Source organism: Episyrphus balteatus, chromosome 2 (assembly GCF_945859705.1).
Source record: "Episyrphus balteatus chromosome 2, idEpiBalt1.1, whole genome shotgun sequence".
NCBI lineage: Eukaryota > Metazoa > Arthropoda > Insecta > Diptera > Syrphidae > Episyrphus > Episyrphus balteatus.
Window position 1 is genome coordinate 96330576 of NC_079135.1, and position 143354 is coordinate 96473929.

Genomic DNA, 143354 nt, shown 5'->3' on the forward strand with positions numbered 1-143354 from the left:
AAAATTAATAAAAAAAATTCTTTGATTTTAAAAATAAGTCCAATTTGACTACATTTAATTGCCGAGTTCTTCTGCAGATTTTAAAATTTCTTCTGGTTTTTAAAGCTTCCAATATTCCCTAAATAAACTTGATTTGTATTTTAAGCACACGCGAAATACCTATGGATATTTGTTTTTCTTTGAAGCTTTAAAAATGCTTAAATTGCTTCTGTAAAGCTTTATAGTAGAAAAATTTCTGTATGATCACTTCTATAAACTCATCGGTTTAAGTTTAAGTTCTAGATAAATGAGAGACAAACCTTTTTCTTTCCCCCAAATTTAAGTCCTTTGATTTAACAGTTTAATATTTATACTACCTATTCAAAAAGAAGATATCATTTCTTATCCTAATCCTTCAATTCGTTAAATATCAAAATGTTGAAAAACACACCACGATTATCCTTTAAAAAGCTACTTCTTCTTCCACATCACTTGCATCATTTTCATCATCATCATCATTAGCTTTCTTTTAATACTAGATGCTGTTGCTCTACAATATTCATTCCAATCTATTCTACCGTTGCGATGTGCGATGTTATAGGAATGGATAAGATGAACTCTAAAACGAAAGAAGAACTTGACAGAGCGACAGACGGGCAAATTGCTTCACATTTTTTTCCACAAATTTTCTTATTTTTTTTTTTTTTTTTTTTTTTTGAAAAACACCAGAGGGTTGAAGATGAAGACTTACGAAATAGCTGCATCTAAGTCCATTTAATGTCAATTTACATTCAGAGTTGGTGTTAGCTGTGAGCGCTGCCACTGGTGGTTTTTCAACTTCAAAAAAAAACTTTTTCATTTTCACTTTTTTACTTGAGATGTAAGTATACCTAGATTCTTAAAGGATGTGTAATGGAATCATAAAAAAAAATTAAACTGATATTAAACTTAAAGTTTTACAAAGACTAAAAGATTTCTCCGCCATTTAAAAAAAAATTACTCTTCTCTACTTATTTTTATCTTTTCACATATTTTTACACCTATAAACCTTCTATAAAAAAAAAAAAAAAAAACAGTATAAAACAAAGCTTAAAAATCTGTAACTTTCTACAACCAGTTGTTGAATCTAAATTTTTTTTGCTCTCACTTGATCTCTATTTTGAGATGCGAGTAAAATGGATGTGCGATTGTTTTTTTTTTTTTTTGTTTTGTATTATTTTTCACAAAGCAGCATCAAAAAAACCCCGAAATGGCACATAATGCGCTTAGAAGAAGGGTGTAACTTTTACAACCACTATACTCATGGTATTAGGAGAAAAGTACAGATTTCGCTAGTTGAGGTTTATTTACCAATTTGTATGCTATGCACTTAAAGAAGACCAAACACAAACACACAAACAAAAAAAAAAACTTAAAATAGGATTTTGGTAAGATAGACAGTTGTTATATAGGGAGTGAAACTAAATACATTTGAGTCATTCTGGTGTGAATTTAAAGTAAAATTTAATTTTTACTCCGTTTGGGTTATTTTTGAATTTACTTTAGTGTTTTTGTTTTAACTTTTAAAATCCAGAATAATATCTTTTAATTAAGTTAGTATAAAAGAAACATTATATTATACAGTAAAAGAGTAGACCAAATATTAAAATTACACTGGCTTACAGACAAAATTGACACTCAATTTTTTTTCTTACGTTCATTGACCTCAGGGACTCGAAAATCATTTTTAAAAAATAACGATGATGTTTTCGAGATATAAGTTTTCAAAGTTTCTTGTCGTTATATCTTGAGTGGACAGCACTGGTTCATTTATTGTAGCTGTGTGTTATAATAGTCTCCGTGTTTTTTGTCGTTTTTATTAGTAAATTTTTAAATTTAATTTCAAATTTTTGTGTTAGTGCACTGAAAAAAGTGTACTATTTTGTATTTATCTATAATAATTCTCTTAATTGTGTTAAAAGTGTTTAAAATTAAATAGTATAATATAGTAATAAAAAAAATAGTCTCCGGTAATTATTAAAAATAAAAAAAAAAAACAAGTTTCCCTCAGTTTGAGTGTTTTTTTTCTTTATTTGCATGTGTCAATGTATTTTTCCTATAGGTATATGCATTAGCACTTCCCCTCATTATAAATTCCATTTATTAGTTCATAGCTCACTTTCTTTTGTTTTAATATTTTTAAGCCCATTTTATTAGCTTCTTATTTGAATTCGTTTTTAAAATATTAAAAGCGTCCGCGGTTCAAGTGGTAAAAGCGTGGTTCTTTTTGATTATTTTTTTTTATTCTTAGGGGTTCAGGTTCAATTCCCGCTGTCTGACCAAAAATCAATTTCTTTTTTTTTAATTGATTTTCATACAATTTTTTTTTTTTTTGTTTTTTTATTATTTCTTATTTAATTTGTTTATTTCAATATTATTATTTTTTCTTATTTTTATTATTTTTTTTATTTTTTATATTTTTAAATATCATTTTTACTTAATTTTTTTTATTGTATTTCTCATAAATACCATGGTTTGCTCGACTAAAAATTGTTCTGATGGGTCGATTTCTACTCCTTTATATGCTTGTTTCGGACCGTGTGGTAATCTCTACCATGCAAAATGCATTGGTTCCACTAATGGTTTTATCGAAAAGATTTCTAACTCAAAGTTTGCCTATTGGTATTGCCCTGATTGCCGCGAATTATCTATATCTACATTAGCTTTCAAAATGTCTTCTTTTAAAGCAGACATTTTAAAACTCTCAAAAGGTTTCGAAGAACTTCTGAATGTTTTTAATACTGCGGTCTCAAATTTAAATTCTTTTTCCATAACTAACAGTATGGTAAATAACTCCACTTCAACTGATGATTTAGTTCCTGACCTTCCTCCATATTTAATTTCTTCTCACGATGATGATATTCTTGCCCAGTCTGGTTCCGGTATAAACAAAGCTCATGTACGTACCCAAAAAGTTAACAAAAAAAGAAGGAGAGACAATTCATCGAATGTGAAAAATTCTGGTCCATCTCCAAAACGCACAAATCTCAACACAAATCCTCATCCTATTGCCGTATTACCTGATCCTACTCAACCAGTAGCCTCGACAACCACCGTTGCTAGTACTAATATAATCAAGGCTGTTTCGAAACCAAGATCGATTTTCGTTTCACGTTTAGACCCTAATACATCTCCTGATGATATTATTTCCCATTTAGTTTCTTGTAAAAGCATTCCTTCAACAACATCTGTTAAGTGCACAAAAATAAGTAAGCCCAATAGTTTTATTTCATCATTTAAAATTGTAACAAACCCAACTTATTTTGATTCCATTTGCAACACTCATATTTGGCCCCTAGAAACCTTAGTTAAAGAGTTCTCCATCACAAAAAAACACCCTGTATCTAAAACACCTTCGACAAAAAACTCAGCAGGATTGCCCTCTTTTACCAAAACGTAAGGGGGTTACGCAGCAAAACCGCTGACATCTTCATGAATTCACAAACATTTCCACATGATATATTTATTTTAACAGAAACTTGGTTAAATGCTAGCTTTTTAGACACGGAACTATTTTGTCAAGAGTTCTTAGTTTACAGAAAAGATCGCCACACTGGAAATGCAAAGGAACTCGGAGGAGGTGTCTTAGTAGCGGTTCGAAATAAATTTGTTTCTTCTTCCATATCATTCCCGTTTAAGCTCTCAATTGACTTAATCTGCGTTAAAATTTCTTCAATGACTAAATCAATTTATATTCTAAATGTATATATCCCTCCAAAAAGTACATCATCCTCTTATACAGAGCTTTCGATGGCTTTAGATTACGTACTTGACCTGTCTTGCTCCAATAGCAACATATTACTTTTAGGAGACTTCAATTTACCTCACATTGATTGGGTCCCTTCCGATGATGAAACATATCAAGAAGCTTCACTAACATCTTCACAAAATGAGCTTGCTTTATTAGACAAAATTTTGTATACTGACTTACAGCAGATAAGCTGTATTAAAAACTATAAAAATCGAATTCTCGATTTAGTATTTTCCTCTGACGCTATTAGTACTCTTGTTCTAGAGTCTAGAACTGGTATCACTAATATAGACGGTTACCATCCACCTTTGGATATCTTCTTTGACTGGAGCAATCATATTACTGAAAACAGTAACGATTTTGATTGCTCTTACACTCTTGATTTTAAAAAAGCAAATTTCGAATTGCTTTCTGAAAACATATCTAGTTCAGGGATAGAAAATATACTTACATTATCTAATATTGATGAAGCAGTTACAAATTTTTATAACATCCTTAACAGCTGTCTTGTAAATTCCCTTTCCATGAAAAAATCAAATAATAATAATAATTTTAGTCACCCTTGGTACACAAAAGACCTAAAAATACTTAGAAATAAACGAAATAAAGCATGGAAACTTTTTTTAAGAACCCTTTCACCAGTTGATCACGCTTCTTACGTTGAACTATTTGAAGAATTCAAAACTCATTCAAAAAATTTGTACACCGACTACATGATTGAGAAAGGAAATTCCCTAAGAAAAGATCCAAAGTCATTTTGGAACCTTGTTAACTCAAAGAAAAACTCAGATGGATATCCAGCAAATTTCACTCATGAAGATATTACATTACATCAAACATTTGACATTTGCAATGCTTTCGCCAGTAACTTTCGTAATTCATTTGTTAATAAGACTGTTGATGTTGACGAAGTCTATTTCAAAAATTTACATTCATATTCCGAAACGAGCTGTACGAACATCCCTGTACTGCAAAGTACTGTGTTAGACCTTCTTTCATCCTTAAATGATGATTGTTCTGCTGGCCCAGATGGTGTGCCACCAATAGTATTAAAAAACTGTAGAAACTCCCTAGTTCAGCCTCTAACATTTTTATTCAAACTTTCCATCAAGTCAGGAAAATTTCCCTCCATCTGGAAAAAGTCATTCCTCACTCCTGTTTTCAAGAAGGGTGATAAGACAGATATAAAGAATTATAGGCCTATTTCGAAACTATCCTGCATTCCAAAGGTTTTTGAGCAAGTTGTTTGTGATAGTCTAGCATTTTATAGTAAAAATCTGATAAGTGAAAAGCAACATGGCTTTGTAAGAAAAAGATCTACTACAACTAATCTTCTTAGCTTCTTAAATAAATGTTCAAATGCATTAGAAAAGGGTAATGAAGTTGACTGCGTTTACACTGACTTTTCAAAGGCATTTGATCAACTTAGTCATAAAATAATAATCTTCAAATTAAAAGCTTTTGGTTTTCCACGTATTTTTATTGCCTGGGTTGAATCTTATCTTAACCAAAGATCCTATCAGGTCAAATTTAGAAACTGTCTTTCAGATATTTTCATAGCCAACTCTGGAGTCCCTCAGGGAAGTCACCTAGGCCCATTTTTATTCATTTTAGCTATAAACGACGTAATCTCGTGCATAACTTCAAGTGATATTCTAATATTTGCTGATGATATGAAGATTTTTAAAGAAATTAAGTCTGACAATGATCGTATACTTCTACAAAGCGATATTAACAGTTTTAATGTTTGGTGTGGTAAAAATGGCCTTTCACTTAACCCAGCTAAATGCCAAACAATTACATTCTCGAGAAAACGAGTCATTAATACTTTTGATTACTACATCTTGCAACATAAACTTTGTCGAGTATTTAGTTTCAAAGACTTGGGTGTCCAATTTAGTTCAAATTTAGGATTTACTGAACACATCAATTTTATAGTAAATAAAGCGAGCTCAATGCTTGGTTTTATTAAACGTTGGGCAAAGGAATTTGATGATCCATTTGTTACTCTATCTTTGTACAACTGCTACGTTCGACCCCATCTTGAGTACGCTTCTCAAGTATGGAGTCCTTTTTATGAAGTTCATAAAAACCGAATTGAATCTATTCAACACAATTTTGTACGCTTCGCTCTAAAAGGTCTTCCTTGGACCGATCCTTTCAACTTGCCACCTTATGAACATCGTATTCAACTTCTTCAGATGCAAACTTTAGCACAGAGACGTGTAAATAATGATTTAATCTTTCTTCATCAGCTAATTAATTCCCAAATTGACGCTCCTGATCTATTAGCTTGTATTGGTATAAATTATCCGGGTGGATCTCACCTTTTACGAAGATTTGAACCTTTGCATATCGACTTTCATAGAACAAACTATGGTATTAATGAGCCTCTTAGTCGCATGAGTAAACTTTTTAACTTGAACCATTCATCCTTAGACTTTAATTTGACGAAAATGGGTTTAAAAACATTGTTTCGAACCAGTGCTCCACAATCGTGACTGTTAATCAATGTTTTAAATAAATTATATAATGTTGGATTTTTTGTACTTATAATTGTATAACTTGTAAATTTGTTCGTAATTATTTTGTTTTATATTGTGCATGTGGGAGGTTGTATTTTTTGTTTACTAACCACTAACATGCACTTATGATGAGCCTCTGATCGTAGATAAAAGCTTGTTCTAAGCTTACTACATCAAAGAATCTGAAGTGGAAAAAAAAAATAAATGATGAACACAAAAACCAGCATCTGAAAGCTGAATAAATAACCTAGAAACACTAGACAATTTTTCTGCGTCATTCCAGATTTTTAAGTGCAATATATAAAAACATTAAAAAAAAATTTTTTTAAAGGTGTTTTTGCCAAAAAAAATTTCTTACTGAAAGAAAAAATCAAAATCTTTCGATTCCTCATAGTTTAAAAATTTTACGTCTAGTACACTTTCTGACAAAGATAACAAGATAATTTTTTTTTCAAAATCTATTTATAAATTATAAAGACATAGCCATTTTTGTATTGATCAATATTTTCTACTCTTTTTGTTACTTTTTGAGTTTTTGTCTATAACTTGAAAAGCAAGCTGAATTTTGAAATTTGTATTAAGTAATTTTTTGTATATAATAAAATTTCCTATCGATATGTATCTTTTTAAAAAAATTTAAAATTAAATTATTGTAAAAAACTTAAGAAAAACTACTCAAAAAAGAGAACAAAAAAAAAACAACGATATTTTTGATGTTTTTACTAAATAGTCCATTTTTATTTTTTGAACATTTATAGGTACTAGCCGACCCCGCACTCAAAATTCGAGTGCCAATTGTAACTTTTATTTATGCTCAAATAAGCACACTATATAAATCACTTTATTAACTACTAAGAATATGCAACACTTAATTTTATTCGAAATTCGAGAACGTCTTCGAAGGTTCCCGTTTTTGCTTTTAGAAGTTTCCACTTCCAGAAGGGAGAGGGCGTGGTTCAGCTTATTTGTTTTTGTTTTTTTCCTCAATTTTAATTTATTTATTTTATCTATTTCGGTAAAAAAATATAAATAAAGTATACATTCTGCACATCTAGATAAAATTTCCTATCGTTCGGTATATAATTTATGCCCCTTCGGTTTTTGTGGGCCGCGTATTTTGTACCACAAAATAAGTGTTTGCCGTTTTATTATATGATTGAAAATGTAACGGACAAAAAAGAAGATATTTTATTTTTCGACATAATAGTTACAAAAATAGAATACGGCTAAAATTGGATAAAATATATACTTTCAAAATCTACTGTTTTTGGTCTATTTGAACCATTTTTCTTTCCTCTTAAAATCAACCATTCTTCTTGAAATTTTGTATAGCTACATAATTTGTACATCGCTCAGGCTCGGAGCGTTAGCAAAGTCATATGAAAATCAAAATTTTGAAAAAATGAAACTCCCTAACTTTGACTTGCCTAAATTTGAAAATAAGACAACCAAAATACATAATATTTAACTATCACATTTATAGGTACTGATACCCTTTGTGAAATTTTGGAAAACCTCATAGGTATTTAACTACACACAAAAGTTGTTTCTCAAATCAATCTTTCTCCCTTAACCGATTTCTGTTATTTGCAGATAAGTTAATGAAGTATATGTTTACACACACAAATCTCAGTGAATAAACCACGATAAGATAAAAAGGATTCCATTTGTTTAACTTAACTAAAAATAAATCGGTTCCACTTGATTAAATATATACAATTTATCTTTCATAAACCAAAAGGCTACTGCTTTTTTATTTTGATTTCCTAAATCCACTCTGTTGTCTTTTGATATTAATTACACACACATACACAATTATTTGCCCTCCTAACGGGATTTCTATTTTTGTATGTGTCATTTCGAAAACAGAAGGAATAAACAATTTATCATCCCAAAACATAGAAATTGTTTTTATACTCTGATACATGATTGTGGTTCACAAAATTCCTAAAACTCCCTGACTGACACAAAAGTATTCTTAAGGATATCTCAAAAACAACCTGATATCCTCGGTTTCATATCAATTAATCGAAATCAAAATAAACAAACATCAATTCTGTCGTCACACACCGCCGTTACTATAAATCAGTATCACTTCTTCTTCTTCTTCCACATAGACAAAAAGTGATATTGAGACTTTGCTCTAGATAAGTGATTTATATTCGCACTCAATTCATGCCATAGGTTTTATCTTTTATCTCTCTTCAACTACTACTTGTTTCTAATATAACAGGGTGATACAGTCAGGATCGATTGATTAAGCTTTTTTGACATTCTAATACGAAAAAGTAGTCCTTAATTTGGTTTTGAAAAACACATTTATCTCGCTGGAGATTCAAGACCTCATGGCTCATGTCAAACTATAAGACTACTCAAATTCTCTCAATAACTTTGTTAAACGAAGCTACATTAAAAGCATAAAGAAGTCAGTTAGAAGAAGCTTACTTCAGTAGCTTAAAATCCAGTGTCCTTTTTTTAAAAGAATATTAGTTTTGGAGCTAGGAAAATTCAGACCTCTGTGTATTTGAAACCGTTTCTGTGGGTAAAACTCAATTGAGAATTTAAACTCACCCGAATAAGAAATCAAACTAATTTTATGCCCTACATCCTTTAGAAGGAAAACTGTGACTTAATTCAAATGACACGGAATGTCCTTAAACACCACAAACTATTTTCATTCAATTGATTCACAGCACACTTGGATGATTTAGAAGACTATAGTGCAGAAACATATACGTAACCCATAACCATTTCTTCATTTCATGGCCCCAGTTTTGTTGGGTGTGAGCTGTGAGGATATGTTACGAAGAAAAGGTGTTGGTTATCAGGATACACACATATACAGTATACACTCATGTAATAGTGCAAAATCGAATATTGAATGGAATCACATTCGATACGAAATAGTTTCCAGATGTCCTTTTTCCTGAATTCCATACAATCCCCCATATATACATTTTCACTGCCTGACGCTTATGCACTTGGGGACATGCTGTAATATCCTGTTCAGTAATATCCTTTCAATCGAGTGGAAAGAGCAAAATAAAAAAAAAAAAAATTGGAAAAAAATATTAAAGCAATATGTGATGATGATGGCAGCGAGGTTTCTGTTTTTCCATGCAAGTGTGACTTGGTTTCATAAAAATTGATTTATAATATTATACGGGAATGTCAGGAAAAAAAGTGTTCTTCTTTTTTTTTTTTTTTCTTTTTGAAGGAGTCATTATTTGTTAATTTCCTATAGGAATGTTAAAGATGACATTTACGTCTTTGATTGATGTTATTTTTTTTTTCACTCAGATATAAATGATTAAACCTTGTAAATCCAAGGGCACAATACTATCTAGTCAAGTTTTAAAGCGTTTGTCATTATAAGAGGAACCGAGTTAGGAACTTCTCAGTACATACAGGGTGATTCAGAAGGTATGTGTCAAGGAGCTAAAACGTGTAAATTGATCGAGCCAAGATTTTGTTGCATTAAGGGTTAAGGCCCTTACAGCTAGAGCCCATCGGCGCGGCGCGGCGGGGGTGCCCCAGACTTAGGCCGTGTGTAATTGCGTTAAATAGTTAACCCTGTGAAAAATTTTTAACACTATTGAGATGAATACAAAATTTGTAGCTGTTAAAAATATAATGGGCTCTCGAACCTGGGTAAATAAGGCTACATTTTTTTTGCAATTGTTTTTTTTTTATTATTATTATAGTATTAAAAAGCAATATCATTGCAGAAAAGAGGCAGATAAAAATATTAAACAATACCTAAGCCATACAGCTGAAATTTTTGTATTCACCTCAATAGCGTCAAAAATTTTACACAGGGTTAACTATTTAACGCAATTCACGCACAGCGTTAGTACGAAAAATTCACAGATCAGTCTTCAGTCGTTTTCAATTCAAAAAGGATTAACTTCTCAGAGTTAATCCAATATAATATCACTTAATTGTATCTTCAAACAACTCTGAATGTTTAAAAAATATGCAATAGAAGCAAGGTTAATGTTTCATAAATTAATTTACCAACAAGTCCAGCCATGTAAAACATAAAATAAAGGAGTTTCTTATAACAAAATACATAGGTTTGGTTAAATTTTAGTTTTTTGAAAACGGCAATACATTCTTGTTTATGTTTTTATTTAAGAACATAAATTTTTAAAAAATTAGTATTAGCTTTTTTTCATTTCATTTTCTCAAAATTTTTACATTGAAAATTAATTTTTCAAAATTATTTTATAAAACAGCTATATCATTGGCTTTTTGGGACCAATTACAGATTCTACTATCTCTTCGAAAAAAACACCAACATTTTTTTATGATAATCTTTTTTATCAAAAAACAACACCGACTTCCATGGATGAAAACAGGGTTTTATGGTTTTTCTTATAGTTCCCATGAACGAAATTGAAATGGGACCACATCGCAGCCACCAGCTATCTAATATAAAAAGAATTATCAAAATTGGTTCACTCAGTCAAAAGTTATGTATGAGGTTACAAACACAAAAAAAAAATACAGACGAATTGAATACCTTCTCCTTTTTGGAAGTCGGTAAAAACTCTTTATTCTTGCTTTTTATCCTAAATTCAAAGAGTTTTACCGAATTTCAGTGGGATGGCCAATCATTTTTGTTTTTACTAAAAAAAAAACACCCTTTTAACGATGATATTTTTGCTGAATTTCACAATTTCTCTACACCTAAAAAAAAAACAACTTCAGATGAAAAAAATCTAAAGACTTATTTTATTCGTTTTTCCCATGTTAACATTTTTTATAAATTTTCTAAGGGTACCTTATATACCATTGATTTTATCGGACTAATCGTGGATTTTTCTTTTTTCTCAAAAAACAACCTTTCACCATTTGTACAAATTTTTATTGGTGTAACATTGTTGTCCCATTTTTTGTGGTACTAATTCCGAATTTCATCATTTCTTAGAAAAAAAAACACCTTTTCACTCAAGATAATTTTGTAAACCCTGTAGATTCTTAGTTCTTATAATAAACAAAACTTTTTCACCAACTTTAAAAAAATTAACAAAATGTATGTCAGCAGTTATCATACCTTTCTCACACATAACTCAACACCTAAAAAAAAAACACTCTTTCACTTAAAATATTTTTAAACACTTTATGGATCCTGTGTTCCTTCTTTAAATCTAAAACCTTCATCACGAATTTCATCAGTGTATCATATTTTTCACATGGGTTTCGATAACATTTTACCTTGTGAAGCTAAAAAACAAGCGCTTTTGTTTTTAATCGACAATAACTTTTCTTAGAGCAATCGTGTTGACTTTATTTTTATGTCATTAGATTCAGCATCACAAAATACCTTAAAAACATGTCTCATATGATCACATTCCACAAACAATTTTTTCACTATATCCTGTCCGCGAAAAGAACCCCCTTCCATCTAATTTTTTGTCCTTAGTTCTTATTCTTATCCCAAAAGCAAATTTTTTGACAAGTTTCATGAATGTTACAATTTTTTTTCAATATCTATCTATTTTATCTGTATACTATTTTACAGAATTGGTTTACCAAACTTTTTTTTTTTTTGTCCAATCCAACAAATAACCGGCCATTTGAAAAATTATTAAACATTTGGATAGGCTCCCCTATGTTAAAAAAAAAACGGGGGATTATAACGTCAATCTGATGAAAATTTAATACCTCCTCAAAAATTCGTATAACAACACTGCTTTTCTCTTTGGCTTTGTATTATTAAGTCTTCTCAATCAATTTGTCTTATATTTCTCTCTGCAATCATCTGTATAATTGATTGGATATTGAGAACCCCCCAAATTTCCCCTTTGTTTCATTTACATTGAATTTAATTTCCATTTACTTTTGGATATCTCAAATTTACACAGGCACAAAAGCTGAAACAGTTTGCTTAATTGGGGGATACTAAAGGATCTCCATATCCAGCCATAAGGCTTTTAGGGCTCTCTAAAATGGATAGCTAGTATTTGAGAATCCATAAAATACGTTTCTGAAAACCTTCAAAATTTCACATCCCCACAATCGTTAAGGTTTCCATGATGTTTCGAAAATAATAGCGGTGTGTTGTTAGCAATAAGAGGGTTAGTCAAACTGGCTAAATTGGTAGGCAGGATGTGTAAACTTATACAGCTGCTACAGCTGCTATAGATAGCCAAAATGATGCTAAAATGCTCTGTATTGGAAACATAGACCATTAGAATAATTAGTAACGGGGTAAGACTAATTGCCCTCAAGCACAATTGTAAATCGGAAGTGAAAACAAGAAACGAAGAGCTTTTTGGTCTGCTGGTTATGTCCTTGGATTCTCCTGCCTGCCTGGGCTATTTGTATGGAAGCAAATAACGGATATGTTTCTGGTCTGGTTTGGTTTTGTTAAATTGCAGGAAAACTTGTTTCTGTATTGTTCTCTCGATTCTGTTGTTATTTATGGCTACGTGCACGACATACTTATCCTTGTAGTTTAGCTAGGTATTCCTCTACCCACACAGAAAAGGAAGCACAACACAACCTCTACTACACGTTTGTATAGGGATTTATTGATCCATAAAAGGATTTTTCAACTGAAAAACCTTATAATATGGGAGTTGATGTAGGATAATTGTTTAAGTTTTCGAGAAAAGGGTTTTCTTGTAAACCGATGAAGATTCAATATTTGACTTACTCTTGGGATAGCTAGAAAGCTTTTAATTACGAAAATACCTTCAATAAAGTGGTATAGATACACATAGATTTAAAGTTGAATTAAATGCATGATAGATGTTGTTTCTTGTTTTAATTGAAACTACGGGACCTGTCAAATATCCAAGTTAATAAAGGATTTTCAAATTTGTTATTGAAATTTTCTCTTGATTCAGAGATTATATTTTTGATGTACGCAATGCTCTTAGTGATTCTAACAAAATTGGATTTTCTCAGAAAAAATCGGCTAACGGATACACAGTGAGCCTGAACAATTTTAAGGTTGACCTAAGATTACGACAAAAAACTAAAAATGAGGCTTTGTTCCTGAAGGCCTCAGCAATAATAATCCGTTTTTACCAAAATCGGATTAGCTTCTTTTTTCGAGATACCCTAGTAAACGTGTTTTTTTCGAGAAAAATTCATATCAACGCAAGGCTCGAGTACGTTAACTTAGGCGCCGAGAATTGAAAACGGTTTTTTGTAGAGGTATTCAATACAATCATTTTTTGCTATGGGAGGGGGGGTCTATGCCCCCCCCCCTTTCGGAGGGAGGGGCAATTTTCTAAAAAAAACTACTAAAAAATATTAAAAAACAACGGCAACACTTACAGTTATCAGTGATACCTTTTCAAAAGCTTAAATTGTACACTTAATTTGAGTTTTTAAATCAAGTTACTTTGATCAGTTTTTTTTTTTTTGAAATAATCGATTTCAAAGTCAACATTTGTGAAAAATTAGTATGAAAAAATACATTGAATACTATTTTAGTCAAGACTGGATTTCAATACGGGATAGATCGATAATGTAAACTATCTCAATAAATTCTTTATCATATACTGAAAACCATATGTAGTTAAGCCTTCTGGAAAACTATTTTCTCAAAAATTTACTGACTGAGAAATATTTCTTACTTAATAGACCAGGGTCGATAATTTTTGAAACCAAAAAAAATCATAGTAGAATGAAACACATTGGAAAAGGAGGTGAATATGATGAAAACTAAAGGAAAAATAAATTACGGGCGAGCCGAGTTCGGGAAGTGGGTGGGTTGAGTTTTTAATGGTAAAAAATGGTATATCTCGATTTCCGGCAAAACTACAAGTCCTATAGAAAAAAGTTGTATGGCAAAGTTGTAGGTAATAAGAAGATCTACAACTTTTGTATCAACAATTTTTTCACATAACCTCAAAATGTATGTGAAAAATTCAAAAAACCGTGTTTTTGGTTTTTTATTTTTATCTTTTTCAAAAACAAAAATATTTTTCTACGAAATTTGGTGAAAACTTACCTTATTATGTCCCAAGTACACTGTAATTTATTTGATGGAAATTTTAATTTGTTTACCTTATTTTGACTAAATACCAAAAAAACACAATAATTTTCAATCGAAAATTCACGTGTCAAAATATCAGCTTTTTTCAAAAAGTTGGTGGGCATTTTGTTCGTTAAAATGTCTATTTTCTGATGGTGTAAAAAAAAATTTACATTAGTATACTATAGAACATGTTCTCGTAAGATGCAAAAAATTAAAAAAGCTTGAATTCGAAAAAAAAATTTTATCATTGTTTACAATTTTGGCCTATTTATTCAAATTTACACTCAAATTTACTCAAAAAACGTAAGATTTCATGTAACATTGATAAATCTTACGTTTTTTGAGTAATTAAAGTGTTAATTTGAAAACAATGATAAAAAAACAATGATAAAAAAATTTTTCGAATTCAAGCTTTTTTCATTTTTTGCTTATTACGAGAACATGTTCTATAGTATACTAATGTAAATTTTTTTTACACCATCAGAAAATAGACATTTTAACGAACAAAATGCCCACCAACTTTTTGAAAAAAGCTGATATTTTGACACGTGAATTTTCGATTGAAAATTATTGTGTTTTTTTGGTATTTAGTCAAAATAAGGTAAACAAATTAAAATTTCCATCAAATAAATTACAGTGTACTTGGGACATAATAAGGTAAGTTTTCACCAAATTTCGTAGAAAAATATTTTTGTTTTTGAAAAAGATAAAAATAAAAAACCAAAAACACGGTTTTTTGAATTTTTCACATACATTTTGATGTTATGTGAATAAATTGTTGATGCAAAAGTTGTAGATCTTATTATTACCTACAACTTTGCTATACAACTTTTTTCTCTAGGACTTGTAGTTTTGCCGGAAATCGAGATATACCATTTTTTACCATTAAAAACTCAACCCACCCACTTCCCGAACTTGGTTCGCCCGTAATTTATTTTTCCTTTCATTTTTATCATATTCACCTCCTTTTCCAATGTGTTTCATCCTACTATGATTTTTTTGTACTTTTTAATGTTTTTGAAGGCATCGTCACTGGTCTATAAAGGATATTGTGTAAATATACCTACCTAAATTTTCAAAAAAAAAGTTTTGGAGTCAAAATCCCGAAACCAATCCAAAATCCCAAAAATAAACATGTATGTAATGTAATGTACCTATCATTAAACCGTTAATATTGATTTATAAAAAAAAAAAAACTTTTTTTATCTTAAGAAAGACTTTATCATAAATATGTACTAACAAGAGCCAAGAAAATATTTACTATCCCCTAGTAATTTGTAGCAAAACAAATTCTTTTATTTAATATCTCAAAAAATGTTACCACAACCAAAATAAAAAAAAAAATTAAAACATATTGTACTTTAGCTGAAGTTACATTATTCTGCAATCTGCATACAAATTTAATGACTCCAAAACACTTCATGAGCAATTTGAAATTCAAAACAAAACAAAACATTAACAGCTTCAGAGCAAGTTGAATATGCTTGCTGTGCTGTGTTGTGCTGATGCTCCTTGTAAAAGATTCTTGTCGCAAACATGAATAAAATGAAGAGAAAGCTGCTTCTTTTGAGGAGAGGGAAAAACATCTTTGAAAAACTTGTGGCAAGCTAGAAACTCAGGACGACAGACATATAAAGAAGGTACAAGGGAAACCCTATGTATGTAACATGTGTGCGTGTATGTGGTCTCTGTTGAAAGCAAAACATCCTTCCCACCTTAGTCTGTCTACAATCCTCCCCCGCACTTTTTCTCTCTTCTCCAACTTCTATGCATAAGAAATGGGAGCGACTAACAACGACACGATATGACGAGGATGGAAAACAAAGACAAAGAACATCCTGGATGCCAAGGAGAGTGTGGGATGAGATGTATGTATGTTAAAGTTGTGGTCTACATTATTTTCTTTATGAATATGATTCACAAGAAAGGAGAGCACATACAAAAAAAAAACGCTTGTTTTGTAAAAACTTTTTCTCCTTCTATATTCGTATATAGAGGTGGGTTGAGGGTACTACATAAATGTCTAAAACTCATTATTTTACTTGAGCAGAGAGAATTTAAAACTTTCAAGATTTTTTGTTTTTATTTTTTTGGTTTTCTTTTTTTTTTTTGGGGAAAATTTCCAAGAATACGTCACATAAGGGAAATAATAATAATTATTATTCTATGAGAATCTCAAGTCTGACGTCGTTGGCATTATTTTAAAATATTTTTTCTTATGTTGTTAAAAATTCCTAAGAAAGTTGAATATTTTATGGCTTTTTTTTTATTGCTAACTTGACAGGGTGGTCTGAAGCCCTTTATTACAAAGGCAAGAGTTGAATTCCTTTGTGTTACTCTAGGTTATTTTTTTTTGTTTTGTGGAATTGTTTCCCAATTCAGAGTTTAATAATAAATTAATATATTTTTATTGGTTTTTTCACCATAGACTGGTGCAATATTCTACTCTAAATGTTCAACTTAAAATTCTTCTGAAAATTAATATTGATCGGGTCAGATCTACACAGATTGCATGTGCTAGCAAAATATGTTTGAATGCCGTGATTTGGGATTGTTTTGTTAATTTACGTAACGTTACGTTACCTTACGTTACGTTACGCTACGTTACGTTGCGTTACGTTACGTTAGAAGAAATGAAGTATTAAAGGGAAGGGAAATCACCGCACCGTACTTCCAAAATAGCAAACTACTTGAAAAGAAATGATTTACCTCTTTGTCTGTAGTATTTAGGTTCATTAGAATAGCTTTTTTTGAGTAAGTATGAGGTGTAGGATATACGCACATAAAAATGATGCATCATTTTTCTCCATGCTTGGATTTTCATCTATATCTCTTAGACCTATACTATTATAGAATTTATAACATACCCTCAGGCTGCTTTGATTTAAATTTCAAACTCATTCTTTTTAAACTAAAAAAATCAAAGAAATTGAAAACTACATTTAAGTGTCCCAATCTGTTCAGGACAAAACAAAACTTTTTAATTAATAAAATTAATTATTATTATTGAAGATTTGTAAACCTCTACTCGAAGGGTACTCCTAAATAATTGATCAGCATTTTTTAATTAATTTTGCTCACACAATATTACTTCCGCATTTAATGTAAAAATAAGCAAACAAAATAATTTAATTGGGTTCGACCTTTTTCTCTAAATTAAAGGAAATAAGGACGATTTGGGTTCATTGTTGAAAATGAGAGCTTATTTCCTGACACTCAGTTTGATAAAAATCTCAAATTGAATTGTTTTGATTCTTTTTTTTTTTCATTTTAAATGCATTAGATTTTTTCAACTTTAGTATACAGGAAGTTGAAAAAAAGGACATCTTTTAACAATATATTAAAGTGATTGACAAAAAAGACAGAGGAGGTCATGTGAAAGTTTAGCCTCATTATCGTCTTCAAAAGGATTCGGTTTTCTATTTCTTTTTCAATTTTTCGTCAATTCACTCTTAAGACAGGATTAAACGGTAGTGCGGTGGCTAACTTAAGAAGTATTTTTTTTCCTATTTGGCCCGAATTTGCTTTCTATTTTGTGTCGTCTTCTTTATTTTTTTATTTACCCTCTTCATACAGACATATTCAAAAGAAAAAGAAAAAGAGTGAATGAATATTCTTTATTTTTTTTGTCAGTCTTGTATTTTTTTTTTTTATTTTCGTTTCAACTTAAAAGGAAGACAGAGAATATGTTTTATAGACAAGGGTATTTTTTTTTTCATGGTGCTAAAAATGATTTGTGTGTAGGTAAGTCTGTGTTTTCTGTGCATATTGAAGTAAAGTCAAGGATGTTAGCTTTGACTTTACAAAAGGATGAACGAAATGGAAGTAGTTTGTGAAAAAGAACATGAAAAATATTATGGTTCAATGCTTCGATTTTGACAGGTTTATTTTTTCAAGCTCGTCATATAGCTGCTGAAAAATGAATTGAACCGTTAACGTAGCTAGACTGGGAACATTTTGGATGTTTCCTCTTTAGACTGAGGTACCACAAGGTAGTATTCTAGGTCCAATTTTTTTCCTTATGCTTACACGCAACTACTTGAACAGAAAACACCATTGTAGCTACTTTTGCTGGCGATTTTTGGTGATAGTAAAACATCAAACATTAAAATATGGTCCAAAAACCAAAATGTTTCATTTTATTAATGTCTCTAAATGCAGTTTTTTCATTTCGTCTATTTTCTATAACTAAAAAACTACGAACAACAAATAATAAAAGCTTTCAATTTATTTAAAAATAAATAGGTAATTTAAATTTTAATTAATTTTTCATGTTAATTTTGATGTTCATATTTGAACAGAAACATTAAACTAATAAATAAATAATCTACATCCACCTCTATAGCTTAAAACTAACACATCATATGAAATTAAAATTTAATTAAATACAAAAAACTACTCTACCGTGTAATTAAAAGTATTAAAGTATTTATACAGGATATACTAAAAGAGGAAAAATATTTTCAATTTAGGTATATAAAATCATCGTCCTTGTTTCAAATAAAAAATTCCAACTAATAATAAATTTTGTGCGCATTAAATTATTAAATTTTCATATTATTAGTAAAAATGTAAATTTATTTTTCCAATTAATTTTAAAATTCAATTGAAAACTCATAGAAAAAAATAATTTTAATTCTTTTTGATGTTTTTAATTGATTAAAAGTACCTTCTAAAAAATAAAATAAACTCCCCTCTATTGAATAACATACTTAATCTAAGGACTTTTTCTTGGAAAACTTTCATTAATGAAGAAATGAAACACAAAAGAATCACGTTAAAACGTCTTTACTATCTCTTCTAGCTATTACGAGGAAACTCTTAATTAAATTACATTTCGAGAGAAAATTTACTTTAATGATTATATCTACTAATCGTCATTTAAAAATCGATGCACGTCCCCCTCTCTCAAGGATTGCTTAATTAAAGTGAATTTCAATTGCAAATAACAAAACACTACCACAATCACCACAAAGGACAGACACAAAAAGACCAAACAGGAAACCGGAAACAAAAAAAAAGAAAACCTTTCAACTTCGAATGCAATACACGTCCGCCAGTTCGAATAAGAGTACATACAGACAACTTGGACGCGCGCTACACTTTCATCATCAAAGTGACATCGAAACACAAGGATAAAACCAGAACTTAAGGACGAGAATAATGTTTGTTCTTTTGACGTGTGTAGTGCCTGTTTATGCAGATGGGGCTATAATGTAGTCTCACGTAGTCCTTTTAATGTTTGTCCATTCAAATCACACTCATTCTGACCGCATGTTTTTGTTTACCGTTATCCTTTTTTCCAAGGATTTGTACCAGATACCTATTTCCAACTCGAAAAGTATATTTCTGTTTGAAAGTTTAATCACTTTCGGGTCCTATTGTTGTTGTTGGCCAATAATAAATTAACAATGGGTTTTGGTATCCAGAGCTCTATGGATATTCCAACCAATGAATAGTTAATTATCCAACATAATAGAAGATCCTTTGAGTCAACGTCGTCGTTGTTGTCGAGTTTGTAGAATTCTCATTGTTCAAAGGAGTATTATTTGATATACTGGAAGCCTTAGGTTGAAATAATCTAATTTAAACATCAATCAATGGTCCCCAATGGGGGTAAACCAAGGGATTTTGTGAGGTCCTTGGACATCAAGAGTTGAGAACGTGTTGAAGTACAGAAAATGCGTTCCTGAAAGGTAATTTCAAGAATCAGAGATTCTAAGCCTATCAAGGATATGAAAGTGACTTCAAGGATTATATCATCACAATCATCATTATGTGAGGTTGAATTAAAATTTGCATCTTTCGAGAGGTACAATGTGTTTGAATTTTATGAATTTCAATGAGCTAAATCGAATGCAATAAAGGAGGACCAGGACTTTTTGTTGGCCATTAAAATTATCCTGGCCCGCATAAAATGTGGATTGGGTAATAAATCACTTTAAAAGCCTGCTGCACATATTCTTTGAATGCGCTCACCAGGCGTGCCCCTGGATCAATTTTAATGGATTCCCGTGGAGGAACAGATTGCCCTGGTGCCGTGGTCCTGGTTCCTGGTGCAGTAAAGATACATTTGGCTAGATTTAAGAATTTTATGACGACACTTTTTTAAATATACACACGATGACTATGAGCATGAGATATAAGCTGATATATGTATAAAGGATTAAATTGAACTTTTGTATCGTTTGTCGTTTTTTGGTCCTTCCTTTTTTTATTATAGTCATGTAGGGAATTTCAATATCCTTTTTCTTTAAGCATTGTGAATGAATGAGATTTGGGCGTGTTTTCTGCATCAGAGCGCCATCGCCCGCCATTGGAATGATGATGCAAATATTTTTCCTGGCATGCAAATGGAAAATCGGTTGAGACAGTTCAGAAGAGAGATTCCTAAGTGAATTATGATATTGTGAGGTTTAAAAGAGGACTTTGGATATTGTCCAAAAAATCGTTTATTATATTTTATTTTATTTTTCTTCTTCAAACATTTTTGTGGGTTTTCATTATTTTTTTTATTTTTTTGGTTGCAATGGGATTTCTTGGCAACTTTTGTGTACATACTGTTCGTTCATGAGTAAAGCAATGAAGTTTTCCAAGTTAGTAGAGATTTTTTGAACTTTCAAAGAAAACAAAGAGAGGAAGGATGTTGTTTAAGAGATATCTTAATTTATATGGACTTTTTGAGTTTTGGATGAAGAAAAGTGAAGTTTATATTTATGTGTTTTAGAATTTTCGGGACATGCTCGGGACATCTTCGGGGCTCTTCGGGACATGCTCGGGACATGCTGGGGACATCTTGGGGACATCTTCGGGACATCTTCGGGGCATGCTCGGGACATCTTCGGGACATGCTCGGGACATGCTCGGGACACCTTCGGGCTTCGGGACATCTTCGGGCTTCGGGACATCTTTGGAACATGCTCGGGACATGCTCGGGACATCTTCGGGACATCATCGGGACATCTTCGGGACATCTTCGGGACATCTTCGGGACATCTTCGGGACATGCTCGGGACATGCTCGGGACATCTTCGGGAAATCTTCGGGACATCTTCGGGACAACTTCGGGACATCTTCGGGACATCTTCGGGACATCTTCGGGACATCTTCAAGACATCTTCGGGACAAGTTCGGGACATCTTCGGGACATGCTCGGGACATGCTCGGGACATCTTCGGGACATCTTCGGGACATCTTCGGGACATGCTCGGGACATCTTCGGGACATGCTCGGGACATCTTCGGGACATCTTCGGGACATCTTCGGGACATCTTCGGGACATCTTCGGGACATCTTCGGGACATGCTCGGGACATCTTCTTGACATCTTCGGGACATCTTCGGGACATCTTCGGGACATCTTCGGGACATGCCCGGGACATGCTCGGGACATCTTCGGGACATGCTCGCGACATCTTCGGGACATGCTCGGGACATCTTCGGGACATCTTCGGGACATGCTCGGGACATGCTCGGGACATCTTCGGGACATCTTCGGGACATCTTCAGGACATCTTCGGGACATCTTCGGGACATGCTCGTGACATCTTCGGGACATCTTCGGGACAGCTTCGGGACATGCTCGAGACATGCTCGGGACATCTTCGGGACATCTTCGGGACATCTTCGGGACATGCTCGGGACATCTTCGGGACATCTTCGGGACATCTTCGAGACATCTTCGGGACATCTTCGGGACATCTTCGGGACATTCTCGGGACATGCTCGGGACATCTTCGGGACATCTTCGGGACATCATCGGGACATCATCGGGACATCTTCGGGACATGCTCGGGACATCTTCGGGACATCTTCGGGACATCTTCGGGACATCTTCGGGACATGCTCGGGACATCTTCGGGACATCTTCGGGACATCTTCGGGACATCTTCGGGACATGCTCGGGACATCTTCGGGACATCTTCGGGACATCTTCGGGACATCTTCGGGACATGCTCGGGACATCTTCGGGACATCTTCGGGACATCTTCGGGACATCTTCGGGACATCTTCGGGACATCTTCGGGACATGCTCGGGACATCTTCGGGACATCTTCGGGACATGCTCGGGACATCTTCGGGACATCTTCGGGACATCTTCGGGAAATCTTCGGAAAATCTTCGGGACATCTTCGGGACATCTTCGGGACATCTTCGGGGCATGCTCGGGACATCTTCGGGACATGCTCGGGACATCTTCGGGACATCTTCGGGACATCTTCGGGACATCTTCGGGACATCTTCGGGGCATGCTCGGGACATCTTCGGGACATGCTCGGGACAACTTCGGGACATCTTCGGGACATCTTCGGGACATCTTCGGGACATCTTCGGGACATCTTCGGGGCATCTTCGGGACATCTTCGGGACATGCTCGGGACATGCTCGGGACACCTTCGGGCTTCGGGACATCTTCGGGCTTCGGGACATCTTTGGAACATGCTCGGGACATGCTCGGGACATCTTTGGGACATCTTCGGGACATCTTCGGGACATCTTCGGGACATCATCGGGACATCTTCGGGGCATGCTCGGGACATCTTCGGGACATCTTCGGGACATCTTCGGGACATTCTCGGGACATTTTCGGGACATCTTCGGGACATCTTCGGGACATCTTCGGGACATCTTCGGGACATGCTCGGGACATGCTCGGGACATCTTCGGGAAATCTTCGGGACATCTTCGGGACATCTTCGGGACATCATCGGGACATCTTCGGGACATGCTCGGGACATCTATGCTACATGCTCGGGACATCTTCGGGACATCTTCGGGACATCTTCGGGACATCTTCGGGACATCTTCGGGACATGCTCGGGACATCTTCGGGACATCTTCGGGACATGCTCGGGACATGCTCGGGACATCTTTGGGACATCTTCGGGACATCTTCGGGACATCATCGGGACATCTTCGGGGCATGCTCGGGACATCTTCGGGACATCTTCGGGACATCTTCGGGACATTCTCGGGACATTTTCGGGACATCTTCGGGACATCTTCGGGACATCTTCGGGACATCTTCGGGACATCTTCGGGGCATGCTCGGGACATGCTCGGGACATCTTCGGGAAATCTTCGGGACATCTTCGGGACAACTTCGGGACATCATCGGGACATCTTCGGGACATCTTCAAGACATCTTCGGGACATGCTCGGGACACCTTCGGGCTTCGGGACATCTTCGGGCTTCGGGACATCTTTGGAACATGCTCGGGACATGCTCGGGACATCTTCGTGTCATCTTCGGGACATCTTCGGGACATCTTCGGGACATCTTCGGGACATCTTCGGGGCATGCTCGGGACATCTTCGGGACATCTTCGGGACATTCTCGGGACATCTTCGGGACATCTTCGGGACATCTTCGGGACATCTTCGGGACATCTTCGGGACATCTTCGGGACATCTTCGGGACATGCTCGGGACATCTTCGGGACATCTTCGGGACATCTTCGGGACATCTTCGGGACATCTTCGGGACATCTTCGGGACATCTTCGGGACATCTTCGGGACATCTTCGGGACATCTTCGGGACATCTTCGGGACATCTTCGGGACATCTTCGGGACATGCTCTTGACATCTTCGGGACATCTTCCGGACATCTTCGGGACATCTTCGGGACATCTTCGGGACATGCTCGGGACATGCTCGGGACATGCTCGGGACATCTTCGGGACATCTTCGGGACATCTTCGGGACATCTACGCTACATGCTCGGGACATGCTCGGGACATCTTTGGGACATCTTCGGGACATCTTCGGGACATCTTTGGGACATCATCGGGACATCTTCGGGGCATGCTCGGGACATCTTCGGGACATCTTCGGGACATCTTCGGGACATTCTCGGGACATTTTCGGGACATCTTCGGGACATCTTCGGGACATCTTCGGGACATGCTAGGGACATGCTCGGGACATCTTCGGGAAATCTTCGGGACATCTTCGGGACAACTTCGGGACATCATCGGGACATCTTCGGGACATCTTCAAGACATCTTCGGGACATGCTCGGGACATGCTCGGGACACCTTCGGGCTTCGGGACATCTTCGGGCTTCGGGACATCTTTGGAACATGCTCGGGACATGCTCGGGACATCTTCGTGTCATCTTCGGGACATCTTCGGGACATCTTCGGGACATCTTCGGGACATCTTCGGGACATCTTCGGGGCATGCTCGGGACATCTTCGGGACATCTTCGGGACATTCTCGGGACATCTTCGGGACATCTTCGGGACATCTTCGGGACATCTTCGGGACATGCTCGGGACATGCTCGGGACATCTTCGGGACATCTTCGGGACATGCTCGGGACATCTACGCTACATGCTCGGGACATCTTCGGGACATCTTCGGGACATCTTCGGGACATCTTCGGGACATCTTCGGGACATGCTCGGGACATCTTCGGGACATGCTCGGGACATCTTCGGGACATCTTCGGGACATCATCGGGACATCTTCGGGACATCTTCGGGACATCTTCGGGACATGCTCGGGACATCTTCGGGACATCTTCGGGACATCTTCGGGACATCTTCAGGATATGCTCGGGACATCTTCGGGACATCTTCGGGACATCTTCGGGACATGCTGACATCTTCGGGACATCTTAGGGAAATCTTCGGGACATCTTCGGGACATCTTCGGGACATCTTCGGGACATCTTCGGGACATGCTCGGGACATCTTCGCGACATGCTCGGGACATCTTCGGGACATCTTCGGGACATCTTCGGGACATCTTCGGGACATCTTCGGGACATCTTCGGGACATCATCGGGACATCATCGGGACATCTTCGGGACATCTTCGGGACATCTTAGGGACATGCTCGGGACATGCTCGGGACATCTTCGGGACATCTTTGGGACATCTTTGGGACATCTTCGGGACATCTTCGGGACATGCTCGGGACATCTTCAGAACATCTTCGGGACATGCTCGGGACATCTTCGGGACATCTTCGGGATATCTTCGGGACATGCTCGGGACATGCTCGGGACATCTTCGGGACATACTCGGGACATGCTCGGGACATCTTCGGGACATCTTCGGGACATGCTCGGGACATCTTCGGGACATCTTCGGGACATCTTCGGGACATCTTCGGGACATCTTCGGGACATCTTCTGGACATGCTCGGGACATGCTGCGGACATCTTCGGGACATCTTCGGGACATCATCGGGACATCTTCGGGACATCTTCGAGACATCTTCGGGACATGCTCGGGACATGCTCGGGACATCTTCGGGACATACTCGGGACATGCTCGGGACATCTTCGGGACATCTTCGGGACATCTTCGGGACATCTTCGGGACATCTTCGGGACATCTTCGGGACATCTTCGGGACATCTTCGGGACATCTTCGGGACATCTTCGGGACATGCTCGGGACATCTTCGGGACATCTTCGGGACATGCTCGGGACATCTTCGGGACATCTTCCGGACATCTTCGGGACATGCTCGGGACATCTTCGGGACATCTTCGGGACATCTTCATGACATGCTCAGGACATGCTCGGGACATCTTCGAGACATCTTCTTGACATCTTCGGGACATGCTGGGGACATCTTCGGGACATCTTCGGGACATCTTCGGGACATCTTCGGGACATCTTCGGGACATCTTCGGGACATCTTCGGGACATGCTCTTGACATCTTCGGGACATCTTCCGGACATCTTCGGGACATGCTCTTGACATCTTCGGGACATCTTCCGGACATCTTCGGGACATCTTCGGGACATCTTCGGGACATGCTCGGGACATGCTCGGGACATGCTCGGGACATCTTCGGGACATCTTCGGGACATCTTCGGGACATCTTCGGGACATCTACGCTACATGCTCGGGACATGCTCGGGACATCTTTGGGACATCTTCGGGACATCTTCGGGACATCTTTGGGACATCATCGGGACATCTTCGGGGCATGCTCGGGACATCTTCGGGACATCTTCGGGACATCTTCGGGACATTCTCGGGACATTTTCGGGACATCTTCGGGACATCTTCGGGACATCTTCGGGACATCTTCGGGACATGCTAGGGACATGCTCGGGACATCTTCGGGACATCTTCGGGACATCTTCGGGACATGCTCGGGACATCTTCGGGACATGCTCGGGACATCTTCGGGACATCTTCGGGACATCATCGGGACATCTTCGGGACATCTTCGGGACATCTTCGGGACATGCTCGGGACATCTTCGGGACATCTTCGGGACATCTTCGGGACATCTTCAGGATATGCTCGGGACATCTTCGGGACATCTTCGGGACATCTTCGGGACATGCTCGGGACATCATCGGGACATCTTCGGGACATCTTCGAGACATCTTCGGGACATGCTCGGGACATGCTCGGGACATCTTCGGGACATACTCGGGACATGCTCGGGACATCTTCGGGACATCTTCGGGACATCTTCGGGACATCTTCGGGACATCTTCGGGACATCTTCGGGACATCTTCGGGACATCTTCGGGACATCTTCGGGACATCTTCGGGACATGCTCGGGACATCTTCGGGACATCTTCGGGACATGCTCGGGACATCTTCGGGACATCTTCCGGACATCTTCGGGACATGCTCGGGACATCTTCGGGACATCTTCGGGACATCTTCATGACATACTCAGGACATGCTCGGGACATCTTCGAGACATCTTCTTGACATCTTCGGGACATGCTGGGGACATCTTCGGGACATCTTCGGGAAATCTTCGGGACATCTTCGGGACATCTTCGGGACATCTTCGGGACATCTTCGGGACATCTTCGGGACATGCTAGGGACATGCTCGGGACATCTTCGGGAAATCTTCGGGACATCTTCGGGACAACTTCGGGACATCATCGGGACATCTTCGGGACATCTTCAAGACATCTTCGGGACATCTTCGGGACATCTTCGGGACATGCTCGGGACATCTTCGGGACATCTTCCGGACATCTTCGGGACATGCTCGGGACATCTTCGGGACATCTTCGGGACATCTTCATGACATGCTCAGGACATGCTCGGGACATCTTCGAGACATCTTCTTGACATCTTCGGGACATGCTGGGGACATCTTCGGGACATCTTCGGGAAATCTTCGGGACATCTTCGGGACATCTTCGGGACATCTTCGGGACATCTTCGGGACATCTTCGGGACATGCTAGGGACATGCTCGGGACATCTTCGGGAAATCTTCGGGACATCTTCGGGACAACTTCGGGACATCATCGGGACATCTTCGGGACATCTTCGGGACATCTTCGGGACATGCTAGGGACATGCTCGGGACATCTTCGGGAAATCTTCGGGACATCTTCGGGACAACTTCGGGACATCATCGGGACATCTTCGGGACATCTTCAAGACATCTTCGGGACATGCTCGGGACATGCTCGGGACACCTTCGGGCTTCGGGACATCTTCGGGCTTCGGGACATCTTTGGAACATGCTCGGGACATGCTCGGGACATCTTCGTGTCATCTTCGGGACATCTTCGGGACATCTTCGGGACATCTTCGGGACATCTTCGGGACATCTTCGGGGCATGCTCGGGACATCTTCGGGACATCTTCGGGACATTCTCGGGACATCTTCGGGACATCTTCGGGACATCTTCGGGACATCTTCGGGACATGCTCGGGACATGCTCGGGACATCTTCGGGACATCTTCGGGACATGCTCGGGACATCTACGCTACATGCTCGGGACATCTTCGGGACATCTTCGGGACATCTTCGGGACATCTTCGGGACATCTTCGGGACATGCTCGGGACATCTTCGGGACATGCTCGGGACATCTTCGGGACATCTTCGGGACATCATCGGGACATCTTCGGGACATCTTCGGGACATCTTCGGGACATGCTCGGGACATCTTCGGGACATCTTCGGGACATCTTCGGGACATCTTCAGGATATGCTCGGGACATCTTCGGGACATCTTCGGGACATCTTCGGGACATGCTGACATCTTCGGGACATCTTAGGGAAATCTTCGGGACATCTTCGGGACATCTTCGGGACATCTTCGGGACATCTTCGGGACATGCTCGGGACATCTTCGCGACATGCTCGGGACATCTTCGGGACATCTTCGGGACATCTTCGGGACATCTTCGGGACATCTTCGGGACATCTTCGGGACATCATCGGGACATCATCGGGACATCTTCGGGACATCTTCGGGACATCTTCGGGACATGCTCGGGACATGCTCGGGACATCTTCGGGACATCTTTGGGACATCTTTGGGACATCTTCGGGACATCTTCGGGACATGCTCGGGACATCTTCAGAACATCTTCGGGACATGCTCGGGACATCTTCGGGACATCTTCGGGATATCTTCGGGACATGCTCGGGACATGCTCGGGACATCTTCGGGACATACTCGGGACATGCTCGGGACATCTTCGGGACATCTTCGGGACATGCTCGGGACATCTTCGGGACATCTTCGGGACATCTTCGGGACATCTTCGGGACATCTTCGGGACATCTTCTGGACATGCTCGGGACATGCTGCGGACATCTTCGGGACATCTTCGGGACATCATCGGGACATCTTCGGGACATCTTCGAGACATCTTCGGGACATGCTCGGGACATGCTCGGGACATCTTCGGGACATACTCGGGACATGCTCGGGACATCTTCGGGACATCTTCGGGACATCTTCGGGACATCTTCGGGACATCTTCGGGACATCTTCGGGACATCTTCGGGACATCTTCGGGACATCTTCGGGACATGCTCGGGACATCTTCGGGACATCTTCGGGACATGCTCGGGACATCTTCGGGACATCTTCCGGACATCTTCGGGACATGCTCGGGACATCTTCGGGACATCTTCGGGACATCTTCATGACATGCTCAGGACATGCTCGGGACATCTTCGAGACATCTTCTTGACATCTTCGGGACATGCTGGGGACATCTTCGGGACATCTTCGGGAAATCTTCGGGACATCTTCGGGACATCTTCGGGACATCTTCGGGACATCTTCGGGACATGCTCTTGACATCTTCGGGACATCTTCCGGACATCTTCGGGACATGCTCTTGACATCTTCGGGACATCTTCCGGACATCTTCGGGACATCTTCGGGACATCTTCGGGACATGCTCGGGACATGCTCGGGACATGCTCGGGACATCTTCGGGACATCTTCGGGACATCTTCGGGACATCTTCGGGACATCTACGCTACATGCTCGGGACATGCTCGGGACATCTTTGGGACATCTTCGGGACATCTTCGGGACATCTTTGGGACATCATCGGGACATCTTCGGGGCATGCTCGGGACATCTTCGGGACATCTTCGGGACATCTTCGGGACATTCTCGGGACATTTTCGGGACATCTTCGGGACATCTTCGGGACATCTTCGGGACATCTTCGGGACATGCTAGGGACATGCTCGGGACATCTTCGGGAAATCTTCGGGACATCTTCGGGACAACTTCGGGACATCATCGGGACATCTTCGGGACATCTTCAAGACATCTTCGGGACATGCTCGGGACATGCTCGGGACACCTTCGGGCTTCGGGACATCTTCGGGCTTCGGGACATCTTTGGAACATGCTCGGGACATGCTCGGGACATCTTCGTGTCATCTTCGGGACATCTTCGGGACATCTTCGGGACATCTTCGGGACATCTTCGGGACATCTTCGGGGCATGCTCGGGACATCTTCGGGACATCTTCGGGACATTCTCGGGACATCTTCGGGACATCTTCGGGACATCTTCGGGACATCTTCGGGACATGCTCGGGACATGCTCGGGACATCTTCGGGACATCTTCGGGACATGCTCGGGACATCTACGCTACATGCTCGGGACATCTTCGGGACATCTTCGGGACATCTTCGGGACATCTTCGGGACATCTTCGGGACATGCTCGGGACATCTTCGGGACATCTTCGGGACATGCTCGGGACATCTTCGGGACATCTTCGGGACATCATCGGGACATCTTCGGGACATCTTCGGGACATCTTCGGGACATGCTCGGGACATCTTCGGGACATCTTCGGGACATCTTCAGGATATGCTCGGGACATCTTCGGGACATCTTCGGGACATCTTCGGGACATGCTGACATCTTCGGGACATCTTAGGGAAATCTTCGGGACATCTTCGGGACATCTTCGGGACATCTTCGGGACATCTTCGGGACATGCTCGGGACATCTTCGCGACATGCTCGGGACATCTTCGGGACATCTTCGGGACATCTTCGGGACATCTTCGGGACATCTTCGGGACATCTTCGGGACATCATCGGGACATCATCGGGACATCTTCGGGACATCTTCGGGACATCTTAGGGACATGCTCGGGACATGCTCGGGACATCTTCGGGACATCTTTGGGACATCTTTGGGACATCTTCGGGACATCTTCGGGACATGCTCGGGACATCTTCAGAACATCTTCGGGACATGCTCGGGACATCTTCGGGACATCTTCGGGATATCTTCGGGACATGCTCGGGACATGCTCGGGACATCTTCGGGACATACTCGGGACATGCTCGGGACATCTTCGGGACATCTTCGGGACATGCTCGGGACATCTTCGGGACATCTTCGGGACATCTTCGGGACATCTTCGGGACATCTTCGGGACATCTTCTGGACATGCTCGGGACATGCTGCGGACATCTTCGGGACATCTTCGGGACATCATCGGGACATCTTCGGGACATCTTCGAGACATCTTCGGGACATGCTCGGGACATGCTCGGGACATCTTCGGGACATACTCGGGACATGCTCGGGACATCTTCGGGACATCTTCGGGACATCTTCGGGACATCTTCGGGACATCTTCGGGACATCTTCGGGACATCTTCGGGACATCTTCGGGACATCTTCGGGACATGCTCGGGACATCTTCGGGACATCTTCGGGACATGCTCGGGACATCTTCGGGACATCTTCCGGACATCTTCGGGACATGCTCGGGACATCTTCGGGACATCTTCGGGACATCTTCATGACATGCTCAGGACATGCTCGGGACATCTTCGAGACATCTTCTTGACATCTTCGGGACATGCTGGGGACATCTTCGGGACATCTTCGGGAAATCTTCGGGACATCTTCGGGACATCTTCGGGACATCTTCGATACATCTTCGGGACATCTTCGGGACATGCTCGTGCGTCTTCGGGACATCTTCGGGACAGCTTCGGGATATGCTCGAGACATGCTCGGGACATCTTCGGGACATCTTCGGGACATGCTCGGGACATCTTCGGTACATCTTCGGGACATCTTCGAGACATCTTCGGGACATCTTCGAGACATCTTCGGGACATGCTCGGGACATGCTCGGGACATCTTCGGGACATCTTCGGGACATCTTCGGGGCATCATCGGGACATCTTCGGGACATGCTCGGAACATCTTCGGGACATCTTCGGGACATCTTCGGGACATCTTCGGGACATCTTCGGGACATCTTCGGGACATCTTCGGGACATCTTCGGGACATGCTCGGGACATGCTCGGGACATCTTCGGGACATCTTCGGGACATCTTCGGGGCATCATCGGGACATCTTCGGGACATGCTCGGGACATGCTCGGGACATGCTCGGGACATCTTCCGGACATCTTCGGGACATCTTCGGGACATCTTCGGGACATCTTCGGGACATGCTCGGGACGTCTTCGGGACATCTTCGGGACATCTTCGGGACATCTTCGGGACATCTTCGGGGCATCATCGGGACATCTTCGGGATATGCTCGGGACATGCTCGGGACATCTTCGGGACATCTTCGGGACATCTTCGGGACATGCTTCGGGACATCTTCGGGACATCTTCGGGACATGCTCGAGACATGCTCGGGACATCTTCGGTACATCTTCGGGACATCTTCGGGACAGCTTCGGGACATGCTCGAGACATGCTCGGGACATCTTCGGGACATCTTCGGGACATCTTCGGGACATCTTCGGGACATCTTCGGGACATGCTCGGGACATGCTCGAGACATGCTCGGGACATCTTCGGGACATCTTCGGGACATGCTCGGGACATCTTCGGGACATCTTCGGGACATCTTCGGGACATCTTCGGTACATCTTCGGGACATCTTCGGGACATGCTCGGGACATGCTCGGGACATCTTCGGGACATCTTCGGGACATCATCGGGACATGCTCGGGACATGCTCGGGACATCTTCGGTACATCTTCGGGACATCTTCGGGACAGCTTCGGGACATGCTCGAGACATGCTCGGGACATCTTCGGGACATCTTCGGGACATCTTCGGGACATCTTCGGGACATCTTCGGGACATCTTCGGGACATCTTCGGGACATCTCTTCGGGACATGCTCGGGACATCTTCGGGACATGCTCGGGACATCTTCGGGACATCTTCGGGACATCTTCGGGACATTTTCGGGACATCTTCGGGACATCTTCGGGACATGCTCGGGACATCTTCGGGACATCTTCGCTACATCTTCGGGACATCTTCGGGACATCTTCGGGACATGCTCGGGACATGCTCGAGACATGCTCGGGACATCTTCGGGACATCTTCGGGACATCTTCGGGACATCTTCGGGACATCTTCGGGACATCTTCGGGACATGCTCGGGACATGCTCGAGACATGCTCGGGACATCTTCGGGACATCTTCGGGACATGCTCGGGACATCTTCGGGACATCTTCGGGACATCTTCGGGACATCTTCGGTACATCTTCGGGACATCTTCGGGACATGCTCGGGACATGCTCGGGACATCTTCGGGACATCTTCGGGACATCTTCGGGACATGCTCGAGACATGCTCGGGACATCTTCGGTACATCTTCGGGACATCTTCGGGACAGCTTCGGGACATGCTCGAGACATGCTCGGGACATCTTCGGGACATCTTCGGGACATCTTCGGGACATCTTCGGGACATCTTCGGGACATCATCGGGACATCTTCGGGACATCTTCGGGACATCTTCGGGACATCATCGGGACATCATCGGGACATCTTCCGGACATCTTCGGGACATCTTCGGGACATCTTCGGGACATGCTCGGGACATGCTCGGGACATCTTCGGGACATCTTCGGGACATGCTTCGGGACATCTTCGGGACATCTTCGGGACATCTTCGGGACATGCTCGGGACATCTTCGGGACATCTTCGGGACATCATCGGGACATCATCGGGACATCATCGGGACATCTTCCGGACATCTTCGGGACATCTTCGGGACATCTTCGGGACATGCTCGGGACATGCTCGGGACATCTTCGGGACATCTTCGGGACATCATCGGGACATGCTCGGGACATGCTCGGGACATCTTCGGTACATCTTCGGGACATCTTCGGGACATGCTCGGGACATGCTCGGGACATCTTCGGGACATCTTCGGGACATCATCGGGACATGCTCGGGACATGCTCGGGACATCTTCGGTACATCTTCGGGACATCTTCGGGACAGCTTCGGGACATGCTCGAGACATGCTCGGGACATCTTCGGGACATCTTCGGGACATCTTCGGGACATCTTCGGGACATCTTCGGGACATCTTCGGGACATCTTCGGGACATCTCTTCGGGACATGCTCGGGACATCTTCGGGACATGCTCGGGACATCTTCGGGACATCTTCGGGACATCTTCGGGACATTTTCGGGACATCTTCGGGACATCTTCGGGACATGCTCGGGACATCTTCGGGACATCTTCGCTACATCTTCGGGACATCTTCGGGACATCTTCGGGACATGCTCGGGACATGCTCGAGACATGCTCGGGACATCTTCGGGACATCTTCGGGACATCTTCGGGACATCTTCGGGACATCTTCGGGACATCTTCGGGACATGCTCGGGACATGCTCGAGACATGCTCGGGACATCTTCGGGACATCTTCGGGACATGCTCGGGACATCTTCGGGACATCTTCGGGACATCTTCGGGACATCTTCGGTACATCGTCGGGACATCTTCGGGACATGCTCGGGACATGCTCGGGACATCTTCGGGACATCTTCGGGACATCTTCGGGACATGCTCGAGACATGCTCGGGACATCTTCGGTACATCTTCGGGACATCTTCGGGACAGCTTCGGGACATGCTCGAGACATGCTCGGGACATCTTCGGGACATCTTCGGGACATCTTCGGGACATCTTCGGGACATCTTCGGGACATCATCGGGACATCTTCGGGACATCTTCGGGACATCTTCGGGACATCATCGGGACATCATCGGGACATCTTCCGGACATCTTCGGGACATCTTCGGGACATCTTCGGGACATGCTCGGGACATGCTCGGGACATCTTCGGGACATCTTCGGGACATGCTTCGGGACATCTTCGGGACATCTTCGGGACATCTTCGGGACATGCTCGGGACATCTTCGGGACATCTTCGGGACATCATCGGGACATCATCGGGACATCATCGGGACATCTTCCGGACATCTTCGGGACATCTTCGGGACATCTTCGGGACATGCTCGGGACATGCTCGGGACATCTTCGGGACATCTTCGGGACATCTTCGGGACATGCTCGGGACATCTTCGGGACATCTTCGGGACATCTTCGGGACATCTTCGGGACATGCTCGGGACATCTTCGGGACATCTTCGGGACATCTTCGGGACATCTTCGGGACATCTTCGGGACATGCTCGGGACATCTTCGGGACATCTTCGGGACATCTTCGGGACATCTTCGGGACATCTTCGGGAAATCTTCGGAAAATCTTCGGGACATCTTCGGGACATCTTCGGGACATGCTCGGGACATCTTCGGGACATGCTCGGGACATCTTCGGGACATCTTCGGGACATCTTCGGGACATCTTCGGGACATCTTCGGGACATGCTCGGGACATGCTCGGGACATCTTCGGGACATCTTCGGGACATCTTCGGGACATGCTCGGGACATCTTGGGGACATCTTCGGGACATCTTCGGGACATCTTCGGGACATGCTCGATACATCTTCGGGACATCTTCGGGACATCTTCGGGACATCTTCGGGAAATCTTCGGGACATGCTCGGGACATGCTCGGGACATCTTCGGGACATCTTCGGGACATCTTCGGGACATCTTCGGGACATCTTCGGGAAATCTTCGGGACATCTTCGGACATGCTCGGGACATCTTCGGACATGCTCGGGACATGCTCGGGACATCTTCGGGACATACTCGGGACATGCTCGGGACATCTTCGGGACATCTTCGGGACATCTTCGGGACATCTTCGGGACATCTTCGGGACATCTTCGGGACATCTTCGGGACATCTTCGGGACATGCTCCGGACATCTTCGGGACATCTTCGGGACATGCTCGGGACATGCTTCGGGACATCTTCCGGACATCTTCGGGACATGCTCGGGACATCTTCGGGACATCTTCGGGACATCTTCGGGACATGCTCAGGACATGCTCGGGACATCTTCGAGACATCTTCGGGACTTCTTCGGGACATGCTGGGGACATCTTCGGGACATCTTCGGGACATCTTCGGGACATCTTCGGGACATGCTCGGGACATCTTCGGGACATCTTCGGGACATGCTCGTGACATCTTCGGGACATCTTCGGGACATCTTCGGGACAGCTTCGGGACATGCTCGAGACATGCTCGGGACATCTTCGGGACATCTTCGGGACATCTTCGGGACATCTTCGGGACATGCTCGGGACATCTTCGGTACATCTTCGGGACATCTTCGAGACATCTTCGGGACATCTTCGGGACATCTTCGGGACATGCTCGGGACATGCTCGGGACATCTTCGGGACATCTTCGGGACATCATCGGGACATGCTCGGGACATGCTCGGGACAACTTCGGGACATCTTCGGGAAATCATCGGGACATCTTCGGGACATGCTCGGGACATGCTCGGGACATCTTCGGGACATCTTCGGGACATCTTCGGTACATCTTCGATACATCTTCGGGACATGCTCGGGACATCTTCGGGACATCTTCGGGACATCTTCGGGACATCTTCTGGACATCTTCGGGACATCTTCGGGACATGCTCGGGACATGCTCGGGACATCTTCGGGACATCTTCGGGACATGCTCGCGACATCTTCGGGACATCTTCGGGACATCTTCGGGACATCTTCGGGACATCTTCAGGACATCTTCGGGACATCTTCGGGACATCTTCGGGACATCTTCGGGACATCTTCGGGACATCTTCGGGACACCTTCGGGACATCTTCGGGACATCTTCGGGACATCTTCGGGACATGCTCGAGACATCTTCGGGACATCTTCGGGACATGCTTGGGACATGCTCGGGACATGCTCGGGACATCTTCGGGACATCTTCGGGACATCTTCGGGACATCTTCGGGACATCTTCGGGACATCTTCAGGACATCTTCGGGACATCTTCGGGACATCTTCGGGACATCTTCGGGACATCTTCGGGACATCTTCGGGACACCTTCGGGACATCTTCGGGACATCTTTGGGACATCTTCGGGACATGCTCGAGACATCTTCGGGACATCTTCGGGACATCTTCGAGACATCTTCGGGACATCTTCGGGACATGCTCGGGACATGCTCGGGACATCTTCGGGACATCATCGGGACATCTTCGGGACATGCTTGGGACATGCTCGGGAAATGCTCGGGACATCTTCGGGACATCTTCGGGACATCTTCAGGACATCTTCGGGACATCTTCGGGACATCTTCGGGACATCTTCGGGACATCTTCGGGACATCTTCGGGACACCTTCGGGACATCTTCGGGACATCTTCGGGACATCTTCGGGACATGCTCGAGACATCTTCGGGACATCTTCGGGACATCTTCGAGACATCTTCGGGACATCTTCGGGACATGCTCGGGACATGCTCGGGACATCTTCGGGACATCATCGGGACATCTTCGGGACATGCTTGGGACATGCTCGGGACATGCTCGGGACATCTTCGGGACATCTTCGGGACATCTTCGGGACATGCTCGGGACATCTTCGGGACATCATCAGGACATCTTTGGGACATGCTTGGGACATGCTCGGGACATGCTCGGGACATCTTCGGGACATCTTCGGGACATCTTCGGGACATCTTCGGGACATGCTCGGGACATCTTCGGGACATCTTCGGGACATCTTCGGGACATCTTCGGTACATCTTCGGGACATCTTCGGGACATCTTCGGGACATCTTCGGGACATCTTCGGGACATCTTCGGGACATCTTCGGGACATCTTCGGGACATGCTCGGGACATGCTCGGGACATCTTCGGGACATCTTCGGGACATGCTCGCGACATCTTCGGGACATCTTCGGGACATCTTCGGGACATCTTCGGGACATCTTCGGGACATCTTCGGGACATCTTCGGGACATCTTCGGGACATCTTCGGGACATGCTCGCGTCATCTTCGGGACATCTTCAGGACATCTTCGGGACATCTTCGGGACATCTTCGGGACATCTTCGGGACATCTTCGGGACATCTTCGGGACATCTTCGGGACATCTTCGGGACACCTTCGGGACATCTTCGGGACATCTTCGGGACATCTTCGGGACATGCTCGAGACATCTTCGGGACATCTTCGGGACATCTTCGAGACATCTTCGGGACATCTTCGGGACATGCTCGGGACATGCTCGGGACATCTTCGGGACATCATCGGGACATCTTCGGGACATGCTTGGGACATGCTCGGGACATGCTCGGGACATCTTCGGGACATCTTCGGGACATCTTCGGGACATGCTCGGGACATCTTCGGGACATCTTCGGGACATCTTCGGGACATCTTCGGTACATCTTCGGGACATCTTCGGGACATCTTCGGGACATCTTCGGGACATCTTCGGGACATCTTCGGGACATCTTCGGGACATCTTCGGGACATGCTCGGGACATGCTCGGGACATCTTCGGGACATCTTCGGGACATGCTCGCGACATCTTCGGGACATCTTCGGGACATCTTCGGGACATCTTCGGGACATCTTCGGGACATCTTCGGGACATGCTCGGGACATCTTCGGGACATCTTCGGGACATCTTCGGGACATCTTCGGGACATCTTCGGGAAATCTTCGGAAAATCTTCGGGACATCTTCGGGACATCTTCGGGACATCTTCGGGACATCTTCGGGACATCTTCGGGACATCTTCGGGACACCTTCGGGACATCTTCGGGACATCTTCGGGACATCTTCGGGACATGCTCGAGACATCTTCGGGACATCTTCGGGACATCTTCGAGACATCTTCGGGACATCTTCGGGACATGCTCGGGACATGCTCGGGACATCTTCGGGACATCATCGGGACATCTTCGGGACATGCTTGGGACATGCTCGGGACATGCTCGGGACATCTTCGGGACATCTTCGGGACATCTTCGGGACATGCTCGGGACATCTTCGGGACATCATCGGGACATCTTTGGGACATGCTTGGGACATGCTCGGGACATGCTCGGGACATCTTCGGGACATCTTCGGGACATCTTCGGGACATCTTCGGGACATGCTCGGGACATCTTCGGGACATCTTCGGGACATCTTCGGGACATCTTCGGTACATCTTCGGGACATCTTCGGGACATCTTCGGGACATCTTCGGGACATCTTCGGGACATCTTCGGGACATCTTCGGGACATCTTCGGGACATGCTCGGGACATGCTCGGGACATCTTCGGGACATCTTCGGGACATGCTCGCGACATCTTCGGGACATCTTCGGGACATCTTCGGGACATCTTCGGGACATCTTCGGGACATCTTCGGGACATCTTCGGGACATCTTCGGGACATCTTCGGGACATCTTCGGGACATGCTCGCGTCATCTTCGGGACATCTTCAGGACATCTTCGGGACATCTTCGGGACATCTTCGGGACATCTTCGGGACATCTTCGGGACATCTTCGGGACATCTTCGGGACATCTTCAGGACATCTTCGGGACATCTTCGGGACATCTTCGGGACATCTTCGGGACATCTTCGGGACACCTTCGGGACATCTTCGGGACATGCTCGTGACATCTTCGGGACATCTTCGGGACATCTTCGGGACATCTTCGGGACATGCTCGGGACATCTTCGGGACATCTTCGGGACATCTTCGGGACATCTTCGGGACATCTTCGGGACATCTTCAGGACATCTTCGGGACATCTTCGGGACATCTTCGGGACATGCTCGGGACATCTTCGGGACATCTTCGGGACATCTTCGAGACATCTTCGGGACATCTTCGGGACATCTTCGGGACATGCTCGGGACATGCTCGGGACACCTTCGGGACATCTTCGGGACATCATCGGGACATCTTCGGGACATGCTCGGGACATGCTCGGGACATGCTGGGGACATCTTCGGGACATCTTCGTGACATCTTCGGGACATCTTCGGGACATGCTCGGGACATCTTCGGGACATCTTCGGGACATCTTCGAGACATCTTCGGGACATCTTCGGGACATCTTCGGGACATGCTCGGGACATGCTCGGGACATCTTCGGGACATCATCGGGACATCTTCGGGACATGCTTGGGACATGCTCGGGACATGCTCGGGACATCTTCGGGACATCTTCGGGACATCTTCGGGACATGCTCGGGACATCTTCGGGACATCTTCGGGACATCTTCGGGACATCTTCGAGACATCTTCGGGACATCTTCGGGACATCTTCGGGACATGCTCGGGACATGCTCGGGACATCTTCGGGACATCATCGGGACATCTTCGGGACATCTTCGGGACATCTTCGGGACATCTTCGAGACATCTTCGGGACATCTTCGGGACATCTTCGGGACATGCTCGGGACATGCTGGGGACATCTTCGGGACATCTTCGGGACATCTTCGGGACATCTTCGGGACATCTTCGGGACATCTTCGGGACATGCTCGGGACATCTTCGGGACATCTTCGGGACATGCTCGGGACATGCTCGGGACATCTTCGGGACATCATCGGGACATCTTCGGGACATCTTCGGGACATCTTCGGGACATCTTCGAGACATCTTCGGGACATCTTCGGGACATCTTCGGGACATGCTCGGGACATGCTGGGGACATCTTCGGGACATCATCGGGACATCTTTGGGACATGCTTGGGACATGCTCGGGACATGCTCGGGACATCTTCGGGACATCTTCGCCACATGCTCGCGACATCTTCGGGACATCTTCGGGACATCTTCGGGACATCTTCGGGACATCTTCGGGACATCTTCGGGACATGCTCGGGACATGCTCGGGACATCTTCGGGACATCTTCGGGACATCTTCGGGACATGCTCGGGACATGCTCGGGACATCTTCGGGCCATCTTCGGGACATCTTCGGGACATGCTCGGGACATGCTCGGGACATCTTCGGGACATCTTCGGGACATCTTCGGGACATCTTCGGGACATCTTCGGGACATCTTCGGGACATGCTCGGGACATCTTCGGGACATCTTCGGGACATCATCGGGACATCTTCGGGACATCTTCGGGACATCTTCGGGACATGCTCGGGACATGCTCGGGACATCTTCGGGACATCTTCGGGACATGCTCGCGACATCTTCGGGACATGCTCGGGATATCTTCGGGACATCTTCGGGACATCTTCGGGACATGCTCGGGACATCTTCGGGACATCTTCGGGACATCTTCGGGACATCTTCGGGACATGCTTCGGGACATCTTCGGGACATCTTCGGGACATCTTCGGGACATGCTCGGGACATGCTCGGGACATCTTCGGGACATGCTCGGGACATCTTCGGGACATCTTCGGGACATCTTCGGGACATGCTCGGGACATCTTCGGGACATCTTCGGGACATCTTCGGGACATCTTCGGGACATCTTCGGGACATCTTCGGGACATCTTCGGGACATCTTCGGGACATGCTCGGGACATGCTCGGGACATCTTCGGGACATCTTCGGGACATCTTCGGGACATCTTCGGGACATCTTCGGGACATCTTCGGGACATCTTCGGGACATCTTCGGGACATCTTCGGGACATCTTCGGGACATCTTCGGGACATCTTCGGGACATCTTCGGGACATCTTCGGGACATCTTCGGGACATCTTCGGGACATGCTCGGGACATGCTCGGGACATCTTCGGGACATCTTCGGGACATGCTCGCGACATCTTCGGGACATCTTCGGGACATCTTCGGGACATCTTCGGGACATGCTCGGGACATCTTCGAGACATCTTCGGGACATCTTCGGGACATCTTCGGGACATCTTCGGGACATCTTCGGGACATCTTCGGGACATCTTCGGGACATCTTCGGGACATGCTCGGGACATCTTCGGGACATCTTCGGGACATCTTCGGGACATCTTCGGGACATCTTCGGGACATCTTCGGGACATCTTCGGGACATCTTCGGGACATCTTCGGGACATGCTCGGGACATGCTCGGGACATCTTCGGGACATCTTCGGGACATGCTCGCGACATCTTCGGGACATCTTCGGGACATCTTCGGGACATGCTCGGGACATGCTCGGGACATGCTGGGGACATCTTCGGGACATCTTCGGGACATCTTCGGGACATCTTCGGGACATCTTCGGGACATCTTCGGGACATCTTCGGGACATCTTCGGGACATCTTCGGGACATCTTCGGGACATCTTCGGGACATCTTCGGGACATCTTCGGGACATGCTCGGGACATGCTCGGGACATCTTCGGGACATCTTCGGGACATGCTCGCGACATCTTCGGGACATCTTCGGGACATCTTCGGGACATCTTCGGGACATCTTCGGGACATCTTCAGGACATCTTCGGGACATCTTCGGGACATCTTCGGGACATGCTCGGGACATCTTCGGGACATCTTCGGGACATCTTCGAGACATCTTCGGGACATCTTCGGGACATCTTCGGGACATGCTCGGGACATGCTCGGGACACCTTCGGGACATCTTCGGGACATCATCGGGACATCTTCGGGACATCTTCGGGGCATCTTCGGGACATCTTCGGGACATCTTCGGGACATGCTCGGGACATCTTCGGGACATCTTCGGGACATCTTCGGGACATCTTCGGGACATCTTCGGGACATCTTCGGGACATGCTCGGGACATCTTCGGGACATCTTCGGGACATCTTCGGGACATCTTCAGGATATGCTCGGGACATGCTGGGGACATCTTCGGGACATCTTCGGGACATCTTCGGGACATCTTCGGGACATCTTCGGGACATCTTCGGGACATCTTCGGGACATCTTCGGGACATCTTCGGGACATCTTCGGGACATCTTCGGGACATCTTCGGGACATCTTCGGGACATGCTCGGGACATGCTGGGGACATCTTCGGGACATCTTCGGGACATCTTCGGGACATCTTCGGGACATCTTCGGGACATCTTCGGGACATCTTCGGGACATCTTCGGGACATCTTCGGGACATCTTCGGGACATCTTCGGGACATCTTCGGGACATCTTCGGGACATGCTCGGGACATGCTCGGGACATCTTCGGGACATCTTCGGGACATGCTCGCGACATCTTCGGGACATCTTCGGGACATCTTCGGGACATCTTCGGGACATCTTCGGGACATCTTCAGGACATCTTCGGGACATCTTCGGGACATCTTCGGGACATGCTCGGGACATCTTCGGGACATCTTCGGGACATCTTCGAGACATCTTCGGGACATCTTCGGGACATCTTCGGGACATGCTCGGGACATGCTCGGGACACCTTCGGGACATCTTCGGGACATCATCGGGACATCTTCGGGACATCTTCGGGGCATCTTCGGGACATCTTCGGGACATCTTCGGGACATGCTCGGGACATCTTCGGGACATCTTCGGGACATCTTCGGGACATCTTCGGGACATCTTCGGGACATCTTCGGGACATCTTCGGGACATTTTCAGGACATCTTCGGGACATCTTCGGGACATCTTCGGGACATGCTCGGGACATCTTCGGGACATCTTCGGGACATCTTCGAGACATCTTCGGGACATCTTCGGGACATCTTCGGGACATGCTCGGGACATGCTCGGGACACCTTCGGGACATCTTCGGGACATCATCGGGACATCTTCGGGACATGCTCGGGACATGCTCGGGACATGCTGGGGACATCTTCGGGACATCTTCGTGACATCTTCGGGACATCTTCGGGACATGCTCGGGACATCTTCGGGACATCTTCGGGACATCTTCGAGACATCTTCGGGACATCTTCGGGACATCTTCGGGACATGCTCGGGACATGCTCGGGACATCTTCGGGACATCTTCGGGACATCTTCGGGACATCTTCGGGACATCTTCGGGACATCTTCGGGACATTTTCAGGACATCTTCGGGACATCTTCGGGACATCTTCGGGACATGCTCGGGACATCTTCGGGACATCTTCGGGACATCTTCGAGACATCTTCGGGACATCTTCGGGACATCTTCGGGACATGCTCGGGACATGCTCGGGACACCTTCGGGACATCTTCGGGACATCATCGGGACATCTTCGGGACATGCTCGGGACATGCTCGGGACATGCTGGGGACATCTTCGGGACATCTTCGGGACATCTTCAGGACATCTACGTTACATCTTCGTCACATGCTCGGGACATGCTCGTGACATCTTCGGGATATCTTCTTGACATCTTCGGGACATCTTCGGGACATCTTCGGGACATCTTCGGGACATGCTCGGGACATCTTCGGGACATCTTCGGGACATCTTCGAGACATCTTCGGGACATCTTCGGGACATCTTCGGGACATGCTCGGGACATGCTCGGGACACCTTCGGGACATCTTCGGGACATCTTCGGGACATCTTCGGGACATCTTCGGGACATCTTCGGGACATCTTCGGGACATCTTCGGGACATCTTCGGGACATCTTCGGGACATGCTCGGGACATCTTCGGGACATCTTCGGGACATCTTCGGGACATCTTCGGGACATCTTCGGGACATCTTCGGGACATCTTCGGGACATGCTCGGGACATCTTCGGGACATCTTCGGGACATCTTCGGGACATGCTCGGGACATGCTCGGGACATGCTTGGGACATCTTCGGGACATCTTCGGGACATCTTCGGGACATCTTCGGGACATCTTCGGGACATCTTCGGGACATCTTCGGGACATCTTCGGGACATCTTCGGGACATCTTCGGGACATGCTCGGGACATGCTTCGGGACATCTTCCGGACATCTTCGGGACATCTTCGGGACATGCTCGGGACATGCTCGGGACATCTTCGGGACATCTTCGGGACATCTTCGGGACATCTTCGGGACATCTTCGGGACATCTTCGGGACATCTTCGGGACATCTTCGGGACATCTTCGGGACATCTTCGGGACATCTTCGGGACATCTTCGGGACATGCTCGTGACATCTTCGGGACATCTTCGGGACATCTTCGGGACATCTTCGGGACATCTTCGGCACATCTTCGGGACATCTTCGGGACATGCTCGGGACATCTTCGGGACAGCTTCGGGACATCTTCGGGACATGCTCGGGACATCTTCGGGACATCTTCGCTACATCTTCGGGACATCTTCGGGACATCTTCGGGACATCTCTTCGGGACATGCTCGGGACATCTTCGGGACATGCTCGGGACATCTTCGGGACATCTTCGGGACATGCTGCGGACATCTTTGGAACACCTTCGGGACATCTTCGGGACATCTTCGGGACATCTTCGGGACATTTTCGGGACATCTTCGGGACATCTTCGGGACATGCTCGGGACATCTTCGGGACATCTTCGCTACATCTTCGGGACATCTTCGGGACATCTTCGGGACATCTTCGGGACATGCTCGGGACATGCTTCGGGACATCTTCCGGACATCTTCGGGACATCTTCGGGACATCTTCGGGACATGCTCGGGACATGCTCGGGACATCTTCGGGACATCTTCGGGACATCTTCGGGACATCTCATCTTCGGGACATCTTCGGGACATCTTCGGGACATGCTCGGGACATCTTCGGGACATCTTCGGGACATCTTCGGGACATCTTCGGGACATCTTCGGGACATCTTCGGGACATCTTCGGGACATCTCTTCGGGACATGCTCGGGACATCTTCGGGACATGCTCGGGACATCTTCGGGACATCTTCGGGACATCTTCGGGACATTTTCGGGACATCTTCGGGACATCTTCGGGACATGCTCGGGACATCTTCGGGACATCTTCGCTACATCTTCGGGACATCTTCGGGACATCTTCGGGACATCTTCGGGACATGCTCGGGACATGCTTCGGGACATCTTCCGGACATCTTCGGGACATCTTCGGGACATCTTCGGGACATGCTCGGGACATGCTCGGGACATCTTCGGGACATCTTCGGGACATCTTCGGGACATCTTCGGGACATCTCATCTTCGGGACATCTTCGGGACATGCTCGGGACATCTTCGGGACATCTTCGGGACATCTTCGGGACATCTTCGGGACATCTTCGGGACATCTTCGGGACATCTTCGGGACATCTCTTCGGGACATGCTCGGGACATCTTCGGGACATGCTCGGGACATCTTCGGGACATCTTCGGGACATCTTCGGGACATTTTCGGGACATCTTCGGGACATCTTCGGGACATGCTCGGGACATCTTCGGGACATGCTCGGGACATCTTCGGGACATCTTCGGGACATCTTCGGGACATCTTCGGGACATCTTCGGGACATGCTCGGGACATCTTCGGGACATCTTCGGGACATCTTCGGGACATCTTCGGGACATCTTAGGGACATCTTCGGGACATCTTCGGGACATCTTCGGGACATCTTCGGGACATCTTCGGGACATCTTCGGGACATCTTCGGGACATCTTCGGGACATCTTCAGGACATCTTCGTTACATCTTCGTCACATGCTCGGGACATGCTCGTGACATCTTCGGGATATCTTCTTGACATCTTCGGGACATCTTCGGGACATCTTCGGGACATCTTCGGGACATCATCGGGACATGCTCGGGTTATCTTCGGGACATGCTCGGGACATCTTTGGGACACCTTCGGGACATCTTCGGGACATCTCTTCGGGACTTGCTCGGGACATCTTCGGGACATGCTCGGGACATCTTCGGGACATGCTCGGGACATCTTCGGGACATCTTCGCTACATCTTCGGGACATCTTCGGGACATCTCTTCGGGACATGCTCGGGACATCTTCGGGACATGCTCGGGACATCTTCGGGACATCTTCGGGACATGCTGCGGACATCTTTGGGACACCTTCGGGACATCTTCGGGACATCTTCGGGACATCTTCGGGACATTTTCGGGACATCTTCGGGACATCTTCGGGACATGCTCGGGACATCTTCGGGACATCTTCGCTACATCTTCGGGACATCTTCGGGACATCTTCGGGACATCTTCGGGACATGCTCGGGACATGCTTCGGGACATCTTCGGGACATCTTCGGGACATCTTCGGGACATCTTCGGGACATCTTCGGGACATGCTCGGGACATGCTTCGGGACATCTTCGGGACATCTTCGGGACATCTTCGGGACATCTTCGGGACATGTTCGGGACATCTTCGGGACATGCTCGGGACATCTTCGGGACATCTTCGGGACATCTTCGGGACATCTTCGGGACATCTTCGGGACATGCTCGGGACATGCTCGGGACATGCTCGGGACATCTTCGGGACATCTTCGGGACATCTTCGGGACATCTTCGGGACATGCTCGGGACATGCTCGGGACATGCTCGGGACATGCTCCTGACATCTTCGGGACATCTTCGGGACATGCTCGGGACATCTTCGGGACATCTTCGGGACATCTTCGGGACATCTTCGGGACATCTTCGGGACATGCTCGGGACATGCTCGGGACATGCTCGGGACATCTTCGGGACATCATCGGGATATCTTCGGGACATCTTCGGGACATCTTCGGGACATCTTCGGGACATGCTCGGGTCATGCTCGGGACATCTTCGGGACATCTTCGGGACATCTTCGGGACATCTTCGGGACATCTTCGGGACATCTTCGGGACATCTTCGGGACATCTTCGGGACATCTTCGGGACATCTTCGGGACATCTTCGGGACATCTTCGGGACATCTTCGGGACATCTTCGGGACATCTTCGGGACATGCTCGGGACATCTTCGGGACATCTTCGGGACATCTTCGGGACATCTTCGGGACATCTTCGGGACATCTTCGGGACATGCTCGGGACATCTTCGGGACATCTTCGGGACATCTTCGGGACATGCTCGGGACATGCTCGGGACATGCTTGGGACATCTTCGGGACATCTTCGGGACATCTTCGGGACATCTTCGGGACATCTTCGGGACATCTTCGGGACATCTTCGGGACATCTTCGGGACATCTTCGGGACATGCTCGGGACATGCTTCGGGACATCTTCCGGACATCTTCGGGACATCTTCGGGACATGCTCGGGACATGCTCGGGACATCTTCGGGACATCTTCGGGACATCTTCGGGACATCTTCGGGACATCTTCGGGACATCTTCGGGACATCTTCGGGACATCTTCGGGACATCTTCGGGAAATCTTCGGGACATCTTCGGGACATCTTCGGGACATGCTCGTGACATCTTCGGGACATCTTCAGGACATCTTCGGGACATCTTCGGGACATCTTCGGCACATCTTCGGGACATCTTCGGGACATGCTCGGGACATCTTCGGGACAGCTTCGGGACATCTTCGGGACATGCTCGGGACATCTTCGGGACATCTTCGCTACATCTTCGGGACATCTTCGGGACATCTTCGGGACATCTCTTCGGGACATGCTCGGGACATCTTCGGGACATGCTCGGGACATCTTCGGGACATCTTCGGGACATGCTGCGGACATCTTTGGAACACCTTCGGGACATCTTCGGGACATCTTCGGGACATCTTCGGGACATCTTCGGGACATCTTCGGGACATCTTCGGGACATGCTCGGGACATCTTCGGGACATCTTCGCTACATCTTCGGGACATCTTCGGGACATCTTCGGGACATCTTCGGGACATGCTCGGGACATGCTTCGGGACATCTTCCGGACATCTTCGGGACATCTTCGGGACATCTTCGGGACATGCTCGGGACATGCTCGGGACATCTTCGGGACATCTTCGGGACATCTTCGGGACATCTCATCTTCGGGACATCTTCGGGACATCTTCGGGACATGCTCGGGACATCTTCGGGACATCTTCGGGACATCTTCGGGACATCTTCGGGACATCTTCGGGACATCTTCGGGACATCTTCGGGACATCTCTTCGGGACATGCTCGGGACATCTTCGGGACATGCTCGGGACATCTTCGGGACATCTTCGGGACATCTTCGGGACATTTTCGGGACATCTTCGGGACATCTTCGGGACATGCTCGGGACATCTTCGGGACATCTTCGCTACATCTTCGGGACATCTTCGGGACATCTTCGGGACATCTTCGGGACATGCTCGGGACATGCTTCGGGACATCTTCCGGACATCTTCGGGACATCTTCGGGACATCTTCGGGACATGCTCGGGACATGCTCGGGACATCTTCGGGACATCTTCGGGACATCTTCGGGACATCTTCGGGACATCTCATCTTCGGGACATCTTCGGGACATGCTCGGGACATCTTCGGGACATCTTCGGGACATCTTCGGGACATCTTCGGGACATCTTCGGGACATCTTCGGGACATCTTCGGGACATCTTCGGGACATCTTCGGGACATCTCTTCGGGACATGCTCGGGACATCTTCGGGACATGCTCGGGACATCTTCGGGACATCTTCGGGACATCTTCGGGACATTTTCGGGACATCTTCGGGACATCTTCGGGACATGCTCGGGACATCTTCGGGACATGCTCGGGACATCTTCGGGACATCTTCGGGACATCTTCGGGACATCTTCGGGACATCTTCGGGACATGCTCGGGACATCTTCGGGACATCTTCGGGACATCTTCGGGACATCTTCGGGACATCTTAGGGACATCTTCGGGACATCTTCGGGACATCTTCGGGACATCTTCGGGACATCTTCGGGACATCTTCGGGACATCTTCGGGACATCTTCGGGACATCTTCGGGGACATCTTCAGGACATCTTCGTTACATCTTCGTCACATGCTCGGGACATGCTCGTGACATCTTCGGGATATCTTCTTGACATCTTCGGGACATCTTCGGGACATCTTCGGGACATCTTCGGGACATCATCGGGACATGCTCGGGTTATCTTCGGGACATGCTCGGGACATCTTTGGGACACCTTCGGGACATCTTCGGGACATCTCTTCGGGACTTGCTCGGGACATCTTCGGGACATGCTCGGGACATCTTCGGGACATGCTCGGGACATCTTCGGGACATCTTCGCTACATCTTCGGGACATCTTCGGGACATCTCTTCGGGACATGCTCGGGACATCTTCGGGACATGCTCGGGACATCTTCGGGACATCTTCGGGACATGCTGCGGACATCTTTGGGACACCTTCGGGACATCTTCGGGACATCTTCGGGACATCTTCGGGACATTTTCGGGACATCTTCGGGACATCTTCGGGACATGCTCGGGACATCTTCGGGACATCTTCGCTACATCTTCGGGACATCTTCGGGACATCTTCGGGACATCTTCGGGACATGCTCGGGACATGCTTCGGGACATCTTCCGGACATCTTCGGGACATCTTCGGGACATCTTCGGGACATGCTCGGGACATGCTCGGGACATCTTCGGGACATCTTCGGGACATCTTCGGGACATCTCATCTTCGGGACATCTTCGGGACATCTTCGGGACATGCTCGGGACATCTTCGGGACATCTTCGGGACATCTTCGGGACATCTTCGGGACATCTTCGGGACATCTCTTCGGGACATGCTCGGGACATCTTCGGGACATGCTCGGGACATCTTCGGGACATCTTCGGGACATCTTCGGGACATTTTCGGGACATCTTCGGGACATCTTCGGGACATGCTCGGGACATCTTCGGGACATGCTCGGGACATCTTCGGGACATCTTCGGGACATCTTCGGGACATCTTCGGGACATCTTCGGGACATCTTCGGGACATGCTCGGGACATCTTCGGGACATCTTCGGGACATCTTCGGGACATCTTAGGGACATCTTCGGGACATCTTCGGGACATCTTCGGGACATCTTCGGGACATCTTCGGGACATCTTCGGGACATCTTCGGGACATCTTCGGGGACATCTTCAGGACATCTTCGTTACATCTTCGTCACATGCTCGGGACATGCTCGTGACATCTTCGGGATATCTTCTTGACATCTTCGGGACATCTTCGGGACATCATCGGGACATGCTCGGGTTATCTTCGGGACATGCTCGTGACATCTTTGGGACACCTTCGGGACATCTTCGGGACATCTTCGGGACATCTTCGGGACATCTTCGGGACATCTTCGGGACATCATCGGGACATGCTCGGGTTATCTTCGGGACATGCTCGTGACATCTTTGGGACACCTTCGGGACATCTTCGGGACATCTCTTCGGGACTTGCTCGGGACATCTTCGGGACATGCTCGGGACATCTTCGTCGGGACATCTTCGGGACATCTTCGGGACATGCTCGGAACATCTTCGGGACATCTTCGGGACATCTTCGGGACATCTTCGGGACATCTTCGGGACATCTTCGGGACATCTTCGGGACATCTTCGGGACATCTTCGGGACATCTTCGGGCTTCGGGACATCTTCGGGACATCTTCGGGACATGCTCGGGACATCTTCGGGACATCTTCGGGACATCTTCGGGACATCTTCGGGACATCTTCGGGACATCTTCGGGACATGCTCGGGACATCTTCGGGACATCTTCGGGACATCTTCGGGACATCTTCGGGACATCTTAGGGACATCTTCGGGACATCTTCGGGACATCTTCGGGACATCTTCGGGACATCTTCGGGACATCTTCGGGACATCTTCGGGACATCTTCGGGACATCTTCGGGACATCTTCAGGACATCTTCGTTACATCTTCGTCACATGCTCGGGACATGCTCGGGACATCTTCGGGACATGCTCGGGACATCTTCGGGACATCTTCGGGACATCTTCGGGACATTTTCGGGACATCTTCGGGACATCTTCGGGACATGCTCGGGACATCTTCGGGACATCTTCGCTACATCTTCGGGACATCTTCGGGACATCTTCGGGACATCTTCGGGACATGCTCGGGACATGCTTCGGGACATCTTCCGGACATCTTCGGGACATCTTCGGGACATCTTCGGGACATGCTCGGGACATGCTCGGGACATCTTCGGGACATCTTCGGGACATCTCATCTTCGGGACATCTTCGGGACATCTTCGGGACATGCTCGGGACATCTTCGGGACATCTTCGGGACATCTTCGGGACATCTTCGGGACATCTTCGGGACATCTTCGGGACATCTTCGGGACATCTCTTCGGGACATGCTCGGGACATCTTCGGGACATGCTCGGGACATCTTCGGGACATCTTCGGGACATCTTCGGGACATTTTCGGGACATCTTCGGGACATCTTCGGGACATGCTCGGGACATCTTCGGGACATGCTCGGGACATCTTCGGGACATCTTCGGGACATCTTCGGGACATCTTCGGGACATCTTCGGGACATGCTCGGGACATCTTCGGGACATCTTCGGGACATCTTCGGGACATCTTCGGGACATCTTAGGGACATCTTCGGGACATCTTCGGGACATCTTCGGGACATCTTCGGGACATCTTCGGGACATCTTCGGGACATCTTCGGGACATCTTCAGGACATCTTCGTTACATCTTCGTCACATGCTCGGGACATGCTCGTGACATCTTCGGGATATCTTCTTGACATCTTCGGGACATCTTCGGGACATCTTCGGGACATCTTCGGGACATCTTCGGGACATCTTCGGGACATCATCGGGACATGCTCGGGACATCTTCGGGACATGCTCGGGACATCTTTGGGACACCTTCGGGACATCTTCGGGACATCTCTTCGGGACTTGCTCGGGACATCTTCGGGACATGCTCGGGACATCTTCGTCGGGACATCTTCGGGACATCTTCAGGACATGCTCGGAACATCTTCGGGACATCTTCGGGACATCTTCGGGCTTCGGGACATCTTCGGGACATCTTCGGGACATGCTCGGGACATCTTCGGGACATCTTCGGGACATCTTCGGGACATCTTCGGGACATCTTCGGGACATGCTCGGGACATCTTCGGGACATCTTCGGGACATCTTCGGGACATCTTCGGGACATCTTAGGGACATCTTCGGGACATCTTCGGGACATCTTCGGGACATCTTCGGGACATCTTCGGGACATCTTCGGGACATCTTCGGGACATCTTCGGGACATCTTCGGGACATCTTCAGGACATCTTCGTTACATCTTCGTCACATGCTCGGGACATGCTCGGGACATCTTCGGGACATGCTCGGGACATCTTCGGGACATCTTCGGGACATCTTCGGGACATTTTCGGGACATCTTCGGGACATCTTCGGGACATGCTCGGGACATCTTCGGGATATCTTCGCTACATCTTCGGGACATCTTCGGGACATCTTCGGGACATCTTCGGGACATGCTCGGGACATGCTTCGGGACATCTTCCGGACATCTTTGGGACATCTTCGGGACATCTTCGGGACATGCTCGGGACATGCTCGGGACATCTTCGGGACATCTTCGGGACATCTTCGGGACATCTCATCTTCGGGACATCTTCGGGACATCTTCGGGACATGCTCGGGACATCTTCGGGACATCTTCGGGACATCTTCGGGACATCTTCGGGACATCTTCGGGACATCTTCGGGACATCTTCGGGACATCTTCGGGACATCTCTTCGGGACATGCTCGGGACATCTTCGGGACATGCTCGGGACATCTTCGGGACATCTTCGGGACATCTTCGGGACATTTTCGGGACATCTTCGGGACATCTTCGGGACATGCTCGGGACATCTTCGGGACATGCTCGGGACATCTTCGGGACATCTTCGGGACATCTTCGGGACATCTTCGGGACATCTTCGGGACATCTTCGGGACATGCTCGGGACATCTTCGGGACATCTTCGGGACATCTTCGGGACATCTTCGGGACATCTTAGGGACATCTTCGGGACATCTTCGGGACATCTTCGGGACATCTTCGGGACATCTTCGGGACATCTTCGGGACATCTTCGGGACATCTTCGGGACATCTTCGGGACATCTTCAGGACATCTTCGTTACATCTTCGTCACATGCTCGGGACATGCTCGTGACATCTTCGGGATATCTTCTTGACATCTTCGGGACATCTTCGGGACATCTTCGGGACATCTTCGGGACATCATCGGGACATGCTCGGGTTATCTTCGGGACATGCTCGGGACATCTTTAGGACACCTTCGGGACATCTTCGGGACATCTCTTCGGGACTTGCTCGGGACATCTTCGGGACATGCTCGGGACATCTTCGTCGGGACATCTTCGGGCTTCGGGACATCTTCGGGACATCTTCGGGACATGCTCGGGACATCTTCGGGACATCTTCGGGACATCTTCGGGACATCTTCGGGACATCTTCGGGACATCTTCGGGACATCTTCGGGACATGCTCGGGACATCTTCGGGATATCTTCGGGACATCTTCGGGACATCTTCGGCACATCTTCGGGACATCTTCGGGACATCTTCGGGCTTCGGGACATCTTCGGGACATCTTCGGGACATGCTCGGGACATCTTCGGGACATCTTCGGGACATCTTCGGGACATCTTCGGGACATGCTCGGGACATCTTCGGGACATCTTCGGGACATCTTCGGGACATGCTCGGGACATCTTCGTCGGGACATCTTCGGGACATCTTCGGGCTTCGGGACATCTTCGGGACATCTTCGGGACATGCTCGGGACATCTTCGGGACATCTTCGGGACATCTTCGGGACATCTTCGGGACATCTTCGGGACATCTTCGGGACATGCTCGGGACATCTTCGGGACATCTTCGGGACACCTTCGGGACATCTTCGGCACATCTTCGGGACATCTTCGGGACATCTTCGGGCTTCGGGACATCTTCGGGACATCTTCGGGACATGCTCGGGACATCTTCGGGACATCTTCGGGACATCTTCGGGACATCTTCGGGACATCTTCGGGACATCTTCGGGACATCTTCGGGACATCTTCGGGACATCTTCGGGACATGCTCGGGACATCTTCGGGACATCTTCGGGACACCTTCGGGACATCTTCGGCACATCTTCGGGACATCTTCGGGACATCTTCGGGCTTCGGGACATCTTCGGGACATCTTCGGGACATGCTCGGGACATGCTCGGAACATCTTCGGGACATCTTCGGGCTTCGGGACATCTTCGGGACATCTTCGGGACATGCTCGGGACATCTTCGGGACATCTTCGGGACATCTTCGGGACATCTTCGGCACATCTTAGGGACATCTTCGGGACATCTTCGGGACATCTTCGGGACATCTTCGGGACATCTTCGGGACATCTTCGGGACATCTTCGGGACATCTTCGGGACATCTTCGGGACATCTTCAGGACATCTACGTTACATCTTCGTCACATGCTCGGGACATGCTCGGGACATCTTCGGGACATGCTCGGGACATCTTCGGGACATCTTCGGGACATCTTCGGGACATTTTCGGGACATCTTCGGGACATCTTCGGGACATGCTCGGGACATCTTCGGGACATCTTCGCTACATCTTCGGGACATCTTCGGGACATCTTCGGGACATCTTCGGGACATGCCCGGGACATGCTTCGGGACATCTTCCGGACATCTTCGGGACATCTTCGGGACATCTTCGGGACATGCTCGGGACATCTTCGGGACATCTTCGGGACATCTTCGGGACATCTCATCTTCGGGACATCTCATCTTCGGGACATCTTCGGGACATCTTCGGGACATGCTCGGGACATCTTCGGGACATCTTCGGGACATCTTCGGGACATCTCTTCGGGACATCTTCGGGACATCTTCGGGACATCTTCGGGACATCTTCGGGACATCTTCGGGACATCTTCGGGACATGCTCGGGACATCTTCGGGACATGCTCGGGACAGCTTCGGGACATCTTCGGGACATGCTCGGGACATCTTCGGGACATCTTCGGGACATCTTCGGGACATCTTCGGGACATGCTCGGGACATCTTCGGGACATCTTCGGGACATCTTCGGGACATCTTCGGGACATGCTCGGGACATCTTCGGGACATCTTCGGGACATGCTCGGGACATGCTCGGGACATCTTCGGGACATTTTCGGGACATCTTCGGGACATCTTCGGGACATGCTCGGGACATCTTCGGGACATGCTCGGGACATCTTCGGGACATCTTCGGGACATGCTCGGGACATCTTCGGGACATCTTCGGGACATCTTCGGGACATCTTCGGGACATCATCGGGACATGCTCGGGTTATCTTCGGGACATGCTCGGGACATCTTTGGGACACCTTCGGGACACCTTCGGGACATCTTCGGGACATCTCTTCGGGACTTGCTCGGGACATCTTCGGGACATGCTCGGGACATCTTCGGGACATGCTCGGGACATCTTCGGGACATCTTCGCTACATCTTCGGGACATCTTCGGGACATCTTCGGGACATCTCTTCGGGACATGCTCGGGACATCTTCGGGACATGCTCGGGACATCTTCGGGACATGCTGCGGACATCTTTGGGACACCTTCGGGACATCTTCGGGACATCTTCGGGACATCTTCGGGACATTTTCGGGACATCTTCGGAACATCTTCGGGACATGCTCGGGACATCTTCGGGACATCTTCGCTACATCTTCGGGACATCTTCGGGACATCTTCGGGACATCTTCGGGACATGCTCGGGACATGCTTCGGGACATCTTCCGGACATCTTCGGGACATCTTCGGGACATCTTCGGGACATGCTCGGGACATGCTCGGGACATCTTCGGGACATCTTCGGGACATCTCATCTTCGGGACATCTTCGGGACATCTTCGGGACATCTTCGGGACATGCTCGGGACATCTTCGGGACATCTTCGGGACATCTTCGGGACATCTTCGGGACATCTTCGGGACATCTTCGGGACATCTCTTCGGGACATGCTCGGGACATCTTCGGGACATGCTCGGGACATCTTCGGGACATCTTCGGGACATCTTCGGGACATTTTCGGGACATCTTCGGGACATCTTCGGGACATGCTCGGGACATCTTCGGGACATGCTCGGCACATCTTCGGGACATCTTCGGGACATCTTCGGGACATCTTCGGGACATCTTCGGGACATCTTCGGGACATGCTCGGGACATCTTCGGGACATCTTCGGGACATCTTCGGGACATCTTCGGGACATCTTAGGGACATCTTCGGGACATCTTCGGGACATCTTCGGGACATCTTCGGGACATCTTCGGGACATCTTCGGGACATCTTCGGGACATCTTCGGGACATCTTCGGGACATCTTCAGGACATCTTCGTTACATCTTCGTCACATGCTCGGGACATGCTCGTGACATCTTCGGGATATCTTCTTGACATCTTCGGGACATCTTCGGGACATCTTCGGGACATCTTCGGGACATCTTCGGGACATCTTCGGGACATCATCGGGACATGCTCGGGTTATCTTCGGGACATGCTCGGGACATCTTTGGGACACCTTCGGGACATCTTCGGGACATCTCTTCGGGACTTGCTCGGGACATCTTCGGGACATGCTCGGGACATCTTCGTCGGGACATCTTCGGGACATCTTCGGGACATGCTCGGAACATCTTCGGGACATCTTCGGGACATCTTCGGGACATCTTCGGGACATCTTCGGGACATCTTCGGGACATCTTCGGGACATCTTCGGGACATCTTCGGGACATCTTCGGGACATCTTCGGGCTTCGGGACATCTTCGGGACATGCTCGGGACATCTTCGGGACATCTTCGGGACAGGCTTGGGACATGCTCGTTACATCTTCGGGACATCTTCGGGACATCTTCGGGACATCTTCGCGACATCTTCGGGACATCTTCGGGGCATGCTCGGGACATCTTCTGGCGTGCTCGGGACATGCTCGGAACATGCTCGGGAAATCTTCGGGACATGCTCGGGACATGCTCGGGACATCTTCGGGACATGCTCGAAACATCTTCGGGACATGCTCGGGACATGCTGTTGACATCTTCGGGACATCTTGGGGACATCTTCGGGACATCTTCGGGACATCTTCGGGACATCTTCGGGACATATTCGGGACATGCTCGGAACATCTTCGGGACATCTTCGGGACATCTTCGGGACATCTTCGGGACATCTTCGGGACATCTTCGGAACATGCTCGGGACATCTTCAGGATATCTTCGCTACATCTTCCGGACATCTTCGGGACATCTTCGGGACATGCTCGGGACATGCTCGGGACATGCTCGGGACATCTTTGGGACATGCTCGGGACATCTTCGGGACATGCTCGGGACATCTTCGGGATATCTTTGGGACATTTTCGGGACATCTTCGGGACATCTTCGGGACATCTTCGGGACATCTTCGGGACATCTTCGGGACATATTCGGGACATGCTCGGGACATCTTCGGGACATCTTCGGGACATCTTCGGGACATCTGTTCGGGACATCTTCGGGACATCTTCGGGACATCTTCGGGACATCTTCGGGACATCTTCGGGACATCTTCGGGTCATCTTCGGGACATCTTCGGGACATCTTCGGGACATCTTCGGGACATCTTCGGGACATGCTCGTGACATCTTCGGGACATCTTCGGGACATGCTCGGGACATCTTCGGGACATCTCGGGACATGCTCGCGACATCTTCGGGACATCTTCGGGACATCTTCGGGACATCTTCGGGACATCCTCGGGACATCTTCGGGACATCTTCGGGACATGCTCGGGACATCTTCAGAACATCTTCGGGACATGCTCGGGACATCTTCGGGACATCTTCGGGACATGCTCGGGACATCTTCGGGACATCTTCGGGACAGGCTTGGGACATGCTCGTTACATCTTCGGGACAACTTCGGGACATCTTTGGGACATCTTCGGGACATCTTCGGGACATCTTCGCGACATCTTCGGGACATCTTCGGGGCATGCTCGGGACATCTTCTGGCGTGCTCGGGACATGCTCGGAACATGCTCGGGAAATCTTCGGGACATGCTCGGGACATGCTCGGGACATCTTCGGGACATGCTCGAAACATCTTCGGGACATGCTCGGGACATGCTGTTGACATCTTCGGGACATCTTGGGGACATCTTCGGGACATCTTCGGGATATGCTCGGGACATCTTAGGGCCATCTTCGGGACATGCTCGGGACATGCTCGGGACATCTTCAGGACATATTCGGGACATCTTCGGGACATGCTCGGAACATGCTCGGACATCTTCGGGACATCTTCTAATCGAAAGAAGTGGAGAAGATTAAAATCTTGGATTCCTTTGGCATTTTTGGTCATAGTGGTTGTAGTAATGAAGCAAAAAATCAGGTTTTTCCGTCGATTTTGACAACTGCCAAGAGTTCAACCATACGAAACCTGTGTAACGTCACACAATGACGCTTTTTCTACGTACGCTTTTTTTGACAAACGTAAGGAAACGTAAGAAAGCGAGCAAAAGTTCAACCAGACTGAACTTTTGCTCGCTTTCTGACATTTATCAGACATAGTTACAGTCACCCACATAATTATTGAGCCAAATGTGAATACAAAAAAAATAAATTATTACAAAACTAGGTGTGTTTTTTTGTTTCTCTATATAGATTTTGCACAAAAAAACGACATCAAGATATTTAAAAAAAAAAAAACAATTTACGTATTAAAAACAACAATAATTTAATGATGTTGTAGACTGAGTTTTACTGTTTGTTCTGTTTAAAAAAACAATTTATTTTGATTGGTTTTGTTTTTATAACTATAGGACTAAGGAATGAAAAAATTTTCTATGCATTTTTTTAACACATTAATATCCTTCTTCATTTTTCCACATTTAAATCAAGATAAAGACTTGGCCCAATAATTTTGTAAGTGACTGTGTTTTTTTATTTGACAGCAGATTTTATGTTTCAATCAGTTGTTCGAAATCAAAGTGACAGAAGCGCGCTTTGAGGATTTCTCAACGTAACGCGATGACGCGTCTGGCAAAGCGTGATTGTGTTTCTGCTTTTAAGTAAACATTAGCTTTTCCCGACGTTTCGACAGGCGTTGCTGTCTTCTTCAATGGAACTTTATTTTATAAAAATAAAAACAAATAAAAACAAATAATTTAAACAATATTGTAAACTTTCGTTACATAAAAGTATAACAAAAATTGTAATCTACATTAAAAAGCAAAAATTAAAAATAATAAAAATGAGCAAAATACACTTCAAAGTGAAGTTTAGTCTTTAATTATTACAAAAAAAAAAAACATTTTTGACATTTACTATGAGACAAGAGAACAATATACGGATGATATGTTTTGTGTGTGTGTGCTTTCGGTTCATGTTGTTTTTGTTATTAATGATATGCAGTGTTTCCAGTGTATATCGTTTAGACGTATGTCGTTCAGTCTGGAGAACTTTGGCATCTTCGAAGTCCGGAGTGTGGCCACATTCAATTGCATGGCTGGCTAATGCAGTTTTTCCAGGGTTGTTGGATTTGATGTCCGACTTGTGGTTGGACATGCGTTGGAGGAGAAATTGTTTTGTTGTGCCAATGTAGCACAAATTGCATGGTTCATTCGGTTTTCCTTTGCAGTTAATCTTTTAGATCACATCTGTAGCTTTGTCTTTCTCTGGTTTGTTTTTAAGTTTTAAGTTTACACTCAGCCACCTAGTGTGAAAGCCAATGATTTATTTTATTTATGGTTTTGATGACAAATTTAACATTTGTAGATAAGTTCTTACACGTTTTACGCGAATCATTGGCTTTTTGGGACCAATTGCAGATTTTACTGTCTCTTCGAAAAAAACACCCTTTCACCAAAATTTTTTTTTATGAAAACTCTTTATTCCTGCTTTCTATCCCAAAATCAATGTTTTTACCAAATTTCATTAGGGTGACCAATCATTTTTGTTTTCACTCAAAAAAAAAACACCCTTTTAACCATGATATTTTTATAGACACTTTAGATTCTTGTTTCTTATCTTAAAAGCAACATAGTTACTAAATTTAAATAGGGTACCACTAATATTACTCTTGTATTACACACTTTTTCAAATATACCCATATTTTCTTTACTTCTAAAAAAAACACCCTTTCACATAAAAAAAATGTATAGACTTACTTTATTCGTAATTTAAATTGGAAAGAGAACATAATTTAATGAATTTCGTAAGGGTACCATTTATACCATTGATTTTATCGGACTTTTCGCGAATTTTTCCCTATTTCCCAAAAAAACACTCTTTAACCTAAAATGTTTGTATAGACTGTTCTTGGTTTCTGTTATAAATGAAACATTTTTACCAATTTTAATTGGTGTAACAATTTTTTCCTAGTTTTTGTGGTACTAATTCCGTATTTCATAATTTCTTAAAAAAAAAACACCCTTTCACTCAAGATAATTTTGTACACTTTATAGATTCTTAATTCTTATAATAACCAAAACATTTAAAACCAAGTTTTAAAAATTAAATTAATTAAAATTTAAGTCAGCTGTTATGATACCTCCTTCACACAGAACTTAACCCATCAAAAAAAACACCCTTTCACCAAAAATAATTTTAAGAACTTTATGAATCCTTTGTCCCTGCTTTATTTAAAACCTTCATCCCGAATTTCATCAGTGTAGCATGTTTTTCCCATGGGTTTCGGTTATATTTTACCTGTTGAAGTCAAAAAACAAGCACCCTTGTTTTCAATCGGCTATAACTTTTTTTAGAGCAATCGTATTGACTATATTTTTATGTCATTAGATTCAGCATCAAAAAATATCTTGAAAACATGTGTCATTTGATGATATTCGACAAACAATTTTTTTCAGTATATTTTTTACCTTCACCCTCTCCCTCTTGTCCGCGAAAAAACACCCTTCCAACCAGCTTTTTTGTATAGACTTTTTTTGTACTTGGTTCTTATCCCAAAAGCAAACTTTTGCCAAGTTTCATGAGTGTAACAATTTTTTTTTTTATTTCTTGATTTTATGTACTATTTTTTACCTGTACTAAATTTTTAATTTTTTGCAGAGTTTTGAAAAACAGAATAATGAAGATTCTTATTCAATTTTAGTTTTATACATTTTTTTTTGAACATAATATTAAAAAATACAGTATTTCTTTTTCTCCTTCATATGTTCAATATCTATAATTGCTCAAAGCGTAAAATAAACTTTTTAGTAAAAATATCAAAAAAATGTTTTTACTTAGTTTTCTTAAGTTTTTTTTTCCATTATTTCAATTTTAAAAAATTTTGAAATGTTCGATTTCGATTGGATATCTAATGATCTAGAAAAAGTAACAGCATACAAATTTTCAATCGCGGCTTAGTTTTCGAGTTTTAAACAAAAACTCGAAAATTAATATAAAGTCGAAAATTTTGATCGTTACAAAAATGGTATCATTATAACTTATCCATATAGATTTAAAAAAAAAGTAAAGTTAAGTAAGAAATAAGTATAATACCATACCATTTTTTTTGAACAATGATGAATTCAAATTCTTTCCCTTACCCTCCTTAACTACTTAAATAAATTCATTATTTTTTTTTTTTTTTTAACAAAGTCATTAACATATCCAAATCCATTCAAATTCTATTATCTATGGCGCAATTGTTATTATTGTGGGGGAGTATAAAATTCCACAATATACATTAAAAATAAGACTTTCACAAAAACCTAGGTAGGTACTGGTACGTATATTAACACTCACCACATTCATTGTGGCACATTCATATAAAAATAATGTTTAAATTCTTGAGCCTTCATACAACATACACACAATGAAAAGTTTTAAATCTCCACATAACCATCATGTCGCCATTTTTTCTGAATTTCAGTATTCATAAGAAGAGGCACTCAGGTTTTTCTATTAAAGCTAAACTACAAAAAAAAAAAAAATGATAAAAAAAACTGCCACACAGTCTTGCAATTTACAAATTGCATCGCCGTCCAAATTCAAAGAACTTTTCCCAGGGAGAATGTATCATTTTTTTACTCCATCATAAGCAGAACAGGTACATTTAATAGAGAAAAACCTTTTCAAATGCATTTCATAATTAAAAAAAAAATCTTAAAATGAACAGGTATTTTATTTTAGAAGTCTAATGGAATATGTGTAATTACAGAGTGATAGTCTGTGAATTAATGTTCAAGATATTCCTTGCAGATGCATGATACCAAACTTGAAAAATTGTAGTAAAAATTGAATTTGCAAAATCGTTTCATAATTTAAACCGCAAATTCCCAGACTATGCGCATGGACTTCATCTTTAACAACACCTCATATGCAGATTGCAGTAGATATGTATTATGAATGGTTGGTTCAGGATTATTATGCAGTAACACTTCAACAATAGTAACCAAACACTATGAGCTTTGCTTTTATATGTGTGAAAAAAGCACATCTACAGCGACACATTAAAGGAACAACGCTCTATAGCATATAAGAGAAACAATTTGGATTTAATGCGGACGTGTAATTAATGTTTTAGGTTTAATTTAAAATAATTATGCAGTAAAATAGGGGTGAACACACAGTAGTTGGTTAGATTTAATCGAAATGCTTAAATGGGAAAAAATGGAAGGATTTGCATTCTATGTGGATAAAAATAAATGTAGGTACCTAGCTATTTCTCATTTTCCCTTACAAGGGTCATTGTTTACTTGCGTCACAGAATTTTAAATGAAAGTGAAAAATCTAAACTGTAGGTAGTAACCTTACCAAAAAAAAAATGGAGGAATCTATTTTATCTTGGGTCAGTTTAAAATGAAAATATCGATTGTATAATAAATGTGACTAAAATCTGCGACTTTCGACCATTCGCAGAATTGAGTCGCAGATTCGATTCGCTAATTTGAGTCGCAGATTTGAATGATAGATTAGAGTCGCAGATTTGAGTCACAGATTGCAGAAAGTTTAATGGTTGCGATTTTTTTAAGACATTGGTTTTTAAGGCCCAGTTATATTATTTTGTGTTCTCGAGGGACTTCAAATTTCAAACGCCTTAAGTTCTTTTGAATTTTGACCTGAAAACTGAAAAAAAAGAAGATTTTTTATGCTTAAGTCCTTGGGTAAAAAAAATTATAAGAGCCTTTTTATGGTTTTTGTTTGATTTAAAAAAAATAAAAGTTCTCATCAACTCAATTTTATCAAAAAAAAAAAAAAAAGGATTTCAAAATTGCCTTCCTCCAAATAGATAGGTAAACAATTTCTTTTTCTTCTCATCGAGGCAATTCGTTTTAGGTTTTAGCAGCCATCAATTGGCTTTCATTTCTATCCCAAACACATTTCCAATCAGCAATCGATACAATCAAATTGAACACTTTTATCGTACTCGTACACGATAACACTCTTGTTTGTATTTATTTTAAGGAGGTAACCACTTTTATCTATGCTTTGATCTAGGATATTATTTTGTATCCTTTTTTTGTATTCACTATTCAATGCAATCTCTTTCATCGCCACATTTAAAAAAAATACATAAATTCAAATTGAATCAATTGCAGCCAGCGGACAGGTGTTTTATTGAAAAAAAAACCCTCGAGCAATGAAAAATCGATGAATGAATTTATATAGGCTTATTTGTTGGCCTCTTTTCTATGATTTAGGTCATAAAAACCTTGTTGAAGTTGTTACTAAAAACTAAAAACTAAAAACTAAAAACTAAAAACTAAAAACTAAAAACTAAAAACTAAAAACTAAAAACTAAAAACTAAAAACTAAAAACTAAAAACTAAAAACTAAAAACTAAAAACTAAAAACTAAAAACTAAAAACTAAAAACTAAAAACTAAAAACTAAAAACTAAAAACTAAAAACTAAAAACTAAAAACTAAAAACTAAAAACTAAAAACTAAAAACTAAAAACTAAAAACTAAAAACTAAAAACTAAAAACTAAAAACTAAAAACTAAAAACTAAAAACTAAAAACTAAAAACTAAAAACTAAAAACTAAAAACTAAAAACTAAAAACTAAAAACTAAAAACTAAAAACTAAAAACTAAAAACTAAAAACTAAAAACTAAAAACTAAAAACTAAAAACTAAAAACTAAAAACTAAAAACTAAAAACTAAAAACTAAAAACTAAAAACTAAAAACTAAAAACTAAAAACTAAAAACTAAAAACTAAAAACTAAAAACTAAAAACTAAAAACTAAAAACTAAAAACTAAAAACTAAAAACTAAAAACTAAAAACTAAAAACTAAAAACTAAAAACTAAAAACTAAAAACTAAAAACTAAAAACTAAAAACTAAAAACTAAAAACTAAAAACTAAAAACTAAAAACTAAAAACTAAAAACTAAAAACTAAAAACTAAAAACTAAAAACTAAAAACTAAAAACTAAAAACTAAAAACTAAAAACTAAAAACTAAAAACTAAAAACTAAAAACTAAAAACTAAAAACTAAAAACTAAAAACTAAAAACTAAAAACTAAAAACTAAAAACTAAAAACTAAAAACTAAAAACTAAAAACTAAAAACTAAAAACTAAAAACTAAAAACTAAAAACTAAAAACTAAAAACTAAAAACTAAAAACTAAAAACTAAAAACTAAAAACTAAAAACTAAAAACTAAAAACTAAAAACTAAAAACTAAAAACTAAAAACTAAAAACTAAAAACTAAAAACTAAAAACTAAAAACTAAAAACTAAAAACTAAAAACTAAAAACTAAAAACTAAAAACTAAAAACTAAAAACTAAAAACTAAAAACTAAAAACTAAAAACTAAAAACTAAAAACTAAAAACTAAAAACTAAAAACTAAAAACTAAAAACTAAAAACTAAAAACTAAAAACTAAAAACTAAAAACTAAAAACTAAAAACTAAAAACTAAAAACTAAAAACTAAAAACTAAAAACTAAAAACTAAAAACTAAAAACTAAAAACTAAAAACTAAAAACTAAAAACTAAAAACTAAAAACTAAAAACTAAAAACTAAAAACTAAAAACTAAAAACTAAAAACTAAAAACTAAAAACTAAAAACTAAAAACTAAAAACTAAAAACTAAAAACTAAAAACTAAAAACTAAAAACTAAAAACTAAAAACTAAAAACTAAAAACTAAAAACTAAAAACTAAAAACTAAAAACTAAAAACTAAAAACTAAAAACTAAAAACTAAAAACTAAAAACTAAAAACTAAAAACTAAAAACTAAAAACTAAAAACTAAAAACTAAAAACTAAAAACTAAAAACTAAAAACTAAAAACTAAAAACTAAAAACTAAAAACTAAAAACTAAAACTTTGCTGTGTGTGTATGCTCCCGGCAATTATATCTTTTATCTTATCATTGAAAGAAAATTGTTTTCATAACAAATTGAAGGGTGATTTTACTTTTAGTTACAATAAAATTAAATGAACGGTTTGTAAATAATTGATCAACACCTCTAATCACAATAATGACCACTTTAGAAATAATGGTGTAGAAATATTAATGGAAAACGCTTAAACAATCTTATTGAATGGCTTTTGTGATTCAAATTATTCCTTAGTCATGAATTTTCCTTCGGCAAGTCTTGTTGTTATCTTCGTTGCTGCAGTAATTCCTAGATTTTTAGCAACAGAAAGAGAGTTTAAATTTTTGAAATTCATTGAAAATCTTTACAAAATCGAGCAATTTCAAAGCATTTTTTTCCTCAAAACAACCAAGGAATCTTATTTTGATGAAAATTTCATAGAAGACCTCGTAACTTTGCTTGGTATTCCAGTGATTCTTGCTACCGAAACTTCTTCTTTATACTTGAAGGGAAATTTCAATGAAAATCTCTTGACCATAGTTCAATTTGATTCAAGTGATTTACTTCTTCAGCGACTTTTGGAAAATCTTCAACATCTTCGATTTTGTAAAACAATATTCTTGCTGACGAATTTTTCAAAAAATAATTTGGAACTTGAGAACATTTTTAATTCCTGCTGGCAAAATGGAATGATAAATGTTGTGGCAATTTTTCAAGATTTCGAAACTTCTTCGACTTATTACAGTTACAGAAATTTCGGACGTTTTTCGATTCAAGAATTCCTGTGGAACAATACTCATTTGGACATTTTTCAAAATCGAATGCGTAACCTTCATGGTACATTATTACCAGTTTTATTTGGAGGACCCGAACCAGGAGTGATAATTTCAAAAACTGCTAAAGGTGACACAAAAATTGGTGGTTATGTTGGACATATGTTTAACGCTTTTGCTAAGAAGCACAATGCCAAGTTAAACACTTCAAATATTAATACTTCACTATCAACTACTGATCTTTATTTGCGGGTTTTAAATGGAACAGTTGAGATATCGGGAGCTTTTCCAACACGTTTAATAGTTCCAGCTAAATTCTACTCATACCCGTTTATATATTATGATTGGTGTGTTATGTTGCCAATAGAACCAAATATAGCAATTCATAAAGTGTTTGGTTACGTTTTCTATTGGGAAGCTTTTGTTTTAACAATCGTGATATTAATAATGCTATCTGCAGTACTTTCAATAGCTGCTAGTTTTTCAGGATCAAAAAGATCCTTCTTCATATTGGATTTCTTTTTTAACATTGACTGTTTTCGAGGCATGCTTGGTCAGTCATTTCTAGAATTACCAAGCGCTTCGGTCAGTACAAAAATCATTTATTCGGTGATATTTTTGCTGGGAATCATGTTGGTAACTTCATATAATGCATTTCTGCAGTCTTTTATGACAGAGCCTCCAAAGGAAAAAGTGATAAAATCCTTTGAAGATTTGAAAATATCAGACTTGAAAGTCTACTTGCTTAAACCGGAATTAGAACAGTTTTTAAGTATTAGAAAGAATTTTGAAAAATATTCAAATTTATTTGTTGGTGAACCTAATTTTGAAACTTATACAAAAACAAGAGACACACTGAATACAAAGTATGCATATGGAGTAAATAACGGCAAATGGGAGATATATAAAAGGCAGCAGGAGTTCTTTGGTTTTCATTTATTCCGATGGTCGAAGGAATTGTGTCTTTTTGAAAATATACCATCGTCAATTGCGCTGAATGAAAATTCAATTTATAGAAATATATTGAATTTTAATATTTTGGAAATACAATCAGCTGGATTGATGGATTTTTGGATGAAAAGAGCATTTTATGAGTTGATTGAAATTGGAAGGATTAAAAAGCTGAACATTACAAAAGAAATTCAATTAAGAGCAATGGAAGTTGAGGACTTGCAGTGGATTTTAAAAATGTTGGGAACGGCATATGTGGTTGCTAGTTTGTGTTTTGTTGGAGAAATTTTTATTGATACATTGAAAAACATCTTAAATATTGTAATAATCTAAGGAAGAAATGAATACAAATATTTTATTTAAAAGAAGTCCGAAACAAAAGTGAAATGACATCATATCACAGCACATATTATCATAGGACAACTCATCATAAAAAGCAAAGCATGAGAACAGTTTTAACAAGGTTCGATTATTGAAACAAAATTATTTTAACATCAATTTATTTGAATGTTCTACTTTTGACAAGGAATATCTACTTTGAGGTGGTTGAAGTGCTTAATTTTGTTTAATTTTGATGTTTTGATGAGTTGTCGATGATGACTTGTCCTTTGATAAGTTGTGGAAAGATAATTTGAAAAACTCAAATACATGCAGCGCAGTTATGTGGATAAATAAGTTTAAACATATATTTTATTCGGTTTGGTAATTTTTTTATAATTCAAGCATTCTTTTTTTCTTGCAAAAACAAAAATATATTTATGTTTTTCCTTAAGGACATGTTTTTATTTATTTGTCCTTGTTGTTCCAGTTTGTTTCTTTATTATTATTATTTATTATTTGTCTTTCCACTGCCATAAAATTAAAATGATGTACAACTTGTATATTCACTGCGCATTCCAATTTTAACATACATATGTAAATTTTCAGTGTGACAGAAAAATATTCCAAAAATAACTTCTTTAAGGGTGAAAATATATATTTTGATCTCCATTAAGGATATACACACACAAACATGCATAATTTTTTTCTGATTTGAAATTCTTAATGTCTCTGGAGAGTGGTTTCACAGAAAGAAAGAATGTAAAGGTCTCTTTTTTCAAGCAATCATAATTTACAAGAAAAATTAAAAAAAAATACCTTTTTTATTTTTATGTCTATGAGACATTTTTATTATTTTTATTTTTATGTCTATGAGACATCTACAAAAAGAGCTAGAATTTTTTGAACTCGATCAAAGTAAAAAAAAACATTTATTTTTATGTTCTCACGCTATGGATTCAATTTTTTTGTTTGACAACCTAAAAATTTTATACCATGTGAAAGCTTATTATTTCACCTTTCATATGATGTATCAATCTCATTTCAAAGATGCCTACAACAGAAGTTAGATTTTTTTAAAGTCAACCAATTCGAATTTCCAGACTGAGATTACGGTACTTCCCACACTGGTATCTGTTCGGGGCACAACAGATCTCCACTGGTGTTTTGAGGTTTTTCGCACATATAGTCGTGGCTCCATATACTTTATTCCTGTATCTATTACAGAACAAAAGATAAAAATTAAAAACGATGAAAATCGGTTAAAAACGGTCAAAAAACGTGTTTTTTAAAAACTTGTTTCTTCCGTTATTCAGTCAAAACTCACTAAACGTTTCCACGTTTTTGCACATGTATGCATAAAGCCAAAACCTACATACATGTCCCTCCATCTTTCACCTGGCATCTTTAGAATTGTAAAAAAAAAATTTCCTTTACCCAAAATCATCATTTTGTCATAGCCCCAACACGTGTACAACATTCAAACAAAACGTTATAGCTTAGTTTCAAAATTTTTTAGAATTTTTTCTTAAATGCAATTATTCTTAACCTTCCGAAGGCAAGGCTTTTTTCTACGTTAATAACATCATCCTTGTACATAACTATAAATTTTTTAATAAAATAAAAAATAAAAAATTGCAACAACATTTGAGTTAAAGTAATTAACTGACTTCAATAAAAATAAATTGTAGACCGATCGATAAAGAATTGCAAAAGCAGAAGCAAAAAAATATACCCTTTCTCAATTGATGGGGTGATGGGTAACCCCACTTGCCTTCGGAAGGTTAAATTAATCTTATCTATCTAGAGCAAAAAAAAATCAATTCTCTACGACTGCGCGTTTAGATTTTAGTCCAAATTTCATCTTTCCGTTTTACCCCTGTTTACCCTATTAAATGACAGGATTTTTAAAAATCCTTCATTTGGATTAAGCTTTAGGTTATTATCTTTCAAAAAAGCTATAAAAGATTTTTGTATCTTTAATAGTTTATTTTTAATTTTTAATTGAAATTTTTTGCAGCACTGCGAAAGTGCGAGAGTGTAACGTTAGAAAATGGCGTCACTTTTTTGTGGTGGCTGCCATGGTTCATCGATTTATAAGACGTTATCACGTCAAAAAAGGAAAACAAAAATAGAAATTCAGGACCATATGAATACAATAAAGGGAAGGTCCAAATTTTTTTATTTGCTATTTTTCCGACTAAAAACCTAAATCTAAAATTCAAGAAATTCTCTGAATATCTATTAATATTAGCTTTCATTTATTTGTTGTTCAATCATTTCCAAATATAAGTATTTTAATAAAACATAAGCAAAAAAATCCCTTGTCTTAACAAAAGAAAAATACCTTTTATATATTTTCTTAGTACGCAGAATGCGTACCTAACTAAATTCAAATACAAACTTTTTTCTGATGTTTTTTTTTATTTCCTGGTATAAAAGATACTGAAAGCAATGATACTAAAGAAGGCCAACTAAGTTCAAATATAATTTTCTTTTTATTCTTATTCTCGCATCACGTAATAATTGGAATATCCTTTTTCAGGAATGTTATTTTTATTGATATTGTAATAGCCTTAACCATTAGATTGGCAATCAAATTGCGGATTATATTACTTTTGTTTTCAAAGTTTTACAAGAAAAAGAAATTTTTTTTTTGGTTAAATTTATAAACTTCCTGAATAGATTTTATATTCCCAAGTGAATTTCATTTTGTTATTTCTTTTAACAAAGTAAACATAGGATTTTGAACTTAATGGATTTTAAAAGAAAGAAAAGAGAATATAAGAAAAGATTTTTTTTTTATCTTGTACCAGCATATGGTTTTGGTAAATTAAAACTGATAAGGAATATTGGCGAATTTAAAAGTTGTTTGCCATATAGTTTTAGAGTTATTTGTTGATCTAATTTTTTTTAATTGATATGGTTAGAAAAAAATTATTGCTTTCCTTTGTTCTCAAATTCCAATTACTATTTTAAAAACTTAAATAAAAATTGCAGAAAAAAATTATTTTTAGTAGTTTTTCCCTGGTAGGAGATTTTTGTACTTTATTTAAATTTATTTTCCAACTTTTTAATAATTACGATAAATAAAAAAATTAAAATTTAAAATGAACTCACATCCATTCATTTTTCTTTATTAAATTTATAACCAAGCAGTGTAATATGAATGGAATTTGCATGACATTTTTTTGCTGAAAATAAATATAAATATTATTTCCTAGATTCCTAGAAAAAATATATACAAAAATTCTTTTCAAAAACTGTGTGGTCTTTTAGGCTCTCAACAAATGTGTTAACTATTCATTGTAGGTGTGTTTTTTTTGTAAAAAAATATTTCGATTCAGATGAAATTCCAATATGTAACCTGGTACGGACATAATAAAAATAAAAGTGATTTATTATGTATTTTTTATATGGAAGCAAACAATAAAGAGCCAACAGTAGGAAATTTATTTAATTTTAATTTCACAGAAATTTAGTCAAATTATTTTATTGTGAATTATGATAACTACGTTGAATTTATTTAATTTAAAAAAAAAATCCATAGGGAAAAATTTTAAGTTATGAGCAAGGGAGACATCAGGGAACACTTCATTCTGAAAAACGATTAAGAAAGATTAACACAATAACTATCCCTGAATAAACAAAAAAAAAACATTAAATTAAAGTTCTTTAAAAAAAACAAATTTGCACTGAAACTGAAAAAAATATGGCTTTTATCATGATGGGCTGTCCATGATGAGTTGTCCTTTGATGGTTAGTGCTGTAATATATTGGGTTCATGTCGTATTGAAATAGCAACCAAAGATTGACTTTATAATAATTACACTGGTCTGCAAGGCAATCCTCCTTTAAATAAAACTATACTATAAAACTGATTCCGAATCCGAAGTCAGAATTGATCTAGCACGTCACGTTTTTTAGATATTTCCGTTAGAAAATCTCAAAACCCCATTTTTTGGCTGTTTTCGAAGAAATATTTTGGCATAATTTAATATTTTTCAATTAAAATTGTTACGTTTTATTTTTTTCTTTCAAATTCAGTTTCAATCTTCTCAATATCTCTTTTCTTCTCCGAGCTATCTTAATTTAAGTAAGTTTAGTAGCTTTGGCATATCTTATCATAAAAAAACTGATCTCTTAAAATTAATATATCAAGGGGCACGGTAGTGCCCAGCCAAGTTCTCTAGCAACTTTGGCACTACACCCTTATTTACAGGAAACAACTCAGGCCATTTTCGACCCCCCTCTAACTTCTACACCAAAGATGCTAGAAATTTCAAACTCACTACATTTGTTGAGCTGGTCGAAACCAAACACCTCACAAAATTTCAGCCTCCTACGATGAGTAGTTACTGAGATATACGGCTTCAAAAATCGCAAAAACCGTAACTGACTCACTGACTCACTGACTCACTGATTCACTGACTCACTGACTCACTGACTCACTGACAGATCATCAAAATTATGGAGTACTTCCCGATGTCGTAGAAACTTGAAATTTTACACGGTGATAGGACTTGTGGTGTATACAAAGGAAAAAATCGAAAATTTGAGATTTTCAATTCAGGGGGCGTGGCATCCGCCCATTTCCGCTGAATTTTCACCAAATATTATAGAGCACTTCTGATAGTCGTAGAATCTTGAAACTTGGTAGAATGGTAGAGCTGGTAGTTTATATAAAGGAAAAAATTTAAAATTTGAGAATTTCAGCCAGGGGGCGTGGCAACCGCCCATTTCCGCTGAATTTTCATAAATTATTATAGAGCACTTCTGATTGTCGTAGAATCTTGAAATTTGGTAGAATAGTAGAGCTGGTAGTTTATACAAAGGAAAAAATTTAAAACTTGAGAATTTCAGCCAGGGGGCGTGGCATCCGCCCATTTCCGCTGAATTTTCACCAAATATTATAGAGCACTTCTGATAGTCGTAGAATCTTGAAACTTGGTAGAATGGTAGAGCTGGTAGTTTATACAAAGGAAAAAATTTAAAATTTGAGAATTTCAGCCAGGGGGCGTGGCAACCGCCCATTTCCGCTGAATTTTCATAAATTATTATAGAGCACTTCTGATTGTCTTGAAATTTTTTAGAATGTTGGAGCTGGTAGTTTACACAAAGGAAAAAATTTAAAGTTTGAGAATTTCAGGCAGGGGGCGTGGCAACCACCCATTTTCACTGAATTTTCATCAAATATAGAGATTTTATATTCTACAGCCATACCTTGCAAAATGTAGTGAAATCACAACAAAAACATTACTGTTAAAAAAAGAGCTGGCACAAAAAGTACTGAGATGTAAAAGTGTACCAAGTTCTAAAGTTTGGGTTCAAATTCGTATCAATAAAATTTTGATTGTTTACTTGGCAATTTTTGAAATAACTTTAAAAATCGATAATTAAGAAAAATTGTCAAGAGAACAATCAAAATTTTATTGATACGAATTTGAACCCAAACTTTAGAACTTGGTACACTTTTACATCTCAGTACTTTTTGTGCCAGCATAATTTCAACATAGGAGAACTTGGCTCTTTTTTTAACAGTAATGTTTTTGTTGTGATCTTTCTATCTAGAACAAAAATATACTTTTCTAATGGACTTTAGTGTGTTGATTTTGAATCCGAACTCAAAAAATTTCGGTCAGCTCTGGTTTGTGAGATATAGTAGTTTTTTTTTAGATTTTCTAAGAAAAAACTTGATTTTGTGTTACTTTAATGCGAATATCTTAAAATCCTCACGTGATAGAATTTTATTGACTTCGGATTCGGATTCTAACTCAGCACATCAAAAACTATAAGAAAAGTATACTTTTGTTTCTAGGAGAAAAAAATCTGAAGCTTTACAAGGCAGTTTATCGAATGGTTTATTACAAATAAGATATTTCTAAATAGATAAATAGTATATAAAATTACAAAACATGTAAAAATTTTGTTTAATATATTTTATTATGGTTTTCTTTACATATTTGACTTTTTAAATATAATGAGCGTTGATATTTTACATTTTCCTTAATTAAGGTGTTTTTGTTCATGTTGGATTTACTAAAAAGTAAAGGATTTCGATATTTCTGCTTTTTTTATAAATCAGTATTTGAAAATATGAGTAAACATTAATGTAAAAAGACATATTTAATGTCAATCGATAGGCCATATTACGAGGAATAAGTCCTCCAAATTTGAGCTCAATGCTACAAATAGTTTTAATTTTGCACGAGTTCAAATAAATCTAAAAGGTTGATTTTTTAGAAACTACCCACATTTTTTAAAAATCATTTTTACAAAAATGGTACCTGATAGAATTTTTCTGAAACCAGATTTAGATTCAGGAAAGTCTAATCTTTCATAATATCAACAAATTATTTGAAGGAGAAAAAAAAGTTAAATTTTGCAGACGTGTTATTGTAGATGGAATATTTGAAATCGATATGGACAATATTTGGATGTGCCCACACGCAGAGGCATACATTGAGCTGCTGCTGCCGGGGTCCCAGGGCAAAACAATTTTATTTTCTCTTAAACAAGTGAGCCATCAAAAGATTTTTTCATAACTGAAAACCAAAAGCTTTTTGAACGCCTGGTTGCTAAGTTATTTGCATCCAAACATTTTTTTTGTCTAACATTCGGAGGTGCATATCTGCGGACCAAAGTCTCGAATAAAGTTTTGGCTTACAGATATGACTTCACAGTGAAGAGTTTGCATTTACGCAAAAAATTACAATTTTTTTTTTATCAGGTTTTCGAAAAAAATTCATTTTAAAAAAATTTCTCCAAATTTATCGAATGAGACATTAAAAGAAAGGTCACTTTAAGCTTCTATTCATAACTGAAAACCAAAAGTTTCTTGGATGTTTAGTTGATGAGTTTTATTTAGTTTACATAAAACCGGTTTCTTTACTACATAATTTCTCAGGGGGCATCCACTGAGCACTGAGGGCTCTGTCATAGACTTAGATATATTTTTTATTTTTCATTCATATTTTTCAAGAAATTATATACAATGTATCTCTTAGTGAAATTTGAATTTTCTCAAAAATCTTTATAAAAGCTATACCTAGTACAGGTAAAATAGGCATTTAAAAAAAAAATTATTACACTCATGAAACTTGGCAAAAAGTTTGCTTTTGGGATAAGAAACAAGGACAAAAAAAAAGTCTATAAAAAAAAGTTGGGTGGAAGGGTGTTTTTTTGTTAGTCGAATATCATCATATGACACATGTTTTCAAGGTATTTTTTGATGCTGAATCTAATGACATAAACATAAAGTCAATACGATTGCTCTAAGAAAAGTTATTGCCGATTAAAAGCAAGGGTGCTTGTTTTTTGACTTCAACAGGTAAAATATACCCAAAACACATGTGAAAAACATGCTACACTGATCAAATTCGGGATGAAGGCTTTAGATAAAGCAGGCAGTTCTTAAAATGATTTTTGGTGAAAGGGTGTTTTTTTGATAAGTTAAGTTGTGTGTGAGGAAGGTATCATAACAGCTGAATTAAATTTTATTAATTTTTAAAACTTGGTGTAAATGTTTTGGTTGGTATAAGAATTAAGAATCTATAAAAAGTAGAAAATTATCTTGAGTGAAAGGGTGTTTTTTCTCAAGAAATGATGAAACTCGGAATTAGTACCACAAAAACTGGGAAAAAATTGTTACACCAATGAAAATTGGTAAAAACGTTTCATTAATAATAGAAACCAAGAACCCAAAAAGTACAAATATTTTAGGTTAAAGGGTGTTTTTTTTTTGGGGGGGGGGAAATAGGGAAAATCCGCGATAAGTCCAATAAAATCAATGGTATAAAAGGTACCCTCACGAAATTCAATAAATATGTTCTCTTTCTCATCTGGATTACGAATGAAAGAAATTTATAAATTTTTTTCATGTTAAAGGGTGTTTCTTTTAGGTGTACAGAAAATATGGGTATATTTGGAAAAGTGTGCAATACTAGAGTAGTACTAGTGGTGTCCTATTGATATTCAGGAATTATGTTACTTTTGAGATAAGAAACAAAAACAAGTAAAAGCAAAAATGATGGATCACCCTAATGAAATTTGGTAAAAACCTTAAATTTGGGATAGAAAGCAAGAATAAAGAGTTTTTCTAAATAAAAAAATAAGGTGAAAGGGTGTTTTTTTCGAAGAGACAGTAAAATCTGTAATTGGTAACAAAAAGCCAATGATAAAATACCTTGAAAACATGTGTCATATGATGATATTCGACTAACAATTTTTTTCAGTATATTTTTGACCTTAACGCCTTCCCTCTTGTCCGCGAAAAAACACCCTTTCACCAAACTTTTTTTTATAGACTTTTTTTATAGACTTTTTGTATAGACTTTTTTGTCCTTGGTTCTTATACCAAAAGCAAACTTTATGCCAAGTTTCATGAGTGTAACAATTTTTTTTTTTATTTCTTGATTTTATGTACTATTTTACCTGTACTACTACCATTTTTCTTTTATTTTTAACTACCTAACTCCTGAACGAATCAATTTCGTTGAAATTATATAAATAACGTTTTACCATAAAGAATAGTTGTTAAAACACATATTTTATAATAAACTTAATTTTTTTTTTTTTCAAAAATCAAAATATCCAATATTTTGAATACTTTTTTTTATGTTTACTGATAGGTGAACGATCAAAAGAACTTGACTGTCAAATAAGGAGGAAGGGTGTCCCAAAAAGCCAATGGTTCATTTTATTTTTGGTTTCGATGACAAATTGAATGTTTATATTTAAGTTCTTAGGCGTACTGTACTGTCATTTCGAAAGTACACCCTTTCACCCAACTTTTTTTTATTAAAATAATACACTTCAATATTTGCACATTAAAAAATTGTATTTATTTTGAAAAAATGTTATTTACAAAAATGTGTGCAAATGTATAACAAGAACTTACAAACCAATACATATACAATACACATTAGGGTGGGTCAAAAAAATGGAAATTCGTTTTTTTGATTTGGTACTTCGAAAACTCGATTTCTAGACACCTCTAGATTATACTTACCAAATATGAGCTCTTTATCTTAATGGGAAGTTCCTCCGCTTTTCAATTTTCCATTTTTACATCAAGCTTCAACCAAAAAAAAAATAATTTTTTTATTAATTGACTTTTTAGCCAATTTTTTACATATTCTTGTAGAAAATTGAACGCTCTACAAAAAAGGTTAAATACACTTTTTTGAATTATCTAACCGTTTAGTAGATATTTGAGGTCCAAAAATCGAGAAAATCTTTAAAAATTCGTTTTTTGTTCTTAATTTTGTAACAAATTGAAAAATTATAATAACACTGGTCAACAAGGTTTTTGTTACAGACACCAAGATATACTTTTCTATAGGTTTTTTGGGTGCTGAGCTCGAATCCGAAGTCAGAACAATTCTACCACATCACGTTTTTGAGATAATCCCGTTAGAAAATCGAAAATGAAGCTTTTTTACCAGTTTTCGAGATTATTTCTTAGCTTTTGGTTATTTGTTTTAAATAAATTTGTAACGGTTTCTAATAGAACTAAATCTTGTCTTTCTAAATCCGTTTAAATCTTTTAAAAATCTCTTATCTTCTTTGAGAAATCTGAAATTGAAATCAACGTGTTTGGTATATCTCATATTTATTTGCTTTTAATAGTAAATCTCGAAATGTTCTTTGCCAATCGCTTTCAAATTTTGACACAACGTTTCATTTACATTCCAGTAAGTTCTTATCTTGTTTTTAACAAGAAAAAAAATTATATTTTTCTCAGTAGTAATTATTTAGTATAAGTATCTGACACGGTCACGCTTTGATGTATCTCACTGCGATTCACCACCTTCGCAAATATAAAAACTTGCAAGATTCTAAATGGAACATTGTGTCAAAATTTGAAAGCGATTGGCAAAGAACTTTTCGAGATTCGCTATTAAAAGTAAATAAACATGAGATATACCAAACACGTTGATTTCAATTTCAGATTTCTCAAAGAAGATAAGAGATTTTTAAAAGATTTAAACGGATTTAGAAAGACAAGATTTAGTTCTATTAGAAACCGTTACAAATTTATTTAAAACAAATAACCAAAAGCTAAGAAATAATCTCGAAAACTGGTAAAAAGCGGCATTTTCGATTTTTTAACGGGATTATCTCAAAAACGTGATGTGATAGAATTTTTTTGACTTCGGATTTGAGCTCAGCACACCAAAATCCTATAGAAAAGTATACCTTGGTTTCTGTAACAAAAAAAAAGTTTAATTTTGTTGACCAGTGTAATCAAACGCGCATGACATATTCTTGTAGGAAACAGATTGTTCTACAAGAAAGGTCTTATTAATTTTTTTTCAATAATCTAACCATTCTAAAGATATTCGAGGTCAAAGTTAAAAAAAAATATGAAAACATTTTTTATTTTTCAAAATTTTCTAATTCACTGAAAATTCAATATTTTCAAATTATCGTATTCAAATCGCAATGCATACTTGTCATAAGAAAACTATTGAAATCAGTGGGCATTGGTTTGGATAGGAATATCTTCTTAACGGTTAAAGCAATTAATTTGCTGCCAAGGAACTTTTTATAGAACGTTTAAGTCCCTACAAGAAAACATCTTGGTAATTTGAAAATAATGAATTTTCAGTGAATTAGAAAATTTTGAAAAGTAAATGTTTTCATATTTTTTTTTTAACTTTGACCTCGAATATCTTTAGAATGGTTAGATTATTGAACAAAATTATTAAGACCTTTTTTGTGGAGCAATCTGTTTCCTACAAGAATATGTCATGCGCGTTTGATTATTATAATTTTTCAATTTGTTACAAAATTAAGAACAAAAAACGAATTTTTAAAGATTTTCTCGATTTTTGGACCTCAAATATCTACTAAACGGTTAGATAAACGAAAAAAAATGTATGTAGTCTTTTTTGTAGAGCGTTCAATTTCCCACAAGAATAAGCAAAGAAATTTGCAAAAAAGTCGATTTATAAAAAAAAATAATTTTTTTTTGTAGAAGCTTGATGCAAAAATGGAAAATTTAAAAGCGGAGGACCTTCCCATTAATATAAAGAGCTCATATTTGGTGTGTATATTCTAGAGGTGTCTAGCAATCGATTTTTCGGAGTACCAAATCAAAAAAAAGAATTTCGATTTTTTTGACCCACCCTAATACACATATACTGCCTTGAAAAATTCCATTGAATTGCTTAAGGCACAAAAATAAAAACTCCATCATCTTCCCAGAGCTAAACCGAATTCAACCCGTCCATCAGAAGCAGTGAAAAATATCAGACAAAAACTGTAATATTTTAACTTACTCCTTTTCAAGAATCGTTTAAACATATTTGTTTCCATACCGTTTAGATTTTCGATTTTTTTCCTCTGCCACATTTTCTCTCTTCCTCTCTCGATATATTACACAGAATTATGGTATATCACTAAGCTATGAATTTAAGTAAAATTTATTTCAGGATCAATTTTATTCTTCTAAGGATTTATTGTATCTCCAGTTATATTTGTATAAAGGATTTAGATTTAGGAACCTTTAAAATTCTCCAGGCAACGAATCCAGGAAATTTATAAGGTTCCGTTCCGTTTTCATATTTATTTTTTTATTTAAATAATTCTCTGTCTCAAACATCAAAGGCAAAAAGTGCCACATACATACAAAATATACAAAAATATTTTTGAAAACCTTTTTTTTTTTTTTTGAAAAAGAGAATCCTTCGGGTGTGTATGAATTTCAATCATTTCCAGATGAAGGCGTTTTTGGCACTGTCTGTTGTGTGTTGCGTTCTCTTTATGGTCCTTTTTTAACTGGGTGAATTCGAACCCATGGACCAAACACAATATTCTACATTATAATATCCTACATGATGATAGCTTTTATATAGAACAATTCCCTATGTGGAGATTATTGCTCATTTGTGATTGTGAGTTATCGTCCTCTGTGTTGTGTGTTGGTTGGTCCTGAAGTATGTGCAATTCTAAATGTAAATTAGCGCTTATTGTTCAGTTTGTTCGTGAAAATGAAGCCATAAAATGAGGTGGCATAATGGTTTGGCTGTCTGGTTGGCTGGGCCGGTATTCGCGGTGTGATGAATATTTGAAGAGAGGTGCGATAATCCTGTGGCATAGCGGAGCACAATCGATGCGGAATGATGGCAACAGCAACAACAACAATTCCAACAATATAAATTAACGTGTGGAATGAATGGTGAATAAAGTCAATAAACGCTTGTTCATATATTCTCGGTTTATTATGGGATAATGATTAAATTAAATGAGGATGATTGAATGTTATCGTATAGATATATAAATTCATACACGATCAAGTTAATTGACTAAGATTACGGTGTGTTTAATTTAATTTATTGATTGGCATTAAATTTATTTAGTGCAGTCAACTTCACATTAAGACTATTGATGTAATAGAAGGACGAGATTGTCGGTGATTTACAGTAAAATTATGTAGCGTTGCAGTATACTTTGAGGTAAGGTCATCTTCTTTTAACTGTTTCCTTAGTAACCACTCACTAGCGACGTGTACCTATAGTATACATTATATACTTCACTTCCCGTCAAATGTCAATTTTGGAGAGTCACTGCGGCGTATGATCAGAAAGTCACTGAGGCGTATGCGTAACATTTTTTTATTGAAAAATCTTAATTGTCAACGCAAATTGTTTTTTTGGAAATTGGAAATTAATCAGGCGAAAGGACCTTCTGCTACAATTCTCCCACCTTTCAAATTGTTGAATTGATCATTTAAACTTTTGGAGATAGCCTTATATCGCCGAAGTCCAAGTCCTTGAGCACCGATTCACTATATTTCGAGTGTTTCTAAGAAATTATGTTTGAAGTCAAACATAGTTTCTTAAAGACACTCGAAGTATGGCAAATTAATGCTTAAAGATTTGAGTTTTGGGAATTATTAAGGACGAAATTCGTTTTTTTTTTTTTTTCAAATTAATTTTAGTTTTTGCTTACTTTTTTTAGTTTAAGTAGGAATTACAGTAATTTCTTTGATTTATGATTTATCAGTGTATGAACCTAATTTTTTGACGTGATAAAGTCTTATAAATCGATGAACCATGGCAGCCACCACAAAAAAGTGACGCCATTTTCTAACGTTACACTCTCGCACTTTCGCAGAGCGGCAAAAAATTTAAATTCAAAATTAAAAATAAACTATTAGAGATACAAAAATTTTCTATAGCTTACTTGAAAGATAATAACCTAAAGCTTAATCTAAATGAAGGATTTTTAAAAATTCCGTCATTTAATAGGGTAAACAGGGGTAAAACGGAAAGATGAAATTTGAGCTAAAATCCAAACGCGTGGTCGTAGAAAATTGATTTTTTTTTGCCATAGATAGAGGAGACTGATTTAAGGATAACTGCATTTAAGAAAAAATTTTAAAAAATTTTGGAACTCCGCTATAACGTTTTGTTTGAACGTTGATCAGGTGTTGTGGGTATGACAAAATGTTGATTATGGGTAGGGGAAATTTTTTTTGACAATTCTAAAGGTGCCAGGTGAAAGATGAAAAAAAAATTAGGGGTCTGATACGGATTTTTTTCCAACACTCTGCGTTTCGAAATATGAATTTTTGAAAAATAGCTTTAGGGATATTTTTATGTATTTTTTTATTTTTAACTTTTTTTTTTGGAGCGTAGATATGCAGGGCTGATACATGTGCAAAAAATTGGAATCGTTAAAAGAGTTTTGACTGAATACGGAGAAAAATAAGTTTTTAAAAAACAGGTTTTTTTGCCATTTTTAACCGATTTTCATCGTTTTTTATTTTTATCTCTTTTTCTTTAATAGATAGAGGAATATTATACATGGAGTAATGATAGACCATGACCACGACTATATGTGTGCGAAATTTCAATCATTTTCGTAAACACAATTTTGAGATAACGGTAAAATAAAATTTTAAAATTCAACAGGTTATAACTTTATACCAAGAGCAGATAGAAATTTGATTAAACATTTATGAGCATCCTGATACAATTACCTTTCATTTGGTATATCACACATAACGCTAGCCTAACTACAAGCCACACAATGTAAAATCAAGAAACTTGCGAAAAACCTCAAACCACCAGTGGAGATTTGTTGCGCCATGAACAGCCACCAGTGCACTGGTGGCCACACTGCAGTGTGGCAAGTACCGTAATCTCAGTCTGGAAATTCCACATGGTTGACTTTAAAAAAATTCTAACTGCTCTTGTAGGCAACTTTGAAATGAGATTGATACGTCATTTGAAAGGTGAAACAATAAGCTTTCACATGGTATAATTTTAATTATAATTATAATTATAATTTTTTATAGGTTGTAAGGGAAAAAATTCATTTAATAGCATGAGAACATAAAAATAAATGTTTTTTTTGCTTTTTTTGATGAAATTTCATCGAGTTCAAAAAATTCTAGCTCTTTTTGAAGATGTCTCATAGACCTGATCGATATATATATATATTTTGAGCTAAGACAATATGCTTTCAGATGGTATAAAATATTTTATAGGTTGTTTAAAAAAAAAATGGATTTAATAGCGTGATGTTTTTTTTGCTTTTTTTAATGAAATTTGATCGAGTTCAAAAAATTCTAGCTCTCTTTGTAGATGTCAAATAGACATGATCTATAAATATATTTTGAGCTGAAGCAATAAGGTTTCAGGTGGTATAAAATTTATTATAGGTTGTTGTATCAAAAAAATGAGTTTTTGGGTGAAGTGATTTTTTCACTTTTTTCATAAGAAATGATTGTTTTCAATAAATTATTTTCATACTTTTTGCTCATTGTAAAAATTTAAAAATGGTTTTATTATTTAGAAGAAATATTTGGCTTTTTAATGGTATAATTTTTTTTGTGAGCTTTTAAATTAAAAAAAATTAATATAATGAGAAAAGAAAAAAGGTATTTTTTTATCTTTTTCTTGTAAATTATGATTGTTTGAAATAAATAAACGCTTCAAATGGCTCATTTTAAAAGCACACTTACGACGTTATCACGTAAAATCATCGTCCGTAAACCGGCTTTACAGACAACCTCTTTTTTTTTCTTCCAGCAACGCTATTGAGGCGTCAAAGTCAGGTTTTGTGTAGGTTGGGGTTTTTTTTTGTGTGGATTATAACCTACGTCTGGAGTTTCTTTGTTTGGAGATTTTGTGTTTGGGGATAGTAAATTTGTATAGATTTTAAAGGGTGGGATTTTTGTTTTGTTACTTTTGAATTTGGGTTTTTTTTCGGTACGGGATACCGACATAAAATCCATAAGAAGCTATAGTGTCATCCAAGGTTTGGAGTGATATTTATGAAAAACCCAGAGACTGAGTTATTCGATTAAATGCACTTTTGTGCATCTTTAATTGAAAATAATGGATTCAGTTCAGCTTCGAAGTCAAAAAATGGCTTTTTCTATAAAAAACAAAATTAAAAAAATATGCACAAAAATTATATCAAATCCACCTTTTGAAGGTCAAGTTTTGCACTTCCTGAAATTGGCAATAGTTGTTTGGAGGGATTCGACTGCTATAAAACATTAAAAAAACAAGACATCTACTACCGCCAACAGAGTACATTTATGCACAATAATTATTGTGAGCTGAACAAATAAAAAAAAATAAAACACTAATACACCAGAGTGACTAATGGAAATAACTACAAACTGCAATAAATTCATTAAAATTTGAAATTTATTTTATTAACTAACATAAGCATTATTGTGGGTCAAAAAAAATCGAAATTCTTGTTTTTGATTTTGTACTCCGAAAAAATCACCTCTAGACATCTCTAAACGGTTAAAGCAATAAATTTGATGCCAAGGACTTCTTTGTAGAATGTTTAAGCCCCTACAAGAATACATCTTGCTTATTTGAAAATAATGAATTTTCAGTGAATTAGAACATTTTGAAAAGTAAAAAATGTTTTAATATTTTTTTTTAACTTTGGCCTCGAATATCTTAAGAATGGTTAGATAAATGAAAAAAGTTATTAAGACCTTTTTTGTGGAACAATCTATTTCCTACAAAAATATGTCTTGCGGGTTTGATTATTATAATTTTTCAATTCGTTATAAAATTAAGAACAAAAAACAAATTTTTAAAGATTTTCTCGATTTTTGGACCTCAAATATCTATTAAACGGTTAGATAAACGAAAAAAATGTTGAAGGCCTTTTTTGTAGAGCGTTCAATTTCCTACAAGAATATGTAAAGAAATTTCCAAAAAAGTCAATTTATAAAAAAATTATTTTTTTTTTTAGTAGAAGCTTGATGTAAAAATGTAAAATTGCGAAGCGGAGGACCTTCCCATTAATATAAAGGGCTCATATTTGGTGTGTATATTCTAGAGGTGTCTAGCAATCGATTTTTCGGAGTACAAAATCAAAAAAAAAAAAAGAATTTCGATTTTTTTGACCCACCCTAATAAGCATTGTAAAACATGTTGTTTTGTTAGTAACTCCTAGTAGTAAGATAGAAATATCAACAAGTTCTTAATGTTATTTCAAAAACTAAATTTGTATAGAGAACTCGAGAACGATTTTATAAGACTCAAATGGTGGAATTTGCCCTTGATGTGAATCTTTACAATTTTAACTGATAAGTACTTTTTTGGCTTTTCACTTACCGAAAGCTTCCACTAGTTCTTTTTTTTTGCACAGTTTGATAGTCTATATGCAGGTTTCCCCCAACTTGTACCTACTTGACTTATTCTGCAAAAAGAAACCACCAAGTAGATACACAAACAAAGACTTTCATTAATTTTCATTAATTTCAGTCGATATAGCTTCCATTATTTTGATCAAAACAATTTTTCCATCAAAATATCCTTTAAAATCAAATAGGTATGTATATGATATGAAACTTTTTTCAAGTTTATCATTCTTAGAATTAATAAAATTAAATTCCAGATGCTTTAGAAGACTATGAAAACAGAGATGAGTTTTAAAAGTCTAAACCTTGTAACGTATAATAATTCCTTATTCGACTTTATTAACTGTTGCAGAAGACTGCGAGCATTATTACTGAAGAGAATTCCATCCATCCTTTTTCTTGAAATAACTTGTTTTATTTTAAGTTCCATCTAAAATTACAAACTCTTTGCTATCAGAAATTCCAGTTGAGTAGAATTAGAAGTCGGATTCCAGGAAAAAAATTTCATTCTACTTTTTCTTAGTGTTTTCTTCAATGTCAAGGATTATCTCTCATTGAACATTTTTGCTGCTACAATCTAACTTTATAAATGTCACGTATCAAATAGCTTAGCTATTTTCATTGTCAGAAATATATATTGTATCAAACACAATAAATCTATCTAAAACACTGTTCAAGATGAATTTCACTTTATCTGGTGCATAAAATCATCTTCCAAAGTGCACAACAACTTGAAAACATATACGTAAAAGTATAATAACGATAGTTCAAGTACGTTGAATGCTTTGTGAGACATCATAAAAGGATATACAGTAGATAACCAGTATATGAACATCATAAAATTATTTAAAAAATGACTTTTGAATTGATTTTGGTAAAAATTTTCATTATGACACCGATATTCTAAGAAAATAATATAAAAACAAGGTTCGTTATTTTAAATTTGTAAAATTTTGAAATTAAAAATTTGCAATTTTCATTTTATTCAAAAACTAAATACTGGGACCCACTTTTGTATCTCTCTTTCATTCACAAAAAAATTTCAAAGCAAGTGTTTTAAGGAGCTGCCATATGTTTCCCATAAAGATGATATCCCAGTGCATATACATAATAAAGAAAGTTCTGAAGAAAACCAAAAAAAAAAAAGAAGAAAAAATAGAAAGCTGATATAAAAATCTTCCCTCGAATGCATTATTGTGCGCGTGGGATCAGAAAGTTCGTTGAATGGAATATGAAATGCAAATTGCTTCTGTCTCATGCACGATGCACCCTGAGTGGAAAATTGAAATCATCTTGAGAATTGATAAGGGAAAAAATATAAATAGATACCATGAAAATCCTTCAGACGTTCTATAATATAGTTTTATGGATTTCTAAAAGTATATCTTCAAGATAGAAACGAAATTATTTATTGACGAATCAAAAGGATTTATCTATACAAAGACAAAAATACCCTAATAGGTACTTTGTTTGAAATAAAGCGACAAAGAAATCTAAACTTGATGAGTTTTAAAATGTAAGATATTATAATGAGGATGGGATGGTGATAGAGCTGATATCTGTTTTTAAATTTTTAAATTTTTGGGGTCATTAGGTGTTGTTTTATAGTTTTTTTAGTGCCACTTGTATCCTTTGCGAAGGACATCAAAATAAATAGCCCAAAAATGGATTTGTTATAAGTTTTTGTAGCGTAGTTTTGTTTTTAGAGCTTCTTTAATTAAGTAACTTTTAGGGTCATTAGGCACTTTTTTATGATGGTTTTTTAAAATATATGTAGATTGGAATTGTGCTAAGCATATTGACTCAGAGAGCACAAAAATGTATTTTGTTTAAGTTTTGTATCCGTACTTTTGATTTGATAGAATTTTGAATTTTGCAACTTTTGAGGTCTAAGAAGCTTATTTCTTGCTGAATTTTTAAAAACATAAGTTTTGAGGTGTAATTGTATCCTTTGTGAAGTATATCGATTCCGAAACACACAAAAAATCGTAGTTTAGTTTTTAGAGAATTTTGAGGTCATTGGACGCTATTTCATTGTTCTTTTTTTAACATTGGTATTGAGTGCCAGTTGTATCCTTGATGAATGTTATTGACTTCGAGAGTGCAGAAATGTACTTTTTTAAGTTTTGGACACAGAAGTTTGGTTTATAAAGAATTTTGAATCTTGAAAATTTAGGGGTCATTTTATAGTGGATTTTGAGTTCCAATTGTATTCTTTGCAGAGAATATCGACCTAGTGAGCTCAAAATGTATTTTGTATGAGTTTTGGACTAGAAGTTTTGTTTTTGGGGAATTTTTAAATTTTGTATATTTTGGGGTCATTTCATGTCGATTTAAAAAAAAAATGGGTTTTTGAGTTCCTAGAATTTAGAGAGCACAACAAGCTCAAAAATGTATTCTTTATGAGTTTTGGACACGAAGTTTTGTTTCTAGAGAATTTTGAATTTTTAAAAATTCTGGGGTCATTAAATGGTGATTTTCTTAAAAAATGGGTTTAGAATTCCAATTGCATCCTCTGCCAAAGATATTGACTCAGAGAGCACAAATACTACTTATTCGTTTTAACACAAAAAGTTTTCTTTCTAGAGAATCTTGAACTTCTAAAATTCTGGGGTCATTGAATTGTGGTTTTTAAAACATGGGTTTCGGCTTCCAATTGTATCCTCTTCGAAGAATATACTCAGAGAGCATAAATATGTATTTTTATAAGTTTAAGACACGATGTTTTGTTTGTTAGAGAATTTTGAATTTCCAAAATTTTGGGGTCATTTCATTGTGGTTTCTTAAAACATGGGTTTTGAGTTACAATTGTATTCTTTGCAGAGAATATCGACCTAGTGAGCTCAAAAATGTATTTTGTATGAGTTTTGGACTAAAAGTTTTGAATTTTAAAATTTTGAATATTTCATGTCGATTTTTAAAAAACATGGGTTTTTGAGTTCCTAGAATTTAGAGAGCACAACAAGCTCAAAAATGTATTCTTTATTAGTTTTGGACACGAAGTTTTGTTTCTAGAGAATTTTGAATTTTTAAAAATTCTGGGGTCATTAAAGGGTTTTGAGTTCTAATTGTATCCTCTGCGAGGGATATTAACTCAGAGAGCCAAAATATGTATTTTTTACGGTCTTAGACACGAAGTTTTGTTTTTAGAGAATTTTGAATTTCAAAAGTTCTGGGGTCATTAAGTGGTGTTTTTTGAAAACATGAATTTTGTGATCCAATTGTACTTTTTTAAGAGGATATTGACTCTGTGAGCTCAAAAATGTATTATATGAGTTTTGAACCCTAAGTTTTGATTTTGGAGAATTTTTAAATTTTGAAAATTTTAGGGTAATTTATGGTGATTTTTATAAACCATGTGTTTTTGAGTTCCACGAGCACAACTATGTATGTATGAATTTTAATAAGTTTTAGAATCGAAGTTTTCTTTCTAGAGAATTTTGAATTTCAAAAATTCTGGCATTACATTGGGGTTTCCAAAAAAACATGGCTTTCGAGTTCCAATTGTATCATCTGTGATATATATCTACACAGAGAGCTCAAAAATTATGTTTTTTTAAGTTTTCGACATGTTTTCCTATTAAATAAGCTACATTGCATATTTAAAAATAAAATCAAATCCTTTGCAAAATCTTCCTCTTTTACATCTATCAACATCACAGATAATAATAAAGAAAAAAATATCAAATCCCAAGAAAGACAACTTAAAAAAAAAGATGTTTCAGACATTTCCAAGGAAGGGCAATGCCATTACGAAAGCATCTATCTACCTACTTCAGTTATTCAGTCTTTGCCAAACTCTAGACACAATATTGAGGCAGAAATTGAAATCATGATGCAATCCAGAAATGATAATGGAGAATTTATGGAAATTTATATTTTCGCATCCTTGTTATTATGTTTGTGTGTGTGTGTGTGTGTGTTTATGGACCTCTTGTTGCGAAGGCAGACAATCCTCGTTATATTCCCTACACAAGTTTGTGTAGGTGTATATCTGTCATGTTAACGTTACGTGCTCTTTATCTGTTTCAAGGAGGAGGAGGAAGGGGCTGATGGCATATGGACAGTGTATAGGTGGATGAATAAGTTTACTCGGATAAAGGTCATCATAAAACTTAAGATACACCAGAGCACACTTTTCTGATGCTAACGGTGGTGATGCTGTAGCTGTTGCATACCAAGTTTTTTCTACAAGGTGTTTTTTTGTGATAAATTATTCAAAATTCTATAAAATTTTTTGCACATTCGTGTAGTTCGGTGGAAGAAAATATCTCTAAAATTAAAAAGACACAATTCTAAAGAAGGATTTTGTAGGAATTGTATAGTTTTGACTTACTCAGAATTCATGCAACAAACTATCACAATCCTAGACAAAAAGATCAAAAGTCAAGCGCTTTGGTATTGAAATCCTACTGATAGATGAAAAGATTGATAGGATTGACAAAGTCAGAAAAAAAAAACACATACAAAAATGAAAAACTAAAACACCCTTTACGGCACAAAAGCATTTCAGTGGTTGTCAACAGGCTTAGAATGTCAACGAGAATGTAAATGTGAGCGTGATGCTTTAGGAAGGATTTTTCACTGTCATACTCTAACTCTACACACACACATACACATACAACGTTGTTAAATCTCGTCAGAGTAAATTGAATTCGAAGAGCAGCACAGTGATTGCTATGGCATAATCTGTCTACGTTATGATGATGCAAATATACATCGGGGAATATAGAAGCTCACTCTGTATATGAAAATTGATTACGATTTGCTGGCAGAACATAAAAGAGTATAAAAAAAAAAGTAGAAAATGAAATCGGGATGACTAAGGTTGAATCCTTTTTGGTTTAGATGGTATATGTTTGTGAATATGTGTGTGGATGATATGGTAATGTGAGCAGAAGGTACGATGATACCCGCATTTTTCAATTTTTCAGAACGACCGACAGACGGACGTATCCATGGATGGACCGGATGCAATTGAATTTCAGATGTAATCTAATCGAATATTAACTCGAGGATTTGCTTAATTTTATCAAAATGTCAAAAGAATCAAGAAATATATCATAGCAGGGTCTTAGTTTTCTATTTTTTTTTTTTTTTTTTTTCATCTAGAACAGTTGATTCCTTCATTGTATGTACCTAAAGCATTTTTTTACACATTAAGTTAAGAATTTTTAAAGGTAAACAAATTTTTTTTTTTATTCTCATTTTAAAGTGAAGTGAAGTAAGTTATTGTATAGGATTAAAAAAAAATCATAAAATTGAAGTTTTATTTGTAGATTTTTTCAATACAAAATAAAGAATATCTAGACCAGTGCCAATAATTTTTGGAATATGATGAAAAAAATTAAAAATTAATGTTAAATACAAGTGAATTATTGAGTAACCCCCAACAGATGACCATAAATGGGATTTTAGTTTTGGAAAATGTTAGGTGGGAGTCCAACAAGTTTTTTTTATGAACTCTTTGAAAAAGTAATCCTCTATCGAACATTTTTATTCAGAAGTTTTTAATTTTTCTAACCTAGTCTCAAAATGATTGAGAAAAAGGTCAAAATCAGTTTAGGAAACAAAAAAAAAAAACAACACCATCTTGAGTGTGAATGATCAATCAAAAAAATCAAAAGAGTTGTTCATGTGTGAAACAATGTGGTTTCAGTAATATAGAATCTATTTTGGGTGATGGTATGTAATGGAAATTTTAATAGATAATTCTTTCGAATGACACATCAAAAGTGCTACTGGTCACCATGGTGTATACGTAACATTTTGTTCAGTAACAAAAAGTTTGGAAAACAAAATTCAACGTTCACAATAGTTTTCTTAGGACTCGTCGGTAAAAGGAGTCAAATTAAAAATTTATTTTTGTAGTTTAAGTTTATTTCTGTTTACAACAATTATTTAAAGTGTGCTCCTTGATTTTGTGTGCTTAATAGAGCCCGTTTTTTTGGATTTTATTGGGAATATTAATTTATTCTATCTTTTAACTCTTTTTTAATGATGGTTCAGAGAATACATTCTTCTTGTTCCACTAAAAGTGCTATTGATATCAAATAAGTAACGCTTTTCACTCCTATTCATAAAAAAGCCAATATTTGGCAGTTTGGAGAACTTGCAAATCATTGAACAGGTCCATTTTTTCTTCCCATCCAATGATAACCGTAATCTTCATCAGCCAATCTTAAAATTCATGTACTTAGTGGGCTGGAGCGTCATCTTGTTCATAATATGAAGTAGCTTATTGAATCAGTGAAATATCCTGGATAGTATTTGGTAAATCATATTTTAGAACCTCCATGAATTAATATTAGCAATAAAATCCAAAAAACGGGCTCTATCAAGCCCACAAAATCAAGAAGAACTTTTTAAATAATTGTTGTTACTAGGTCTTAAACAGAAATGAACTTAAACTACAAAAATAAATTTTTAATTCGTACCCATTTTTTGACTAAAGCAAAAAAAACACATTTTTTAGAGATTTTACCTGGTGCAGGTGTTCCTAAATATCATTTTTAGTTTTCTGGCAAACTTGTGAACAACATTTTTGTTCATTATTGTTTTCTTCATAAGAATAAATTTATAAAACACTATGTTTATAACACATTATATCGAAGAAAATCGGCCCCAAATTCAAAAATTATCATGGGTAAGAAAAAAAAAATAATTCCATTTAAAAATTAATATCTGAGGAGATAAAAAAGATTTTAACATTTTTTAAATTCAGGTACAAAGAACAGAACATTTCTTCTAAAAATCAAGACATTAATGAAGTATTTATCATAAGTATTAACGGAGTTATTAACATTAACATGAGTAAAGGCATACCAAAGAAAGCGTTTTCTTAAATCAACATTGCAGATAGAGAGTTACTGTAGAACAATTTTTTTTAGAATATACCCGAGAATCATCCCTCATAGTCTTCACTTAAAAATTTGAATGGACAACTTCGTATTCGTGTTCAGCTCCCAAAGACCACTAAAAATAATTATTTATTAAACTTTTTGCTTCAAAACATCAAGAGTCAAAAATTTTACAAATTGTTGTCTTCTATAGCCGAAAAGTTAATTAAAAATTCAATTGTGTCTTATCACTCTTAATTTGACTTTTAAAATTGAAGAAAAAATTGATTTTAATATCTCGAAATAAAACGCAACCAATTTTGTTCGTAAGTAAATTCGTTGTAAATTTTATTTTTATTCATAAGACCTATTGTACCTATAGCTAATTCGTACAATCGATTCATCAATTTTATTGGTTTTCAAAGAGTATAGCTCAATTGTGTAACGTACTGTGTAGCATTGCCTAATGCATAATTTTTTTTTTGTACTTCCATACAAATTGTTTATTGGAAAATCAATTTTTCAGAATAATTCGTTGTTAAAAAAAAACTAGTAAATTTTATTGTTAACATCTAGGAATATATTTACCAAATTTCATTAATTTTTATTCATTAATTTCTTCGGGATATTGTTTATTACACATACATTTTCAGAAATCGCCCTCTTGAGAAAGTTTGACTCTAATTGAATGGACACCATTTCCAGATCAACAGTTCTTTAATTAATTCACCATTTCATTAAAAAAAAAAAACAAAAAGTTCCACATCATTGGATATTTAAACTCTTGTTTAAGTATCAGGACAATCTTTTTTATCAAAAAACAAAACCGACTTCCATGGATTTATGGTTTTTCTAATAGTTCCTATGGCTGTAACTGAACGAAATTGAAATGGGACCACATTGCAGCCACCACCTTTCTACACTGAACCAAATCCTTACGTAAATACAACGAAAAAATTCGTTGAGCCAACGAAAATTTAATTAATTTTCAGCCCATAGGCGGATACAGGGGGGGGGCACGGGGGCACGTGCCCCCCCCAGAACTTAAAGTTCATATTTAAAGGAAATCAAACTATAAGAGTTTTAAAAATATATGAATAATAACAGAAAGAACTTGAGTGAAACTCTTGTCTATTTCTGGCTGAAAATGCGAATTTTATTGTTTGTTGCATCCCTTTCCCATGAAAAGCTCCACCTCACAAATAAATAAACGGCTATTTGTTGGGTACACACGAATTTTTTTTTTCGATTTAAAAAAAAAAGTGAATTTTCAAAGTGATTTTGGTGAAAAATTTTGATATGGACATCGAATGACATTGAATGATATAAAAAAAATAATTGTAGGTATATGCAACTCTATTTTTTCATACAGAGGGGTTAAAAAATTTGCACTTTTTTCGTTGTTTTTTTTTTAACATTAGTGTTTTTAAAATAGCGGAACACGTCACAAAATTGCATAAACCATATATTATAGAACTGCTGGATATGTAGAACAAACTTGCATTTCAGAAGTTTGCTCAAGTTTGCACCCCGAAAATAAAGACCCCTTGAAAAAAAACTCCTCAAAAGCGACCCTTATACTTATAGATTTTTATAAATATTATTTTATTGAGAAAATTTCTCCAGGGATACCTCTAAAAATATGTAAAAAAAATAGTGTTTCAAATTTCAAAAGAATCGGTGCAGTAGTTTTGAAGTTATGAGGAGCACCGGCGTTGAAAACATTAGTTGTGGGGATAACGATTTAAAGTTTTGAACTCTGGACTAAAATACTAAAACGTTCCTAAGGGAAGTATTAAAATACTCATAACTTGGTCAATTTGGCTCCAAGAGACCTACAATTTGAACACAATATTCTTGAGGTATAAAACAATTTCACCCCTTGTAGCCCCATGTGACATTTCTGTAACAAACCGAAAAAGATTGCATAAAAGCTATATTTTTTTTCTTTTGAAGCTTCTGAAATAGTACTTCAAATTTCTAATAAATAGCACCAATAGTTTTTAATTGACAGTTAATGTTGAAAGTTGGGCTTTTTTTGAAAATAAGCAAATTTGTGTAAAAACAACGAAATTCAGAAAAAAAATAGTTTTTGTTAGTAAACCCCACGGGGTTTTATTTTTGGATTTTAGGAAAGTGCCTAAAAATTAATATTAGATAGTTTTTTGCTTGAATTTTTGCATTTTTATATAAAAATAAATTATTTGAACTTTTTTTTTACTCCCAAAATATCGAAATAACTAAGTAAATAATGACTTTATTGAATTTTTAAAAAATACGTGTTTTATTAAAGATAAAGGCCAATCGATTGACTTATTAATTTTTAAATTAACGACCTTGTGTTACAAAAGGTTAATGCAAATAAAAAAAAAACAAAACTGGGTTTCCCGGCAAAAAAGTATGATTCAGTTTTTTTTGTTATTCTTAGGAACTTTAATATTTATTAGAATGAAGTCTTTAGTATTTGACTAAAAACTACTAGGTCATTAACTAATGGTATAATTATGTCCATAATATTGCAAAATTTTATACAAAATCAATTAAAAAACGTAAACATTTTTTTTTTCAAAATTTCATCTTTAAAACTTAATTTCTCAAAAACTATTTGGTGAAACAACTTAAGTCAAAAAATTAAATAAAGAATAGATTACTAACTTTAATATAGCACAGAATTGTACGTGCATTTTCTGATTTTTTATATTTTTTTTCTTCCGGCTAATCCAGGAGTTAGCACTTAAGTGGCTTTTACTGTAACAAGAAAATGAAAATTTTTCCTTCCGAATAACTTTTTGGTCATTTGGTACCTATTTGATGTGGGAAATGTGCCTAAATATTTTTGGCCAGGTTTTAGACCACTGTGGGTCGTTAAAATTTTCAGCTTGTTAGTCAGTCGTATGGAACTTCACTTTATTTCTAACTGTTATTGCTGTTTTTTTTTTGCCAATCCGTCCCTTGTGCCCCCCCCCAGAAAAAAATCCTGGATCCGCCCCTGTTTCAGCCGATGAAAAATTTAATTGGCTCAACGAAATGGCTTTCATACGTTAATGAAGAACTTCATCAACTAACGAAAACTGTCGTATTTTAATGAAATTTTTCATAAACATTTTTGATCGCGAATTAATGAATTTTTACATCACTTTACAAAACTTTTTCATTGATTAACGTAAAATTTAATTAACCACGGTCATATTTTTCGTTATTCAATGTATTTTTTGATTAATTTATGAAAGAACTTTCGTTAGCTAACGAATTTTTTCGTAAATTTAATGAATATTTTAATTAAATTACGAAAAAAATATTCGTTAGCTAACGAAACTTTTCGTTGTATTAATTTTGTTTTTTTAGTAGATTATAGTATAAATATTTATTGGACTTATTAAATTATTAATAATTTAATACAGTCCAAACAAAAAAATGGCGTTTCGACCCGGTGGAGCTCACTTGGACTCATCAGTTGACTTATCCGTGAGACACCTTGTCAATACGCAAATATTTTTTATATTGAGCTCAACTTACATAGATTTTTAAACAAAAACCTAATGTGAACTATATCCAGCAAGATTCAATTTTTAATCCATAAAACAGAAATGCACCCAAGTCTACGTTTACGTCTACGTCAAGGCAACGATTTTTTTTCGTTAACTGATGTATTTTTTCATAAGCCAATGTAATATTTCATTAGTATATGACGAATTTTCATAAGCTTATGAAGGTTTTCGTTAGTTAATGTTGAATTTCATAAGTTAATGAATTTTTTCGTTACTTAATCAAAGTTTTAATTAAAAAGAGTATGAAATTTTTCGTTAATTGATGAATCTTTTCATTGAATTGGATTTTTTGGCACTAAAAAGGGAGAAAAAGTGTATGAAACGTTTTCATTAATTGATGAAGGTTTTCATATTACGAAAAATTACATATTTTTGTTGAGCCAACGAAAGTTTCGTTGGGCCAACGAAAATGTAGTGTATGAAACTATTTTCGTAATTTTACGAAATTTATTATTTTCAGTGTAATACAAAAAGAATTATCAAAATTGGTCCAGTCCAAAGTTATGAGGTAACAAATATAAAAAGAAAAAAATTAAATACGAATTGAATACCTCCTCCTTTTTGGAAGTCGGTAAAAAAAAACAAAAAAAAATTATTGATCTCCCACCATTTAAATAAACGCGTAAAACTTCAATTTGGAAGCTTCGTTCTTTTGGAAATATCTTTACTGTTAAAAGCAACATAATTTAGATTATATCGTGGGTTCATAGGACAAGAATTCATATTCGAAGTCGAGAACTTGGATTACTGATTTGTTCATAATCGTGAAAAAATCGACTTAAAATTTTTTTGAAAATATGCTAGCTATTTCAATTTTAAGACCAAGTTAATGCATCCTATTTCCAATAATCATAATTTATTTGTTATCAATTAATTAACTGACATAAGCTTTAATCAACTACAAATGTTCCTTTTGATTCAAACAAATTAACCCACCTTATATACCAATTGAATTATGTAAATATGCAAAACCTAATGGCGCATCTGCGTGGATTTAATTATAATTATATTGCATTCCGCAAACAAAATAAACGTAATACGTATACACACCACTTCATTATCTAGTGAATCCTTTAAGCTTTAATTCTCTGATGTTTCCAATTCACATGGCAAACCACACATCAATTAAGCTAAAGCTAACACCCTCATTTCGGTCTTGTATATAAATTTATATATCTGCTTCTTCTAAATGTCTTACGCGTAGCTTTGTATTATAAGGACTTAAAGGATACAATACTATATCTTCACAGTTATTTTTTCATGAAAAATTCAAAGATAAGTTAATGTTGAGATAATCGTACATTCTTAAATTTGCAATTTGGTGTTAACTCATCCAAAGGACATAAATTTCGTCCTGCAAGGACTATTCGAAACAAAAGATTTTAAAGATATGTGAAAAGTTCATGAAAAAGGAAAGGACAGCGACTTGACTTCGAAATCGAATTAGTAGTCGAGTAACACGACCTGTAACGTATTCATTTAAAATTCCTTTTCTAATGCCTGGTTTCATCAATCTTCTTGATGTTTTTTTGACCATTTACCTCTGTTCACTGATGAGCCTTCTTTTTCGTTATCCCCTAAGTATAGGAATAGTCGTTTACTGGTAATTCAAGAAAAATAAAACAAACTCCTGGTAAAAGTGGGCATTAGTCTTCCTTTAATTTCGTATTCATTGCTTTCGAAAGAGGCAGAAACTATTTTCTTCTAACTCAAATTGGCCAACCACTTCTTATTTCTTTCGCTTCTGATTCCGGATTGAATCCAAATAGTTAAAAGTGGCTTTGGTTTCTTTGTAGAAGAAATCGTACCGTCAACCAACCAAAGTATTATTCGAGTTGGGCGACACAGTGCAGCCACCTGGGACAATATTGTTAGAATAAGGAATTCATGACAGCACTATCCATTGGCAGGATAGTTCTGACCTAAATTATCACCTCAGGCAATTAGAAAAGTATTTGCCCTAATTGCAGTGGGAAATCTATTTTAGTTCTATTCTTCTTCTTTTTCTTCGTGTTTCTGCAGTGTCATGATGTTGCCCTTCGTTCTGTGTTCTGATATCTGTTTGCTGAATATTTTCTTGTTAGTTTTGTTCTCTTTTATTTTATGTGGGAAGCCATTTTTTTTTTCTTTTTTTATTTTTTATCCTTAGAGAAAGGATAAAGTTGTTTCTCATTCTCTATTTGTGTTTTTCATGTTATTTTTTTTTTGTTTCCATTGCCATTGCCTTTTAGATTTCTTATTTTTGCGGAAACTAAGGATTTGCTAAAAGGGATGGAATGAATTGAAAGGATTTGCCATCAGATATAGATACTCTTCATGTTTGTACTTTTATTTCAGAACAGAGTATATGGTTGATATTATCAAATTGAATTGGAGCTTTTGGTATATCACATTTGAAGCTTAAGTGGAGTGTGGTGCCGTGCAATAGAAATGTGCAGTAATGGAGTGCATATCTGGGGACGACTCTCTCTATTCACTGTGTACATTGTACTTTTGTACAGTATTTGACAAAATGTAGAAAAAAAGTAAGTCAATACCTATAAGGTGGTTGAGGGAGTATATGAAAGTAGATTATAAAGTAAAGAGTATTGATTTATTTGAATTACTTTTGGAAAAATTTAAGATTTCTTTAAGAGACTTAATATTTAGGACATAATTGATAAAAAAAAAAAAAACATCTCAAAAAACATAGAACTATATTTAAAAAAAATAAAAGTCCTCATTCGGCCGCTTTGTCTACCTAAACACCGGTTATATTTTTTTCTAGCCATGCGTTTATCATCTATAGGCGTTTATTTTATAAATTTCAAAAACATAGAAAAAACATAGAATTACATTTTTGAAATCAATAGTTGTTATTGAAAGTCTATGCCCCATTCGCCTCTTGCCTACACATGATTTGCATATTTTTTAAAGAACACGTTTAGCTTCCATGAGCGTTTTTATAAATTATGAAAAACATAGCAAAAAGCATAGAATTAAATTTTTGAAATTTAACCACTTCAATTCTTATACAGCTAGGCATTTTGCCTCCATGAGCGTTGTTTTAAATTATAAAAAACAAAGCAAAAAACATAGAATTAATTTGCACAAAGTTGGACATGTAGTCCTCATTCGGATGCTTTGTCTACAGACACTCTACAATCCTCTTCCATTTGTACCCATATATTTTTTTTTTTTTGTATAAAACATCACAGAAAACATAGAACTACATTTTCTATATTAATGATTGTTGTTGGATTTGTAGGTTCCTTTCAAATGATTTGTCTACATAACACTTCCACTTTTATGTAGCCACTCATTAATGAGCGATTTAATTCTAATTTATAAAAGCATAGCAACAAACATAGAATTAAATATTCCACAATATTGATTGTTGTTGGAAGTATAGGCAGCTTTGCCTACAAACCGCTTTCATTTCTATCCAGACACGCGTTACCTATCCTATCTATCCTTAAGCGATTAATTTATAAAAACATCGCCAATAACATAGAATAACATGTTCACTAGTCCCATTTTGACCGCTTTGCCCTCATACTGTTTCCGTTCTCATCCAGCCACGCGCTAAGCCTTAATAAGCGTTAGTACTATATTTTATAAAAACATCGCAAATGAAAATAGAATTACATTTTCAATATAAATGGTTGTTGTTGGAATTTTAGGCTGGATATGGTCTGCTTTCACTTCCGTTTTTATTTAGCCACGCGTTAAATCTAATTGAGCGTTTATGTATAATAATTTCTAAAAACATCGCTAAAAAACATAGAATAACATTTTCTATATCCGCTTTGTCTACACACCAACCACTTAAAATGTTATCCATGAATGCGTTTAGCCTCCATGAACGATTGATTAAAATAATATAAAAAACATAGAATTATGTTTTCAACATTTATGGTGTGTTGTAAGTGTAGGCCCTTTAAACCTGATTTGTCTCCAAACTTTTACCATGTAAAATTCAAGTCAAGTTAATCTTCAAAACTTTGCCTTTATATTGACTTAACAAAAAACAAAAAAAAACTTAAGGAAATAAAAAAAAATCCTTATTCCTTGATTCCTTATTGTTTTGAATTCCTTCAACAAAAAACATACAATCCCATTAAGTAATTCATTAATGTGGTTAAATCCTCTTAAAATAAAAACTTTGAACAAAAAGCCAATTTGTTTCATTGTGATGTGTTCATGAAATTTCTTTTATTATCCTTAACTTTAAACAGTTTAACTGGAATAAAAATTTAAGCTTAATATATTCTTTTGACTCTTAATACGAAAACATTTTGTAATGAAATGAAATATAACAAAAAATTAAAACAAATTTAAATGAATTTTCATTGAATTCAATTCCAAATAAAAAGCGTTCAAGTATTTGTTTGGGTTTCTCTATTATCAAAAGGACGTAAAAGGAAACATTTTTTTTTCTTTTTTTGTTTTCAAATAATATTGACACTCGTTTCATATTACACAATTCATTTTTTTAAAGGCAGAAATTCTAAAAAAAGGTCAAAGGATATACTATACATACACTTTTATACCTACGTAGAGAGTTCTATTGAATAGCCAACTCACATTCAAGTAATTTTTTTTTTCGTTTTTTTTTTACAGTAATAAAAACACACCCGCACGACTGACGACCGACCGACCGACGATGGTTAGCGAAAAATCCAATTGACTTCTCTTGCACACAGCGTGTTCGAACTTCAAATTAGCCTTTATCAGGAACGGCTTCAAAGTTGCTGGTGTATACATGGGAACGATGGATAACAATGTACGTCCATCAAGTCTTACTTCTCTACAGAGTTTTTTTTTAATTTAGGTGAATATCGCCAGCTTTATAAGAAATTCATTAGTTCGTAGCTTTTTTAAAAGTCATACTTCTTAGTGCATGAAGTCTATATTCGTTATGAAGACTTTTTTCTTTCATAAATTTGCATATTAAAAGTAGCCTTAAGGTCATACTTTTAGCTTCGTGAAGTCCTAATTCACCATGTAAACTTTATTCTTTCATAAATTCGCATCTTGAAAGTGGAGTCCTAAATCGTCATGGAGACTTCATTATTTCCTAAATTCGCATCTTAAAAGAGATCTTAAGGTCATAAATTTTGCTTCGTAAAGTCCTAACTCATCATGAAGACATTTTTCTTTCTTAAACTGGCATCTTAAAAGTGGTCTTAAGGTCACGCTTTTTGCTTCGTGATGTCCTCATTCGCTATGAAGATTTTTTTCGTTCATAAATTCACATCTTAAAAGTGGTCTTAAGGTCACGCTTTTTGCTTTGTGATGTCCTCATTCGTTATGAAGACTTTTTTCCTTCATAAATTCGCATCTTAAAAGTGGTCTCGAGGTCATACTTTTTGCTTGGTGAAGTCCTAATATATGATGAAGACATTTTTCGTTCATAAATTCGCATCTTAAAAGTGGTCTTGAGGTCATACTTTTTGCTTTTTAATGTCCTAACTCATCATGAAGACATTTTTCGTTCATAAGTTCGCATCTTAAAAGTGGTCTTAAGGTCACGCTTTTTGCTTTGTGATGTCCTCATTCGCTATGAAGACTTTTTTCGTTCATAAATTCACATCTTAAAAGTGGTCTTAAGGTCACGCTTTTTGCTTTGTGATGTCCTCTTTCGCCATGAAAACTTTTTTCTTTCATAAATTTGCATCTTAAAATTGGTCTTGAGGTCATACTTTTTGCTTTTTAATGTCCTAATTCGTCATGAAGACTTTTTTCGTTCATAATTATGCATCTTAAAAGTGGTCTTAAGGTCATACTTTTTGCTTGGTGAAGTCCTAATATATCATGAAGACATTTTTCGTTCATAAATTCGCATCTTAAAAGTGGTCTTGAGGTCATACTTTTTGCTTTGTAATGTCCTAATTCGTCATAAAGACTTTTTTCGTTCATAAACTCTCATCTTAAAAGTGGTCTTGAGGTCATACTTTTTGCTTTTTAATGTCCTAACTCATCATGAAGACATTTTTCATTCATAAGTTCGCATCTTAAAAGTGGTCTTAAGGTCACGCTTTTTGCTTTGTGATGTCCTCATTCGCTATGAAAACTTTTTTCTTTCATAAATTTGCATCTTAAAATTGGTCTTGAGGTCATACTTTTTGCTTTTTAATGTCCTAACTCATCATGAAGACATTTTTCGCTCATAAGTTCGCATCTTAAAAGTGGTCTTAAGGTCACGCTTTTTGCTTTGTGATGTCCTCATTCGTTATGAAGACTTTTTTCGTTCATAATTATGCATCTTAAAAGTGGTCTTAAGGTCATACTTTTTGCTTCGTGAAGTCCTAATATATCATGAAGAAATTTTTCGTTCATAAATTCACATCTTAAAAGTGGTCTTAAGGTCACGCTTTTTACTTTGTGATGTCCTCATTCGTTATGAAGACTTTTTTCTTTCATAAATTTGCATCTTAAAATTGGTCTTGAGGTCATACTTTTTGCTTTTTAATGTCCTAACTCATCATGAAGACATTTTTCGCTCATAAGTTCGCATCTTAAAAGTGGTCTTAAGGTCACGCTTTTTGCTTTGTGATGTCCTCATTCGTTATGAAGACTTTTTTCGTTCATAATTATGCATCTTAAAAGTGGTCTTAAGGTCATACTTTTTGCTTCGTGAAGTCCTAATATATCATGAAGAAATTTTTCGTTCATAAATTCACATCTTAAAAGTGGTCTTAAGGTCACGCTTTTTACTTTGTGATGTCCTCATTCGTTATGAAGACTTTTTTCTTTCATAAATTTGCATCTTAAAATTGGTCTTGAGGTCATACTTTTTGCTTTTTAATGAAGACTTTTTTCGTTCATAATTATGCATCTTAAAAGTGGTCTTAAGGTCTTACTTTTTGCTTGGTGAAGTCCTAATATATCATGAAGAAATTTTTCGTTCATAAATTCACATCTTAAAAGTGGTCTTGAGGTCATACTTTTTGCTTTTTAAAGTCCTCATTCGTTATGAAGACTTTTTCGGTTCATAAATTCGCATCTTAAAAGTGGTCTTGAGGTCATACTTTTTGCTTTTTAATGTATTAATTCGTCATGAAGACTTTTTTCGTTCATAATTATGCATCTTAAAAGTGGTCTTAAGGCCATACTTTTAGCTTCTGGAAGACCTAATTCATCATGAATACTTTTTTCTTTCATAAATTCCCATTTTATTATTTGCTACGTAAGGCCTGCTTCATCAAGAAGACTTTTTCTTTCATATATTCGCATCTTACAAGAGGTCTTAAAGACATTCTTTTTGCTTCGTGATGTCCTAATTAGTCAGGAAGACATTTTTTCATAAATTCGCTCCTGTTTCATTGCAAAATATTAATTTTGTCCCTACTTGGTTCGGTGGGCTGTTACTATTTAAATTAACAAACCAAATCATTAAAACTGTTAGGGGGATTCTAGCTAATAAAAAGTACTTTTGTAGATTTATTTCTGATGATAATTTTTTTTTTTTTTGTTAAAGATTCCTAAGATTCTTCTCCCAAGCTGAACTAAAGAAAACTTTCAAATTAGAAAATCAGTATAATAGTTTTTTCCTAGCAACAATCTTCGGACTACAAAATAATTATATTCCCCTCATAAAAAATGCAATTTCAATGAAATCCACCTTTTTATGGTGTGAATTTAATTGCATTCAATTGGTAAAGGCGAATAACTTTTACAGCAACTCTGTGAGAGAGTCCTCTTCTACCATGTAATCCATGCAAGGATACACAAGGACTCGCAGTTGTAGGTTCACATTCAAGAAGCGTAAATCCGCCCGCATTTCAATTGTGTTTTGCGATTGTTGTTTGTATCCCTATCCCCAACATCCATTGGATATCTTGAAGGCTATAAAAAGTAAAAATGGATGGCTAGACGGACGTGACTATGGTTGGGTTTGGTTAGATTTTTTTTCTTCTTTTAAACCAAAAGAAAAAACGTAGAAAAAAAACTTAAATCAAGTTTCCCGGTGTGAAAACGTAATAAATTTCCCCTAGAGGCTTGGAAAAGGGACGTTTGAAAGATGGAGGAGATTCTTTTCCTCAAGAAAGTGTCGAGCTTTGGAAATAAAATTAAAGTTTAAAATTGTTGTGTAGAGGGACAGAGAGAGAAAGGACGAAGAGAAATGAATGAAAAGACGTTCATGGGAAATGTATAGTACTCCGTATTTTGTAACCTTGTGGGAGTCCTGAATGTTGATGTGGTGCATTTTATATTGAACATAAGTTCCGCATTGCGCTTTGTTAAAGTTTGTTCCGGAACTAATAAAAAACGCTTATAGGGATAGTTGCTTCGGTTTGGTTTTGAGGGACGGGAGAAATGTTATCGGGGATATTCGTCTTCTGAAAAGGGATAATAAAATTCATGACCGACTATAACTTAACACTGTTGTGTATTTTCAATTTTAAATCCCCACAATAATTGATGAGGATAAAATCCAGTTAGAATGTTGGATGATAAAGTTTGGAAAGTTTTTAACGTAAAGTCCATTAAATCATCAGGATTTGTTTGATGTCGATAGAAATACATAAATACAATGAGTATATAATGTGAATATTTATTAAAGGCCTAAGAAGTATCAAAGAACATGAACGAAAATAATCTAAAGAGGCGTTAAAATATTAAATTCTTTTCAGACAAAGTTTCTTTGAAAGAAGTTAAAAGATTTTGTTCTTTGCCTTAAATTTTTAAAGTTGGAGTGATACTCAAGTCACAAAAAAAAACTTTTATTTTGGATTTGGGAATTCGGTTCACTTAGAAATACAAGCATTATGGTTTAAAGGGCAATGGACAATCTTTAACATTTTATACTAACAAATTTTTTTAAAGTTTGTCTACCCCATCGTTAAAGGCAAACAGCTTTTTACACCTTATTTGTCTCAAATTCTTTATGAAGAGAATAAAGAAGCTTTCCTCCTTAAACAAAAATAAAACAACAAAAATCTTCGAATGCTATTTTAAAATCAATATTCGTAACAGGGTTCGGACTTCAATTTCAAAATTTAGAAGCAAATTTGAAAAAAAAAGTGAAGCAGATCCAAAATTTCGGAAGTAGATTTCAAAATTAAACTTTCAGAACATTTATTTGCAAAAATTTATTGTAAAAAAATAATTTTTCAACAAAATTATTTTTCTTTACTTTTTTTATTATGATCTTTTCCAAAAAACCTTTCTCATCTAGTGGTTGTAACGGTGCTTTGTGGTAAAATGGTTGATTCAGCATAATCTAACAAATTTTTGATCACGAATTCTCCAAAATCAGTCAAAATTACTTTGATAAACTTTATTTATATCTTGAATTCGAAGAATAATTGACCTCCATTCATCATTTGAGATTTCATTTGAGCTTTATTTCTCAATGCCTCGACCAGATTTAAAATTGAAGTTAAATCCCTTTCTCTAAATTTATTATTTGAAAAATATTTTTCAATCAAGAAATAGAAGTAGATCCTGAAAAAGAGAAGTAGGGAAGTAGATTTTATTTTTTTCCCAAAATCGAAGTAAATCTACTTCGATCGAAGTAAAGTCCGAACCCTGATTCGTAAACATCTAAAAATCAAATTTTAAAACAATTTACTAGCCCCTTTTCCAAGAATTGGGTTTTCAAAAACAAATTTTCATGTTTTTTTTTTGGATTTTTTTTATCAACAATTTTTGAGCCATTTTTGAGCAGTTTAATTGTTTCCAATATTGGCATGTACATAAAGTGCCTTGCATAAGTATTCGATTTTAATGAACGATTAAAACGTCTTTGGTAATTCTATAGATTTATTTTTTAGGACTAAAAATAACGGTAGGTACTTATCATATGGCCTTTTCCTTAAAAAAAAAAAGTAGTTTTACAAAAAAAAAATTAAATGAAGAAAAATTGTCGAAAGTTTTTTATAAACAATGTTAAAATATTTTTTTTACTGGTAATGTAGACAATGTAGGACCTATTGTAAAATATAACTTAAGAAATAGATGGAATGTAATTTGAAATAAAGTAAGAGAAATAGTTAAATTAATTAATCAAATTAATTCGCATTTCTTGCATTATTATGAAAATTTTTTTTTTTATTTATTAAAATATGATTTGAATTTATTTAATATTATTGCATTGAAAAAAAAAGACGACAAGTGTTAAATTTCAATTTTTACCTAGGTTAGAGTTGCTAGTATCCGGCCCCTTAAGGATTCTGTCTTATAAAATAAAGCACAGAAACGTCAAATATCAACATTTTCGAATAATTCTTGAAATAAAATGTACTTTATTTAATATTTTTTTGGTATGGTTAAAAAAATAGTTATTAATAGTTCCCAAAAATATTTTCTTTAAGTTTTTGTATAAAAAAGTCCCATTCTCCTAAATCCGGGCTTTGTTTCCTATTTTCGGCCATCTAGTGTCCCATTTCCGGCCACTGACTTTATAAGGTCAAGCTTAAATAAATTCAATGTTTTTTATTTAAATTTATGTGTTTTCAGAATTTAGAAACAATTTTGATTGTTAAGAAGTTATAACATCAAATGATTTAAAAATGTATTTATTATTCCCCATTTTTTAAACTTTTATCAATAAAAGGGGGCCGAATACAGGAAACTCTTGAAGTTCTATCTCCGGCCACCCTTAAAATTACCAAAACTAACATCTTTTTCCTATTTCAAACCTATTTTATTTGAAGAAAAACAACATTTCAAAGCATTAGCTCCGAAATTGTTTCCACAAAACACTAATTACGATAGTAGGTTTCGGCAGTAAAATTTAAAAAAACCATACCCGATTGGATCACTTCACAAAAACTTATTTTTTTCTAAGAAAACTGAATAACAAGAATAATAAGAATATTGTAATTTAAGGAGAGACATTTAAAAGAAGAGAATAATAGCAAAAATTTGGAATAGATCCTACGAAATCACTAGTTATAAGGATTTTTCTGAAAGGTGGCCGGCTACTGGAGAGGGCCGGAATTAGGCAACTCTACCCTATATGATGTTATGATGTGCCTTGAAATTAGTTTTAAATTAATTTTGTTTATATTTTAATGATATTGGGCAGGTTCAGAAACGTTAGGGGCTAAATATTTAGGTAATTTCTCGGTCTCTGATTGGTCAGCTGTCAAAAAAAATACTTCCAATTTAGGTAATTTTATTGGAAAGCTGACTGGAAAGTTAGGCAAGAAAATTTTCCCTAAAAATTTAGGAAAGTTTTTTTTTGTCAACATGACAGCAGATTGTTTTTAATAAAAGAATTAATTTAGCAAAATTAAATTTATTAGTGTGAAAAACAACTATTTTGGTTATAATTAATTTTATTTATTCATTTCTGTTAAGTGAAATTTGGTGTCTTTCCCATGCGACCGGTAAAATTCTTAAATAAATTTCGAAATTTGACAATAGCATCACATCCAAACTAATTTAGTCAATTTACCTACTCAAATTTCCGTTCAGAAAATGACGTTGCCTAAATATCTAATATTTCCTGAACGTGCCCATTGATTACTTTTAAATGTGATTTGTATTCAAAATAAAGCATTCTTTTTTAATACAAAACCTAATACAAAAGTTATTTAAAAATTTTGTAGTAAAATGACAATATTAAAAACAATTTTTTTTATAGGAAAAATGCCTAATTTCAAAGGTCGTCTTCAACACTACGACACAAATTTTAACCGTGTAGATACGATTTTATTACCATTTTTTTTTTCCTTTAGACCTACGATACTATAGATTTTTTTTATATATAATTTTTCGTAAAATGTTTTTTTTCCACATTTTGCATTGACAAAATTGAGACACCCTGTATATTTATAAAGCTCTTGGAAATGTTTGGCAGTTACAAAAAGTAAGTAAGTTATGCCAAGAATGCCATTTGATTTCTTGTATAAAAAAACGTTTTTTAAAAAAATAATTTTTTATATATAAAATTCTTTTAAAATAAAAAAAAATCCATTTTTAAGAAAATATTATACAACCCATAAAATCGAAACGAAAAAATCCAAAAATATGTTTTTTTTTTGGAAATTTTCTAAATTTTTTATATGACGATTATTTTGACGTTTCTGTACAATTGGTTGAAATCTGCTTATGAGAAATGTTCTTTGTAATTTTGATACTTAGGCTGATGCAAAGGGCAATAATCCTTTTCACAAATTTAATATGTTTTTTTTATTAAAATGTATTCATAATACTAAAGTAGATACAAATTTACTGTGCCTACTTTGATTAATTATTTTAATGGTATTGACCAATTTCCTGAAAAAAAAACAGTTCTTTTTTGTTAAGGAAGGAATCAGTACATCGTGTTTTTGCTTAAAAACTGCCTTAAAAATGCCCATCAATCTATTTCAATAAAGAGAAAAAAAAGTTATATCTTGTAAACAAAATAAAGAACATTCATAACATAAAAACATCAAGCAAATAGCATTGTCAGAAACATATCATCAATAGACCCCCCACGTAACATAATAATCAATCAAAAAGTGGTATAGCAACATTCATTTTTCACCAAAAAAAAAATAATTTTTTTGAGTTCAAAACCCTGCCCTGCCGCCCTTCTGTTTCTCTCATGCCAACAATAATATAACCAAATTGATTTTTTTTTTTTTTAAAGAAACTTTCGTGGAAGTAAAGTTACCCCATTTTTTTTTTTTTTTTTTTTTTTTTTATAATAAGCGCGCACTAAAGGGATTAATGTACCCTTAATATGGTGAACACAGTACGAGCATTAGGAAAATAGGGAGGGGTTTGAAAGGAGATACCGATGAACATTAGTTTTGAAGTTCTGAGTTTTGAAATGGGATGGGAAAACAGAGGCGGGTAACGCGTTCCACATTCGTGTAGTGCGGCTGAAGAAAGAATCTCTGTATTTGACGGTACGTCCGAAGTTGGACTCTAGGGTAAACTGATGAGCATTCCTTGAAGCGCGAGTATTACGGTTGAATTGTTTCAGGGGAGGAATGCAACTAGCTATTTCATCGGAGCACTGCTTATAAAAATAACGATAGAACAACGTGAGACATGAGACGTTACGACGGTGCTCGAGAGACGTAATTGTATCAGTTATTGATCTATCACCTATCATTTTTATAGCTCTATTTTGTATTCTATCCAAGAAACTCAACGAGGTTATTGGAGCACCTGCCCAGATGTGGGAGTTATATTCAAGCTTTGGACGAATGTACGCCTTATAAATAATTGCTAGATCAGACGGGGAGAAAAATTTCTTGCATCTTCGAAGGAAACCTAAACATTTCGCAGCGGATTTAGCGGTGTCAAATATGTGTTCATTCCACAGGAGGTGGTTTGTAATGCACATACCGAGGATGGAAAGCTTTTCGGTTTCTTCGATGCAAGTACCACTCATGGATAGTGGCATGGGAGACATGTTCCGCTTTAATGATAGTAAGCAGCATTGAGTTTTGGAAGCATTAAATTCTACGCGATTTCTTATTCCCCATTGGACAATGCTATTAAGATCAGAATTTAATGAGTTTATCATATTTAGCCGTTCAAGATCCACTTCCGAAGAACTTGGGCGAGAATCAGGAAACGAATATGAAAAACTGAGGGTACTATCATCTGCAAAACAGTTGAGTGGATTAGAAGTTTCAGACAGGAGATCATTTATAAAAATGAGAAAGAGAGTCGGAGACAGAACGGAGCCCTGTGGCACACCAGCATTTATTTTGTGGGTTTCAGACTTGAATCCATCCAAAACAACTTGTATTGAACGGTTCGAAAGGTAATTTCTAATCCAACGAAGAAGAGATTCATCGACTCCAAAAGCACGCATTTTCGAAAGAAGAGCTTGATGCCAAACTCTATCAAATGCCTTTGAAATATCAAGTGCAACAATCTTACTTTCTCCAAAACGATGTAAAGATTTGTTCCACTGCTCGGTGAGATAAACTATCAGATCACCAGTGGACCTGTTGCTACGAAAGCCGTACTGCCGGTCATTAAGAAGCTTCCGTTCCTCAAGATATTTCTTAAGTTGAAAGTTAATCAACGTTTCCATGACCTTGGAAAGAAGGGACGTAAGTGCGATCGGTCGGTAGTTTGAGGGTGAGGAAGATTCGCCTTTTTTAGGGATAGGCTGGACAAATGCTGTTCTCCATCCACTCGGAAAGAGACCTGTAGAGTAGGACAGATGGAAAAGCTTACGCAGTGGTTTTGCCAGCGTGGAAGAACACCTCTTCAGAACGATGGGGGGGATACTATCCGGGCCAGCGGATTTGTGTATGTCAAGATCTTTAAGAACTCTTGCTACTGTACGAGTGCGAAAGAAGATTTGTCCCATAAATCCGTTTACGCGCTCAAGTACTGGCGGAGTCATGACACTATCAGGCAGTGTTGAGTTGGCAGCGAACTGCCTCGCAAGTAGGTTAGCTTTGTCAACAGAGCTAACAAATGGAGTGTCATTGAAGACGAGCGTTGGAACCGACGACGAGGTAGTGTTGCGAATATTTTTTACAAATGACCAAAAATTTTTACTACCTTTGGGACATTGTAGTATTTTTTGCCTTAATTCTTGATCATGCAAAAATTTGGTTCGTCGAATATGGGCGTTGCTGGCCTTTCTAGCTTGTTTGAACTTTTTTCGGTTTTCCTCAGTGGGATTGGCTTTATAACATCGAAAGCTTGCCTCTTTAACCCTGATAACCTCTTTGCAGCTCGAATCAAACCATGCATTCTCTTTCGGTTTGATTGTTTTAACCCTATTCGGGATAAAATTTCTCATTCCGGAGAGAATTAAATTTGTTATCATATCAGCACTGGAATCAACGTCACTATCGAGGAAGCATAGCGACCAGTTAAAGTTTTTGAAGAATTCGTTGAGTCCCTCCCAGTTGGCTTTCTCGTATTGCCAGACGGTTCTTCTTGGTGCTTTTTCTTTAACTGGGTTTGTTTGACACGAGAAATTCGCTGATATGACACAATGGTCTGATGTGCCTAGAGGCGATAATACACTAACAGTGTATTTATCAGGGTCAGAGGTAAGGAACAAGTCTAGAGTGTTTTCAGCTCGACCATTAACGTCCGATATTCGAGTCGGCTCGTCGACAAGCTGAGTTAGGTGGTTTAACTCAGCAAAGATCTCGGCATACCTTCCTTCGGGTGTTGTCTGGCCAGAAAAGCGAAGCCACGAAGAATTGTGTACATTGAAATCGCCCGTAATAACGATTTCAGTGCGAGGATAAAGGGTAACAATCCTTTGAATGGAGTCGGACAGAGCATCAAGTTCGTTAGAAGTTGAATTACTGTCCAGATTGGGGCTCCGATAAATAAAACAGGTATGAATGATGCGCTTATTAACCGTGAATTTAAACCACATGAAATTAAAATATGTGTTTGTACATGGACCGTATTGTGGTTGAAGTTGGTATGCGACATCGTTTCTAATATAAACGGCGAGACCATGGTGGGAAAAGAATAATGGCACCAAGCTATACCCAAATAGATTAAATTCAGAACAGTCTGTATTTTCACCCATAAACAAAAAATACCAAGACTGGAAACTCGGCGGTCAACTGACGTTTGCCTACAAGCTGCGAGGTGTGGTGAATGTCGTGAACCTATAAATGTGTGCGTGTTAACGTCATTTACCAACGTGGTGGCTTTCACATATATTCACAGACAGCACTGTACACAAAAGGGTTTCGGGGGGAAAGACGTACGAAATTTTCCAGTCTTGGTATTTTTTGTTTATGTTTTTACCTATTTGCGTTTCACTCAGTGCCAAAACAGCTGGCCTGTTTTGTACAGTGTAAATATACACGTCACAGCCCACGAACGTTGGCATAGTCGACCCTGAATTCGTAAACCATTTCAAAACTCAAAAAACTATCTAAAACCTATTCGGACAATTACCTATAATGATTTTATTTACTAAATCCCAATTAGAACTTCACAAAAACAAATTGTCACTAGTGTTATGCCTAAGTGACAATTTGAGCTGATCCGCCCCTGTTGGCTATTCAGTAAAAAAAAAATCAATAATATATCCGAGTCAGATTTACAACAACTCTGGGACTGCAAGAAGAGTTACCACTCACAATACCACAGTTATTATAAAAAAACTAATTGTGAAAGAAGAAAGGGGAGGGAACATAACTTATGAAAACCTTATAACAATCGACTTCACTATACAAACTTGATAACTGACAGCTTGTTTATAAGTTTTGCAACGCAAATAATGTCTTATCCACCCCATACTTTTGGTTAAGTCCCAGATAAGGCGCCAACACGGCGTAAAAATAAAGAAAAAAACAACTTACCGCTATAAGATGATTTATGAGCAACACATGAGTGCCTAAAGTTGTTGCCAAACTCAATTCATTTTGACAGACAACTGAACACAACAACGATACATTTGGCTGTCAGATCTGTCGAATACAAGGATTATCTTATTTGATTTGAAAATAATGCGAAATGAGACCTACAAAAGCTATATGACCAAAATCCCCTCATTACATCCTTCTTTTACTTTCAATATGAGTATTTTTTTGTGTTCTCTCGTGTTCAACAAGTTGGCGAAATGAGCTGACAAAATATTTTTACCAAATTCGCTTTCATTTTATACTTTACTTGTCACACAGCAGCAGCAGCTGTCAAATGTAAATGCCTGGTGCTGAGGTTATAAGATCTATGTGTCAACCGAGTGGTTTTAACGAGACTAACACAAACAAAAAAACAACAACATTACCTTTCCCCCTCTAACGCTTGTCTATTTAGTAGGTAAGCAACCACACAACAACACCTCCTCTTTGGCATTTATGCAACTTGTCACTTTTATTAAAAATCTTATACCCAGATGCCTTTCGGGTTTCGTGTTGGGCGCCATTTTATATGTTGTATCCATATAACTAACCCAGGGCATTGTTAGCGCGTCGTTGTTCTTGTTGTTGTTGTTCATTGTTTCGCATTGCCAATGTGTTCTTGTGGGATGACATGTAGGCTTTATGGAAATTTTATGCAAATAATGTGCCATTAAAACAGGCGCTGAATTAAGCTGTTATACGAGTTATAGAGCATCGGTTATGGCAACGTGTGTGTGGGAAGCAATAAAAAGCAAAATGACTATAAGAGGGATAATCCGCTGTGGAAAAAGGGGAGGCATATGAAACAAAAAATATAACAAAAAAAAAATACCGCAAGCAACAGCCATCAACCAACATTGCGTCAACACCATGGTTATGGTCGATAATGGCGTCGTCGTTGTTCGTCCTTTCCTCTTGTCTGGCTGGATGGGATCGGCTGTGTTATGCTTATGCTGCTGTTGCTGGATCTGATGTTTTCGTTTGCATGACGGTGTCTCTGTTTCCATGCATATTGACACATCCTGTGGCATTGAATTAATTGTTGCTCCATGATTTTCCATGTATAGCGTAATTTTTGCAAGGGAAATAACTTTGTTCATAATTTATTTCGGTGATGTATGTTGGTTGAGTGTTAGCTGTGTGGGTTGGGTTCGTTGTATCAATTAAGGATGTTAAAATTAAAATGTTGTCATTTCATTTTTATTAATGGTAAATATACATACACCTACAAACAAAAATGTACATGGTTAATGCGTAGGTAGATATAATGTTTTTCATGTTGTTGACCTGTTAAGAATTGTCATGTCATTTCTGAAGTTGTTATGACACCAGAATATATATGTAAAAAGACAGGAGATAATTTTCTTTTTTTTAATTCTTTCTTATACAAATTCAGTGAAATTTTTAATGAACAGATGACTTCTTTTAAAAATCCTTTTGAAATTTATTAAATTTAATTGAGGTGCATATATTCAAGTTTTAATTAAGGATAATTTTTAATTATGAATATATTATGTAAGTTTTAGGGTGTGTTATCTTTAATTTTGTTCAAAACCTTAAAATGTTAGTTAAAACTTTTTTGGTGAATAATAAATTCAATTTAAAAAAATCATAAATATCTGAAAATCGAAAAAGGAAAAGTGATAGGACTAGTAAGTCAAATAAGATGAAATATTAGAGGTACACCAGAAATAATATTAAAAGGACTTGTATGCATTTTATTGTTCTTTGAAGTCTAGGTAAGGTATAAAAAAAGAGTGTGTGTACACATGTACACGCGACTGAAGTTATACTTCTCATTCAGTATATGTAAAAGAATTTCATTTGATATTTTTAATTTCTGTTATTAAATTAATTAATCCACACATCGTTTTTTTACATTTTTATCAAGTGAACAATAAATTAATTCTTTCGTCCTCCTTGCGTCCATGTAGTTTTCAATTTATTCTATGAAATTTACACATGTTGTGCGGGTCAGAACGTACGGTATACGCTTAACGAAACTTAATGAATTGCGCATAAAATGTGCGATATGGTAATTTTATGAGAATTCTGTGTGCTTCAGCACTAGTAGTAGCAATATGGAACTTGCAGGGTTGCTACAAAGCTCAAAAGTGAGCTGAGCCCAGCTCACATCTCAGCTCAAATTTTGAGCTAGCTAACTTTTGAGCTATGTACCATAGCTCCAGCTCATTTGAGCTGAGCTGAAAGTGAGCTGAGCTGATGGTTGAGCTGAGCTGTTGGGTGAGCTAAAGTAAAGTGAGCTGAGCTGAGCTGTGATGGGTGTGATTATACATTGATTTTTATTTGGAAAGTATAATGAAATATGAAGATATTTTAAACTTTTATAAAACACCATAGCTCAAGATGTTTGGTTCTAGTTATTAATGGAATTATTTTAACACATGGATATTTTTATAAATAAAACAGATAATTTTTCGTGATCTTTCTCTTGGTTTTTTTAACCCTAGAAAGATAATCATAATATACGTCTCAGAGACGTATGATTCTAAAAAAGATTTTTGGTCTTATGTTAACACTTTTTGTCATATTTATTTAACTCATTACTTAGATTATTTTAAAGAAGTGATATAATAAATCAAATCAATTTAACAAAAACCCAGAAATTTGAATTGAATTAGATAAAACAGTTCTTTACACGCCATACGTCTTACAGACGTAGATTATCTTTCTAGGGTTAATAGTAAATATATTTCTATTTTTTTAGTAAAATATTTCTTTTTTAATCATAAAAAAAATCAGGTACAATCCGGTTTTACGACTTTTTTCAAAATTCCGAGAAAATCGCGTTTGAAAGTTGGGGTAAATTTTTTTTTTGAAAAATCCCCGAATCTTTGAACGCTCCTGGAAGCTAAACCGCTTGAGAGCAATTTTTGGGAGTGGTGCCAAATGATAGCTTGTGTCATGGGCCTACGCTTTGCACATTATCAGATTTTTAAAAAATCGCCTTCCATGTTAAACCGCCACATCATGCCTTTTTTTCAGAATCGTGTCTATTGTTTTTTTACTTTTAAGTTCTCCCATTTGAGAACGCGTGGGCCTACAGGGATGGGAGTTATACCCAAATGTAGGTTAGAGTCCCCGCTACCTTTTGGCATCAAAAATTTTATTTTCATTTTCTTCAAAATTCCGCGATATAGGCGTTGGAAGGCTCTGATCTAGAGACAGGGGAGTGGTGCCATATGAAAGCTTATATTCTCAGCTACCCGAAAGTGGTATAATCCGGTTTTTCGATTTTTTTCAAAATTCCGAGAAAATCGTGTTTGAAAGTTGGGGTAAATTTTTTTTTCGAAAAATCCCCGAATCTTTGAACGCTCCTGGAAGCTAAGCCGCTTGAGAGCAATTTTTGGGAGTGATGCCAAATGATAGCTTGTGTCATGGGCCTACGCTTTGCACATTGTCACATTTTTAAAAAATCGCCTTGCATGTTAAACCGCCACATCATGCCTATTTTTTCAGAATCGGGCTTAACTTTTTTTTTACCTTTAAGTTCTCCTGGTTTGAGAACGCGTGTACCTACAGGGATGGAAGTTGTACCCAAATGTAGGTTAGAGTCCCCGCTACCTTTTGGCATCAAACAAATTTTTTTCAAAATTCCGAGATATAGGCGTTGGAAGTTGGGGGCGCTCACTTTCAGCTCAGCTCACTTTCAGCTCAGCTCAAATGAGCTAAGCTATGGTACCTAGCTCAAATTTGAGCTGAGCTGTGAGCTGAGCTGAAATGTTAGCTTTTTGCAACCCTGGCAACTTGCCACATGTAACTTGCCACATGCAACTTGCCACACGCAATTTGCCGCATGCAACTTGCCACACGCAACTTGCCACATACAACTTGCCACATGCAACTTGCCACATGCAACTTGCCACATACAACTTGCCACATGCAACTTGCCACATGAAACATGTAACTTGCTACGTGTTGTGTGTTTTATGTTTGCCGTACTGCGGCGTACTGCATTTTTAAATACTAAAGTACTGCGTACTCTAAAGGTGAAACGACAGCCCTGCTACCCAGGGTGATCGCGTCATAATCCCTTTGACATTCTTGTCAAAAAGTAAATTTTCATACCCACCCTCCCATAAGAAGTATAACTTCAAAAAAAAACAAATTCCCTCGCTTTTCACCAATTTCCTTCCTTCAATTTTTCAAATCGATTTATTTAAATTCCTATAGATGACAGCGAAAAATTGTGAGAGTAAAACATATTCATCTCAATATTTTGAACATTTTATGTCAAAGTTTTGATGATCTGTTGTTATTTATTGAAAATATAGACGGCAGAAATTCATATTTTTTTGGTTTAACTTTGACGTTTTTAAAGGGAAACCTACACTATCTCCAAAAAAAAAAATCTCAATCGGATAAAATCTCCAGAAAATTTTTGAAGTTATACTTCTTATGGGAGGGTGGGTATGAAAATTTACTTTTTGACAAGAATGTCAAAGGGATTATGACGCGATCACCCTGGGTAGCAGGGCTGTCGTTTCACCTTTAGAGTACGCAGTACTTTAGTATTTAAAAATGCAGTACGCCACAGTACGGCAAACATAAAACACACAACACGTAGCAAGTTACATGTTTCATGTGGCAAGTTGCATGTGGCAAGTTGTATGTGGCAAGTTGCATGTGGCAAGTTGCATGTGGCAAGTTGTATGTGGCAAGTTGCGTGTGGCAAGTTGCATGTGGCAAGTTACATGTGGCAAGTTGCCAGGGTTGCAAAAAGCTAACATTTCAGCTCAGCTCACAGCTCAGCTCAAATTTGAGCTAGGTACCATAGCTTAGCTCATTTGATCTGAGCTGAAAGTGAGCTGAGCTGAAAGTGAGCGCCCCAACTTCCAACGCCTATATCTCGGAATTTTGAAAAAAAATGAAAAAAATTTTTTTGATGCCAAAAGGTAGCGGGGACTCTAACCTACATTTGGGTACAACTTCCATCCCTGTAGGTACACGCGTTCTCAAACCAGGAGAACTTAAAGGTAAAAAAAAAGTTAAGCCCGATTCTGAAAAAATAGGCATGATGTGGCGGTTTAACATGCAAAGCGATTTTTTAAAAATCTGACAATGTGCAAAGCGTAGGCCCATGACACAAGCTATCATTTGGCATCACTCCCAAAAATTGCTCTCAAGCGGCTTAGCTTCCAGGAGCGTTCAAAGATTCGGGGATTTTTCGAAAAAAAAAATTTACCCCAACTTTCAAACACGATTTTCTCGGAATTTTGAAAAAAATCGAAAAACCGGATTATACCACTTTCGGGTAGCTGAGAATATAAGCTTTCATATGGCACCACTCCCCTGTCTCTAGATCAAAGCCTTCCAACGCCTATATCTCGGAATTTTGAAGAAAATGAAAAAAAATTTTTTGATGCCAAAAGGTAGCGGGGACTCTAACCTACATTTGGGTACAACTTCCATCCCTGTAGGTACACGCGTTCTCAAACCAGGAGAACTTAAAGGTAAAAAAAAAGTTAAGCCCGATTCTGAAAAAATAGGCATGATGTGGCGGTTTAACATGCAAAGCGATTTTTTAAAAATCTGACAATGTGCAAAGCGTAGGCCCATGACACAAGCTATCATTTGGCATCACTCCCAAAAATTGCTCTCAAGCGGCTTAGCTTCCAGGAGCGTTAAAAGATTCGGGGATTTTTCGAAAAAAAAAATTTACCCCAACTTTCAAACACGATTTTCTCGGAATTTTGAAAAAAATCGAAAAACCGGATTATACCACTTTCGGGTAGCTGAGAATATAAGCTTTCATATGGCACCACTCCCCTGTCTCTAGATCAAAGCCTTCCAACGCCTATATCTCGGAATTTTGAAGAAAATGAAAAAAAATTTTTTGATGCCAAAAGGTAGCGGGGACTCTAACCTACATTTGGGTACAACTTCCATCCCTGTAGGTACACGCGTTCTCAAACCAGGAGAACTTAAAGGTAAAAAAAAAGTTAAGCCCGATTCTGAAAAAAAAGGCATGATGTGGCGGTTTAACATGGAAGGCGATTTTTTAAAAATCTGACAATGTGCAAAGCGTAGGCCCATGACACAAGCTATCATTTGGCACCACTCCCAAAAATTGCTCTCAAGCGGTTTAGCTTCCAGGAGCGTTCAAAGATTCGGGGATTTTTCGAAAAAAAAATTTACCCCAACTTTCAAACGCGATTTTCTCGGAATTTTGAAAAAAAGTCGTAAAACCGGATTGTACCTGATTTTTTTTATGATTAAAAAAGAAATATTTAACTAAAAAAATAGAAATATATTAACTATTAACCCTAGAAAGATAATCTACGTCTGTAAGACGTATGGCGTGTAAAGAACTGTTTTATCTAATTCAATTCAAATTTCTGGGTTTTTGTTAAATTGATTTGATTTATTATATCACTTCTTTAAAATAATCTAAGTAATGAGTTAAATAAAAATATGACAAAAAGTGTTAACATAAGACCAAAAATCTTTTTTAGAATCATACGTCTCTGAGACGTATATTATGATTATCTTTCTAGGGTTAAAAAAACCAAGAGAAAGATCACGAAAAATTATCTGTTTTATTTATAAAAATATCCATGTGTTAAAACAATTCCATTAATAACTAGAACCAAACATCTTGAGCTATGGTGTTTTATAAAAGTTTAAAATATCTTCATATTTCATTATACTTTCCAAATAAAAATCAATGTATCCTCTCACCCATCACAGCTCAGCTCACTTTACTTTAGCTCACCCAACAGCTCAGCTCAACCATCAGCTCAGCTGACTTTCAGCTCAGCTCAAATGAGCTGAGCTATGGTACATAGCTCAAAAGTCAGCTAGCTCAAAATTTGAGCTGAGCTGTGAGCTGAGCTCAGCTCACTTTTGAGCTTTGTAGCAACTCTGCAAGTTCCATATTGCTACTACTAGTGCTGAAGCACACACAATTCTCATAAAATAACCATATCGCACATTTTATGCTCAATTCATTTAGTTTCGTTAAGCGTATACCGTACGTTCTGAACCGCACAACATGTGTAAATTTCACAGAATAAATTGAAAACTACATGGACGCAAGGAGGATGAAAGAATTAATTTATTGTTCACTTGATAAAAATGTAAAAAAACGATGTGTGGATTAATTAATTTAATAATAGAAATTAAAAATATCAAATGAAATTCATTTACATATACTGAATGAGAAGTATAACTTCAGTCGCGTGTACATGTGTACACACACTCTTTTTTTACCCCATGGACAAAATCTCCATGGGGAAAGGCATCCAATGGACAAAATCTCCAATAAATAATTTTTTCTCCCATTTTCTCCAAATCCCCAAAAATCTCCAATTAGCGAAAACAAAAACGTAATAGAATGATAAAAAAACACTGTAAGTCAAAGTAAAATCAGAACTAAACACGACAATTTTAAAATCATAAAGGTTCCTCTTTTAAATCGGAATCGAAAAAATAAGTTATGTAAACAAACGTGACTTGAACCTTCGTTGTTTGACCTACCATTCGTGTGCCTTAACAATGATTCTAATATACTGGAAGGATACAGCAAGTTGAACTAAGCATAATCTTTTGAGGCAAGTTATCACAGCTTACAATTAAATATAAGTAAAAATAGGTCTTTCCAAAATCAAATCAATCAAATCGCACGCGCGATTTGATTGCTTGATACACAACTTGCTCATCTGAAATTTTGGGATTTTCGCTCGGAGATTTTTTTTTTGGCGATTTTTTCCTGGAGATTTTGTCTATACCCAGTTCTGTCTTGGGGAATTTGGCTTTGGTGATTTTCTCTTTGGGATGATGGGTTTTGTTCATTCATCACCAACCCGTTTTTAAAGATGTTATTGAGGCATTAAACTTTGAATGCAATGTTGTACACGGTTTAAAATTCTGGAATATTTTTTAATACAGCTCTTGTATTAAAGCAATTTTCAATACAAAATATATTACATTTTAACACTTCGAAAACATTAAAACTATTTTTAATCTTTTTTGGAATTAAATTTCAATATTTAAGTATTAAGTTTACTGCTTGAAATACAAAAAATATTAGAAAATAACCTTAAATTCTAATCGTGTATTGAATTTTAATACCGCTGTATTACATTTTAATATTTTTAAAATGTAATACAAATTTATTAAAAACTAATATAAAAAGTATTAAATTGTAGTACAAGAATATTAAATTTTTATCAAACGACGCCCGCAGGAATTTTAAAAAAGAAGAAAATCCATTGTTTGATTTACCTTTTCTAAAAAAAAATTAAATCAAAAACTGTAAATCTGTGCTAATTTGAAGGCGCTTTGTTTTTTTTTCGAAGCAAAATGCATACATTGCAGATAAATTTTTAACGGCAATAAGATTTTACATGCCACAGTTTGTGAAACAGATTAAATAGATACAATAATATCACCATTATTATATTATTTATGATTAATATTTATTTTCAGTATTGAATTTTAGAAAAAAGAATACATTTTAATAACTTTAAATACACTTGGTCTTGAATTGAAATATTTTTGTATTATCTTTTAATAAAATTCTTATTCGAAATTAATATAAAAAGATTAAATTTTAACATGCAATACTTGAAATTTAATACATTTGGTATTAAATTATAATATAAACTGTATTATTTTTTAATACAACTATATTAAATTTTAATAAATTTTGTATTAACTAAAAAATTTTAATATTTGTCATGTATTAAATTTTAATACATTTCTGGTGTAGACCTAATATGTAACCTAAAATGTATTAAAAAATACTCCAGAATTTTTAACCGTGTAAGGAGCAAAAACATAAATGATTTTTGGATTTTTATCCAATATTCATTTTACCCTTTTCCATAATTTTTTTAAATAAATTCTAAGTAACGAATATTCTATTCAGCTTTAATTTTTGAACATTTTATGCTTTAGAGTTATGAATTCTGACAGCCCTACTAACATAGTTAGTAAAAAAAAATGTTTGCTTCGTTCAAATATTTTATGCTTTGGCAATATAATTGAATTAATCGTATTGTTTTGTTCCTACTTACCTATTATGTATATTTATTTATTCAAAAAAAAAAATTACAAAACATTTTTTTTTTTTCACAAATACAATGTAGTACATAAATACCTACAATTTGATTATGAAAAAGCATTTAAACAGGTTTAACTATAAAATTGAAAAATATAAAACTATTTTTTTTTTGTCAGTTAAATTGTTTTATTGAATTACTTAATTATTGTAAAATGTTCCAAGTTGCTTATACTTCTAAATGCATCACGAAGAGCAATCCACAGACTAGCAGCGTAAACGAAAAATCGAAAACATAGAAAATTATTACAATTTTGGTTTAAGGTGGTAATAAGTACATAAAATACAAAACACATTTACAACCAATATTTGGGTGGGGAACAACAGAAATATAAAAGCCAACAATTTGGACCACCCTAATGTGGAATGATATAAAAGAACGGAAATTACTTTTTTTTAGTTTTGGAAAATTCTCGAAAATGGGTATCTATATAATATGTACATTAGGGTATCTGTTATTTCCCAAAGTGAAGTTTTTCGGGGGAGACACCCCCTAGATCGAAAGTTTAGAGCCTAAATAAGGCGAATTTATCAAAAAAATTTTGGAGGTCATTAACCCGTGCCTCTAGGGTCATAATTTTCCCATACAGATTTGTATGGGAAATTTTTAACTCATACATAACATTTTTTTTCTCTCGAGTTAAATCATCTTTTTATAAAATGTTTGAAAATTCTGGTTTGAAAAAACAGTTTTTTTAAAAGATCACATTCAAAATTTCCCGTTAAAATTTTTTTTTATATTTTATTTTGGTTTTTGAAATTATTAGCTGTTTTCGTAGTTTTTGAAATTATTAGCTGTTTTCGTAGTTTTTGCTTTTACTTTTTATTTTATTATTCTTAAAGTTAGTACAATTCCTATTACACAGTTTTTGATGCAGTTTTATTGGTTTTTAATTCTTTTCAAATATAACTTCAGATTCAAAAATCTGTGTATAAATTAAAAATTTTAGTTTTTTTTTAATTTTTATTTAAATTTATTTTTCTCGAACTAAAAAAGATTTGTTTATTATATTGTTATTGAATTTTGTTTAACATTTATCAACCTAAAAAAATGACATAAAAAAAATTGCAAAAAAAAAAATATATACTATTTTATATTATTTATTTATTATTTTTCATTTCTTCCTTTTTGATTCTTTTTATTAATTTAAATAATGTTTCTGATATCGTGTTTGTGAGGGGTGATATCTGGTCCACAAATCACATACCTATATGTATTTATTTATCTGAACACATTCATTAGAAAATAAAAGCTTTTAAAGTCGTTATAATAGTTTCTTCTACTTATACTTATTATTAGATAAAAAAAAATTATTTTCGTAATAAATTAATTGATTATGTTATAAAATTGTTATAAGAATTAAAAATAAAACAAAAAAACATTAAATAAAAATATATTAAAATTAATAAAATTACATTAAATGTTAAACAAAATTCAATATCAATAATAGCTGTGTTTTATTTTCCTCTTGATCCGGATCAGATCACTTATTTATTTGCAAAACAATAACAAAACAAAATCCTGCTTTTGTTGTAAAGCAAATAAAAACAATGATCTGATCCGGATCACAAGGAAAATAAAACACAGCTATTAGTAGAGTAACTAAAGCAAATTATTAGGGAACCCGGCCGAACAGCTCTGATTTTGACGATTTTTTTTTTCAAACGTAGGTAATTAAAAATACTTTAAAGTCTATAGATTAAAAATTGCCGGTGTTGCCGTATTGTTTTTTAAAATTAAAATTAAAATTTTTTTTAACAAAACCATTTTTTTTTGCTTAAATTTCATAAAACAAATGATAGCAAAAGATTCTCTAGGTAATTTAAGGAAAATATATAAAAGGCAGTAAGGGACAATCTTCCATCGTTTAAGCGATAAATGCAATTTTCTAACATTCTGACCTCAAACACAAAAAAAATATTTTGAAAACAACGGCAACACCTACAATATTTTGAAATACATTTTTAAAAATCCAGAAGCTCATTCTTATCTCTTAAATTTAAATCCACTAAATTTGATCAAGACTTTTTGAAAAAATGGTCCTCAAACTCAGAATTAAAAAAAAAATTATATTAGAAAAATTTAAAATGACTTTTTTCCAAACTATTTCTAATAAAATATGAATTGATTTAAAAAAAATTTTTGGCCATAAATATTATCAGTTGAATTTCGAAGCAAAAAAGGTAAAATATATCACACTTTTGAAAAAAAAAAAATGAAAAATTACTTCAATTTCAATGGTTTTTTTTTATTAAAACTGAATTTTTGCATTGAAATAATTAATTTTCTCAAAGACTGTGGTAAATAGGAACCTTAAATTTTTGCTTTTTACCTTTTAACAGTTAGGGTTATTAAATGAATAAAAAATAATTTTATGTTTAGATGTTGAACTTAAAAAAAAAAAATAAGTTACATTTTTTTTCAAAACTTTTATTAAAAAAAGTTCTTCGAAAATGAAATACTTTTTAATTTTTTTCATAAACCGTAATACATAATGACATTTCCTTTTATAATTTGAAATCATAATAAATGCGGCCAAAAAAATTTGAAAATAAATGCATTTTATATTACGACCAAGTTTAAAAACTACATGTTAAAATTTTTTCAATAATTTTTTTTTCAAAAATCTGAGTTCAATTACCATTCTTTCAAAAGCCGTTCATTCAATTAACTTAATTTTAATTTTACATACATGACTAAGCTTCTAGCTTTTAAAAAATGTATATTTGAATATTGTAGGTGTTGCCGTTGTGTTCAAATATTTTTTTTTGTGTTTGAAGTCAATTAATAAGAAAATTGCATCTATCGCTTGAACTATGGAAGATTGTCCCTCACTCCCATATATTTTTTTCCTTGAATTTCCTAGACAATCTTTTGGCATCAATTAATTTAAGAAATTTAAGAAAAATTTTTGAAAAAAATTTCTTTTTGTTCACAAAAATCTTCAATTAAATTTAAAAAATCAAAACGGCAACACCGGCAATTTTTAATTTATAGACTTTAAAGTATTTTTAATTACCGACGTTTGAAAAAAAATATCATCAAAATCTAAGCTGTTCATCCGGGTTCCCTAATATTGCCAATTTTTGAGCTTTAGTTACTCCACTATATTATAAACAAATCTTTTTTAGTTCGAGAAAAATAAATTTAAACATATGTTTAAAAAAGTATATGAAATTGAAGCTGAATTGAAATGTTATCCGGTTCATTTGACAATTAAGTCACAATTTGTTCCAAGTTTAAGAACAAAAAAAAGTACAATAAAAAAAAAAAAAAATTAACGGTTTTCATTAGAATTTGTTTTTTATATATTCGAAAAAAAAACTAGTGTGGTCTCAATCCCCTTCTTTTTACAAATAGTTATTTATTACATAAAAAACTATGACCATTGTCGAGAAAGTTAAGATTATTTCTATCAGTTTTACGAAACTGGTTTTGTGTTGGTATTATTAATCAATATATAGACACACTGGACATTAATCAGATGTCTCATCCCTGAAATAAAAAAACTATACCTACTAAATTATGATCGTACCCCCCATGAAAATATACCTCCATGTGCCAAATGAAGTGCAAAATTTTAAATACTATCTAATTAAAACTGCAAATTAAACCTTGTCACGTAATTGAATAAATATAACTACTTATCCTTATACCTTCTTCTATCACTTCATTCGAAAGCATCAGTAAACCAAATCATCAGATTTAACTAGAAACAAAATATTTCAACTCCACCAAACAAATTAGTTCTGCGGTTTAAATAAGTTTCCTTGACGACGACGACGACTGTTGTAAACTTGTTGTAGTAGCTTTTCTGCAAACGCATGCTTTTGCAAATATTTACTTTCGTTGAGTAAATATTTGATTAAATTATCTTTAATCCCTATATAGCCATAAAGCTGCTATCAACAGACCGTAGTAGTTATCTGATGCCTTATTACCAAACAACCATTCCTTTTCCTACTCACTCCCTTCGTCTCTAGATTTCTTTTTCTGGGAAAGCAATTAATTCCACTTGCTTAACAATCTTATTATAGACTAATTCCTCTTTCATCCGTCTGTCAAATATTAAACCAATGGAACAAAGGCAAAATCATCCAAAAAAAGCAACAAAAAAAAAAAAACTCCAAGGAACCATAGAAACCGAAAAATTCAATTAGGTGCTACCGACCGACTACTTAGGGGCTGCCATCAGGAGTAGGTACCTACTACATATACAAAAATATTTCCCCATTGCCACGTTCTCGCTTTCGTTTTCTCGTCTTCGCCCTCGCTTCAAGCCAAACAAGCTATTTATCCATCCATCAATCCACCCGTAGGATCCATCTATTTATGTAAGCATATCCTTATCCATCCACATCCACTCTTGGCTATCCTTGTGCTTGTTAGTGGTAAGTGGTGTAATTTATCTCGGGATGTTTTTTTTTTTTTTGCTATCCTCTCTCGTTTTTGCCAAAATCCTCCCCAACCCCAAAAGAGCCCTTTGCATTTTCTGGCAACTGGCACTCAGTTGTTTGACTTTATTTAAAGAGAGTACTTTTGGCAAAAAATAAAAAAAACCTTCAAATTGTGGTAGTTACGATTCCGCACTGTTTACAAAACAACGCATTCAACCAGCCCCAGGAGTAACCTAAATATAGTAGAGCTTCAAATTGTGTTTTTCAAAATACCGGTTTCCCGGTTTTCAATTTAATTATACTAATTTAAATTTTTTAACCTAAAAAAAATGTGTTTTTCTTCTCTTGAAGTCACTCAAAAAAAAAGTAAATTGAATTCTTCCATATGGTAGCACAGAATATTGGTGGGGTATTGAGAGAGAGAGTAAGGAGGAAAGGACATTTTTATAAAAAAAAAAAAAAAACAAAATTCTCATTCGCATGGTATTTCCAAGTTGAAACACATTTCACATCAACATGACACCAAGTTACGTGCTTACTGCTTGAAAATATATACCAAAACTGAGTGAACAGAATTCGGGAGGATCCTGTATATAGTACAGACATGACTTCTCGAGTACACAACATGTATTGCTCCAAGAGCTGCCATATCTGATTTTCGTAAAAAAAAACAAAAACAAAATCAAATGACTTCATTTTTATTATTTACAAAAATTGAACTTGATGAAATGAGACATTATGATGAGAGATAAGGTGAAACTAATATCAAAACCCAAATGTTTTAAGAGGAACCAAGTTATCCTTTGTTTGCACAAAAAAATTTGAGAGTAGCAAAGAATTATTTATGAAAGGAGTTAAGATAATTATAAAGAACTTTGGCATTCTTCTTTAAGAAGGATTTAGTTTGCAGTTTTGGAGTTTTTATCTCAGGAAAAATGAATCAGGAAACTTAAAAGAAGCTGGCGACATGGCAACATGGCGACAAGGCGACAATGCGACATGGTGACAAGGCGACAATGCGACATGGCGACAAGGCAACATGGCGACAAGGTGACATGGCGACAAGGCGACATGGCGACACACAAAGGGACCAAACGACCAAAACCATCTCAAAATTGGTTTTAACGAATGTGATCATTTCAAAAAAGGAATGATTGTTTAACATAATAGAAATGTGCGCAATTATGATAGCATACATTGTTTTTAATATATTTTGGATAAAGTACTTAAAATGAGTCTCGAACCTTACATTTCAATTTTTATTTTTTTCGTCCTATTTTATATAACAGTTTAAACTTAGTTTTCTCAGAAGTTTGTGAAGATCCCTTATTAGTGTTGTATATCAATAAAAAGTTTAGAATCTCTACTTTATAAATCCGTCATTTGTTTTTGAATGCACTTTAAATTGATTGTTTAAAAAAAATAACAATTAATGGGAAGTAATTTGGCCAACTTTAATTTTCAATTGTAGATTTCTCCTTTGCCGACGACTGCCGATGTCGAGTTATGAATGGATTTAGAATCTCATAATACTCAAAATTATGGAATAAAAATAAAATGTTGCGCATATTTGCGCCATTTTGATTTACGGTCAAAAATGTATAAAATATTGTTTTCCAAAAATGTTTGCAAATCTTTTTTTTTTACTGTCATCTATAGGGTGTCTCAAAATTAATAGTTCAAATGAAATATTCTGATAGGCTTTTAAAATTTGGCAACTTTTTTATCCTAAATGTTTACGGTTTTCGATTAAATGCACTTCTTGTGAAATTTTTAAAAACTAATACTTTCAAACAGTATTTTGCTTCCCCTGTTCATAAATTATTTTTGTTTTTTTACAAATCTATCCCCAAAATAGTAATTGACAATTAGGAACAATTGACAAATAAAAAAAAATATTTCGCTCGCGATTTCGCTACAAATTAGTTTAATTAGTAAAAGCCTATGTTTTTATTGTTTTTTTTTTACTCTGAAGAACCTTGTTTTGTGATAACTAGGCAAGTTATAAAAATGATAAACCAGTTTCAAAATGTACAATTTATTTTTTAGGGTGTTGCTCTAAAATAAAAGTAAGAAATTGAGTTTCATTAAAACTGCTAACTAATTTGTAGCGATATGTCGAACAAAATAAATAATTAAATAATTGATTCTTATTTACCAATGTTTTAGTGAACGTTTGTAAAAACAAAAATCAATTATGAATAGGGGAAGTAAAATACTGTTTCAAAGTAGGAATTTTTCGAAATTTCACAAGAAGTGCATTTAATCGAAGATGGTATGAATTTGAGATATATGTTGTTTAAATTATTACTTTTGGGATCCCCTATTTAGGGAATTCCCAACAAGCAGGGGCGTACACTCCCTTGGGGCAAGCGGGGCGGCGCCCCGGGGCCCCCGACCGTCCCCAGGGCCCCCACTGGAGACAATGTAGAGAAGGAAACTGTTAGCATAAATTGAGTTACGAAGTAAATTAAAATGTATTTGAATCATTTCGGATACAAGGGAGACACATTATGTCATTGTTTTTAAATCAATATATATTGATTTAAAAAAATTTACCCCAGGGGCCCCAAAAAAATAAACTGCTTTTTTAAAAGAAAAATTATAATTTTATCTTAAGGCCCCCAAAAATATTTCTTGAAAAATCCTTGCAACCACAAATAATACAAAAAAAGCAAAAAAAGTTTTGTTAATCTCATACCAAATATTACTTCAAGTCAATACATTATGGAGCCCAAAAAAGCAAACAACTTCAGTCCAGGGCCCCCAAAAGCGTTTACTTCAGGGCGTCAAAAAAAATTAATTTAAAAAAAAAATGTTTTTTGAATTAAATTATATTTATTGATGGATTACTAAATATTACTTAAGAGCCCCCAAAAAAAATGACTTCGGGGCTCTAAAAATATTATTTGAAGGATCCCAAAAAATAATTTTTCAGGAACCCCGTTAGTTGAGAGGCAATCAAATATTAATTTGGGGGCCTCAAAATCTATTTTTTAAGGAGCCCAAAAATATTCATCAAATTTTCTGATGGCATGACAAATATTATTTGAGGATCCTCAAAAGCTATTACTTCAGTGGTTCAAAACAATCAAATGGAAAATTAAATATCAATTCAACATAAATACATCAGGGCCCAAAACAAAACATTACGTTATTGGTGGCATTCCGAATATTACTTCAGAACAGAGGCCCCAACACCTATTAATTCTTGGCTCCGAAAAAATTATTTTATTTAATTTTGAGGCCCAAAAAATAATTTTTCAGGGGCCCCAAAAGAAATAAACTATGTTCGATGATGGAAAATCAAAGGAGTACATTTTACTTCAGAACAGAGACCCCAAGAACTATCAATTTTAAGCTAAAAAAAATTTATTTTAGGGACCTCTAAATATCTAATTTTTGGGGGCCCCAAAATTAATTTTAAGTAAATATAGCAAAGTGCATATTAAACATTAAAATAAAACTAAAAATAAATAATCCACACAAAAAAAATTTATGGTGAATACGTACTTTTTTTTGTATCTAAGGGGCACCCAAATATCAAAGGGGCCCCAAAATGTAGTATTGCCCCGGGGCGACGGCGACTCAACGTACGCCACTGCCAACAAGCTTGACATTCTGAACGGATTTCAAGTCCCATTTTCTGCCAAAATCAAAATCTGCAGATTTGATTTTATTTTATTTCATCACATTTTTTCTAACTTTTATTTTTTTACGCTATTTTAATTCTTATCTCAAGCTTCCCTATAAAATATAAATTATTTTCATATTCTATTTCGTTTTAATTTATTTTTCCTCTTCAAACCTTTTTTGTTGTTTGAGTTTTATAAAATACACAATAATTTTGATTTTATTAAGAAAGTGGTTAATTTAGTCTCTACGTTTTTAGGTACCTATCCCTTTCACATTTTTTCTTTCTTTTCTTTACTTATAAAATAAATTCTACATACAATTTTTTTTTTTTGACGGGAGGAAATCTTCAAAAGACACTTGGCAGTATTCGACACCAAGTAGTGTGGGACTCTTAACCACTAAAACCACCTCTTTATCAGGACCAATCTTGAGAGATCGACATCAGATTTTTCTTTCTTAACTTTGTAAAATCACTTTGGGGGAAGTTTAAACTTTTAATACTTTCCCATGTTTTTTTAGACCATAAGCTTATGAGGCTTGGTTCTTCTTAATCTCCGAACATGGTTTCTTGTATTCAAGACGGACACCATTTCAGAATTGGTATGACTTTGCAGTCTCTGATTATGCGATACAGCGTATTTTTTAACAACTGCTGTAACCGTTTCTATTTGTAAGTCACGATGTAGATCGCTATTTCTTATGAATACAATGAATTTTATATTATCTTTCATTCTTTATGGAACAAGGCGACATGGCGACATGGCGATAAGACGACAAGGCGGCATGGCGACAAGGCGACTTTGCGACATGGCGACATGACAACATGGCTAAGAGGTGACAAAGCGACATGGCGTTATAGCGACAAGGCGACATGGTGACAAGACAACAAACGACAAGACGACAAGGCAACATGGCGACAAGGCGACTTTGCGACACTGCGACAAGGCGACTTTGCGACACTGCGAAATGGCGCATTTAGCGAAACACGGATTTGTATATGCTTGTCTTAATAGCTGCCTTCGTATACACTCAATTACGTACACTTATTCGCGTGCTTAAGAACGCAGTTTCAAAATTTTTATAAATTTAGATTTTTATGATAATAAGAATTATTGTATTCTGTTATTATTTTGCTTTGTTTCCTTAAACCCCATAAACGTCGTGTTAAAATAAAAAAAATAGTTCTGGCAACCCTTAATTCTGCTTATAGACTTTAGTTTCAACTGCAAGGACAAAGAGCAACAATTTGCAAATATTGTAGTTGATGTTGCAGGTTGCAGCAGGTAAGCTATGTGCAAACGACTCAAAAGTACCCAAAATGAAATTACCATAGGTATAGGATAGCTGCTGTCTTTTGTATTGCAATGATGGTACCTACTCGTATATGTCTGAAATGGGGTATGTTAACCTTTTTGAAAAAATTGAATTTTATTTCACTCACTACCACCATCACATGCTCATTGCTTTTGTCCTTTAGATTCTTTTCATTCTTAGACGTACCTAGAAGAGACAGCATCGTAGACGCTTGTCAAGAAAAAAAATACTCTGGAATTTTTGTATATTCCTTTCGAATTCTGTGTGTGCTGCTGCTGCACATGATGATAATAATGATGATGATGAAAATAGTTTAAGGGATCTCACCTCTTCAAGTTGAAGGACATGAATACAATATGCTATTTCAGTGGTTGTATGAATGAAGTTTTGCGTGTCTGTGGACAAGAAACAATATAAAAGACTCCAGATCCAGCATAATATACTGAAATTTAATCAAGGCCGTATGCGAAAAGATTTAAAGAGTGGGGGCAGAATTTATACCAGGATACCGTTTTGTATGAGATTTATTGATATTAGTCCAAGATTAAAACCTAAGAAACTGGGTAAAACGAAAACTCAATTTTCTAGTGAAAAAAATTCCTCCCAGTTGTGAATAAAACTTGAGTTGATTTCACTTATTTTGACCCCCGTTAAAAAAAAATCCAGATCCGCATCTGATAGGAAAATGGTAGAAAGTAATCCAAACGGAATTGGAAATTCCATTTTAAAGTATATATTTTCTCCATCGCGAATTTCAATCTCTTTTATTTCCTGTTTTATTTTATTTTATATGTATTTTTCTTTTTCCAGAAAGAATACAACATTGTCGTTCATCCCGCCTAGATGAATTCCAATTTGTTGATTTTCTCCTTTATTGCCTTTCTGCAAGTTGTTTAATGTTAATGTTCTTTTTTTGTTTTTGCTGTAGAACAAAAAGAAAGAGAGAATACATACATATTTTAATCTAAAGAGAAGGGCGTGAAAACGAAATTCTGTGGTTGATTGACATCGACACATTGTGTGAATGTTAATGAATTCATTGACATTTTTTTGGAACAATGGTTTCTGATGAGAAAATAAAAAACAGAGGGAAGCTTTTACGATGTTAAAGATAAAATAATTACTTTTTATATACTTTTTTGTTTAAATTAGATTTTTAAGCATTTTTGACTTTCTCATAAACTGCGATAAAAATCTGTATTTTGTAATGATAGATGTAGTATCTAATACATCGTTAATAATAGAGTTAATAGAAATTCAAAATATATAACTCTTAACTTCACCAGTGGAAAAATTAAGAGGATAAAAAAGAAATTTGTTTGGGAGTTTTTGAATATCCTTGCCTATTGTTCGTTTGAAAATTGTCGTATCGGAAAATTATTTTGAAGGATAAAATTTAAAAAATTTAAATAGGTATACATTTAGCAGCAAGTCCGAAGTTGGCCTAAAGGATAAACTGATTAGCATTTCTGCAGGGCAAGCATCACGGAGGAACTGCTTAAATGAATAAATGAATCGCACATACATACTTACATTTCAGGTTAAGATGCTAAAATTTTAACAATAACACTGTGATAGTTCAAAAAACCGACAGAGGGCTCTCATGTCTACTAAAGATAATTCGAGTATGCTGAACACTTTGGCGTACTCAGTTTTTCTGGATTAGGTCAAATAAGAAAGATTTTTGCGTTTGAAATTTTGTTTGCACATGCCAAAAATGAGGGTATAAAACACCATATATTTTCCAAATTTTTGATTTTGATCGATGTAAAATAATGGAACATCTATTTTTTGGAAGGATTATACGTAAAAGAAGTTATTTGAAAAAAATCTGTCTAATGACATTTTAAATCATTATTTTATGGCAAAAAACGTCGACTTTTTTTTCACTTTTTCTTAAATGTTTTAACTATAAAGGTACAAATTTATACGAAAATTCAAAAAATTTTTTGTACACATCTTTTATGTGTTAGTACTCTGGAATATTATACATATGTAGATGTAGATATTTAATTACAAAATCAGGCATGGTATCAATATTTTTATTTAATTTTTTTTTTAAGTTCAAAAACTATTTTTTTTCTTAAGGTTCAAACCTTTGGGATTCACTCTTTCACAAAAAAATACTCTTGAATATCCAACTTTCATTATAAAAAAGAATAAGTTTAAAACTTTAACTATCTCACTGTTAAAAGTGCAACTTACTTTTAACATAAACTATAATGATTTGTTGAAAAATCACAAAAGTTTCCTTTCCGTAACTTTTTCGGAGTTTCAATAAAACTTGCTCATACTTTCAGACATGGCCGATCGTACCAAAAGCCCCTTTTTCATATTGCAAGTTTTGCCAGTTTAATTTTTTTTTTTTTTTGTCATACAACATAGTAAGAAAACGATTTTGCCCCCCACTTCCCCTACATATGTATTGCATTTAGGGCCGGTTTGTCCACACTCGATTATCTTTTCATCAAGGATTTTTGTATGGAATAATCCTTGATTAAAAGATAATCGACTGTGAACAAACTAGGGCTTAAACATTTTGTAATTTTTTTATTTTATAAACTAAAAATTTGAGTTTTTTTTCACTCTTAAGCTTAACCAATATTGTAGGTAGGTAGGTAGGTTCTGCCTATTCGTATTTGTAAACAAAGCCATATTCTATCCCGAAACACAAGATCAAATCGTTGCCACCGAGTGCTGCATTTTAATTTAAGTAAAACGAAAAATACAAGAAAAATTGAAGAAAAATCGACGTTTTTTTCATAAAATAATGATTTCAAATGTCATTCGACAAATTTTTTTTCGATAACTTCTTTTACGAATAATACTTTTCAAAAAATAGATTTTTCGTCATTTTACATCGATAAAAAATTTAAAATTGGAAAATATATGGTATTTTATACCCTCATTTTTGGCATGTGCAAAATTTCAAACGCAAAAATCTTTCTTATTTGACCTAATCCAGAAAAACTGAGTACGCCATCGTGTTCAGCATACTCGACTTATCTTTAGTAGACATGAGAGCCCTCTGTCGGAAAAAAAAGTTCCATTTTCGAACACAGAAAATTTGAACTCCAAAGAAAATACAATAGCTGATTTCAAAAACGTAAATAAAGTTTTTCGTTTTTCAAAAAAAAACTGGTATTCTTTTTCGAAATTATTAATTACCTATTAAAAAAAAAAAAAAAACAAAAAATGCTTTTTGTGATTTCGTTGAAATCAAATTAATTTTTTGGCAGAAATTAAAGTTTTCTTCTAATAGTTTTACCAAATAAATACTTCGTTTACAATGAACAATTTTACAGAAATCTAAGGATTTGAAAAAAAATAACTTTTTCAAAACTATTTTTTATGACAAATACTCTTATTTTTAGTCATACGAGTTCAACTTACTATCTTCGATTCATAAATAGTCAATAGTCAAAAAGCTGATAATTGGTACAGACCTTCGGGTCATCATTAAGAATGAATTGCCTTAAATAATAAAAAAATTCATGTTATTTAAAGTTTAATAGATTAGGTGTGTCATTTTCTCCTTAAGAACAAATTCAAGAAATTTTTGTCAAAATTTAAAAAAAAATGCAGTTTTTCGTACTTAAATTAAAAAAAAAAAATGGTTTTTTTTTTGTAAAATATTTTTACTTAATTTTATAGACTTTGATGATCGATAGCCAATTGTTTAAAAAATATGTTTTTAATGATATTCCTTGGCAAAAAATTGATTGCCATTTTGTTTTATAAGGCTATTTAAAAAACCTAATAATAAAGATACACGCGTGATTTTATGTTACTTTCTTATAAGTTTTTTTTTTAAGAAGTAAATTTTTTCAAAGTGAAGCACCCGATAGACATTAACAAAACTAGAAGAAGGATTAACACATTCGCTTTTCAAGATCATTAAATTGAAATAGCCAAATTTTATTGGGGTTGTTTTTTAAGTTATACTTTTTTTGCGGCGTTGGGTAAAGAACATTTACTTTTCAAAAAGAAAAGTCAAAGGGTTTTGTTAGTAGCACCATCTAGTCCTCATAAAAACAGTTTTTTTTATTGTATGAAAATACTAAGATAATTCCTGTGAGTGAGAAGTATAACCTTAATCGCGTGTAAAATGTGTACACACACGCTTTTTTTGTATCCAACAAAACCATGAATTTAAATTTAACCCCTTGTCGCCTCATGTGACATTTCTGTTACAAACCAACAAAGATCCCACAAAAGCTGTACACTGTACAGACTTTTTTCTTTTGAAGCTTATAACATAACTCTTCAATATTGTTTTATCGAAATAGTAGGTACACCATATGTCTAATAAATAGCACTAATAGTTTTTAATTGGCAGTTAATGTTGAACGTTTGGCTTTTTTGGAAATAAGCAAAATTTGTGTAAAAACTAAGAAATTCATAAAAATTGTTTTTCTGGATAAACCAATGGAGTTTTATTTTTGGATTTTTAGACCAGGGTCGATAATTTTTGAAACCAAAAAAAATCATAGTAGAATGAAACCCATTGGAAAAGGAGGTGAATATGATGAAAATTAAAGGAAAAATAAATTACGGGCGAGCCGAATTCGGGAAGTGGGTGGGTTGAGTTTTTAATGGTAAAAAATGGTATATCTCGATTTCCGGCAAAACTACAAGTCCTATAGAAAAAAGTTGTATGACAAAGTTGTACGTTATAAAAAGATCTACAACTTTTGTTTCAACAATTTTTTCACATAACCTCAATATTTATGTGAAAAATTAAAAAAAACCGAGTTTTTGGTTTTTTATTTTTATCTTTTTTAAAAACAAAAATTTTTCTACGAAATTTGGTGAAAACTTACCTTATTATATCCCAAATACAATGTAATTTATTTAATTTAAAATATTTATTTTTTAACATTTTTTTTGACTTAATACCAAAAAAACACCCTAATTTTCAATCGAAAATTCACGTGTCAAAATATCAGCTTTTTTCAAAAAATCGGTGGATATTTTGTTCGTTAAAATCTCTACTTTCCAACAGTGTAAACAAAAATTTACATTAGTATACCATAGTACATGTTCTAGCTAAAAGCAAAAAGCTTGAATTCGAAAAATTTTTTATCATTATTTAAAATTTTAGACTATTTATTAAAATTTACACTTAAATTACTCAAAAACCGTAACATTAATCAATATTACATGAAATCCTACGTTTTTTGAGTAATTAAAGTATAAATTTGAATAAATAGGCCAAAATTGTAAACAATGATAAAAAAAATTTTTCGAATTCCAGCTTTTTTCATTTTTTGCATTTTACTAAAGCCTGTTCTTTAGTATACTAATGTAAATTTTTTTTACACCATCAGAAAATAGACATTTTAACAAACGAAATGCCCACCGACTTTTTGAAAAAAGCTGATATTTTGACACGTGAATTTTCGATTGAAAATTAGGGTGTTTTTTTGGTATTAAGTCAAAATAAGGTGAACAAATAAATATTTTAAATCAAATAAATTATAGTGTATTTGGGGCATAATAAGGTAAGTTTTCACCAAATTTCGTAGAAAAATTTTTGTTTTTGTAAAAGATAAAAATAAAAAACCAAAAACTCGGTTTATTTAATTTTTCACATAAATTTTGAGGTTATGTGAAAAAATTTTTGATACAAAAGTTGTAGATCTTTTTATTACCTACAACTTTGTCATAAAACTTTTTTCTATAGGACTTGTAGTTTTGCCGGAAATCGAGATATACCATTTTTTACCATTAAAAACTCAACCCACCCACTTCCCGAACTCGGCTCGTCCGTAATTTATTTTTCCTTTAATTTTCATCATATTCACCGCCTTTTCCAATGGGTTTCATCCTACTATGATTTTTTTGTAGAAAAGTGCCTAAAAATATATATTAGATAGTTTTTTGTTTGAATTTTTGCATTTATATACAAAATTATATTATTTTAACTTATTTTTTACTCCGTAAATTTCGAAATAACTAAGTACCTAAATAAAGAAGATATTGAATTTTAAAAAAATGCGTATTTTGCGAGTATTATAATTAAAGGTAAGTCATTTGACATTATTAATTTTAAAATTCACGATCTTGGGTTAAAAGGGGTTAAGTTATTTTGGAAATTTATTTTATTTTTTATTTTATTATTATAAATAAATTCTTAAATTTATTTGATTGTTTATAATTTTATTTCACTATAACAATATTTCGTCTTTGAAATCTGCCCAAAATTCACAAAAGTAATTAACAACATGAGAAATGCATAATTTTAAAGGCATTCTCACAACTATGTCATATTTAGTATAATATTTATTACTTTTATTTACTTTTTTACTTTATTATAGAAAAGTAAACCTCTCTAGTAAATATCTTGCATAGTTATTTAAAAATAAAATAGCCTTCAGATCTCATGAAAAAAAGCAAAAAATAAGTTCAGGGCCAAGTTGAGATAGAAGTACTTGTTAAATGGACTTAAATTTTCTATGCAATAATATATTTTCATTCATTATTGAAAAAAAAATCAAAAAAAAAAATCTCCCAACTATACATATTTTTTCATGCTTTTGATAATGGCTGCAGTGTAATGATTTTAATTAGCAAGTATACATAATTATGCTCACTGTAGAACATAAAAATAAACATCAAAATTCACTCTGTGTTTTTATAATTTAATAAACAAAATAAATATCAAAAAAAAAACATTATTTGTGGTCAATTAAATTTCCACGAAAAAAAAAATTCAACGAAACCACAACTAAACCATAACCTAACTGAACCACATCACAAAAAAGAAATCTGCTTCCAGCAGATTCATGTTCTGAAATTCATTAAATAAGCATTTTATGTTTGTTTTTTTTTTTTGCTTTTTTTTGTGAATCAACCTTCTTTTAATCCAACAAAATACCCTTACCCATCAGTAAGAGCAAAGCATGAATAACAAAAAAAAAATTGCATATGTTGTTAACCATAACCAGACATCCAATTATGCTGACGAAATATGTAAATATTATTTTGAATTATATTAAAAAAAAATTCCTCCAAATATTCATACTCATCTATATAAAGCTTTTTTGGAAATTCAAAACAATATAAATATACAATTTGACTATGTACGAGTATACAATACAGACCAGAAGCAATTATATTAAAGCCTTACTCACAGGAGCTATTTTCATTATTTGCTAAATAAACAACCATTTTTACTAATAATGAAATTTTGTCTATTCATTTATATACATACACTTTGCTTTGCATCCTTTTGTTTACAAAAAATTAAAAAAAAAAAAAAAAAACAAACAAAAAAATGAATGCTGTTGAAGTATTGGGTTTTCCACTAGAATTTAATGTATTCAACTTTATTTTTTACTGAATTTACACCCCAAGTCACTTGATTGTAGTAACTTATAAATATTGTTGAATATTGTTCCTTCCCTTACAAAAAATTATGTTTTGCACAGTGATGACCTTAATGGTGAAAACATTATATAACCAGTTCAACCAATAGTGCAAGAAATAATATCAGCTATAAAGACCCCAAAGATGACATCGACATAATACTTGCAGGACACTTGCAAGGACACTTGAAAACTCTATAACCTATAGGAAAACTTAACAGAGTGTGTATTATGTTAGCCCCCCTTTGTTTTGAAATTGTTATTTTTGAAAATTGTTCCAGGTTGTTCTTAGGTTGTTCCCAATTTCTTCCGGAATGTTCCAAATTTTTGTTTGAAAAATTTTCTAAAATGAGGGTTTTAGAGCCAAAAAGCCGTTTTTGACCTAGCCGCCCTTTTTAAAATTTGTTCCGGGTTTAAAAAGTTATTCCAAACTATGTTCCACATTTTTGGACCTCTAAGTTGAATATTTTGAAAGTTAGGGGCCAAAACCAAAAAATTTCTATCACACCTTTTTTCGATTTTTTTAAATTTTTATATTTGTTTCAACTTTATAAAAATGTTCTTAACATTGTTCCAAGAAATTGAGGTCCTAAAATTTGTATTTTGAAAGATATTGCTTTCGAAGCTTTTTTTCAAAAAACTAAAAAAAAAAAAAAACTTTTCCAAATATTATTTTTCAATTTTTTTTTTTTTCTAAAACCGAATATTCATACCATATTTTGAGTGAATTTCAGTGTTCTACAGCAAGAGTAACAACTTGAAAATGCACTTTCAAAATAAATCGTGATGTTTTCGCAAAAATTTCCATAGGCCCCCCATTTTTTGAAAAATAAAATTCCAAAAGTTGTTCCCTGTTGAACATTAATATTTCTTAAGTCAAACCAAAAATCATTTAAAAAAAAAAATAAACAACTAGGCATTTAAACTAAAAAAAAAAGGGTTTAGTAAACTCTTGCTCCAATTTTGTCCCCCTTTTGAAAATTTTAAGATTAAAAAATTAAAAAAAAAAAAATCTCTATAACGTATTAAAATATTACATGTTTCCAAGATATTTCAACCCCCAAAAATTATAAAAAAAAACCTCCACCACCCCCCAAATTCGAAAACGGAAAATCCAAAAAAAAAACACAAATATGTATTATTATACAAACCAAAGTGTTCCCAACTTTTATAAAAAAAAAAACTAATGAAAAATATAGATTTTTGAAAAAATTAGATTTTTGAGCAAAACAAAACAATTTTTACGATATCAGAAAAAAGTTCTTATTGAACCCCAAAGTTTTTCAAATATTAAAACTTAAAACACAATACTGCGATAGTATAGTCCCTTCAAATTAATTCCAGTTAAAACATAAGAAAAAAAAAAACGTATTCGACTCACACTTTAAAAACACTTTAAGAGTTTCAAATTCTTCCTTATTTCGTGACCTTTCTTTATTAAAATATTTTGTTCTTTTTCGTCGGCTACAGGTCTACTAGGTAAAAAATATATATTCAAATCAGACCTGTAGCCGACGAAAAAGAACAAAATACTTTAAGAGTTTCATACCAAAAAACTTAAAATTGGAAACTTTAAAAAATAAAAAAAAAAATATTTACAATATAACAAAAAAAATTCGAATTCCAAAAATCCAAAACTTGTTCCAGGTTGTTCTAGGGCTCTTTCAGACTTTCGCTTCTTAATATTGATTATTAGAATGAAAAATTTCACAAAAATGCTACCCCGTTTTGGCAAATTTAAAAGTGTTCCAAGTGCAAAATCATTCAAATCCAAAGATTCATTCAAAAATATTCAAAACTAAGCATTTTAAGCCAAAATTTCATTCAATATGGGAAAATCATGTTAAACTTTTTCTGACTCCCCTTTTTCGAATTTCAAAAATCCAGAACTTGTTCCCGGTGTTCTAGGGCTCTTCTAAAATGTTTCAGACTTTCGCTTCTAAAGGGTCAAGAGGAAAAACCGCACATGTCCACTTTTTGTCAAAATAAACTAATGATGAGGTCTTGTAGTATTTACTGAGCCCTATCTGATGGCATCCTTACTTTTAGAAATCAAATTTAAGCCTTGCTAAGAAAATAAATAAGTAACATGCCTTCACTTAGTACTAAGTTCTATGAAGAACAAAATTTTAAAATGCGTTATTCTCATATGGACTTGTGCTGTTTTTACTCAAGACCCTTCAATTATGCTATCTGTTTTAATCAAACGACACGCAGTGTAAATAACGAACCTTTAAAGCGGCAAAAGATTTTTAGTCAAATATTATGTTATGGAAATTGTTATCATTTTTATTCATTTTTATTTGTTATTCTCTAGTCTCTAGTGTATTTATTTATTTACCATCATTTCCGGTTTTTTAATATTATTTGTATATATAGCTTGTTTTTTTTTCATATTTTAAAGGGAGGTAAACAATATTTTTTAGTTTATTTATGAAAAAGCATCGATTTTAAAAGGGACGCACTGGCAATTTTTAATGGATACAGTTGAAAAGGATTTTTTTAATAGACAAAGGGATTTTTTCTTTGTGAAAACTGCTAACCATATTATTGGATTATATATTTCGCTCTATGAAAAAAAAATAAAGTTAGCTTTAGATAAGCTCATTGTAAAGTGCATTTCAATAGAAATATCTGTTTTTTTTTTTATTCCTATCATGAAAATTTTCTGTTTAGCTCGTAAAAAAATAAATACAACAAAAAAATATAATATTAGGTAGGTACTGATATATTATACGTTTGTTTTGCATTTTATTTATTCCAACTTTAAAACAGCAGGTATTATTTATTTAAGCTTTATCTAAATTTTAAAAGTAGAGGAAAATATAAAAAATCAGGAAAATAGTGTGAGAGGATTTTACCATTTTACTTTATAAAACCGTATTTAGAAAATCTTATTAAATATTGTCATTAAAGTGGTTTTGTATAAATGTGCAGTGACAATATTTTTAATATAATGGCATTTTAAGAAACAAAATGAACATGTTCATTCTTTAGTAAAAGTAAAAAAAATTAAATGACAAATACAAATACACACATCTTGATCTTATCAATGAAATTGTTTTGTCATTAATTTCTTCGTTTGATTGTCCGATTTAATAAAGGTTTGTCACTTGTATTAATCCGGTAGTAGATAGTTTAATAATCTTTACTGTATCATAAAGTCTATTTGTGGTGAATTGGAACTTGGCCTTTTTGGAACTTTTGGAAGAATTTAGAAAAACGTTTTTTTTTCTGGTTTAGCAAAAGTGATTATATCGGGTTTTGATCTTAATCAGCACAATTGTGCTTCAAAAGCATTAATTACTTCTTTCAAGTTTATAAAAATCTGTATGGTAAAGGTTTAGAATTAAGGAGAGCTACGATAGTGAATAAGACTCATAACGTGTTGAAAAAAAGTTTCCTCGTCTTTGTCTAGGAAACAATAGGTACATATTTACCGACAACTTTTTGTTTACTGGTTAAGCTTATTCAAAGGTCCTCATAAACACGGAGAAAAGGAACCACATAAAATTAAGCAGATACCACGTTTAAATTTAAGTGGAATCACCTTATTTTAAGCGGATATCACCTTATTTTAAGGTGCGGTGAAATTTAATGTGCGCATCATCTTATTTTATGGTGCCCTTTTTTTTTCCTATACATAAAAGATTGAGTTTTAGTATGTTAAAACCCTCTACTGCATGAATTAATATTAGCGGACGAAAAAATTTGGGTTGTTTCAAAACGGTTCATAAAAAAAATTTTTTTAAATTAATTTGTTTAAAAAATTTGTTTATAAGCCAAATTTGGCTTCGTAAGTATTAAGGGGTAAGAAATTTTACTAATTTTATTTATTCAGATTATGTAAAGAATACAATTAAAAATATCAAAAGATAAATATTTATCATTTAAAAACAAAATAAAGTAAAATAAATACATTGCATTATAAAAGGTTAAGAATTAATTGAAATTTGGCTCATTTTAAGACATGGAACCGAGAAAAGCAATTTGTTTTTGTCCGTTTTAAATATTTCTTCTGGTTCACATTCTTTCCACTGTCGAAGTAAGTCTTGCTTCAACATTTTCACCCACTCCCAGATCTTACAAAAACTAAAAAGTAATAAAATGATTGAAAAATATTATAGGTGAGCCCCCCTCCCCCTAAAATTTTTGTGGTTACGCCCCTGGAAATGGGGTTAACATGAGAAAAATGTCTGGCGAAGGGGCTCCATTTCTGAAATAAAACATAGCTTCCAAGCAAAATAACAATGTAAAGAAACAAAATTTTCCAACACAAAATTTAACAAAATGTGTAGATTTACAACCCCTTAATGCATACGAAGCCAAATATGGCTTCCGTACTTTTTTCCCTCGCAAGACCAGGCCAATAATTTTTTTTTCAGTAAAAATTGGTTCATAGCATTCACAATTAGACAATCGATCAAAAATAAATTTTTAATTCCAATTTACTTTCCAAACAAACGCAGCAATTAACACTTAAAGTATGAATTTATTCTAAACTTTCGATTTCAATGCACACGACTGATCGGCTCACCTGTGATCATAAAATACAGGTTTATATTGTTTCGGGCACACGAAAAAAAACTATCTCTATGGGTTCTCAGAAATACAAAGAACAGGATTGTATTTAATCTTTACCATTTTTTTGTGACAGAGAAAAGTGCATACAAACAGACAAAACCATATTTGGCTTCGTATGCAGTAGAGGGTTAAAGTCCAATTGCGGCAGTTCATATTTCATAAGTCAAATCGTGTCGAAGATTATTTTTTCACATTTTTTTCACAATTTCATTTCTTTATCCCAGGAATTTTTTTAAGATTTTAATACTATACTTCATTCTGAAAAAGAGTAGATATGAACATGCTATAAAATGAAAACATTGCTCTTTCAAACTAAATTTTAAAAAAATGGTTATTTTGTTTTAAAATTATAACCGGTAAAAGTAATTTATTTCACTTTTGGCAAGGTTTGGATTCAGGAAACACTAAATTTTACAAAAACTTATGAAAAAATAAGTCTAAAAACCTACCTAACTAAAAAGAACTGTTTCAACTCATTTCAAAGGCTAATACGTTCTTTACAAAGTATTACTTTAGAATTTACCAAAACAAACACAAAAATACGAAAAATTTCACTAAACCTCTAGAGCAGGTTAACTTTCACCACCAATAACTTCAATTTAAATCAATCTACCGAACTTTTTAATGGCTCAATGATAAGGTAATTTTACTTTTTATTTTTACAAATTATACTGGTGATATTGTGTTGAAATTACTCACAAATGAATTATACACCAACCAATCAAATTGTGTTTAGAATGACAAAAAAAAAAAATGTTTCCGTGAAAAATGCGATTACTTCACTTTTTTGCTAAATTAAACTTCTTTTAAAATGGCACACCAATAATTAAGTTTTCTATGATTTTTTTTTGTTGAAAATTAATATTAAAAAATATTTAATATAGTTCTAACGATTTTGAACATTAAGCACAAGAATGCGCACAATTGTACCATTTTCGTTATTTTCTTAGCAATGTGTTTTTTTTTTTAAATTATGTTACGTATACGCCAGAGTGACCGTTAAAAACATTAAATTTAAAAAAACGTATAAAATGTTTTGCAGTTGATCAAATTTTGAATCTAATAAGCCTTTGTTTCGCTGAAACTTAAATATTATGCTACACAAATATCCTAAAGACACTTTTTGACCAAAGTCTACCTGTAATCCTGTTCTGTAACGTTCTGGCGATAAACATTTTTGAACGTCAATAATAGTCTAAGATCCCGCCATTGGAAGACCTACCCTCATCGTTATACCAGTTGAGAGTTATATTTTCTGAAAGGTAGTGTCTAAGGAGATAAATTGCATATGGGTTGCCTAGCGATATCCTGTCCAGGCATAAGGTTGCCAAGCCTGAAAGTTCTTATTTTCAGTTTTTTTTTAACTACGCGACCCTGTTTATGTAGCAAGCCTAAAAAAATATTATGCAATTTAATTTGAAAATTTTAGTATTCAGGATCTTTTAAAATTTGAGGTTTGAGTAGGGTAAACAAATAGTAGGAGATCCTGCCATAGGACGACCTACCCTCATCGTTATACCAGTTGAGAGTTATATTTTCTGAAAGCTAGTGTCTAAGGAAATAAATTGCACATGGGTTGCCTAGCAATATCCTGTCAAGGCATAGGGTTGCCAGGCCTTAAAGTTCATTTTTTGCAAATTTGTGAATACGCGACCCTGCTTATATGGCAAGCCTAAGAGTTATAAAAAAAATATAATGTCATAAGAAATTTAATTTAAAAATTTTAATTTTCAGGATTTTTTAAAATTTGAAGT

The 143354-nt window shown here is 36.8% G+C and overlaps 1 protein-coding gene across 1 annotated transcript; it reads left to right on the forward strand.

Annotated features, from left to right (window-relative positions):
• Positions 1–2488: 2488 nt before the first annotated feature.
• LOC129909593 (uncharacterized) lies at positions 2489–103764 on the forward strand. The gene is made up of 2 exons (XM_055986667.1): positions 2489–3227; positions 103745–103764. The coding sequence occupies exons 1-2, from the start codon at positions 2489–2491 to the stop codon at positions 103762–103764; spliced, it is 759 nt and encodes a 252-aa protein (XP_055842642.1).
• The last annotated feature ends 39590 nt before the right edge of the window (positions 103765–143354 follow it).

Coding starts and splice junctions, on each gene's coding strand:
- LOC129909593 (XM_055986667.1), top strand. CDS start 2,489: ATGGTTTGCTCGACTAAAAATTGTTCTGATGGGTCGATTTCTACTCCT. Junction 3,228..103,744: donor TGTTAAGTGCACAAAAATAA/GTAAGCCCAATA, acceptor ATTTTTTTAAAG/TTTGTCTACCCCATCGTTAA.